At 43.6% G+C, this 115,000-nt stretch overlaps 1 protein-coding gene across 7 annotated transcripts; it reads right to left on the minus strand.

The window, feature by feature from the left end:
• Positions 1-22,401: 22,401 nt before the first annotated feature.
• Positions 22,402-114,018, minus strand: LOC115152985 (netrin-G1). Of its 7 annotated transcripts, none has more exons than XM_029697964.1 (7): positions 113,380-114,018; positions 65,584-65,756; positions 50,599-50,625; positions 40,105-40,272; positions 36,184-36,318; positions 35,408-35,473; positions 22,402-23,367 (listed from the first exon to the last, which is right to left on the minus strand). In XM_029697964.1, the coding sequence occupies exons 1-7, from the start codon at positions 114,009-114,011 to the stop codon at positions 23,114-23,116; spliced, it is 1,455 nt and encodes a 484-aa protein (XP_029553824.1). In that variant the 5' UTR covers positions 114,012-114,018; the 3' UTR covers positions 22,402-23,113. The 7 variants fall into 7 exon arrangements, 6 of the variants coding, with proteins under 6 accessions (XP_029553824.1, XP_029553838.1, XP_029553830.1 ...); XR_003867626.1 differs by having other exon boundaries at positions 23,335-23,367; positions 35,408-35,512; XM_029697995.1 differs by lacking the exon at positions 22,402-23,367 and adding an exon at positions 23,729-24,317.
• Between the last annotated feature and the right edge of the window lie 982 nt (positions 114,019-115,000).

The raw sequence follows: 115,000 nt of genomic DNA on the forward strand, positions 1-115,000 counted from the left end.
CGAGAGAGAGAGAGAGAGAGAGAGAATGAGGGGAGAGAGAACAGGTGGGTGGAAGAGAGTACTGGAAGAGATAGTCAGAGAGAGTGAGAGAGAGAGAGAGAGAGAGAGAGAGAGAGAGAGAGAATGAGGGGAGAGAAAGCGAGCGAGAGAGAGAGAGAAATAGAGAAAGAAAGACTGAAAGGGGAGGAGAGAGAGGGACTGAAGGGAGAAAGGGAAGTCAATTTGCTGATAGTGTATTCACAGTGGGATGATCTGGAAATGTTGATGACAGTTCATAGAGCATAAAATAAAGGTTTATCGTGAGACCCAGAGTGGCAGCAGTGTGTGTGCGTGTTGGGGGTTGCCTTGGTGCAATGGGAATTACTCCACCTGGTAAATGAGTGTCATCTCAGGTTATGGCAGTTCACACTCCTATGTGATAGTCCCGACATGTACACACACACACACACACACACACACACACACACACACACACACACATACACACACACACACACATACACATACACACACTCTCATACACACACTCTCTCTCTCTCTCTGACTTCTCACCATCATCACCATACAGATGTAGGATCTTAATTTGAGGCAGTTTGCTACAGTAGGAAAATAATACTGCAGCAACAGCAAATGTGAATTATTATGTGGATTATAATTATTGGACATTTTTGTAGGAGTTGATACATTTTTCACAAGGGGAAATCAAGTCAAAAATGTAAAACTTTAGAAGTTCCTTTAAAACTCACATATACATCTCCTGCTAAGCAGGAAAATAGTCAGCAAAGTAATGATTACATCCTACTGTACATCTGGGAGTTGTGGTTTTAATCTAGCTGTCTCTTCATATTCATGAACTGGGACGCACCTCAATCCCAAACCAAAACCAGACAGAAAGGTCATATGCAAATATTCCCATTATATCTAATTAGTGAGTCTTTAATGTGGATAAAACAGACTCCACCTCACTGTTCCCTTCATGTGTAAATAAACATCTTAGATGATCTCTTATTTTAAAACATGCAGCTCTAAAATGGTTGATTAAGATCCTCTGATCCTCTCTTTGATCTTAGGGAGAATATTCATCATCATCATGATCATCATCCGAATCCTGGATCCCCTCCCCTCCCCTCCCCTCTCCATAGGCCTGTTCTTCCCTCTCTCTGTCGGCATGGTAATGGATGGCTGGGCTGTAAACTGAATGAGGGACTGTTTAATATGAGGCAGAACGGAACCATAATGGACACATGAATGGCATCATAACGACAGACGAGTGATTGTTTGTAGAAGTAGTAAAAGTTAAGGAGGATAAACTGTGGGATGCGCAGGACTCGACGACATTGTGATTTAGGCGATGCATCAAGCAAAATCACTAGGGGAAAGTGGTAAAAACAGCATATTTGTCAGCTAAAACCTGCAACCAAATACCACTCCTGAGAGATCAGCATCAATGCAAAAATAGGAAATACTGGCATTATAAAGTATATATTATTCTCTTGTATAGGTTAAAACATAATACAAGTTTTTTTCAACCCAACTTTAATATGAAAAGTAGAAAACAAAAAACATATATTCATATCTCCCTCTGTCACTGAACTGTGGTTGCCCAAGCTGTGCCGAGGACTTGGTGTGCAAAATGCCAAGAATAATTGTACCACTCATTCACCTGTTCTGGCCCTTGGGGACGTTTCTGTCTCTGTGCTGCATAAGATCTGTAATTACCTTCTCCTGCAGTAATGTAGGTTAGAGACTGTATCCGCTACATCAGACAAGGACAGCGTGTGTGTGCGTGTGTGTGCGTGTGTGCATGTGTGTGCGTGCGTGCGTGCGTGACAAGAACAGGGGAGACTTTTAGGCCATTCAAAGACGGTTCCAGGAAACAGAACTTATAATCAAACTTGTCTTCCACATTGCCATGGTCCTTTAGATAAGATGTTTAAAATAATTGTTAATTACTGAAAATAGGCCACATACTTTATTAATTGCTCATAAAATGACACAAACCGTCCAAAACATAGCTCTTTCCAAGCCCTGGAGCGTGCCCACACAACAAATGACCTAGCCAAGATACTGGACCGGCAGCCATGGTTATCCACCATATCATATCATTCTCATCAAAGATCAGAGACACCGGCCAGCCAGCACCATTGAGAGCCAGCACCATGGAGAGCCAGCACCATGGAGAGCCAGCACCACTGTATTTTGTTTTTATGTTGTGCAATCATCATCCTGTCCTCCTCTGTTATCTGTGTAACCAAGTTCAGCCTAGTAGTTAGGTCTACTGTGGAGACTAACTACAGTATGTTTATGTTATTTACTTACCACTCCAAAAATAAGTTCCCTTGTGTAAAAAATCTAGTTCTTTTTTTCTATTCTATATAAAAAAAAGGTTATTCTGACTGGTTGCCTGGTTGTGTGTTGATAGAGATAGTCTGGACTGGAGCAACAATGCAGATGGCGTGTTGTCCTTATTTACCCTTATTAAAACTGTAGGGGCTGCCAATGACTGAGTTGTGAGAGGAGGGAGACAGACACACACACACACACACACTCTCTCTCTTTTGTTCTAGAGAGAAATATCCAGGAATGTTGCGCTAATGATGTTGCTGATGACCATCTCTGCCCTCATCTGTAGTTAACACGCAGCATGGCGTATTATCCTCCACAGCCCAGCTCACCCCATTACTTCTGTCTACCATTACATGCTGATACATGCCGTACCTGAGCTACATCAAAGGGATCTTCCTGGACTTAGCCCCCAACCCACCTTTGAAGGTAAAATGCACACTAGTGAAATACTAATTCCCAATTCAAAGGGTTATTTTCCCCTTTCCCACTTTAGTTTTAAAGTGGTATAGCTTCAATTGAAAACAGCAATATATATGTGATCTGTGAAGTGCATCACTTTGTTTAAACTGAAATGGGTTTGTGTTTTTCCCATATCTGTTCAGCTATAGTGTGCAGGATAGGTAGAGGACAGGCCTATTCATAAGAACAGGAGTGCTTGTCTCGACGACAGCTTTTATCATTGTTGACATGTGAGTACAAAGAGAAACCAAGGACTTACATTTCTCCCCCAGTGCTTTACAATATGTCATGCTGAGAATGAAATATAGCACGTTTGTATCAACCCACCTTTGCACCAATTTTATTGCCAAAGGCTCAACATCAATTGCGATCCAATGTTCCCTACTTCATTTGTGCTTGATACTTGTTACCAGTCATTACAGAGCCAGGAAGACCAACACATGAGTTTATTTCAAAATCAACAAACACAAGGATATTCAATATGTTCTCGTAATTAGTTGAACTATTTACTACTGTACAATCTGTATGAACAGACTTGCTGAATTAGCCAATTACTCTGAAATGAGAAACACATTTAGAGACAGTTTGACAGCTGTTTTTCACTAAACCCTGCGATGATGGCCTTAACTGGAAGTCTACAGACACGACTCTTGACAAAATGAGATACTTAGATGCCTAGAACCAAAGTAAGTGACATTTTAAATAAGTGTTTTAGGAACTATTTGACTGTCAAAGCAGACTAGTGTTCATACAAACACTGCACTCCTCCTCATGACTGAGAGTTGAAACCGCTTGACATAAAGGAGAAACTTATCAGTTAAAACCTCTTAAATGTAAAGTCGCCATATTTAAGGGACTTTATGAGAATGGTAGCCCCTAACTGCAAAAGCAGGGTGTCAGCAGAAAGCTGAGTATCTTGGCTATGTATCTGTGCTTTAAAATCTTTGGTGTGACTTACTACTATATATGGCCATACAAATGTGTAAAGGTAGGCCGAGCCGATGACCGCAAGATACCTACATTCTGGTTAGCGTTGTGAAGCATAAACAAAATAAACACGGAATACGTTGATACCGAAAGCCGGGACTCCACAGATCATGAGGATGTCTTATTTGTCTGTCTGGACCTACCGTTATTGACCACCAGCCCCGAGAGTCAAAATGTTTATTTTACACAACGTTTTCACCAAACAGCAAACATCTTACAAGGTAAGCTTTAGTTTGGTCTGTGTTTGAGCTATAGCTATATGGGGGGTGAAATTAATCCTTAGGTTGGTAGGAACAAATCTAGCCTATTGCCAATGTTATCTGATGATGTATGACTTAATGGCAACATCGAATATCCACAGAGTGACTATATCTTTGCACATGAAAACTATGATGAAAACACTTGGATATCCCCTGTATGTCCCCTGACACCACCACAATGTTTGAGAGAGGTTGGTGTTGTAGAAATTGTGTTTTCATAGTGAACAATAGCTTTTAGGCATGTCCAGTGTGCAAAAACACTGCAATTACCACATTGCAGTGGTAATTGCAGGAAAGGACATTTGAATGTACCCTGGATACACCATAACACCAACGCAATGTTTGATTGAGGTTGATATGGTAGAAATTGTGTTTTTAGACTGATCAAATAGCATTTTGGGATTGCAAATATGTAATATGTGTGTGTAGGTGGCAGGGAAGTCAGGCGCAGGAGAATCAAACTTGGTATAAATGGAGTAGTTTAATAACGTAAAACAAAACCTCCAAAACCAAAGTACATAATAAAATAAACGTGGGTACAAGAACCCGTCGCGCACCAATCGAATACCACGAGCATAACAACAAACAATCTCCAACAAGGACATGAGGGGAACAGAGGGTTCCATAGTGAACAATAGCTTTTTCCATAGTGAACAATAGCTTTGTCACAACATGTAATGAATGGGATTGGAACCAAGTGTGTAGGAAGACAAGACAAAACTAATGGAAAATTAAAAATGGATCAATGATGGCTAGAAGACCGGTGACGTCGACCGCCGAGCACCGCCCGAACAAGGAGAGGCATCGATATGTAACAATTTACAGACATATGCCACTTTGGAGAGGTAGTAGGGACACTTGGAAACGCCCCGTGACCACACCTGACACCACTGCCCATTTCTCGTTGTTAGGTCTACCAATCCCATTTTGTTCTGATATTGTTCACATGTTGTGGAAGCCATCTGATGTGTTCCCAGCTCTAATTCACTTATAGCTTGTCAATGAAAGATTACTTTCAAAATGAAAAAAAAAAATACAAAAAGCGGTTATTTTGTGTGTGCTTGATCTTGTGTATTCTGAACTATGTAACTCCTATCGATCTCCTGATCATTTCCTCATAATCCTCCAGATGTCTTCTTTCCAAATAGACCATGTTTTGGCATGTCAGAATCATGTACTTACAGATGAATAGCAGTTACTTTTGGGTGGAAATCTAACAGGTTGTTAAAAGAGACAAGCATTTTTCTAAAAGAGTAAAATGTCATGATAAGGTACTTTGTCACCACATAATAAACTTCAACACAACAAACCGATTGACTTTCCAACAGATAGATAGCATAGGCCCTGCTCTGGTGTATCATCTGCTTACATTGTTTCAGGCCCAGGTTTGCTCAGTATATCGACGGTATTGGGTTGTTGACTCTCTAGTTGAGTACACATCTGGGCGACCGGATAAACAGGGCACAGGTACCCTGGCAACAGCGGAACGTGGTCAGTATGTACTCAGGTTGACAGGGCTCTGTAGACACGTCTGGGTGAAGATCGAAGGAAAAACAGAGGCAGCATGCACTAGTTTACCTCATTTACACAGCCAATGGAAACCATTGAAAGGTTCTGGTTATTTTTTGTCACTTGTGAATCGTTTTATAATGCATTTAGTAAACCTTTCTTATCAACTACTGTTGGATTAACTTGTAAAAAAAACATTCACCTTTATCACAATAATACCCACTTTACCACGTTCTAGACTGTCTGTAATGTATGGCATGCCCTTTCTCATGTGCCTAAATGCCTTTATAACCTTATACAGCTATTCTGCACAATGACATGATTTCCCTTTGACGGCAGCAGTACAAGTCCACTGTGTGATCCTCTGTGATCTCCTCTTAGTTGACCCCGCAGCAACACTGTGATATCCTCTTAGTTAAGCCTGCAGCAACACTGTGATATCCTCTTAGTTGACCCTGCAGCAACACTGTGATATCCTCTTAGTTGACCCTGCAGCAACACTGTGATATCCTCTTAGTTAAGCCTGCAGCAACACTGTGATATCCTCTTAGTTGACCCTGCAGCAACACTGTGATATCCTCTTAGTTTACCCTGCAGAAACACTGTGATATCCTCTTAGTTAAGCCTGCAGAAACACTGATATCCTCTTAGTTGACCCTGCAGCAACACTGTGATATCCTCTTAGTTAAGCCTGCAGCAACACTGTGATATCCTCTTAGTTGACCCTGCAGCAACACTGTGATATCCTCTTAGTTAAGCCTGCAGAAACACTGATATCCTCTTAATTGACCCTGCAGCAACACTGTGATATCCTCTTAGTTAAGCCTGCAGAAACACTGATATCCTCTTAGTTGACCCTGCAGCAACACTGTGATATCCTCTTAGTTAAGCCTGCAGCAACACTGTGATATCCTCTTAGTTAAGCCTGCAGCAACACTGTGATATCCTCTTAGTTAAGCCTGCAGCAACACTGTGATATCCTCTTAGTTAAGCCTGCAGAAACACTGATATCCTCTTAGTTGACCCTGCAGCAACACTGATATCCTCTTAGTTGACCCTGCAGCAACACTGTGATATCCTCTTAGTTGACCCTGCAGCAACACTGATATCCTCTTAATTGGCCCTGCAGCAACACTAAGTGCCAGTTCAGCCTCCCTCATACCTCCCCACCTCACCCCACGCAGATCACTAGGTGATGGCAAGACCAGATCATCCACACCCAAGGCATTGTGCTTTGTGCGTTGGTTGGGGCCGCGTTATTGGACGGGTTGCGTCGGTATAGGGTCACGTGATTTAGGAGGGGGTGCGTTGGTATGATGGGTTCAGGGGTTCAGAGGCAAGGTGGGAAATCCAGGGGTGTCTCTCAGACCTGTTTACAAGGTCAGGGGCGGCAGTGGTTAGGGGTGGCAGGTAGCCTAGTGGTTAGTGTTGGGCCAGTAACTGAAAGGTTGCTAGATCGAATCCCCGAGCTCACAAGGTAAAAATCTGCTGTTCTTCCTCTGAACAAGGCAGTTAACCCACTGTTCCTAGGCTGTCATTGTAAATAACAATTTGTTCCTGACTTACCTAGTTAAATAAAAAACAAGAAGGCATGTCATATTAACAGGGACTACATTCCTCAGACAGCTTGCTCCAGGGTAGCTAAGTATTCATTTGCATTTCCAGCAAATCCATTTAAACCACTGTCTCTGGCATTGGCAACAGGTGAACTTGATCTGTGTCTCAAACAATAGTACTAAATAGCTTCCTATATCCTTAGTGGCCTTTTGACCATCAGATGTAAAGTGGAAGGTGGTACAGAATAGGAGTATTGAGACAATTTCCTTGTATTATGAAAAAGCTATTTGATAGGTGCTGAGCTCCAGTCAAAAGGGTTAAGGTGAGATTTCTCCCCCTCTGCACTACCACCCCCCCCCCCCCACCCCACATGCAACCTCACATCCCTTCACCACTGATGTGTGGCTGTGTAACAGGAACTAGTGTATAGGCTTCAGAATCAACAGCCCTGGTATGTGAGAATCACAGGCTAATGAAGGAGCCGGTCCTTTTCACATGATGTCTATGGAACAACCCCCTGGATCACTACACCGACAGTACAGAGAGGAGCCACAGGAAGCTGTTCCAACCCTTCTACACAACCCTTCTACACAACCCTTCTACACAACCCTTCTATACAACCCTTCTACACAACCCTTCTACACAACCCTTCTACACAACCCTTCTACACAACCCTTCTATACAACCCTTCTACACAACCCTTCTACACAACCCTTCTACACAACCCTTCTACACAACCCTTCTATACAACCCTTCTACACAACCCTTCTACACAACCCTTCTACACAACCCTTCTATACAACCCTTCTACACAACCCTTCTACACAACCCTTCTACACAACCCTTCTACACAACCCTTCTATACAACCCTTCTACACAACCCTTCTACAAGCTGGAAGGAATATTCAGTCTGGGATGTCCTTACCTAGTTTTACAGAGCTATAACTCAAACCCATGACCAAATATTCATAATACTGTTAGTCTCTATCAACAACAAAAAAAGAATAACAATTTGAAAGATGTCCTTTCCTACCTCTGTCTGGATGGTGTATGGGGAAAAAGTCCATTTCAGGCAGGACGATCTACCAGTTAAGAAATGCCAGTATCAATTTAACTGTATTTTGTATCGGTTTACACACCTCCATATAGCCGGGTGGAGAAAAAAGCTAACGCAAGGTCATACTGGAGTGGTAATAATAGTGGAATAATATATTCATTGTCTACACTGGCAATGTGTTTAACAGAGGGGTTATGAATAGACAACAGACACTTATCTATGGCCTTGGCCTTTTCACTTCCTTTATGGCAACACCTTCTAAACCTACACTTTGATGCATAATATTGACAAAATATCTGCTTAGTCAATTCACATAATGTAGACATTTTATTTTGATGTATGATAAACATACCTATACCGTAATGACTGTAGAAGTTTTCCAGTCTGTCCAACTCTAACTAATAACTTGTGCTCCCAAAGACTGCAGGAGATGTCCAGGGACATTTCCCCCAAGAAATGCTTTACAGCACCTACCCATAATTCACCATGGTAAAAATGCTTGGCACGTAACACTTCATCACTGAACAAGACATATCGCCCTGGTAACATCACCACGGATATTCTCAGGTGTGCAGCTCTCTGAAGTAAGTCTGTACCTTGTGAAAAATGGAGTGGTGAAAACGTTCATTAGTCACCCAAGCGTTGAGATTATGCCATTAATGCTGAGGCACCCTAAAAGGAAGCAATGTGGGTCATGAAAGGAACCTTGTACAGTTCAGTATCATTTTCAATCTTAACATAATATTGATTGATTATTTCCCCGTTTTAGCCATTTTGAGATAAACATATAATATTTCTCCCAACCTATACTTGGTAAAATGAAGGTGAAAGTAAACATATTAGACTTAATGTTTCACACTGTATTAAAGCATCCTATATCTGCTAAAGTAAAGGTAAGGGGCAACATTCAGGTAACTGCCATAATAAACGAAACACCAATTAAAAGTGTCTTAATAGGCGTTGGACCATAGGCACACACACACACACACACACACACACACACACACACACACACACACACACACACACACACACACACACACACACACACACACACACACACACCCCTTTAAACCCCATTACATCCTTTAAAACCCATAACACCCTTTAAAACCCATAACACCCTTTAAAACCCATTCCACCCTTTAAACCCCCTATTCTCCTTGAGACCCCTCTTTCAAAGTCACAGCTCTCTTATTCTTTCCATGGTAGCCAACATAATGGCCAACTGGGTATTTTTATACATGACCCTAGGTATGATGACATGTTAATTGCTTACAGTTTTTTGGTATCGCTTTGGTACAATTTTCACAAATACAGTGCATTCGGAAAGTATTCAGACCCGTTGACTTTTTCCGCATTTTGTTATGTTACAGCCTTATTCTAAAATGGATTAAATAAAACTAAATCCCATTAATCTACACACAATACCCCATAACGACAAAGCAAAAACAGTTTTTTAGAAAAAAATTCAAATTTATTACAAATAAAAAACTGAAGTACCTTATTTACATAAGTATTCAGACCCTTTGCTAAGAGACTTGAAATTGTGCTCAGGTGCATCCTGTTTCCATTGATCATCCTTGAGATGTTTCTACAACTTGAATGGAGTCCACCTGTGGCAAATTCAATTGATTGAATATGATTTGGAAAGGCTCACATAGTTGCCAGTGCATGCCAGAGCAAAAACCAAGCCATGAGGTGGAAGGAATTGTGTTGAGGCACAGATCTAGGGAAGGGTACCAAAAAAAATTGGCAGCATTGAAGGTCCCCAAGAACACAGTGGCCTCGATCATTCTTAAATGGAAGAAGTTTGAAACAACCAAGACTCTTCCTAGAGCTCGTCGCCCGGCCAATCTGAGCAATGAGGGGAGAAGGGCCTTGGTCAGTGACGTTACCAACAACCCGATGGTCACTCTGACAGAACTCCAGTGTTCCTCTGTGGAGATGGGAGAACCTTCCAGAAGGACAACCATCTCTGCATCACTCCACCAATCAGGCCTTTATGGTAGAGTGGCCAGACGGAAGCCACTCCTCAGTAAAAGGCACATGAAAGCCCACTTGGAGTTTGCCAAAAGGCCCCTAAAGACTCTCAGACCATGAGAAACAAGATCCTCTGGTCTTATGAAACCAGGATTGAACTCTTTGGCCTAAATGCCAAGCTTCTGGAGGAAACCTGGCACCATCCCTATGGTGAATCATGTTGGTGGCAGCATCATGCTTTGGGAATGTTTTTCAGCGGCAGGGACTGGGAGACTAGTCAGGATCGAGGGAAAGATGAACGAAGCAAAATACAAAGAGATCCTTGATGAAAACCTGCTCCAGAGTGTTCAGGACCTCAGACTGGGGTGAAGGTTCACCTTCCCATTGGGCCACGACCCTAAGCACACAGCTAAGACAACGCAGGAGTGGCTTCAGGACAAGTCTCTGAATGTCCTTGAGTTGCCCAGCCAGAGCCCGGACTTGAAACCGATCGAATTTCTCTGGAGAGACCTGAAAATAGCTGTGCAGCAGCTCTCCCCATCCAACGTGAAAGAGCTTGAGAGGATCTGCAGAGAAGAATGGGAGAAACTCCCCAAATATAGGTGTTACAAGCTTGTAGCGTCATACCAAAGAAGACTAGGCTGTAATCGCTGCCAAAGGTGCTTCAACAAAGTACTGACTAAAGGGTCTGAATACTTATCTAAATGTGATATTTCAGTTTTTATTTTTTATACATTTGCAAACATTTCTAAAAACCTGTTTTTGCTTTGTCATTGTGGGGTATTGTGTGTAGATTGATGAGGAAAAAAATATTGAATCAATTTTTGAATAAGGCTGTAACGTAACACAATGTGGAAAAAGTCAATACTGATCGCCACCGTGCTTCTACACCTGCATTGCTTGCTGTTTGGGGTTTTAGGCTGGATTTCTGTACAGCACTTTGTGACATCAACTGATGTAAGAAGGTCTTCATAAATACATTTGATTGATTGATTGATTGAATACTTTCTGAATGCACTGTACGTGGTACATTTTCACAACTTAGTACAAAACTCCAAACTGATCACACTTGTAACGCAGCAGTCTTCCATTCAAAACCAGTCATTGTGCATTAATTTGGATTAGAAACATCTCTCACCACACAACCATTGATTCAGAATATAAGTTGATTGTGAAATGTAATGAGAACATTGGTTTAATCACCAAAACACAACATAACTACCAGTTAATCCAACAGCAAAAAAAAAAGTTATATGCTACAGTACTGTAAATTACAAAATTACACATTTTCACATTAGGCAAATTGACAGAAAATCTATAATTTCCATAATATCTATCCAAGGTGTGATCAATGAAGACATCCTCTACGATCATTCATGCAAAAAAACATATTTTTCAGATATGATTGCAAATTAGATGTACTTTCTGTAATTAAATGTAAGAAATTAAATTAATGAAAATAAAATATAACTTTTAGTACATATTAATTTGCATCAAGCCCGTCTTGAGCATTTGGCCATAAATTCTCATCCACATCAAACTGAATGTCCTCATTGTTCATGCACTGTGGGAAAAACATTTTGGCATGGCGAATCCAAGCTTGACATTGGTCTGTAGTGATGTCGCCACATGCCTCATCCATGGCCAGAAGGAGGGTGGCACTCTCATGGGGAAGGCGGTCGTACACCTTCCACCTCCATGCTGAAAGAAAATCCTCAATAATGTTGAGGAAAGGGGAGTATGGGGGTAGGTACAGGGTCACAAATCGGGGATGGGCCCAAAACCATGCCTGAACCACCTCTACATGGTGGAACCTGATATTGTCCCGCACAATGACATAGGTGACCCCTTCACTTTGACAGGCCTTCTCAATTTCATTGAGGAACACAATGTGGTGTGCAGCATTGTAGGATCCAAGTAATGGCCTACGTCCTACCACACCATCTTCAGACATAGCTGCTCACATGGAGATGTTTCACCACGTTGCCCAGGCACTTGGACGGTTGCACGTTGGCCGATGAGGTTTGGCCAGTTTGAAGCCCGCTTCATCAACAAAGATATACTTGTGTTGGTTCACAGCAGCATCAAGCACCATTACCCTCTATATATTTTGGTTAGTTATTTTTACAGTATAGTTCCAATATGATATTGTGAAGTAGCATGTGCATCAAATAGTAACAGTAATACAGTATATAGTGCTGTACCTGAACATACTCGGCCCGCAGTTGTTTCACCCAGTGGCTGTTTCTCTCAAAAGGCACCAGGTAAATGTGTTTCATAGATACCTGGTGCCTCTTCAAAATGCGGCCAATTGTTGGTAGGCTGATGGATGCCACATTGGCAAAGGTGTCATCATTCTCCTCAATGGCCTGCTTTATTTCGGACAGCTGTGTGTCATTCCTGGTCCTCACCATGTCCCACACCGTCCACTCCTGCTGGTCGGTCAGCACACGGCCACGGCCACCACCATGGGGTCTTCTGTCAATTCTGAGTGTAGAACAGAGTATACTGTCAATAGTTCATACTGTAACATGTTTTGTGAATTTACCTGCATTACAATATGTAATTTACTGTAAATGTAATGGTTAAACATGAAATATCCTGCAGACTTACCGTTTTTTTTTGGCGAAACATTCTGATGAACGAATTGACAGTTGATCTTTTCAGATTGGGGTGATCTGGCAGCCTCTGCCTTGGTAAGACCTCTGTTTACCACATGGTCAACGACGATGGCCCGGACTTCATTAGACACAACAGTTCTCTGCTGTCTGCCTCCCTCTCTCTGATGTCCACCTGTTTGACGGGGCCCATGCCAACCTCTTTGACCTCTTTGACGGGGTCCATGCCAACCTCTTTGACCTCTTTGACAGGGCCCATGCCCACCTCTTTGACCTCTTTGATGGGGCCAGTGCCCACGTCTCTGACAGGCTCCTTGTTCAGCTCTTTGATTTCTTCCTCTCCCTTGCTGTCTATCTGCTCCATGTTGAAAGAAATGTCAAGTGTTCACACACACCTTTTATATGGTGACCAATTATGGTTAACACTATGTGAAATCAGTTTGCAAACACGAATATTCATTACGTATGGTTATCATGTATCATACATGTACTTTAGATGTTTATACTTTAAAAGCACACCTTTTATTTCTTTAGTTCTCAAAATCATCCCTATATAGTAGACAAACAAGTTTAAAATCTATAGGTTTACCAAACGGTTAAGTGATTAACCATTAAGTTGGATTAAGGTATGGTCATACGTATTTAAACAAATAAGAAGAGAATCATATGAAAAGTATTGTGAGTATTGCTTCGCTCCACAGGTAATATTACACTTCTTTACATTACAACGGTTTGGTTTGTTTGATCTGAACAATTTTTTTTCTTAGCTATCAAAGATAATTGTGTAGTTTAGAGTAATTCGAGTAATTATCGAGGCCAGCTATTTTTTCGTCCTCCTAACGTAGTCAACACTGCTGGCTGCTAGCTGCTAGCTAGTCAACACCGCTAGCTAGCCAACCGCTACCGACTAGTAGCACTGTAGAAACTATTACATTACAACGGAACGACTTGATTAGTGTAGTGTTAGTTAGCTAGCTACATAGCTGTCTTTTTCATAGCTTGATACTTGTGTAGTTTAGTAATAGCTAGGTTAGCTAGCCAGCTATTTCCGTCCCCCGCGACGCCATTGTTCCATACCCAGCCAACTATTACCGACGAGCAGCATTGTAGAAACTAAATACATTACAAAGGAACATCTTGATTAGTGTTAAGTTATGTTAGCCAGCTACACAGTTGCTTTTGTATAATAGCCAACCTCTACCGACTAGCAGCACTGTAGAAACTATTACATTACAACGGAACGACTTGATTAGTGTAGTGTTGTGTTAGTTAGCTAGCATTTTTGTCATTTTAGTCAATAAGATTTTCGCAACGTAAGCTTAACTTTCTGAACATTCGAGACGTGTAGTCCACTTGTCATTCCAATATCCTTTGCATTAGCGTAGCCTCTTCTGTAGCTTGTCAACTATGTGTCTGGCTATCCCTGTTCTCTCCCCTCTGCACAGGCCATACAAACGCTTCACACCGCGTGGCCGCTGCCACTCTAACCTGGTGGTCCCAGCGCGCACGACCCACGTGGAGTTCCAGGTCACCGGCAGCCTCTGGAACTGCCGGTCTGCGGCCAACAAGGCTGAGTTCATCTCAGCCTATGCTACCCTCCAGTCCCTAGACTTCCTGGCGCTGACGGAAACATGGATTACCACAGATAACACTGCTACTCCTACTGCTCTCTCCTCGTCTGCCCGCGTGTTCTCGCATACCCCTAGAGCATCGAGCCAGCGGGGTGGTGGCACTGGAATCCTCATCTCTCCCAAGTGCACATTCTCTCTTTCTCCCCTGACCCATCTGTCTATCTCCTCATTTGAATTCCATGCTGTCACAGTTACCAGCCCTTTCAAGCTTAACATCCTTATCATTTATCGCCCTACAGGTTCCCTTGGAGAGTTCATCAATGAGCTTGACGCCTTGATAAGTTCCTTTCCTGAGGATGGCTCACCTCTCACAGTTCTGGGTGACTTTAACCTCCCCACGTCTACCTTTGACTCATTCCTCTGTGCCTCCTTCTTTCCACTCCTCTCCTCTTTTGACCTCACCCTCTCACCTTCCCCCCCTACTCACAAGGCAGGCAATACGCTTGACCTCATCTTTACTAGATGCTGTTCTTCCACTAATCTCATTGCAACTCCCCTCCAAGTCTCCGACCACTACCTTGTATCCTTTTCCCTCTCGCTCTCATCCAACACTTCTCACTCTGCCCCTACTCGGATGGTATTGCGCCGTCCCAACCTTCGCTCTCTCTCTCCCGCTACTCTCTCCTCTTCCATCCTATCATCTCTTCCCTCTGCTCAAACCTTCTCCAACCTATCTCCTGATTCTGCCTCCTCAACCCTCCTCTCCTCCCTTTCTGCATCCTTCGATTTTCTCTGTCCCCTATCCTCCAGGCCGGCTCGGTCCTCCACTCCTGCGCCGTGGCTCGACGACTCACTGCGAGCTCACAGAACAGGGCTCCGGGCAGCCGAGCGGAAATGGAGGAAAACTCGCCTCCCTGCGGACCTGGCATCCTTTCACGCCCTCCTCTCTACATTTTCCTCTTCTGTCTCTGCTGCTAAAGCCACTTTCTACCACTCTAAATTCCAAGCATCTGCCTCTAACCCTAGGAAGCTCTTTGCTACCTTCTCCTCCCTCCTGAATCCTCCTCCCCCTCCCCCCCCCTCCTCTCTCTCTGCGGATGACTTCGTCAACCATTTTGAAAAGAAGGCTGATGACATCCGATCCTCGTTTGCTAAGCCAAACGACACCGCTGGTCCTGCTCACACTGCCCTACCCTGTGCTTTGACCTCTTTCTCCCCTCTCTCTCCAGATGAAATCTCGCGTCTCGTGACGGCCGGCCGCCCAACAACCTGCCCACTTGACCCTATCCCCTCCTCTCTTCTCCAGACCATTTCCGGAGACCTTCTCCCCTACCTCACCTCGCTCATCAACTCATCCTTGACCGCTGGCTACGTCCCTTCCGTCTTCAAGAGAGCGAGAGTTGCACCCCTTCTGAAAAAACCTACACTCGATCCCTCCGATATCAACAACTACAGACCAGTATCCCTTCTTTCTTTTCTCTCCAAAACTCTTGAACGTGCCGTCCTTGGCCAGCTCTCCTGCTATCTCTCTCAGAATGACCTTCTTGATCCTAATCAGTCAGGTTTCAAGACTGGGCATTCAACTGAGACTGCTCTTCTCTGTGTCACGGAGGCTCTCCGCACTGCTAAAGCTAACTCTCTCTCCTCTGCTCTCATCCTTCTAGACCTATCTGCTGCCTTTGATACCGTGAACCGTCAGATCCTCCTCTCCACCCTCTCCGAGCTGGGCATCTCCGGCGCGGCCCACGCTTGGATTGCGTCCTACCTGACAGGTCGCTCCTACCAGGTGGCATGGCGAGAATCTGTCTCCGCACCACGTGCTCTCACCACTGGTGTCCCCCAGGGCTCTGTTCTAGGCCCTCTCCTATTCTCACTATACACCAAGTCACTTGGCTCGGTCATATCCTCACATGGTCTCTCCTATCATTGCTACGCAGACGACACACAATTAATCTTCTCCTTTCCCCCTTCTGATAACCAGGTGGCGAATCGCATCTCTGCATGTCTGGCAGACATATCAGTGTGGATGACGGCTCACCACCTCAAGCTGAACCTCGGCAAGACGGAGCTGCTCCTCCTCCCAGGGAAGGACTGCCCGTTCCATGATCTCGCCATCACGGTTGACAACTCCCTTGTGTCCTCCTCCCAGAGTGCTAAGAACCTTGGCGTGATCCTGGACAACACCCTGTCGTTCTCCACTAACATCAAGGCGGTGACCCGATCCTGTAGGTTCATGCTCTACAACATTCGCAGAGTACGACCCTGCCTCACACAGGAAGCGGCGCAGGTCCTAGTCCAGGCACTTGTCATCTCCCGTCTGGATTACTGCAACTCGCTGTTGGCTGGGCTCCCTGCCTGTGCCATTAAACCCCTACAACTCATCCAGAACGCCGCAGCCCGTCTGGTGTTCAACCTTCCCAAGTTCTCTCACGTCACCCCGCTCCTCCGCTCTCTCCACTGGCTTCCAGTTGAAGCTCGCATCCGCTACAAGTCCATGGTGCTTGCCTACGGAGCTGTGAGGGGAACGGCACCTCCGTACCTTCAGGCTCTGATCAGGCCCTACACCCAAACAAGGGCACTGCGTTCATCCACCTCTGGCCTGCTCGCCTCCCTACCTCTGAGGAAGCACAGCTCCCGCTCAGCCCAGTCAAAACTGTTCGCTGCTCTGGCACCCCAATGGTGGAACAACCTCCCTCACGACGCCAGGACAGCGGAGTCAATCACCACCTTCCGGAGACACCTGAAACCCCACCTCTTTAAGGAATACCTGGGATAGGATAAAGTAATCCTTCTACCCCCCCCCCCCCCCCAAAAGATTTAGATGCACTATTGTAAAGTGGTTTTTCCACTGGATATCTTAAGGTGAATGCACCAATTTGTAAGTCGCTCTGGATAAGAGCGTCTGCTAAATGACTTAAATGTAAAATGTAAATGTAAATGAAAGGCAATTACTATATATGAAAAGTAATTGTCAATTAAAAATGCGCTTAAAGTTTTGAAAAAACAGCCTTTTTCATGATCTGTTTTGAGTTTTGTACAAAGAGTTGTGAAATTTGACCATATACTTGTGAAAATAATACCAAAAATGAAGAAAAAAAAGAACTCAGGAACCACACATGCAAGCACCTGCTTTCAATATACTTTGTATCCCTGATTAACTCAAGTGTTTCCTTTATTTTGGCAGTTACCTGTATAATAAAAGTTACTGTAACACACTGTATTTATAACAATCTCTGACAATAGAGTTTGGTCGTTCTAAACAGGATTACAATTTAGTGACACCCACACCCTGGGTTCCATTACTAGACCGATAGCAGGTTTGAAAGTGTGGAGAGAGCTGGCGTTTGATAAGTAAAGACGACTGCTCAGAAAGGAACACAAATCGATGGCTGCTGTCTCTGGCTGGATCTCTGCATTGATTATCACACAGAGAGAGAAGCATCAGGGCCATGCAGGGAAACAGTAACCAGGGCCAAGGTCAATATTCACCCAACCCAGCCCAGCCCAGCTATTCTACACCCAGCCCACCTTACTGCAGGCTCAGGCCTATCCCAACCTTAACCCTTACCTTAACCACTCGGAATTAAGAGCTGACAAACGTTTTGTACTATTTTGCAGTGTCTGCATTCATCAATTTAGCAAGAGGACAATATTTTGAATAATGTTGTAGTGTCATTTTATCAGTAATTACCAGTAACTCTAGTGCCCGAAATCTGGCACTGTAGTCCTAAAACCTTAACCGTCGAGTTGAGTTTCAGTTTCACTTTTTTATTGTTTGTTTGACTGACAGCTAACACAAGTCAAAATATTCCATAATTAAAATGGCCTTACGGTGCATAATCTACAGACAGCACCACATACAACCCCACAGTGCATAATCTACAGACAGCACCACATACAGCCACACAGTGCATAATCTACAGACAGCACCACATACAGCCCCACAGTGCATAATCTACAGACAGCACCACAAACAGCCACACAGTGCATAATCTACAGGCAGCACCACATACAGCCACACAGTGCATAATCTACAGACAGCACCACATACAGCCCCACAGTGCATAATCTACAGACAGCACCACAAACAGCCACACAGTGCATAATCTACAGGCAGCACCACATACAGCCACACAGTGCATAATCTACAGACAGCACCACATACAGCCACACAGTGCATAATCTACAGACAGCACCACATTTTTCTTAACTGTTTTATCTTTATCTTTACTCTGCATTGTTGGAAAAATATCCATAAATTAGCATTTCACTGGTAGTCTTCACCTGTTGTATACGAAGCATGTGACAAATAACATTTCATTGATTGATTGACAGTGCATAATAATACAGCCCCACAGTGCATATCTCTGTTGCTGCAGTGATGCACAGGGTCTGAATTGTCTTTGGTGCTTGAGTTGTGCAGACTACACCCAGGTCCAGTCCAGCCCCTTGTAAAATGATAGTACAACTCTAACCACTAGGCTACTGTAGCCTACAGTACACAGACTCTCTTCTGCTTGTTTCCACTACAACCCATAGCTATCTAATGGCATCTCTTGAGTCCTTTTGTCTTTCTGGTATTTTTGTTCAAGAGGCATCTTCTTTTTTTATTCCTCCTTGGTCCGTTTCCCTTGGTATGGTCATTATTAAAGGAATGTTGGTAAACACAACAGAACAACACAAAATGGATCGATATAACAAGTAAACAAGGATAAGAATATGGTCAGCAACAAAAAAACTCTTCTCACAATACATTCTGTGAGACTCTACACCAGGAATCATCAACTAGATTCAGCTGTGGGCCGATTTTTTCTTGAGTGGCTGATTGGGGGGCCGGAACATAATTATAAATAATTTGTAGACTGCAAATTGACCGCAAGAAGCCCAAACAGATATCATATTTGACTAAAACATCACGTGTCTCTCTATCATGTGTGGGAATACTTGGGAACATATTTCCAAAGTTAAAATCACTTGGAGACGATTTCCTGGTGTTGTTACAGTCTTTTGTCCAATAATGATAATGAAAATTATATAACAATAATAATACTTTGGGGGCCCAAAAAAACACCCGCTGGCCATCTTTGGCCCGCGAACCGCCAGTTGGGGAACCCTTCTCTACACATTAAACTACTCTTAACAAAGTTTACAGCGAAGTGAACCAGTGGTACAGTCGCTAGCTAGCCATTAGCAGTGTTTGCTAACAGAGCTGGGTTGTGTTTAGTGATTCTGTGTGTTTAGGTCAGTGAGCAGATAGATAGCAGAACAGCTGTTGAAGGTGAGCTATCTAGGAAGAAGTCTTCTCCCTGAACAACTATAGTCTATTTGAATTATCCACACAGAATGCACGCTGACACCTGAACGTATAGTTAAAATTGTCCCACTGTAGGGGACCTTGACAAAACCACGACTTTGACTGGCTTCATCAACACGTTTCTGGGGTGTAAATGTTGGAGAGGGCGAGGAAGTAACACCCTGGAGCTTCTTACGTTATTGTTAGAATGATACATAAAAAGATATTGAATCTATTTTTGGGGCCTGTCACTCTTATATTTCCTCATCAACAAAGTCCAATGCCAGGCAACTACTCTTTCAAAGATAATAGGAGTAAAGCTGATAGTTGATTATTCCATCGGAGGAAAGAGGCATACTAGTGTGTAATCTCTGTCACCATATGTTACCTGTGAGAGGGTTGAGAGGGCCAGCAGGTTTGGTATTCAACCTAATCCTGGGATTTGAATACGATTTGGTGGCTCCGTCAGGATTGCAACAGGGACCTTCACAGAAATTAAAATGAATCATTGAGCTTGCTGTAACTCGGCCAAACTACAGTATTGTACTTTTTTTCAACCGATAGTCGCTCCTGAGAAACATAATGATTAGAAAAGGCCTTTGCCAACTGCGATTTTGCCTAGGCAACTGACTTTGTGTTTTATAAAGATATAGCACACCATTGAAAACACGTGGCTGTTCGAATAGTATGTCTTCATCAGTGAGTAGGCTGCAAAGTGGCAGTTATGGTCGCCCAAGCTGTAAAATGCGAAGATGGCATAAATACAGTAGTTATTGCCCCAATAAACACACAGTACATAAGCAGCTATTTTCTGGGGGGTTTCCATAACAAGGATCCAGGGAGAGCTGAATATATGTTATTGTAATCTCTTCCAACACTATTTGGATGAAGTGCCACTAGAGATCCTGACATTTAGAGAGCAATACTCATTCATGAAGATGACAAAACTCGAAACAGAAAAACAACAACAACCTGTTTCTTTACGTACATTGCCATTGTGCCATTGTCATAGACGAGGTACATTATCCTCACAGCATACACACTGATGGAACAACAGGGAGAACACATCATAGGACATCAGATAAGCCCTCCAACTAAACCAACAATGCTAAAGTTAAAACTTCAAGTAACCTAAACTTTAAGAGAAACTAAGAAAGAAAGAGATCCTCAGCAGGAGGTGAGGTTTGGATTTTCCAGGTTATGGATGAACTGTCTAGTATCTGACAAGACCCACTTTATAAACTTTGAACACAGGCTCTCAGGTAGTCGTCGATAGCTGTTAATATTTAATTCACCCTCCCTCCCCCACAATGCATTTCACTGAAACAAATCTTTACCGGATTGAATTCAAGATAAATAGCATTCAAATTTCACTGGGGCTTATAGCATTCTCCATTATTAGCCTTTCCCAAGGTATTTAAAGCTCTTTGCATCAGTTTATCTTTGTGCTTGGAAAAACGATTTACTACTGTTTGTGTCCTTAAAGTACATACACACTTTTTTGTTATTATTGCAGCTTATTCACTGTTGAATTTTCAACTGAGGAACAAGCAATGATCAACACAGTTGTCTCAACTTATTTCTTAAACTTTTATTCACTTAAATTTGTCCAGTGTTAAAGCAACAAGAAAACATTTAGAATGTCCTTTTGTGGGATCTTATTACACTATGGTATACTGTAGATGTTAACCAATGTTCTTTGATGCCAGCACGTTGCCAATACTGAGGAAACTCAAACTGCGCAACCAAAAGAGAAAAATAAACCAGTGAAAGAAAATAAATAACAAAAACAAAAGCTGAACAAGTCCAAAACATTTCTTCTGCTTTTTAATTTTCATCTGGAGTAGATACAGTAACAAGTTGCATTTTAACACTGTTCGGCAAATAGTACAAAATAATTATTACATTTATTTTTTGCTCTGTCAAGAAAATAAATTGTAAATACACTGATGATTCTCTAAGCACTTTGTCAGCTCAAGTGAACACTAAGCTCTTTGACCAAGGTCTCAGGTAATGCAGATGTCTACAGGTCAAATAAGTACACAGGAAGTCTGGCTATCTTTTGGAGAGGGAGGATATGGGGCTATTACACATGTGCGTCACTAACACCGGACAAAAAAATCTTTCAACCGACAAGGGTTACAGAGTAACGTTCACAAAAGCACAGGTCAGTGGACAGAGGGGCTGGGTGGGACTGAGGGAAGGGGACAGGTGAGGAATATAGGGAGAGAGATATAGAGAAGGATGGCGTGGGAGACAGAGAGAGAGAGAGGGAGACAGAGAAAGAACAGAAAAGGAAAAAGAGAGAGAGAGACAGAGAGAATTGTATTTATTTAACCTTTATTTAACTAGGCAAGTCAGTTAAGAACAAATTCTTATTTACAATGACGGCTTACACCGGCCAAACCCGGACGATGCTGGGCCAATTGTGCGCCGCCCTTTGGGACTTCCAATCACGTCCGGTTGTGATACAGCCTGGTGTCTGTAGTGACGCCTCTAGCGCTAAGATGCAGTGCTTTAGACCGCTGCGCCACTCGGGAGCCCAACAGAAAGAGCGAGACAGAGAGAAAGAGAGAGGGCGGCAGAGAGATGAGAATAAGAGAGAGAGAAAGCAAGAGATAGAGAGAGAGAGAGAGAGAGAGAGACAGACAGACCGAGAGAGAGACGTGGGCAAGATTTTTGATGCAGGTCAAAATGTGGAAGTCCAGATGGATTTCCTTATATCCACAATGCACTGACAGCAAAGAATGCTTACATTTCCTTTTTTATTTTCCCTCTGCCTCAATTTCTCTATTTAGGTTTTATTTTTCAAACAGCCTGTCTGTCCACCCTTCAGCAGCGGTAGGGACAGTTCTATGGAGTTCTTCGTCAGTCAGTCAGTCAGTCAGTCAGTTCAGCCCAGAAGCAGTTCAGTCCAGCCAGCACCAAACCCCAAAGCGCCCTAAGACAGGGGCAGCTAGCAGCTGCTGGCCTTGCTAGCTAGAGCTTGCTGTCGCTTATTGGTCGCAGCTGCCATTGCCGTGGCGATAAGAGAGGAAGTGAACAAAGTGTCTGTCATCTCCAGTCCCTCCTTTTGACAGTTAGGGGGAAAAGTCTCTGGTATGGCTTAGGTCACTGGTGTCTGTTGTTTGACTTTTTATGAAGCAAATGCTCAAGTTAAACTCTTTTTAAATATCTGGTATTTATTTTTCTTTATTGATTTCATTTTTTTAAACTCTCATTTCTATATATACTTTTATTTTTTTACTCAAATTAAAGTTTTGCTTTCATTCTGGCACATTCCCTTATAGACAGCGTGTGTTCTTGCTGTGACTGGTGGACAGCTAGTACAGTACAGTATAGTACATTATAGTACAGTACAGTATAGTAGACTAAGCTCATGGTTGTTGTAGTTCTAGTTGTTGTTGTAGAGAAGTTGGTAATTGGGTAGTTCGCTCCACCAGTTCAGTGTAGACAGTGTAGGCCTCTGGTTCTCAGAGCAGGGTGGGCCTGTAGGAGGCCTCTCTGAGCAGCGTCGAGCCCAGCAGGAGCAGCAGCAAGGTGGAGAGTGGTGTAGACGAGAGGGCGGCTTGGCCCGAGTCGGGCCCACCACAGCCCCCCAGCTCCGACTCACAGCGGGGCTTCTCACACAGCAGGCCCGTGAATGCTGCGGTACACTGGCACCGCAGGTTGTTCAGACACACACCGCCGTTCTGGCAGCGCAGGAGCTCGTTGTCACACACTCGGGCTGAGAGAGAGATGGAGAGATATGTGAGACACATACACACACCTGGAATAGAGTACTGTGCACTGCTCACTACCCTGACTGTTATGTTGATTTACAAATCGTACTGTTATCTGAGCTGATCTCCACTCTAGTGAGCGCAATAAGAAAGGGATAATCAACGAGGGGCTATGCTTTCTATGAAAAATAATGAACGACGTGGAAGGCGTGTTCCATGAAGAACTAACGGAGTGGAACTGACCTTCCACAGAGTTTTGTTATTTTCCAGAGAACGCATAGAGCCCCACGTTGATGATCTCTTTCATACCATGGCTATAATTTGACACATTTGCAGATAGAAATGTGTTCATTTGCCTGTAAAAATGTGTTCAACATCCACTGAAGTAGCTAGCAAGTTTACTTAGCATTAAGTTGAATTCAGCATTTTAGCTACTTTGCAGATCAATCATGACTATGATAGTAACGCATCACATGCAGCATAACCAGTGCAGTAATAAAAAGAACGTCAGTAATTTATACTGGTTAGTATAAAACAACAACAAAAACAAATCTCACTGATGTGTAATTTTAGTCAAAAAAGTAAAGAAAAAAATAACATAAATCTTTTAAAATCAATTTCCAACCATCTGATTCCCACAATATTGACGACAGGATATGAATGGTAGAAGACTATACTATTTTATTAACAAACATTTTTGATCAGACATTTATTCTGACCATGCTGTTGTGGTACATTTGTCACACTGCCAGCTGTTGCATTGCAGTAAGGTAACAGTTTCATTTCCAACATGATTTTGTCAAATAAGTTCTACAGTTCATGTCAACTCCTGTTGTAGTGAATACAACTTTTGTTGTTGTATTGATCAAAATGAAGGGCTGGTCTTTCAGCACTATCTATGAAATTCTTGCATGAATCATTTTCTTCTTCCAATTTCAAAACAGGTAACTGCATTCTGTAATAGATAAAGAAACGAAAATAAACTAAAAGTATTTGTAACATTTGTACTCACTATGCAAAATATAAATGATTTATTACGATTCTGGTTTATAAGCCCACTTCTATAGACAATTCATATATTTTTTGCATAAAGCACTTGATCATTGTGTCTTTCTCAAATGTTCCTCTCTAACCTGAATGTGTTCCTTTTATCATTCCCATTACATTAATTACCAAAATTACCATTTGTCATGCGTCATTTTGCAGTGATATACTAGGATCCCACTGAAGGGTCTATACCACGTGATGAATAGTAGCTCGGGCACAAAGTTTCTCCACAGCCCGTGGGCATTTCCAAAACACTGAACTGACTTTATATGAGTTGAGTTGAGAGTTAGGTGGGAATGGGTATATTTAGAGCCGGGGACACCAAGGCCAGTCTATTCCCATTGGAGCTTAGCTGTCAAGCAAGCTGCAGGCAAACAAACCAACAATCCCAACCCAGCACATAACTAACAAACCAACCGATGGAGAGAGACAAATAAACAGTGATAAACAAGCAGGCTAGGGCCAGACCACCTCAATGCAGCACAACAAGAGAGAGATGGAGCTCATTTTGCCCTTTCATGAAAGGGGAAAACAATGTGACAGTTGAATGTTCCCCCCTGAAATATTTTGAAAAGCAAATATTACAAGAATAACTGACACTGACCCTTTCTCACACTTATTTTTCATATCCACAGCTGCAGGTACGAACTTCTCTTTTTTTAAACATCTTTAAAGGCTATATTTTATTTAGAAATTGTCTGTTCAACCCAACAGGGTTTGATGGACCGGTACACTGTCAAAAGACTACAAGTCCCAGACTCCAATCATGGGTTTGTGTTCATCATCCAGCATGCCCAATACAATTTTTTCCTTTACAATGCTAATTAATCTTTTCCCTGTAAACTATCAAGCAACTGTTTACTATCATGGACGTAAAAAAAAGAAAACACCTGTGGCGTCTAGACTGTTAATGCAATGTTACCAAGGCAATCATCATATGGACGGCTTGATATTAACAGACAATTTGACACATGACAATGACATCACTGATTCATTTATGAGTCAGGTATCTTTTGTTTTATCCTCTTCACTGTCGGGTTCAGCAAATACTATCAGAGAAAAGAGCAGGCAGGCAGACCAACTTGGTAATGGGGTGTGTGTTCCCCTCAAGATTGCATTGAGAGTAATCAAGTGAATGAATTAAAAATAGGTTTTACCCCTAGGGTCCCTGAAGTAATCCTGACATGGACAAGACTCTATTAATTAAACATCAACCTTTCGTTTTGTCCATACATTTTTATCTCCAATTGCCCTTTGCAAAAATATGATTATTTTGCAAGAGGGGCCTTATTGGTTTTGCCCTGACAAAGGATGGTGTGTGCATATTAATTCTGTATCTACTGGTAATGCATTCTAATGAGACTTGTAGGTCCTAGAAATATGTTATTCCTAACACATAGATAATGCTTCTTACTGATACTCTAATAATACAACAGGGTTTGAATTAAGGGCCAGAAATGCAGTGGAAGGAAAAGAGCAGCCATTAACCACTGAACCACTTAACACTGACAGATCAATACCAAAGTGTTACCAGAGAGTTGGTAGAAGAGGGTGAGGAGAGCAGTAATGGTGACAGTTAAATGAAGTGATGGTAAACTTGGACAGAGTTCTAAAGACTACATTAGTCAGACTAAAAGAGGTGGGATAGATTCTGCTTTCTGTGTTGAGAGGCCTGACCTGAAAATAATTCATTCTAGCTGCAGGAAGTTACTTTTTTTAGTTTCTCTATCCCTGTCTTCCCGGGGAAGGCTACTCTCTTCTCTCTCTCTCTCTTTCTCTCCCCTCTCTCTCTCTCTCTCTTATTGTCTCTCTTCTCTCTCTCTTTTCCCTCTCTCTCTGTCTGTCTCTCTCCTACGCCTCTCCCTCCCTCCTCTGTCTCCCTGTCCCCTCATGCCCTACCAGGGTGCTGAGCCCAGGAGATGTTGCCTTCCTACCTGTGATTTATTACCCCTGGGAGAGCTCCTGGTCCACCTTGGACACACATCTCTTTGTGTCTCTGTTACCTTCATATTGGCCCACTGCTCAGAGCACAGGCATAGGGGTTGGAGCTGAGCTACACTAAGTATGGATACAGTTGTTCCAATAACTCTATCAGTGGCTATACAAAATGAGGGAGGACGATTCTTTTCTTAATGAGCATGGCCTTATTTCTATTTCGGTCATTCATATTCCATTCATCCAGCTTAATGTAACATTGAGAAGTTTTAGCCAGCAGGATACCACCCTGCATCCCACTGCTGGCTTGCCTCTGAAGGAAAGCAGGGTTGATCCTGGTTGATCCCTGGATCGGAGACCAGATGCTGCTGGAAGTGGTGTTGGAGAGCAAGTAGGAGGCACTCTTTCCTCTCGTCTAAAAAAATAGATTGGGGACATTGCCCTGTGTAGGGTGCGATCTTTTGGATGGGACGTTAAACGGATGACCTGACTCTCTGTGGTCACTAAAGATCCCATGGCACTTAGAGTAAGAGTAGGGGTGTTAAACCCGGTATCGTGGCTGAATTCCTAATCTGGCCCTCATACCATCATGGCCATCTAATCATCCCCAGCTTCGAATTGATTCATTCACCCCCCTTTCTCTCCCCTGCAACTATTCCCCAGGTCGTTGCTGTAAATGAGAATGTGTTCTCAGTCAACTTACTTGGTAAAATAAGGATTAAACAAATAAAATTAAATTGGCTACTAAATGATACTAAACTTTTCCCTTTACAAATTCATGCATGTTTATCCCTGTTTGCGTCCGTTTAAGAACGTTTTTCAACAGAATAGGCGTAATGAATACACCCCTGATCACACGCAAACACAGTTCACTTTCATAGCAGCAACATACAAGCAGCATGATCACTTTGATTGTTGTAGCAATAATTCCTTCTCTTGCCTTCGTGCTCTCCTCCTCTAACCATTTCCCTTCACTTTTGGACTTCAGTGCACAACACATCAGCTGTCTATGATCAGACGAAAAACATTTCCAAGCCAAACCTTCATATCATAACCGCTCACCGCTACACACAGCCTACATCATTGTCACCATTATTAGCTAACATCATAGTCAACATAGCTACTAGAAGTAACGCGTTAGTAAACCTGCTACAATCAAGCAGTACAGTGTACAGTCAGAAAGCAGTTTAGCAGTTACACCGAGGGCCCCGGTGGCAATAAATTAATAAAACCAAAAGCTTACCTTTACTTGGAAGAGTTCCCATGTTGGATAGCCATAGCCAGCTAGCTAACATAGCATACTTCTCTGTTTGAGCCGGGTGTTTGAGTAGGCTAAACTAGCTAGCTGCATTCGCTAGCTTAGTGAAAGTGAAAAAATATATACAACGAAATATAGCTCTCTCTCTCTCTCTCTCTTGCTTCTTCTTCAAGAAATCCATTTGTTCAAAATTGTTCAACTATTGTATTTTTCTTTCTTTAAGTCAACTACTCACCACATTATATGCACTGCAGTGCTAGCTAGCTGTAGCTTATGCTTACAGTATTAGATTAATTCATGATCCTTTAATTGGGTGGACAACATGTCAGTTCGTGCTGCAAGACCTCTGATAGGTTTGAGAACGTCCTCTGGAAGTTGTCATAATTACTGTCTAAGTCTATGGAAGTGGTTGAGAACCATGAGCCTCCTAAGTTTAGTATATAAGTCAATTTACCCAGAGGACGGAAACTAGCTGTCCTCCGGCTACACCATAGTCCTTCCCTACACTGTGCTTTCAAATCAAATCAAATCAAATAACTTTTTATTCGTCACATACACGTGTTTAGCAGATGTTATTGCGGGTGTCGTGAAATGCTTGTAAAAAAATTTTTCCCCTAGGGGCTAGAAGCAAGAAGCACGGCTGCCCTCTCTATCGGTGCCATTTTCCTTACACGCTTTTGAGGTAGGCCTTCATTGCAAAACATTGTGTTTTAATCAATTATTTGGTGACGTGAATATATTTAGTATAGTTTTATCTAAAAATGTTAGTGTTTTTTATGTTTCACAATTTTTCTTTTTATGAAATTCTACGAAGAGGATGGTCCTCGCCTTCCTCCTCTGAGGAGCGTCCACTGAGATCTATATTCATCTAGGAGTCTTTTCAGCCTGAGGATTAGTATGACAAAATAATTCAAGCAAACTGTGGTCAAGGACAAGGCGGAGTTGAAATTAGCATCTGAAAATAGTCAACACCACACTACATAATGGGTTCTAAACTGAAGAGACAGTCGAGGAGGAACAGGTAAACTATAACTGAAGAGACAGTCGAGGGGGAACAGGTAAACTATAACTGAAGAGACAGTCGAGGGGGAACAGGTAAACTATAACTGAAGAGACAGTCGAGGAGGAACAGGTAAACTATAACTGAAGAGACAGTCGAGGGGGAACAGGTAAACTAAAACTGAAGAGACAGTCGAGGAGGAACAGGTAAACTAAAACTGAAGAGACAGTCGAGGAGGAACAGGTAAACTATAACTGAAGAGACAGTCGAGGGGGAACAGGTAAACTATAACTGAAGAGACAGTCGAGGAGGAACAGGTAAACTAAAACTGAAGAGACAGTCGAGGAGGAACAGGTAAACTATAACTGAAGAGACAGTCGAGGGGGAACAGGTAAACTATAACTGAAGAGACAGTCGAGGGGGAACAGGTAAACTATAACTGAAGAGACAGTCGAGGAGGAACAGGTAAACTATAACTGAAGAGACAGTCGAGGGGGAACAGGTAAACTAAAACTGAAGAGACAGTCGAGGAGGAACAGGTAAACTAAAACTGAAGAGACAGTCGAGGAGGAACAGGTAAACTATAACTGAAGAGACAGTCGAGGGGGAACAGGTAAACTATAACTGAAGAGACAGTCGAGGAGGAACAGGTAAACTATAACTGAAGAGACAGTCGAGGAGGAACAGGTAAACTATAACTGAAGAGACAGTCGAGGAGGAACAGGTAAACTAAAACTGAAGAGACAGTCGAGGAGGAACAGGTAAACTATAACTGAAGAGACAGTCGAGGGGGAACAGGTAAACTAAAACTGAAGAGACAGTCGAGGGGGAACAGGTAAACTATAACTGAAGAGACAGTCGAGGGGGAACAGGTAAACTATAACTGAAGAGACAGTCGAGGGGGAACAGGTAAACTAAAACTGAAGAGACAGTCGAGGGGGAACAGGTAAACTATAACTGAAGAGACAGTCGAGGGGGAACAGGTAAACTATAACTGAAGAGACAGTCGAGGGGGAACAGGTAAACTATAACTGAAGAGACAGTCGAGGAGGAACAGGTAAACTAAAACTGAAGAGACAGTCGAGGAGGAACAGGTAAACTAAAACTGAAGAGACAGTCGAGGGGGAACAGGTAAACTATAACTGAAGAGACAGTCGAGGAGGAACAGGTAAACTATAACTGAAGAGACAGTCGAGGGGGAACAGGTAAACTATAACTGAAGAGACAGTCGAGGGGGAACAGGTAAACTATAACTGAAGAGACAGTCGAGGAGGAACAGGTAAACTATAACTGAAGAGACAGTCGAGGGGGAACAGGTAAACTAAAACTGAAGAGACAGTCGAGGGGGAACAGGTAAACTATAACTGAAGAGACAGTCGAGGAGGAACAGGTAAACTATAACTGAAGAGACAGTCGAGGGGGAACAGGTAAACTAAAACTGAAGAGACAGTCGAGGGGGAACAGGTAAACTATAACTGAAGAGACAGTCGAGGAGGAACAGGTAAACTATAACTGAAGAGACAGTCGAGGAGGAACAGGTAAACTATAACTGAAGAGACAGTCGAGGAGGAACAGGTAAACTAAAACTGAAGAGACAGTCGAGGAGGAACAGGTAAACTATAACTGAAGAGACAGTCGAGGAGGAACAGGTAAACTATAACTGAAGAGACAGTCGAGGAGGAACAGGTAAACTATAACTGAAGAGACAGTCGAGGGGGAACAGGTAAACTATAACTGAAGAGACAGTCGAGGAGGAACAGGTAAACTAAAACTGAAGAGACAGTTGAGGGGGAACAGAGAAAGTAAAACTGAAGAGACAGTCGAGGAGGAACAGGTAAACTATAACTGAAGAGACAGTCGAGGAGGAACAGGTAAACTAAAACTGAAGAGACAGTTGAGGGGGAACAGAGAAAGTAAAACTGAAGAGACAGTCGAGGAGGAACAGGTAAACTATAACTGAAGAGACAGTCGAGGAGGAACAGGTAAACTATAACTGAAGAGACAGTTGAGGGGGAACAGAGAAAGTAAAACTGAAGAGACAGTCGAGGAGGAACAGGTAAACTAAAACTGAAGAGACAGTCGAGGAGGAACAGGTAAACTATAACTGAAGAGACAGTCGAGGGGGAACAGGTAAACTATAACTGAAGAGACAGTCGAGGAGGAACAGGTAAACTATAACTGAAGAGACAGTCGAGGAGGAACAGGTAAACTATAACTGAAGAGACAGTCGAGGAGGAACAGGTAAACTAAAACTGAAGAGACAGTCGAGGAGGAACAGGTAAACTATAACTGAAGAGACAGTCGAGGGGGAACAGGTAAACTAAAACTGAAGAGACAGTCGAGGGGGAACAGGTAAACTATAACTGAAGAGACAGTCGAGGGGGAACAGGTAAACTATAACTGAAGAGACAGTCGAGGGGGAACAGGTAAACTATAACTGAAGAGACAGTCGAGGGGGAACAGGTAAACTAAAACTGAAGAGACAGTCGAGGGGGAACAGGTAAACTATAACTGAAGAGACAGTCGAGGGGGAACAGGTAAACTATAACTGAAGAGACAGTCGAGGGGGAACAGGTAAACTATAACTGAAGAGACAGTCGAGGAGGAACAGGTAAACTAAAACTGAAGAGACAGTCGAGGAGGAACAGGTAAACTAAAACTGAAGAGACAGTCGAGGGGGAACAGGTAAACTATAACTGAAGAGACAGTCGAGGAGGAACAGGTAAACTATAACTGAAGAGACAGTCGAGGGGGAACAGGTAAACTATAACTGAAGAGACAGTCGAGGGGGAACAGGTAAACTATAACTGAAGAGACAGTCGAGGAGGAACAGGTAAACTATAACTGAAGAGACAGTCGAGGGGGAACAGGTAAACTAAAACTGAAGAGACAGTCGAGGGGGAACAGGTAAACTATAACTGAAGAGACAGTCGAGGAGGAACAGGTAAACTATAACTGAAGAGACAGTCGAGGGGGAACAGGTAAACTATAACTGAAGAGACAGTCGAGGGGGAACAGGTAAACTATAACTGAAGAGACAGTCGAGGAGGAACAGGTAAACTATAACTGAAGAGACAGTCGAGGAGGAACAGGTAAACTATAACTGAAGAGACAGTCGAGGAGGAACAGGTAAACTAAAACTGAAGAGACAGTCGAGGAGGAACAGGTAAACTATAACTGAAGAGACAGTCGAGGAGGAACAGGTAAACTATAACTGAAGAGACAGTCGAGGAGGAACAGGTAAACTATAACTGAAGAGACAGTCGAGGGGGAACAGGTAAACTATAACTGAAGAGACAGTCGAGGAGGAACAGGTAAACTAAAACTGAAGAGACAGTTGAGGGGGAACAGAGAAAGTAAAACTGAAGAGACAGTCGAGGAGGAACAGGTAAACTATAACTGAAGAGACAGTCGAGGAGGAACAGGTAAACTAAAACTGAAGAGACAGTTGAGGGGGAACAGAGAAAGTAAAACTGAAGAGACAGTCGAGGAGGAACAGGTAAACTATAACTGAAGAGACAGTCGAGGAGGAACAGGTAAACTATAACTGAAGAGACAGTTGAGGGGGAACAGAGAAAGTAAAACTGAAGAGACAGTCGAGGAGGAACAGGTAAACTATAACTGAAGAGACAGTCGAGGAGGAACAGGTAAACTATAACTGAAGAGACAGTCGAGGGGGAACAGAGAAAGTAAAACTGAAGAGACAGTCGAGGAGGAACAGGTAAACTATAACTGAAGAGACAGTCGAGGAGGAACAGGTAAACTAAAACTGAAGAGACAGTCGAGTGGGAACAGAGAAAGTAAAACTGAAGAGACAGTCGAGGAGGAACAGGTAAACTATAACTGAAGAGACAGTCGAGGGGGAACAGGTAAACTATAACTGAAGAGACAGTCGAGGGGGAACAGGTAAACTAAAACTGAAGAGACAGTCGAGGGGGAACAGGTAAACTAAAACTGAAGAGACAGTCGAGGGGGAACAGAAAAAATAAAACTGAAGAGACAGTCGAGGAGGAACAGGTAAACTAAAACCGATGAGACAGTCGAGGAGGAACAGGTAAACAAAAATTGGGACGGGGTGGATGCAATCAACACACACTGTTCCTCCCAATCTCTCACGTTTACCATTCCCTGAGAGTAAACAGACCCTGCGCAGAGAATAAACAGAGATTTATAGGGTTTACTTTTGATATGAGGGATAATATTTAGAGAAGGAAACCAATGAGCTAGGTGTGCCTCTGTGGGAACGGGCTCTATTTGGCCAGAGATTAGAGTTTTAATTGCATGCTCCAGTCTGCATACAGATTGAGACTGTCCTATTCATGTACAATTGAGTGATATCTGAGGAGAGCCAGGCATAGACCTACATTGGGTAATGTAGGTAAGACTACATTATAATGGGTAATGTAGTTAGATAATGTAGAGCTACATCAAGCTTTTACAGCATTTAAATTGTATAGTTATGTTAAACATACTCAACAAAGTGTACCCCTACTGCATAGTCACTTTACTCCTACCTACAGTACCAGTCAAAAGTTTGGACACACCTACACATTTTTTACTATGTTCTACATTGTGAATAATAGTGAAGACATCAAAACTATGAAATAACACATATGAAATCATGTAGTAACCAAAAAAGTGTTAAACAAATGAAAATATATTTAATATTTTAGATTCTTCAAAGTAGACACCCTTTGCCTTGATAACAGCTTTGCACACTCTTGGCATTCTCTCCAGCTTCACGAGGAATGCTTTTCCAACAGTCTTGAAGGAGTTCCCACATATGCTGAGCACTTGTTGGCTGCTTTTCCTTCACTCTGCGGTCCAACTCATCCCAAAACATCTCAATTGAGTGATTGTGAAGGCCAGGTCATCTGATGCAGCACTCCATCACCTGGACTTGTGTTTTGGGTCATTGTCCTGTTGAAAAACAAATGATAGTCCCACTAAGCACAAACCAGATGGGATGGCTTATCACTGCAGAATGCTGTGGCAGCCATGCTGGTTAAATGTGCCTTGAATTCTAAATAAAGCACGACAGCGTCACTAGCAAAGCGTCTCACAAAGACATGCGGTTGGAATGAAAAATCTCAAATTTGGACTCGTCAGACCAATGGACAGATTTCCACCGGTCTAATGTCCATTGCTCGTGTTTCTTGCCCCAAGCAAGTCTCTTCTTCTTATTGGTGTCCTTAAGTAGTGGTTTCTTTGCAGCAATTCAACCATGAAGGCCTGATTCACGCAGTCTCCTCTGAACAGTTGATGTTGAGATGTGTCTGTTACTTGAACTCTGTGAAGCATTTATTTGGGCTGCAATCTGAGGTGCAGTTAACTAATTAATTTATCCTCTGCAGCAGAGATAACTCCAGGTCTTCCTTTCCTGTGGCGGTCCTCATGATAGCCAGTTTCATCACCTGTTAATTGAAATGCATTCCAGGTGACTACCTCATGAAGCTGGTTTAGAGAATGCCAAGAGTGTGCAAACTGTCATCAATGCAAAGGGTGGCTACTTTGAAGAATCTTAAATATAAAATGTATTTTGATTTGTTTAACACTTTTTTGGTAACTACAGGATTCCATGTGTGTTATTTCATAGTTTTGATGTCTTCACTATTATTCTACAATGTAGAAAATAAAGAAAAAGTACAAATAAAGAAAAACCCTGGAATGAGTAGGTGTGTCCAAACTTTGACTGGTACTGTACATGTACAAATTACCTAGACTAACCTGTACCCCTGCACATTGACTCTGTACCAGTATCCCCTGTACATAGCCTCGTTATTGTTATTGTTATTTTATTGCGTTACTTTTTATTTTTTACTTTAGTTTATTTAGTAAATATTTTCTTAACTCTATTTCTTGAACTGCGTTGTGGATAAGGGCTTGTAAGTAAGCACTTCACGGTAAGGTCTACACCTGTTGTATTCAGCGCGTGTGACAAATAAAAATGTATTTGATTTTGATATAACAATTATACATCTCTCCGTTGTTTGTTCATTGCCATGCATGATTGCTCATGTACAGTGTCAAAGACAGTTATCTGAGATTTTACTTCACACTAGCTGTGTATAATTATTATGCGTAGGCCTAAACCAGTGATGTGTGTCTAGCTAGCGTGCTTTACTGAGTAGGGACAAAAAGCATTCTCACCAAGACAATCTCAGCAATGTAATGCAGCAATGTAATGCAAGTAATACATGTTCTCCACCAAAGTTGCTTGTCTATATCTCCCCCTCTCCTCCTCTCGCTCTGTTTATTCCTCTTCTCCCATTCGGTGCCGACCCGTGCTCAAACCTCCCGTCATGCATGTGTGAACGTGGAGTTGTGATGGTGCGGATGCTGCCAGTCACTCTGATAAACTGTATTCATTAACAGTCTGTTTCCATGTGCATCCATGTGTACACAGAATACATCAGTCTAATCTACTCTGACCTTAGAGTGCATCTTCTACTTATCCATCTCCTTTCATCCATTTACACATGGATTGAACCTCACATCTGATATTCAATAAGTGGATAACAATTCGGATCTGTTTAACAATGGAATAATACATGTATCACAGTTGTACATAGCAAAAGTGCCTGTGTTAATTCAATTCAAATAGTGTTAAATTAAACACTCAAAAAGTGACTGCCCCAGATGAAGTTAGCTGCGGTGGTTTCTCTGCCCAATCAACATTTGCTCTGGGCAACAAAGGACAGAAGATATGCGGTTCAGCGCCTAGCAAGCGCTGTTGAAAAGATCTGCACCAAGCTGGAAGCCATCCACAGGCGAGCAGTGATCTGGCCAATTACTGTCAACTCACCATCTTGAGGATGTTCCAGGTCAGGAGTTGAACCGACCAGTGAGAGGTTGCCCTGGCTGATGACGCCTGTGGATCAGCAATCCCACATCGATTGTATCAGGTACTCTATATTAGTAGAATAGTACAGTAGACTGACCTGTTCAATGCCTTCTCCACTTTTGCCTCTAAATAGAAACTATTGGGACAACATACTGGAATTTGAGTGATAAACAGCATTTTAAACAATGCAATAGCTCACCTCTGGCATTGGCCATCATCATCTGGACATGAGCATTAAACAGACAGTTATGGTGGAGAGAGGGAAAGGGCTGCTCAAACAGCTCGCCAGCCAGTCAATATTAACTCAGCTGTTGTATGTTTCAGCTCTTTGACGCCACTGAATGACTAAACACAAAGCATCCAAATGCCAAGCGTGGTTGCTTCGCTGATGGACTCAGCGACATCTAGCAGTAGAAGCTGAGAGAAAACGGTTTGAGTCTAAACCACTGCATTTATAGCCTCACAACCTTGAGTCTTAAAGCATTGAAAAACTGCTAATTTCTGGTTAGTCAACGTTAGTCAGGGTTAAATCAAAGCTGCACATGCCTGCATAACCAAGCAGTGGCAGCGAAAAAGTAGAAAGTAGAGAATAAGATAAGATGGTAAAAGGGAGAAAAGGAGGGAGAGATAGAAGGAGAGATAGAATAGATAGAGGTAGAGATACAGTAGAGAGATAGCGAGAGGTACAGGTCGGGGTCCGAGCAAAGTTACAAGAGTAGGGGTATGGTTCTACTTACATTTGCAGCCATTGTCCCACAAATATCCCGGCAGACAATCTCGACACTTAGCCCCTGTAGTTCCCTCCTTACATTTACAAAATCCTGTGCCATTACAGCGAACACTGTCTGAGCCATAGGGATTACAACTACAGTCTGTAGAAACAAGACACACAAACACACACATGCTGGAAAACAAGGTGGTGCTTTGGCTTCTTACAGCAGCTACAACCTTTTACCGCCATAGACAGGCTCATTGGGAAACATTTCTAAGCAACATATTACTTAGCTATCACTTACAGAAGAAATGCTACCATTTCAAAAGTAATGAGGTGAAATGAAGATAAAGAGTGACTGAAGGAAATGAGACATTAAGCACTGTATGGATCATTTGAGGTGATTCATTATTTTCTAGAACATTTTATGCATTTTAACAAGTCACATTTACGCATAGTGCAATAAGCAAAACCTTATTTAGCTAAATATGGTAGCCATATTTGAAAAATGACATGACATTAAGATGACACATTTTCTGACATGAAAGTTAGAGGGAAACATGATGACTGAGGAGGTGAGACAGAGACAGTGGAGACATACAAAGAGATGTCATAGGAATTACATGAGAAATGTACAAGAAAGGATTTACATAGCTTGGACTTGTCCAGTATGATTCAGCGAATGTTTGAAATGTGACGAAAGTGGGACGGTAACATTGAAATGGGCATTGTTGTACTGTAATATATGTTGTCTCCAGACATTTCAAGTCATTCCAAAACTAAAAAAATCCAATTAGTAATTTGGTCCACACTTAGATTTCATGGGAAACTGATTAACTACAGGGCAAATATGTTTTTTGTAAACTGCTTATTTGACTAATACTATAAGTGGATATTGTCTGGGTAGAATAATGTGTGAACAAAACAACCATCATTAACCACACCAAAAATGGCCATGTCTTTACCATTATCAACAGTTAAAGCTCTTTCCAAATCCTGCTTGTGAACATAGAAGCCTTACAAGGCTCTCCTCTTTCCCATCTGTATGGTAACCTACAGCATTTGTAAGATATATATGAGTACTGGTTTGACTGTGATAACACGACTACTGATGCGCTATGAAGGGTAAGGGTAATACACAGGGCAAGACCGCACTGACTCTGGGTGTGTCCGAAATGGCACTATATTCCCTATAGGGATGACATTAAAAGTAGTGCACTATATAGGAATAGGGTGACATTTGAGACGCACCCTATAAAGGCTACTGATGGAATTGCATTACTATTCCTGGGCAGGGTTGGGCCTAGCACTTCCACAGTGACATATGCAGTAGTTGCCATTGCCATCATGCTTATCGGTCATGCTCCGACACCTCTGGGTTTACGCGTGGAGTGTGCGAGTTCATTAGACTCTCCTTCAGGCTGGAAGAGACACCTGGATATGGGGTGGATATAATATTTTCAGTTTTCCAGAGCCAGATCAGAACGTCAGAGGGCGAGGGACAACAGATGTTTATTGGGTGCTATGTGCATGTGTAAGGTGCAGAGTCACTACACACTACACAGATGGAAAGGCATAGTGGAACGTATGGTAAAACCTATCTATATATACACTATCTATATATACTTTCATATACTTTTTATAGGGTCCAGTGTTTTGCACAATCATGTGACATGCCTGGATTCTAACCTTTAATTTAAAGCTTTACATACAACTGCCGCCTTTTCTTTTCCCTTCAGATGGTTAAGCACCATCCTCAGACAACTGATTTCATTTTTGGTGGAATTCTTATTTCTGGATAAGGCCTAAAATACAGGATAATGTCACATGACTGCGCAAAACACAGGGACCTACTTAAAGAATGTGCATGAAGTTAAACATGTTTAGAACAGATTCCTACATGTTTCTGGTTATTTGTGAAACATACACTATATATACAAAAGTATGTGGACACTCCTTCAAAGGAGTGGATTTGGCTACTTCAGCCAGACCCGTTGCTGACAGGTGTATACAATCGAGCACACAGCCATGCAATCTCCATAGACAAACATTGGCTTTAGAATGGCCTTACTGAAGAGCTCAGTGATTTTCAACATGGCACCGTCATAGGATGCCACCTTTCCAACAAATCAGTTCGTCAAATTTCTGCCCAGCTAGAGTTGCCCCGGTCAACTGTAAGTGCTGTTATTGTAAAGTGGAAATGTCTAGGAGCAACATTGGCTCAGCCGCGAAGTGGTAGGCCTCACAAGCTCACAGAACGGGACCGCCGATTGCTGAAGTGCGTAGCGCATAAATAATTGTCTGTCCTCGGTTGCAACACTCACTACCGAGTTCCAAACTGCCTCTGGAAGCAACGTCAGCCCAAGAACTGTTCGTCGGGAGCTTCATGAAATGGGTTTCCATGGCTGAGCACACAAGCCTAAGATCACCATGTGCAAAGCCAAGTGTCGGCTGGAGTGATGTTAAACTCGCTGCCATTGGACTCTGGTACAGTGGAAACGCATTCTCTGGAGTGATGAATCACGCTTCCCCATTATCCCCAGTGTATTTATTAACTGTTTGTCTGTTGCCAATTTGTTTTGTTCGTCAACTCTACCAGCATTTTTCCCCTTGCTCCTGTCTTTTTCTAGTTTTCCCGGTTTTGACCATTCTGCCTGCCCTGACCCTGAGCGCCGTTCTGTACCATTGTCACACCACCCTGGATTGTTGACCTCTGCCTGCCCTGAACCCGAGACTGCCTTCCATTCTGTACCCTTTGGATTCTGAACTGGATTACTGACCTCTGCCTGCCCTTGACCTGTCATTTTGCCTGCCCCCTGTTCTAGTAAAAAACTTTTGTTACTTCGACACTGTCTGCATCTGGGTCTTCTCCTGAAACGTGATAGGCAGTCCGATGGACTAATCTGGGTTTAGTGGATGCCAGGAGAACGCTGCCTGTCCAAATGGATAGTGCCGACTGTAATGTTTGGTGAAGGAGGAATAATGGTCTGGGGCTGTTTTTCATGGTTTGGGCTAGGCCCCTTAGTTTCAGTGAAGGAAAATCTTAACGCTACAGTATACATGACATTCTAGACGATTCTGCGCTTCCAACTTTGTGGCAACAGTTTGGGGAAGGTCCTTTCCTGCTTCAGCATGACAATGCCCCTGTGCACAACGCGAGGTCCATACAGAAATGGTTTGTCGAGATCGGTGTGGAAGAACTTGACTTGCCTGCACAGTCCTGATCTCAACCCCATCGAACACCTTTGGGATGAATAAGAACGGCGACTGCGAGCCAGGCCTAATCACACAACATCAGTGCCCGACCTCACTAATGTTCTTGTGGCTTAATGGAAGCAAGTCCCCGCAGCAATGTTCCAACATCTAGTGGAAAGCCTTCCCAGAAGAGTGGAGGCTGCTATAGCAGCAAAGGAGGGACCAACTCCATACTAATGCCCATGAATTTGGAATGAGATGTTCGACAAGCAGGTGTCCACATACTTTTGGTCATGTAGTTACATAACCAGCATTTGGAATAATAATTTATTTTAAAAGAACCAAAATAAAAAACCTCTCATGACATAGACAGCATCAAAACCATCCTGAGTGTCAAAATCTAATCTGGTAAAATGTATATCAGTTTAGAAAAAGTACAGTTTTTCCATAGCAGTACACATGTATGAGTAATACTCTTTAATGTAAAACCTTGTGATTTTGATGACTAACAGTTAGTTTAATACATAAGCCCTGTGGAGAAGGAAGCGAGTCATATGGACAGAAGCAAGTGAGGAACGACAGGACCCAGACAGCAACAGGAAAAGAGACAGTGAAACATGAGGCAGGAGTTTGGAGGTCTGACGCACTAAGGTGAAAGGTGAAGGATGAGGTGAAGGTCATATGTGGTGTAAATGGGGGTCAGCTGGTATAAGCAGTGCTGATGATGACAGACAGTGGTGAGGGAACTGACCTATGCACACATTCTCATCTTCCAGCTCCGCAGAAGCATTTCGGAAGTAGCCCTGCTTGCAATCCTGGCAGTGCTGGCCCCTAGTGTTGTGTTTACAGCTCACGCAAATGACGGAGTTTAGCAGCTCGATGTAGCTGCAGCGGTTGGAGTGTCCGAAGCATTCGCAGTCTTGCAAAGAAGGAAGGGTGGAGAGAGACCAAGGGGCCATGTTGATGTGGGGGTTGGGTTGTGTTGCGCGGGGCATGTGCTACGGCGGGCGGCGGTGGTACTAGTAGCAAGGTAGTGCGAGGAGGCACCATCACATGCGAGGTTAGGATGGAGAGATGGGGGTTGAGATTGAGACAATGTTAGGTTAGGAGGTGGAAAGGGCTACAGTATGACAAGTCTGGCATGGACGGATGCAGCCAGTGGTGTTAGACATCAGTTCACCCTGGGGCGATGAGAAAGCATGTTGTTAGAGGGAGAGCGTAAGAGACGTTCGCTTCAAGCACACCACAATGGAAAGGATGAGGAGGATTCTGATTCTGGAATGGCACAAAAACTGGGTTTCATGGGAACTAGGCCACACAGTACAAGACAGGTCAAACGAGATGAGTTGAGTTGGAATGTAATTTTCAACCTGGGCATGGCATAAGTGTGTAACTCCACACAGTTTGAAATGTACATCTCGATTAGTTCAGGCTTCATTTATCCTACTGTGTGTTTAATTTGAGATTAGGAGGAGAGGAGCAGGAACCTTTGTAGCAGTAGTGCAATCCACAGGCCATTGTTATTACGTTCACACTGTAATCCTAAACCACAGAGCATGCAACTATGACTTTTAAAGAAAAAGATGAATGGAAATACATAACTGTCCTTTCTATAGAGAACCAGATGGAAGAGGAAGTGTTGCTACATGTCCCAGCAACCACTCTGCCACCTGACACCCCTCCCAGCCAATAAATACCTTGCAACAAAAAAGCACTTTGCATGAGAAGCAGAGGTGTGACAAGGGGAGGGGTGACAAGGGGAGCATGTTGTTGTGTGATGTGTAGTGTGTCGTGTAGTATTTTGTAGTATTAGCTCCCAGATTGGGAGTCAGGCTACGCCCTGTGCCTACTGCTTAGTGACACGACGTCAGGCGGGCATGCCAATCAAAGACGGTCACGTGTGACACCTGGCCGGCCCAGATCAGCCTTGGAGCTGGGTTCAATCTGTCTTGTGGAGCGACTGCTGACACCAACTTTCATGCTGGGTCAGATGGGTTTCTTAAGCCTTTGCAGACAGGCAGCTGGACACACAGCCCTCTCTGAGCTACAGGCAGTTGGACAGACAGTCCTCTCTGAGCTACAGGGGCTTTGGGGAGGGATTGTGGTTATTAAGTTCTGGATTGAGGTCAGGTCTTTCCGTCGGTCACCACGAAAGGCATAGAGCCTTGGAAATGAAAGACAGCGGCCTAGCTAGCCTATTCAACTCTATTCAAGAAAAATAATCATGTTCTGGTCTATTTGCTAACAAGCTGCACAAGTTAATTGAAGTTCTCATAACGTGTATGTTATCTACTCCGAAACCTACTCTTAGAAGACCAATACTCTCCCTGATTGAAAAATATTCTAGAATATTTCTGTGAGGCATTACAATGATATGTTGAAGAGCTTCCTTACTATTTTGTACTTTGAAGAATTGTATTCAATAGCACTTCTAATGATTACACTAGATGTAGAGAGACACAGAAAGATAAACTGTACATGTACCACATATCCATAACGCAAAGCAAACTCCACCCTTTATGGATACAGAGTGCACATTGGTCATAGTTCATGGGGATAGTTGTGGATTAGTACTACAAGGTACTACAGGGGTAGGGATGGGTTAAGTGGCTAAAGTAGCACATACACAGGTCATTCTAGATTCATACAGTGGGGACATGGCTTTTGACAACTGCTGACACAGAGGGGCACTGTATGAATCTGAGAATCTCCTACCTCGCTTGCTGTTTGCAACTTGAACTGAAGGGACAGTTGACAAAGCAACTTGAGAAGCTACTAGACACATTTTTTTTTAAAAGAAGAAAAACAAACAAATAAATAAACAGAAGCATGATATATTTTGTTAAACATGAAATAATAGAATGTTCAGAAGGGTTAAAGAACGGAGAATCATACACATTCCTACTTTTTCACTATCGTACAAAAAAGTTTGAAATGAACATCCAGTGAAGTCTGGCATGAATTATTAAATGAACAATGAGATAGGTGATCCTATATATGTAGTGTTATATTCTGAGATAGCAAATATTAGAGGAATTAATACCAACACAATGTCTTCACTATCATTGCACTGTAAGAAGAAGAAGTTCTAGAATAACATTCTAGGGCTTTGGCGTTAAGTGTGGTTGCCCTGACAGCTACAGATGCAGTCTGTTGAATCATGTTGCATGGAATCTACTCAAGTTTACCATTTGGAAGAGACAAGAGGTAAAATAAGTTATCAGTCATATACTGTCATTAGTATCCAAACTGTGTGAGAGAGTCCAACAACACCATGCTATCGTAGTCACAATGTAGATGAACAGCAGTGTTCTGTTCTGGTATTACATTCTCCTGACGGACAAACACCACACATCCTCTAGGAAAGCACAGTGGGATCATTTCCCATAGGTTTGTTCATCGAGGCATTCGGTCGAGGCTCACTGGCGCGGCACACAACAATCCCACAATCCCACTGCTGCCCGCATCTCTTCCCCATCAGATAACAAGCAAACAAACTGGAGGTGAAGTAATGGTCAACCCTGACTGAGCCCCTCTCACATGCTCTCCCATGTTCTCGCCAGACATAAACTTATGACATAAACACTATACCTTCTATATCAGGGATACTCAACTCTTACCCTACGAGGTCTGGAGCCTGCTGTTTTTCTGTTCTACCTAATAATTAATTGCACACACCTGGTGTCCCAGGTCTAAATCAGTCCCTGATTAGAGGGGAACGATGAAAAAATGCAGTGAAACTGGCTTCGAGATCCAGAGTTGAGTTTGAGGGCTCTACATCTTTACATCCGCTTGGCTAGTGCTCTGTATGGAAATACATGGGCAGTTTGTTTGCTAAACGGTCGCCACAGCCACAGCACATCAGCACAATGGATCAACTTGAGATTGCCTGAAATCAATCTACATAAACCGCTCTATGAAATCGCCCTATTTTCTTCCGCCGAGCTCAGATAGGATTCTAGAATCCCTAGAAGCGCCACGCCTAATTAAAACGAAGGGGATAATCTAAGGATATTGAAATGGAATGGAAGAGCGAGAGAGAGAGAGACAGAATGCCTATCGTCATCCTGCTCCTGTGGAGAGATTCCACATCTCGGGGCTCAAGGAGAGGAGGGGAGGAGAGGCGGATATTGTAACATCTCAAAGGTGCTTTTTTTTCAAGTTTACAAAATCTAAATCACTAAGGGTTTTGACACAGATTAACAGAAAAAGCTCCCTCCTGGTGGACCTGGTCTCAACTGTCACAGCTAGTACAGTCCCTGTTTAACTACTGTATATATAAGATAGATCTGTAAAGAGATATGTTTAATCTTAGTTGGAGGTATAGCCTACCTTGGTTTCGGTTAGCAACACCTAGGGATGAGACATTCTGCCGAACTGCATGCAATTGGGAGAAACCATAAATGATTAGGTGCACTGGCTATAGTGGACATCAGATGCACAGTAGAGGTTCTGCTAAGAGTTGACTGGTGGGACATATGTAGACAACTAGACATACATCTTCAGCATAGCTTTACTCAGAACATCTCATAACAACAGAATGACCATCAAGCCTATACGGGGACAAGCAGTAGTTGCATCCCAACACCAGATGTTGTCCCAGGGACATTGTATGTAATTGTGTAGTTTCATGGCTCACTTCAGTGTGTGCATCGATGGCAATGATGAATAAACATAACATAAAGAAAATCAAACAACAACAACTTGAGATTCTCTCTGATATGTAGTGGGATCATAACTTATGCAAACATGGTGGCTGGCTTAACTATGTACACTCTTAGAAAAAAGGGTTCCAAAAGGTTCTTTGAGGAGGGATAGGGTTCTACCAGGAACCGTTTTCATCGGAAGAACACTTTTTTCTGAAGACATGGGTTTTTTGTAAGGCAAAGAGTTCTACCTAGAACCTTTTTCATCTGAATACCTGTTTTTGGAAGAAAGGGTTCTTTGATGATTGTTTGGAGGGCCAGAAGGGAACCATTCTGAATCTGAATAAGCTTTTTTATTGTATTTTGTGGTACTATTAAAGTGCCTCAGCTTGATTGTTTATCTCAGTGTTTAAACTTTAACATCAGGAGTTTGAGAAACCTGATAAGATTACAATAATAGGTGTGAGAATATTTGTGCATGTATCTGGTATTCCCTTAATAATTTTACATATCCAGCCTCATCAGAAAGTATTCATAACCCTTGACTTATTCCAGATTTTGTTGTTCTTACAGTCTGAATTAAAATGAAATGTTTTTTTTCTCTCACTCATCTACACACAATACCCCATAATGTTAAAGTGAAAATATGTTTTCAGACATTTTTGCAAATATATTGAAAATAAAATACAGAAATATCTAATTTTTATAAGTATTGACACCTTTGGCAGCGATTACAGCTGTGCGTCTTTCTGGGTAAGCTTTGCAGACCTGGATTGTACAATATTTGCACATTATTCTACTTCAAATTCTTCAAGCTCTGTCAAGTTGGTTGTTGATCATTTCTAAACAGCCATTTTCAAGTCTTGCCATAGATTTTCAAGCCGATTTAAGTAAAAACTGTTACTAGGCCACTCAGGAACATTCACTGTCATCTTGGTAAGCAACTCCAGTGTATATTTGGCCTTGTGTTTAGGTTAATGTACTGCTGAAAGGTGAATTTGTCTCCCAGTGTCTGGTAGAAAGCAGACTGAACCAGGTTTTCTTCTAGGATTTTGCCTGTGCTTAGCTCTATTCTATATCCTAAAAAACTCCCTAGTTGTTGCCAATGACATAACATGATGCAGCCCCCACCATGCTTGAAAATATGAAGAGTGGTACTCAGTGATGTGTTGTTGGACTTGCCCTAAAAATAACGCGTTGTATTCAAGACATAAAGTTAATTTCTTTGCCACATTTTTTTCAGTTTTACTTTAGTGCCTTATTGAAAACAGGATGCATGTTTTGGAATATTTTTATTCTGTACATGCTTCTTTCTTTTCACTCTGTCATTTAGGTTAGTATTGTGGAATAACAACAATGTTATTGATCCATTCTCAGTTTTCTCCTATCACGGACATTACATTTCTTTTACATTTTTTATTGAAGTTTTATTTAACTAGGCAAGTCAGTTAAGAACAAATTCTTATTTACAATGATGGCCTACCGGAGAACAGTGGGTTAACTGTCTTGTTCAGGGGCAGATCAACAGATTTTTACCTTGCCAGCTCGGGAATTCGATCCAGCAACGTGCTAACCACTAGGCTACCTACCGCCCCAAAACTCTGTAACTGTTTTAAAGTCACCGTTGGCCTCATGATGAAATCCCTGAGCAGTTTCTTTCCTCTCCAGAGGAGAGGATGCCTGTAGGATGCCTGTAGTGACTGGATGTATTGATACACCATCCAAAGTGGAATTAATAGCTTCACCCTGCTCAAAGGGATATTAAATGTCTGTTTTATTTTTTTACCCATCTACCAATAGGTGCCCTTCTTTGCGAGGCCTTGGAAAACCTCCCTGGTCTTTGTGGTTGAATCTGTGTTTGAAATTCACTGCTCGACTGAGGGACTTTATAGATAATCTTATGTGTGGGGTACAGAAATGAGGTAGTCATTAAACAATTATGTTAAGCACTATTATTGCACACAGATTGAGTCTATGTAACTTATTAGGTGACTTGTTAAACACATTTTTAATCCTGAACTTATTTAAGCTTGCCATAACAAAAGAGTTGAATACTTATTGACACAAGACATTTCAGCATTTCATTTTTAATGAACACTACTAATACTACACTTTCACATTATGGAGTATTGTATGTAGGCCAGGCTGTAACACAACAAAATGTGGAAAAAGTCAAAGGGTGTGAATACTTTCTGAAGGCACTGTTTTTTTTTACCCACACAGCAAATTGGCCAGGTTTACCTAGTGTTGATTATTCAATGTAACATTTCTAGTGTTGATTCAGGAGTTAAATTACCTTAAACTAACTATCCAGTGAAAATCTCACTTTTAAAAGTTTATATTCTATACTTATTTTTGTGGTGAAAGCATAAACTGAAGATAAAACCCTTCAAAAACCCCACCTCAAACTTGTATCTCAAACAGGCCGTTTAAAAAATGCTTGCTATTTTGTCAGAGGATGATGTCATCCTCCTGCCAATCAGCGGTCTACTGGCATTTATATTTTGAATGACCGGTATACGCCCAGACCATTCTGTTGTTGGGGTACGCCCACACCATTCCAACACAGAAAAGCTGCTTTTAACAAACCTAATTAACAATTTCTGGAAGGAAAACTATTTAACTCATATTCTAATTAATTATAGGTCATATTTCATAGAAATCTGGAAACACTGGACAGTTACTTTAACACTCAGTGGTGTAAAATAAACTCTGGTGTTAATAACCAGAGTTGAGTGTGAGTGTGTCATTTTTACTGTGTAGAGAAAAACCACTCAAAACCTCGCCCATCATTATCATATTTCCCAGCTCACTCCTTTTGCAGATAGATTTTCAGAATTGTTCATTTTAATATCTGTGTTTTTGAATGTACATTGATTGGTTTATTCATCTTATGCTACACAAAAATAAATAAATACATTCTTAACTAAGTAGTTGGACTTATTGCACCCATTACTGAGGTGGTTGTTCCCGTTCAGATCATTTAGGCAGTCCTATTAATCAATCTTCCCTACAGTGGCAGTCATTCTGAATGCAGGTTTCTGGTGATATCCTCACTCTGGCTGGATTCCAATATCCAATAGGAATTACAAATCACTTTGCAGGCCAGCATAATGTGACATCCTGGCCTGATTTGGCCTGTAAACCAGGAGTTTCCTAACACCAATGTGTTAGGGTATAACTAGGCCCTCAACTAGGGCCTTGTCATAAAGAGTTACATTTTTAAGGCTGATGGAACTGTTCAGAGATTGTTCTAGGAAAAACCCATCAAAGATAAAAAGGTTCTTGGTAGAACCACAGGGGATTTTATGTAGAACCCTACATCAAGGGTTCTAGGTAGAACCCTCTGCAAAGCATTCTACCTATGACCAAAAAGGGTTCCCCTATGGGGACGAACCAAAGAACCCTGTATGGTTCTACTTAGCACCTTTTTTTTCCTAAGAGTGTATAGATAGAAAACTAAGTTGTCGCAGGCATTTTGTTTAATTCATCAAATTGACTATTCAATCAATATCTAATTACAGTGTATTTCTGGTCGAGGAATAACGATTAATACATAATGTGGTGTGTCAGGGGTTGGAATGACTGATAGTTGTGGTGTACTGTAACCTAATTACATACAATTCTGTATTTCCATGGTGGGGGAAATACTGGCGGTGTTTGGTGGTTGTGGTTGGTCGGTTGGTTCGGTGATGGAGTTGTCTTAAGTCAAGCAGAGACAGAAGGAAAGGCTAGTCATGTATTCTAGTATTTTAATCCACCACGAAAGCATCACCAAGTCTCTGTGTCGCAGTATCACTGACTTCAGCGTGATCATGTGATCATTGGCCGGTGATTAGTGTCCGGTGGTGTCACAGCAAGCAACTTAACTACTGTGCCATTGGATAGTGAGCATTACCGTGTGTTGTGTCTAATCGTTTGTAATACATTCAGATTTGATAAGGATATGGGTAATTCATGGGTTTGGGTATGCATGCACTCAGGCACACAGACGTACAGTCAGTATATACTGTAGTGTTTGACTGATTGAGTTACTATCCAAAACCCTCTCCATGACAGCCCCATAACTGACAAAGTACATAGTATGTCATGTCAGTCCTAAATAAATTGTTCAGCACTATTGGCCAGAATCCAATATTGGCCAGCAAGTTATTTATTGAAAGTATTTAGGGGTTTTGGATTGTTATCAGGAGAATATGTTCTGTTGAGATATTGATCAGTAACTGTGCTGGGAAGTTCTGTTTCACAGGATAAGGAGAAAAAACGAACAAATGAAAGAACAGATAGAAAGGATGCACTGCTTCATTTTATATCGACCAAGGAATAATGTTTGTGAAATCCAGAAATCAAAGTGACAACACAAATACTTCCTTCATTGGATAAAAAATACAATAAATTGACATGTGGAGTATTTTCTTCTCATTGGCGTCATAATTAGAGGTATTTGATTAGAGAAATTAGAGCATTACTTCGATCCAATAAGTATGACATCTGTTCTTCTATTAGTTATTAGGGCGAGGGAGAATACAGGTAAGCCGTGCTTAATGAGAAGTGACGGATTATAATCAATGCTGCTGTCATAATTAAATGAAATCTCGCAGAGCCCAGAATCGTTTTTATTTTCATTTAAACTTTGCTTTAATGGCTGCATTAGGGCAATTCTGGCTGGCTTAATCAACTTGAAATAGAATTGAGAAAAAGTCAATAAAGAATTAAATTACCTTCAAACAACAATATGAAAAGTGCAGTGTTTTCTGTTTGCTGTTCTGTCCTCAAGGACATTTAGCTGTGCTCTGGTTGGTTCTTTTGTATTTGAGAGGACATAGCTACATACACACAATTTCAGTTTGGTTTACCCCAACTTCATCCTTGGTGTGTCTACACTACCACACCTGGGTAGTGTTTCATGTTGTGGTAGTTATGGGGGTGCGTCTGCTGGTGTAAAGAAAGACAGACAGCATTTCGTGAGTGTTTCAATACCTACAGGCCTGGTCTGAATGAACCGTTACGGACTTGGCCATCGTCAGTCAGTCAGTGAGTGTGTCCTTTCTGTGAGTCCCACAGACAGACAGACAGACAGACAGGCTGTAATACAGACACTCCCCACTAAGAGAGAGAGCAGCCGTTGGTGATGGTCTGACTAGGTGTGGGGTTGGGTTGGGGAGGAGCTAGCGAGGGGGTGACATGTGAGTGGTGCATGTACAGCATATACAGTATATATATATGTATGGAGAACATGCATGCAGCATATGTATAGAGCATTGGTCATGCACAGGCAGGAGACAACACTGAACACATTCAGCTCTCTAAGATTGGGGGTTTCGGGTAGAGGGAGGGAGGGAGGGGGGTCCACTTGGTTCTATGCTAATTTCTGACATCAAATGTTTCAGAAATTTCATGACAAACTGGTTATTGTTTGGATAAAATTATCGGTTTACGTTTACGGTAGTTTGACATCAGTTGTGGTTACTGTTGTGGTTCAAAGTTGTGGTTTGAAGTTCATCGCCAACTAGCCGACCAGACAATATGCTGATACCATTGTAAATGCTGATCATAGCTACATCCCAATACTTATAAACAGCTTCCTTTCCTTGTCTCTTTCCCTTCATGAATGCTGACACATAAAAGGACTGGGTAGGTCTGGTAGCCATATTGCTCTAACCTATATAGTCCTTTAGATATCTGCAGTCATGGAGATACAGCCAGGAATCAAAGAGAGGAAACCATTCAAGACTAATGGGATGCTGTCCATCTTAGCTGATTTGTGTCTCTTGGTTTTTTCCCCCATAGTGGGGGGGCTAACTAGGGACTGCAACTCAGGAGAATTCCACATCAATCAATATGCCGATTGATAGGTGGATTGATGTGGAATGGGCTGGGGCTCTGAATGCACTTTGACTTGTTCAATACCTGTGTAAGTCTGAAATGACACCCCCGATTCCCTACATAGTGGACCAATTTTAACCAGGGCCCATAGATCTCTGGTCAAAAGTAGTGCACTGTAGAGGGAAAAGGGTGCCATTTCAGACGCAGGCTTGGTGTGTGCGTCTCCTGTTATTTTCCTGAGGTGCAGTCCCAGCTGGCTGCTGTGGTAACACCAGACTACGTCTCTAGACGTCTCTCTGTGCTCCAGGGGCGACTGGCTGCAGCAGATAATATCCAGCGCTCATATTAAACTGACCTCGCTGACATTATTCCACCACTGAGATCCAGGCACTTTCATAAACTCTATATGCCATTTATGTATAATGCATAGGGGCAAAAACATGTTTTGTATGCATGCACAGGTGTCTGGCTGCTATCTAGGCTTATCTTGTTGAAGGTGAATTAGTCCACCTCCACACTGAGCAATTCTAGACAATATGGCAGAGAGCTATTGCTATTTCCTTCAGGGGGGAAAACAACAGGGAATTAGACTAACCCTGGCATAATGAACATTTCCAAACCAATTATGACTGATCCTTCACTTAATGAATAATGGAGGACCTAAATCAGAAATGAACATTTAAAACCAAGTGGACTTTAGGGAGGGGTATGATAAGACATAGCAAAGCATCAAGCAGTTTCTGGGTTTTCTTTTCTGCTTTGAATTTACTTACTAACTGGACCAATGCTATTGGGGATACCTGCAAGACAAAGACAAAACACAGTTGACATTGAGAGATTAGTCATGTACATTTCATTCTACTTTAACAAACTGTAAATTGCAGTTTAGGACATTGTTTGTATTCATTTAAAAACATCGAATGTAATCTTGTAAACAGCAGATAAATGAGGAAATATTACCCCGACGCACCCACATACACTCACACAAGATAACACAGAGACACACCAGACTAAATAAAAAAAAAAAACACCTGATTTTGGACAAACTTTATCCCAACAGTGTCTTGCTCTGTAGTTGAGCGTAGACATTAGTTTTATCATTATCCCAGTCTGTCGATACAACCGACCGACTGTCTGATGTGCCAGCTCCCGCTCTGAACAGATAACACAGTCAGACAGACACATCCCCATGGCGACCAGATCTTTCACACAGCAGACTATTTGCCCTGCATAGATCTCAGAGACTCACTGAGGTTTATAGACCAGCACGGTCCCAGGCTGACGAATGTGACTGACTGAGTCTTAAAAGTCCTCATAAATCCCACAGTAGTAGAGAATCAATTGGTGGTGGATATTTGGATCATGTTGATGTGATGTTTAGTAATAAAATCAATTGGTGGTGGATATTTGGATCATGTCGATGTGATGTCTTGTTATGATGAGGTACGCTGGGTTGTTGGTGACACGTAGATTTAGCGTTTTTCTAATTTGTCCGTTTGCACTATACTCCTCTCTGAGCGCCTCCCCCTATGAGGGCATTTGTCTGTCTGTTAGTGTCTGTCTGTCGCGTAAACAAACAACAACAAACAAGCCGTAACAACAGGAAGGGGCGCCACGCTGCGCTCTGCAAATGGAGGAAATAAATAATAAAACCATAGATAAATAAATAAACAAGGTCTGGCTGGGTTCTCTCTCTCTCTGTGTCTCCATCGCACATCTTCCCCCAAACACTGAGGAGATATGGAGACATCTGTGATCTGTTGTCTTTTATTACTCCTTTATCAAATGGAGGCCTCTCAGTCGTTCAGTCAACAGCGCTTGGTGTGCCTGGAGGATTACCTCATCATTCTCCTTCTGTCTACAAAGGGGGTCTGCATAACATAATGTGTATGTGTATGTGTGTGTGTGTGTTTGTGCCTGCTAGTGTGTGTATGTGTTTTTGTGTGTCTGCATGTCCACACACGTGTGTGTGTGTGTGTGTTTGTGTGCAAGCAAGCAAGCTCTGGCCAGCCATAAGCCATCGATCCACCTCACATCATCTAATCTCTCTCTCTCTCTCTGATCCCTGCTCGACAGGCATAGTTAGGAGCCAAATGTATGACTTATTGGAGAGGTGTGTGGGGAGTGGGGAGGCAGGAGGCAGACAGGTAGATGAACACAGAATAGTAGTAGACTCTTGAGGCAGACTACCTGAGAGGGAAAGGACACCAACCAGAGAAGGGCACAGCAAATGCGCACACACACACGCACACATACACGCACGCACGCACACACACACACACACATTACGCAATCTTATTCAGTGAATCACAGCTGAAAAGAAAGAATGCTGACTTCTGATACTTCCTGATACTTCCTGATCCTTCCCGATACTTCTTTCATAGAGAATAAAGATGAGAGGTTTCAAAGCCCAGTGGTAGGACTAAATGTTTAGCTTATACAACAAGTATTGAAAGAAATGCAATATTCAAACTGTACAGTATATCTGTTATTTTTATTGCATATAGGAATAACTGAGCCTAGGTGAATCGGGTATGTAGGTATTAAAGAGTTTTGTCATGTTATGTTGCTAGTAGATGATAAACACAGATAGCCAGCTATCTAAGTGCTCCGGGCCCATGCAAAAGGAACTGTCCCACACACAGATCTAGCATGGAGTTTGGGGATGGAATAAGCTAGCAAGCTACAACAACTCCATCAACAGAATACTGCACATTTAGCGGAAATAAATGGTTAAAAAAACCTATTGGATTGTTTATTTCAAGGTATGTCTTTATTTTTGCTGAACTACCTGATCTTCATTGGCCGATATAAACTAGCAGGATTATCATGGTAGCCAGTCAGTGTTCGGGTTAGCCATTATACCTGCGAGCTGTATACATTTTTTTTGTTTGTTGCCGATACAGAATAAATCAATCACAGGATATGGTCAGATGATAAGTTGGCTTCATTCAGAAACAAGGATTTGGGATGATGTGGGTCTTCACCGCCTTATGTGAACTAAGGCTTCACTCCTGCTCATGTCGTGCTCCTATTTACATGTACAGTTGAAGTCGGAAGTTTACATTTACTTAGGTTGGAGTCCTTAAAACTCGTTTTTCAACCACTCCACAAATTTCTTGTTAACAAACTATAGTTTTGGCAAGTCGGTTAGGGCATCTACATTTTTCCAACAATTGTTTACAGACAGATTATTTCACTCATAATTCACTGTATCACAATTCCAGTGGGTCAGACGTTTACATACACTAAGTTGACTCTGCCTTTAAACAGCTTGGAAAATTCAAAAAAATGATGTCATGGCTTTAGAAGCTTCTGATAGGCTAATTGACATAATTTGAGTCAATTGTGGAGGTGTACCTGTGGATGTATTTCAAGGCCTACCTTGCTTGACATCATGGGGGAATCAAAAGACCCACTGGGAATGAGATGAAAGAAATAAAAGATGAAAGAAATAATTATCTCTACTATTATTATGACATTTCACATTCTTAAAATAAAGTGGTGATCCTAACTGACCTAAAACAGGGAATGTTTACTCGGATTAAATGTCAGGAATTGTGAAAAACTGAGTTTGAATGTATTTGGCTAAGGTGTATGTAAACTTCCCACTTCAACTGTATGTCACTTACCCGAACACTTTTCCGACTTGATAAAATACACATTTCTCCCAAAATACACATTTTATATGTCGTATTCGGACTTTTAGTTGAAAGGATGAAACTAATCAGAATGTTTAACAGCAACCTAATTCTGTAATCTTCCCTTTAATTATTCTAAATAAATATTGGAAAATGATTTAGAGCCGAGGGGATATGCATAAGCCCTCATAGTTTATTGTTCTTATATTAAGTATTTTACTTTATTGGAACATTTTCAGTTTAGTTTATTTTAATTGTTTTATTGCAACCATCAATCCCAAAATACAGGTAGAGACTAAACTATATTATTTCTAAGTAAATCTATTCAGAGTAGAATTTAAATTGCATTACATTGAAATGTAGCACTTTGTCCATCAGGCTACTTACCTCTAAAACATCCATTTGATGAATTAACGGTTGTCAATACAAGAAACACATTCAATCCTCAACTTCACACAATTTAGGGTATTCATCCAACAACCTTTTCTACGCCAGGTCACGGCCAGAGCAGCATTGCCTGTCAATGTAATTATTATACCTATGAACAACTAGCAGGCAGGAAAGCAGATGTTGAAGATTGTATGTCGCTTCATTACATTAACTTTCAATTACCATCATTTCCAATCCCCTTCACCTGCCCCTATTCCCAATTACTAGTCATAACAGAATCTATGTGTGTGTGTGTGTATGAGTGTATGTGTGTGTGTGTGTGTGTGTGTCTCTGCATCTCTCCATTATGCTCCATAACATAATCTAATTGTGCACAGGAAGAGCATTAGTGTGCTTATGTTTATGGAGCGCTCCATAGATTTTTATGATCTCCACTTCTCAGTCTCTTCTCAGTCTCTCAGAGGTCACTTCTCACTCTTCTTAGTCTCTCAGAGGTCACTTCTCAGTCTCTCAGAGGTCACTTCTCAGTCTCTTCTCAGTCTCTCAGAGGTCACTTCTCAGTCTCTCAGAGGTCACTTCTTAGTCTCTCAGAGGTCACTTCTCAGTCTCTCAGAGGTCACTTCTCAGTCTCTTCTTAGTCTCTCAGAGATCACTTCTCAGTCTCTTCTTAGTCTCTCAGAGGTCACTTCTCAGTCTCTCAGAGGTCACTTCTCAGTCTCTTCTCAGTCTATCAGAGGTCACTTCTCAGTCTCTTCTTAGTCTCTCAGAGGTCACTTCTCTGTCTCTTCTCAGTCTTTCAGAGATCACTTCTCTGTCTCTTCTTATTCTCTCAGAGATCACTTCTCTGTCTCTTCTTAGTCTCTCAGAGGTCACTTCTTATTCTCTCAGAGGTCACTTCTCTGTCTCCCCTTAGTCTCTCAGAGGTCACTTCTCTGTCTCCCCTTAGTCTCTCAGAGATCACTTCTCTGTCTCTTCTCAGTCTCTCAGAGGTCACTTCTTATTCTCTCAGAGATCACTTCTCTGTCTCTTCTCAGTCTCTCAGAGGTCACTTCTCAGTCTCTTCTTAGTCTCTCAGAGGTCACTTCTCAGTCTCTTCTTAGTCTCTCAGAGATCACTTCTCTGTCTCTTCTCAGTCTCTCAGAGGTCACTTCTTATTCTCTCAGAGATCACTTCTCTGTCTCTTCTCAGTCTCTCAGAGATCACTTCTCTGTCTCTTCTTCTCAGAGGTCACTTCTCTGTCTCTTCTTAGTCTCTCAGAGGTCACTTCTTAGTCTCTCAGAGGTCACTTCTCAGTCTCTTCTTAGTCTCTCAGAGGTCACTTCTCTGTCTCCCCTTAGTCTCTCAGAGGTCACTTCTCAGTCTCTCAGAGGTCACTTCTCAGTCTCTTCTTAGTCTCTCAGAGGTCACTTCTCAGTCTCTTCTTAGTCTCTCAGAGGTCACTTCTCAGTCTCTTCTTAGTCTCTCAGAGGTCACTTCTCTGTCTCCCCTTAGTCTCTCAGAGGTCACTTCTCAGTCTCTCAGAGATCACTTCTCAGTCTCTTCTTAGTCTCTCAGAGGTCACTTCTCTGTCTCTTCTTAGTCTCTCAGAGGTCACTTCTTAGTCTCTCAGAGGTCACTTCTCAGTCGCTTCTCAGTCTCTCAGAGGTCACTTCTCAGTCTCTTCTCAGTCTCTCAGAGGTCACTTCTCTGTCTCTTCTCAGTCTCTCAGAGATCACTTCTCAGTCTCTTCTCAGTCTCTCAGAGGTCACTTCTCAGTCGCTTCTCAGGCTCTCAGAGGTCACTTCTCAGTCGGAGGTCACTTCTCAGTCTCTTCTCAGTCTCTCAGAGGTCACTTCTTAGTCTCTCAGAGTTCACTTCTCAGTCACTTCTCAGTCTCTCAGAGATCACTTCTCAGTCACTTCTCAGTCTCTCAGAGGTCACTTATCAGTCTCTTCTCAGTCTCTCAGAGGTCACTTCTCTGTCTCTTCTCAGTCTCTCAGAGGTCACTTCTTATTCTCTCAGAGATCACTTCTCTGTCTCTTCTCAGTCTCTCAGAGGTCACTTCTCAGTCTCTTCTTAGTCTCTCAGAGGTCACTTCTCTGTCTCTTCTTAGTCTCTCAGAGGTCACTTCTTAGTCTCTCAGAGGTCACTTCTCAGTCTCTTCTTAGTCTCTCAGAGGTCACTTCTCTGTCTCCCCTTAGTCTTTCAGAGGTCACTTCTCAGTCTCTCAGAGGTCACTTCTCAGTCTCTTCTTAGTCTCTCAGAGGTCACTTCTTAGTCTCTCAGAGGTCACTTCTCAGTCTCTTCTCAGTCTCTCAGAGGTCACTTCTCTGTCTCTTCTCAGTCTCTCAGAGATCACTTCTCAGTCTCTTCTCAGTCTCTCAGAGGTCACTTCTCAGTCGCTTCTCAGGCTCTCAGAGGTCACTTCTCAGTCTCTTCTCAGTCTCTCAGAGGTCACTTCTCAGTCGCTTCTCAGTCTCTCATAGGTCACTTCTCAGTCGGAGGTCACTTCTCAGTCTCTTCTCAGTCTCTCAGAGGTCACTTCTTAGTCTCTCAGAGTTCACTTCTCAGTCACTTCTCAGTCTCTCAGAGATCACTTCTCAGTCACTTCTCAGTCTCTCAGAGGTCACTTATCAGTCTCTTCTCAGTCTCTCAGAGGTCACTTCTCTGTCTCTTCTCAGTCTCTCAGAGGTCACTTCTTATTCTCTCAGAGATCACTTCTCTGTCTCTTCTCAGTCTCTCAGAGGTCACTTCTCAGTCTCTTCTTAGTCTCTCAGAGGTCACTTCTCTGTCTCTTCTTAGTCTCTCAGAGGTCACTTCTTAGTCTCTCAGAGGTCACTTCTCAGTCTCTTCTTAGTCTCTCAGAGGTCACTTCTCTGTCTCCCCTTAGTCTCTCAGAGGTCACTTCTCAGTCTCTCAGAGGTCACTTCTCAGTCTCTTCTTAGTCTCTCAGAGGTCACTTCTTAGTCTCTCAGAGGTCACTTCTCAGTCGCTTCTCAGTCTCTCAGAGGTCACTTCTCAGTCTCTTCTCAGTCTCTCAGAGGTCACTTCTCTGTCTCTTCTCAGTCTCTCAGAGATCACTTCTCAGTCTCTTCTCAGTCTCTCAGAGGTCACTTCTCAGTCGCTTCTCAGGCTCTCAGAGGTCACTTCTCAGTCTCTTCTCAGTCTCTCAGAGGTCACTTCTCAGTCTCTTCTCAGTCTCTCAGAGGTCACTTCTCAGTCGCTTCTCAGTCTCTCATAGGTCACTTCTCAGTCGGAGGTCACTTCTCAGTCTCTTCTCAGTCTCTCAGAGGTCACTTCTTAGTCTCTCAGAGTTCACTTCTCAGTCACTTCTTAGTCTCTCAGAGTTCACTTCTCAGTCACTTCTCAGTCTCTCAGAGGTCACTTATCAGTCTCTTCTCAGTCTCTCAGAGGTCACTTCTCAGTCGGAGGTCACTTCTCAGTCTCTTCTCAGTCTCTCAGAGGTCACTTCTCAGTCTCTCAGAGGTCACTTCTCAGTCTCTTCTTAGTCTCTCAGAGGTCCCTTCTCAGTCTCTTCTTAGTCTCTCAGAGGTCCCTTCTCTGTCTGGCATTTGGTGTGTCATACTGGTCTCTGACTTGTGGTCAGACTCATTCAGGTGGAACAAATGTAAATGTATGCCTTTTTCGATTATGAATTGAATGTCATTGAGAAAACAGAAAGGTGTCATAATGTATTTTTCCCGCAAACCCCCTTTCTGAATTTAAAAGTAATCTAAGAAGTAATCATCCTGTAATCAAAAGTATCTGTAATCTAAATGAAATATTAAAACTGGTAAAGTTATTTATTATAGTTCCAGTTTTTTGGTAATTAGATTACATGTTTGTTGGTGGTTGGCTCTTTCTTCCCCCCTGACTGTCTTTTTTTTTCAGTCATTGCAGTGATAGTAGAATACCTATTTGTGTCATTGCAGTGATAGTAGAATACCTATTTGTGTCATTGCAGTGATAGTAGAATGCCTATTTGTGTCATTGCAGTGATAGTAGAATGCCTATTTGTGTCATTGCAGTGATAGTAGAATGCCTATTTATGTCATTGCAGTGATAGTAGAATGCCTATTTGTGTCATTGCAGTGATAGTAGAATGCCTATTTGTGTCATTGCAGTGATAGTAGAATGCCTATTTATGTCATTGCAGTGATAGTAGAATACCTATTTGTGTCATTGCAGTGATCGTAGAATACCTATTTGTGTCATTGCAGTGATAGTAGAATGCCTATTTATGTCATTGCAGTGATCGTAGAATACCTATTTGTGTCATTGCAGTGATAGTAGAATGCCTATCTGTGTCATTGCAGTAGAATGCTAGTAGAATACCTGCAAGCCTCATTATGTTTGTTTCAACAGAACCCCATCCTGACCTTCGCCAGGTCTTTGTCCCTGTGTCTACCTGGACCATCCACAACAGCTTATCTTCTACATTTCCACCGCAGGTAAAGTTGGTAATTACTTTCCCTGGCTGTCATCATTTCACAGACAATGGCAAGACAAAGGAGCTTATTGTGGACAACAGGAAATAAAGGTCTGAACACAGCCCATTCACATCGACAGGGCTCTAGTGGAACGAGTGGAGAGCTTCAAGTTCTTCGGTGTATACATCACTAAGGACCTATCGCGGTCCAAACACACCAACAGAGTCCTGAAGAGGGCACGACAATACCTCCTCTGCCTCGGGAGGTTGAAAAGATTTGGCATGGGCCCTCAGATCCTCAAAACGTTTGACAGCTGCCCCACTGAGAGCATCTTGACTGGTTTCATCACAACTTGGTATGGCAACTGCTCGGCATCTGACCGCAAGACGCTACAGTGGGTAGTGCGTATGGCCAAGTACATCACTGGGGCCGAGCTCCCTGCCACCCAGGACCGCTATACCAGGCAGTGTCAGAGGAAGGCCCTAAAAATTGTCAATGACTCCAGCCACCTAAGTCATAGACTGTTCTCTCTGCTACGACACCACTAGCGGTACCAGTGCACCAAGTCTGGGACCAAAATGCTCCTGAACAGCTTCTAACCCCAAGCCATAAGACTGCTGAACAGTTCATCAAATGGCTCCCGGAACTATTTACATTGACCCCCTTTATAATAACCTTTTTGTTGCACTGGCTCTATCTCCTTCTCCGGCACAGTCGGTATAGTAGTGACAGGCACCAGTAACCGGTTTGGATGGAGGTTTGGATGGAGGGAAGTTTGCCGATCCGTGCTACGGAAAAAGCAGCAGACATAATTTGATTGAATTCCTCTGGAGACGAATTCCAGCCTGCCCCCATCCTGAACACTCTCAACACTCGACCGCCTACATCTAAATGTCTTGCGGGGGAAAGGGGAATAGATCTATATCGAAGGTGGCAAGTGGTAAAGTGCATGTGTGCCGAGTTCGGAGGCACAGCTAAGATTCCGGGAATGAGGCACACAGAGACAGAATCCTGAGACGGAAGAAACAAATATTTGAAAGAAAGATTACCGTCGCAGCTGCAGCGAGCGAGATGTTGGTAAGGCAAAGTAAACAAGCCGGGTCTCGGGGGGGGGGGGGGGGGGAATAGAGGAAGCGATAGAGAGAATGGAGAAAGAGAGAGAGAGAGAGAGAATGAAACGACAATAGAGGAGTGGGAACAGGATCCGCAAAGTCAGGAGACAATGCAAATAGCAGAGAGGAAACAGAGTAAAGCATCAACACCTAAAGAGGAGAGGGAAGATAAAGAACAGAGGGATGGGGGGAGTGTTTGGATACAGAACTAGAACGCTGTATAATTAAATAATGCAGGGAGGGAAGGAGGGAGAGAGGCAGGGAGGAGAGGGAGGGGGTGGTGAAGTGGGAGAGAGAGATTGAGGGAGCGAGGGAGGCAGGGAAAGAGGGAGCGGAGAGCTCTTCTCTTCCCATCTCTGTGTAGACAATGGCCACCTAGGCCTTTAGGTATCACTAATTACTGTATCCATGGTACCACTCCAGACACGCTGCTGCAGACACCCTTCATTATAGCAGCTAGGGCTCAGGACCAGGCTGGGCTGGCTGCTTAAACAGGGACAGACTGCGTTCAACCACTGACGGCAGCAGGAAATATAGTACCAGGCAACATGTTATAGGTGGTTTATGTTGATCTGTTGAAGTGGGATATATCCCACTGTGTGGAAAGATTCGTAGGAAACAATAGTGTATTTTCCTTCTAAATCTACATTTTGGCTGACTTGTTTTGCCATGTAATCCATTACAGCTACTAGTTACCTGTCCAAAACTGTAATCAGTAACATAACTTTTAGATTATCCAAACTCAGTAATGATTACTTTTGGATTACTTCCCTTAAGAGGCATTAGAAGAAGACAAAAAGGATCCATCAAACACATTTGGTGTGTCATCATAGTGGTCTCTGACTTGTGGTCAGACTCGCTCAGCTGGAACAAACTTTAATGCTTAAAACGTATGCTTAAAATGCTGAATTTAATGCCATTGAGAAGACAGAAAGGTGTCATAATGCATTTTCGCAAACACCCTTTCAGAAAACGCCCTTTCAGAAAACACCCTTTCAGAAAACACCCTTTCAGAAAACACTGTTTCTGAAAGGGGTGGTAGGTAGCCTAGTGGTTAGAGCATTGGGCCAGTAACTGAAAGGTTGCCAGATGAAATGCCTGAGCTGACAAGGTAAAAATCTGTCTTTCTGCCCCTAAACAAGGCAGTTAACCCACTGTTCCCCAGGAGGCCGTCATTGTAAATAAGAATTTGTTCTTAACTGACTTGCCTAACAAAGTTCAGTATGAAGTGATTGTGTTAGCGGTGTTATTGGCTAGCTCCTCTGAACAAGTGTCCTGACGACAGAACACATTTTTTTATGGCAGGTGAAATTGCACATCATTAACACATTATTATGGATGTATCCAAATAAATGTCACTAGAAAACAGCTTAAACAAATGCAAAGGGAGCTACTTTGCTGTTATTCTGTCTGCACTGTTTGACATGACTGTAAGTTAGCTGTAGTTGGCAATCTAGCAAGCAAGGGAAAATCATTTTGCCAGCCGGTATGGTAATGGAACACTTAGAATGAAAGACTGGGTCACGGTCCATATATTTTTTTTGTTTTACCTTTATTTAACTAGGCAAGTCAGTTAAGAACAAACTCTTATTTTCAATGACGGCCTAGGAACAGTGGGTTAACTGCCTTGTTTAGGGGCAGAACAACAGATTTTTACCTTGTCAGCTCAGGGATTTGATCTTGCAACCTTTCGGTTACTAGTCCAACCTTTCGGTTACTAGTCCAACGCTCCAACCACTAGGCTACGCTGCCGCCCCAATACAGAACAAAAATACTTAACGACTGGGTCGCGTCTCTGGCAACCGAACCAGTAGAACTAACTAGCTGGCTTGGGTAGCAACATTAGATTTGTGTCAGGAATATATCTTGTGGAAGGATGAAATAGTATGAATAAATTCATCAAAATAACGTTTTTAATGAAAATATGTCAATCACTATTTGAATAGGTTAGTAACAATAAGAGAATAAGACCCTTAAGTGATATTGCCCTCGAAGCCGGTGTTTGGAGGATATATTGGCACGGGGTTGTTAAGTCGTCTGAACACCGGCTTCTCGGGCATTATTACTTAAACTTCTTATTCTCTTATTACCATCATGCTGAACCACACCATTGGATTCAACAGTGAATAACACTGCTGTGACATCTGGTTGTTATGCGTTATTGTACACTAATTACAGAAGCAGAATGGTTTGCTCCTATTGTGACTGTCACCTCCTCCAGATACATGCTACAGTATTGCTGGTTAGGGGTTGGTAAGTCTGTTTTAAAACATATATACACTACCTGTTAAAGCTGCATGACTACTGTGTCTCTTCAACAGAGCCCATCGTTTGGAGTAGGGGCTGATTCCAGATCTGCACTTAGTGAAACTTCACCCCCAGAATCCATTGTACAATACAGTGCATGATCAGGCTCGGGACAAATCTTCCTAGATCCTGTTAGCACACTAGTGTACTTTACCCTGATAGGGAAGACTACTGTAACAGAGTTATTCAATGCTAACCTATTAAACTCTGACCCCCTCTGGTGGCATTCATATCGAAAGCGCTAAAATCAATAAGTCACATAAAAGCTGATATCAGTTAGACGGCTTTGGCTTGCCTTTCCCCACGGACCAGGGTCTGTCACGGAGGAGGAGTAGAGGAATCCCTACAAATCCACCCGGGGATGTGTGTGTGTGTGTGTGTGTGTGTGTGTGTCCATGGGGGACACGCCTGCCTCTGACTACTTTGATCTGAGCTCATTTACAACTCCTCTCGGCAAGATGTGAAGCTTTACATGTGGCTCCTAATCCTGAGGAATTAGAGATCAGAGGTGGGTTCGATACGACCGAGGAGCGTTTGGTACGACCGCACGTGTCGCTGACCACAGAACTGCCGTCCAACACGGACCACAAGGCAGGGAAGTGTGACGCAATAGAGAGCCTGATAGACCTTACATGATTTGTACTTACCATAGTTTTTTTAATGTGGGGGGTGGTTCCTGAGAAAGGCTATAACGTTGATGGTGTGTTTACGGTACGGATATCAAGAGGCCATCATTTCAAACTGTCTACTTTAGACCTGAGGTGTATCCATGACAACAGTGATCTCCTTATCATTCTCTGTGGATAGATCTGAACGCTTGACCACTCCCATGGTTGTTTTACGGACATTCAACATAACAACATAATCCATTAACAATGTTGCCTAACAATGCTTAGACATGTGGAATGTGGTATGATACAGCACATACATGTTTAACGTTTCACTGGTTTTACGATTGCATGCCTCTGAGAATACAAAACATTAAGGACTCCTGCTCTTTCCATGACAGACTGACCAGGTGAATCCAGGTGAAAGCTATGATCCCTTATTGATGTCACTTGTTAAATCCACTTCATTCAGTGTAGATGAAGGGGAGGAGACAAGTTAAATAATAGTTTTTAAACCTTGAGACAGTTGAGACATGGATTGTGTATGTGTGCTATTCAGAGGGTGAATGGGCAAGACAGAAGATTTAAGTGCCTTTGAACGGGGTATGTTAGTAGATGTTTGTTTCAAGAGCTGCAACACTGCTGGGATTTTCACTCTCAAACATTTCCTGTGTGTGTATCAAGAATGGTCCAGCCAACTTGACACAACTGTGTGAATCATTGGAGTCAACATGGGCCAGCATCCCTGTGGGACGCCTAAGACACCTTGTAGAGTCCATGCCACGACGAATTGAGGCTGTTCTGAGGGGGGTGCAACTCAATATTAGGAAGGTGTTCCTAATATTTTGTACACTCAGTGCAGTTTTACACACTGTAACCTGCCTCTAGAACAGTCTTCACAGTTTTCACAGCTCACCAAGCTAGCCTTTTCAGTTCCAGTCTAGTTCCCCCATTTGAGGAAGAAAGGCTTGAGACCCACTACACCACTATCCTCCATCTTTCTCCCTTGCAACCCCTCGCCCTAGAAGAATGAACTGCCATGGGTAATTCTCCAACTGATCCCTCTCCTTCTCTCTTCACTGACACACGGAAAGAGGGGTTAGAGAGAAGTAAAGAGAGAGAAAGAGAGAGAGAGAGAGCGAGAGAAAGTAAGAGGGAGAGAGAGAGAGAAAGTAAGAGGGAGAGAGAGAGTGAGAGCGGGAGAGAGGGAGGGAGAAAGGGAGGGAGAGAGCGAGAATATTCCGAGGCCCCAGAAGGCAGAGTTATCCGTGACAGAGAGTGATGCCCACTTCCCATCCCTCCATCTCACCCGTCCCTTCCTTTCTCCATCACTTTCCCTCATTCACTCGGTCAGAAAGAACAAGCTTTTCTTCTTTTCCTTGTCGACTCTGTAGATTTGACACGGTAACATATGTGTCGAATCATCCACTGTATCACCGTCCTCTAACATGATTCATCGATCTCGTTACCACTTCACACGACTTGATGTGTATCATAAAAATAAATTAAATCCTAATTAAATGTTTGATTTTGACAAATTTCTCTGTATAGGACAGCGATATGCTCGATAGGTTGGGGGGGCATTTAGACAGAGTTGTGAAATTGTCTGTGATTGCTTTTGAAATTACAAACAGCATAAGGTGCTTTTTCTGTTAGTATCATGCGTTTTCTTTATTCCAAGGGGAAGGGCACGCGTTCTTAAACCTCATAGTATTACTGCATTATGGATTTTTTCATAAAGTATAATAATGTACTTTACGGTAAGACTGTCTTTTATCATGAGGGTGAAGGGGACTGTGTGTGTGTGTGTGTGTGTGTGTGTGTGTGTGTGTGTGTGTGTGTGTGTGTGTGTGCGTGTATGTGTGTGTGAGTCCACACACACCCACCCACATTGGCATTTTTAATAATGTGCTGTCAATCTCAGTCTCAGAATGACCATTTTGCTAACACTCCCTAAGACTCATAACTCTCTCCACCTGGGAGGGAGAATACTTTTTTTACATCATCACCCAGCAGCAAAGAGATCACTAATGGAGAAAAACATCCAGCCAAACGCAATAACAGACCTGCCTATGATAAACCCTACAGGCTCAGAAATGCCAACACAATCAAACCATCACCAACAGCATCAAAAAATGACTGGTTGTGCCTTCAACGTGTCCTTGGCAATAATGATCCTCTCTCTTCCTTTTCTTCTGGGTATTCAGTAACCCCCTGTCTATGTTAAAATGGCAACTTGCCCTATAAGGTGTGTCTCAGAGGCATATGCCAGTTATTTGACAGCGCTAGCTGGCTGCCGTCTGGCCAAACAGGGTTTATGGCGGAGGAGGGGAGGAGGGTGGTACAGAAGGAAGCATCTGCCACCTGTGTGTGTGTGTGTGTGTGTGTGTGTGTGTGTGTGTGTGTGTGTGTGTGTATCCGTGGGGCCGTGTCTCTCTCTCTCTCTGTGTGTGTGTGTGTGTGTGTGTGTGTGTGTGTGTCCATGGGGGACACGTCTACCTCTGACTACTTTGATCTGAGCTCATTTACAACTCCTCCCTGCTAGATGTGAAACAGACCTTACGTCTGGCCAAACAAGGCTTATAGGGGAGGAGGGTGGTAAAGAAGGAAGCTCCTGCCACACTCTGGACACACACACACACACGCACACACACACACACACACACACACACACACACACACACACACACACACACACAGTTTCCTAAAGAAGCTCCCTGAGCTGGAATAACCAGCAGCATTACATCACGTCTGTGCAGGCTACTGGCACCCTTGGCCCCTTTAGCCCCATCGCCATGAGCCTCACATCAGACATCCAGCATGTGACCTGTTAAGAACAATGAAGGGAGAGAGACCCCATTTTCTGTTGTCAAAAGGTAGTGTACAAATACAAAGCTGTGAAAGAATGACATGAATACACTGTGTTTAGTGCAGTAGCTAGACGTTGCAGAGGGGATGAAAAGATGAGATGGAGACTAGCGTTAGAGGGGGATCTGGGTCTGTTGTAGTAAAGAGACGAAGACCTCTGGGTTACATCCACCCCCTGATGAGAGAGAGAGAGAGAGAGAGAGAGAGAGAGCACAACCATCATGAGGTGTGTGAATTTGTATGTGCTTCAGAGCATGAGTGCGAATACCTGCACCTGCGAGAAATATATTGTGCATATATGTGTGTATGTTTGTGTCTGTATTATGTGTTCATAATATCTATCTGCATCTGTTCATGTGTCTCTGTGCATGTGTGAATATATTTGTGCATGTATATTGCTGTACGTGTGCGTTGGTTACTCACAGGTATTTGCCGTGCCCTTGGGGATGGGAAGATAGGAGCCTGCGCTCCACGTCCGGCCCTGGTAGTTCCTCTTACAGCGGCCACAGTCCGGCCCCGTGGTGTTGTGCTCACACTCACAATTTAGCGTCTCTTTGTCAAACACACAACTATTGGCGTGAAGGTTACACTTGCACCTGTCGAGGAGGAAGAAGAACAGAGAAAAGAGAAATCAACACCTGTGGAATTTTCACTTTCAATCCCAGAGCTAAAATGTGGGATTGAAAGAAAAGAACATGACAGAGAGAGAGAGAGAGAGGGGGGAGAAAGAGAGAGAGAGAGAGAGAGAGAGAGAGCGAGAGAGAGAGAGAGGGGGAGAGAGAGGGGGAGAGAGAGAGAGAGAGAGAGAGAGAGAGAGAGAGAAAGGGAGGGAGGGGACAAAGAGTAAGTATTTGGACAGTGCAGAAGGGAGGGTTTCCTTGAGGATGATTGCATGTGAACAAAGAAACAGAAACAGAGGTATTCTCAGTTTCAGGAGAACAACTTCAAACAGCACACACAGCGCCAAGGATTCCTCAAAAGAGTCTGCATCATTATTTTCCCTCTTTCTTCTGCCATGAAAGATGACTTATTTATAATTGTCTCACTGGAGGAAGTGTAATTGCAGTAAGGTCACATTTAACTAAGCGAGAGTGAGAGAATGAGAGAAAGGGGAGAGAGAGAGAGATAGAGAGAAAGATCAGAGAGAGAGAGAACAGACTAAATGAAACAAGTATTGTGGAATTGTTCAACAAACCGGGGAGAAGAGAGTTGCAGTCCCCCCCCTTCTCTCTCTCTGAGTTTGTACATGTCAGCTGCTTCAAGGATGTTAAAGAGCAGGACCACTCTTATTTTGGCAAAGTAAAATAAAACTAGGTCTTTAAAAGAGGCTCAGGCGTTCACTTAAACAAACTACTGAATTCTTATTCTCATCCTACTACAATTGTAATATTACAGTACAACAACATACAGTAATGTCTAGTCAATACTCAAAGTGACCACTGGGGAGATACAAACTTTATGCAAAGTACGCATCTCTAATCCTGACAATGGCACTTGACACAGAGAAAGTTAAGCTCTCAAAACTCCCTTCCTTTCTAAATATAAAAACAGCTAGCATTGATTTTGTTGCAAAGAGTCAAGAAGGTTGCAATTGTGTTGCAATAAACTGTGATATCTATCTATCCTAGGAGAAAGAGAAATGGAGGTGGTTGTGTGACTTGGAGTACTGGCGTTGGGAGGTAACTCTACTCCTCTGCTGGGACTGTGTGTGCAATGTAATATCATGTATGTATTGGTGTCCACATGCAGCCTCACCCTTGGCCTCCCATCGCAGATGAGAGGAGAGTCGTAGTCACTCAGCTCTCACCATTCATGTCTCGATAGCAATATGAGAAGACATACTTCCAAAAACAATTGACAGCAGTTTAACTTTGATTGACTTTCTGAAAAATGTGGTCTTTTCCCCCTCAAAGAATATAATTATTCAGCGATGTACTATGTTGAGAGAGGAAGAGCCTCCCAAGACTGTCAGCTAAAAACACTACATGAAAATGAATCATGTGAATTGGTGTTGCTCTGATGGGTTCATATCAGGTGAAAATACTGTGACTCTTAATTTCTTTCTATTGTGAGCAGGGCTACAGTTTATGGACTGGTGTTGCTATCATGGCTGCATATCTGGTAAAACAACAATATATATTTATTTCTATTGGGAACAGATCTCTATTAGGAGCAGTGAGGAGGGTGTTGTTGAGGAATGATCAGCCAGGGACAGCTCAGCCTACCATTCCTAACACTAACAACATGGTGGGAGACTCCAGTGACAGCTGGCAGTGTTAATCCCTCCATCCCTCCACCACGACTCACTGCGCCAGCTCTAAAACGCTAAGCCTGATTCACCAGATAAATATGACGACTCACAAGGAACAACACTCCTAAACCAATCAGCCGACTTTGATCTATCTTAGCAGCTCTCCGCTCATCTGCTGTGGCGGTGGAGGAATGGCTGATTCCTCATTCTCTGATTTCAGGCCGCCTCGCCGTCACCCACCGATTAGGGCCACAACGCTTTCTCGTCATGTTTGTCCCTGGCTGTGTCTCTCTCATTCTCTCTCTCCTCTCCCTCTCTCTCTCTCTCTCTCCCTCTCACTCTTTTCTGAAGGCCTATAAGATCACCCGTCCCCCTGCATGAATATGGGTGCCCATTATTAAACTTATTATGGCGTGGCGTGTCAGGGGGAACGTGCAGCGCTGTAGCGTTGTGGCGATGTTGTAGGAATTGATGTGCATCATGCTCTAAAGTGCTTCAGGGTGATGAACGATGCCTCCATCCCCGCAGGTATACACGCTCAGCATAAATGATGGGTCATTATTTTCCTCAGGCTCCCCGATTTGCATCTCATTACCCAGAAGGCTGTTGGGTGGCGGTGGCGACAGGGGACATCGCTATTACAATGTGCCTCACACTGAAGAATGAACAAGCAGCCTTTACAGATAATAGACACCCATTTGTCTGTCTGTCTGTCTGTCTGTCTGTCTGTCTGTCTGTCTGTCTGTCTGTCTGTCTGTCTGTCTGTCTGTCTGTCTGTCTGTCTGAGCATATGCTACATAACCAAAATGTTAAATGCAGTGAGGTTGTGAGCCGGTTAAACTGTATTACTTGACATTCTGATCAGGCAGCTACCTTTCTCTGTTCTCCTCTCTGTTCTCCTCTCTGTTCTCTTCTCTTTCTCTCTATAACTGTCGGGGGGTCTGAGACTTAGACTCCATGGAGAGGAGAGCCTTTTGTGGTGTAACCTTCAGGTCCCCTCAACACTGGAGACATTTTAATCATCGGGCAGAAATGATATCGTCACGCGCTGCTGGCATAATGAAGAAGAGGCCGGGTGGTGGGCCCATGGGTCTCCCAGCCCTGTGTGCATGTGTGTGTGTGTGTGTGTGTGTGGAGCCATGGCCCATGGATCTCTTAGCTATTGGCTCTGTCGCGTGGAAAACAGACCCAGGCCCCAGGTGCCGAGGGAGGCCCTAGGAGAAGGGGACAGCTTAAACGAGTAATGCTGTAAACATGCATTTAATCAGATTTGAATGGCAAAGCTCCTCCCCTGGGCACTCTCACTTTCACTACCTGTCTTCAATTAATGCGAGTCACCACACTTTAGTGTGAAGTGTGCGGATATGGGTGCAACACTGAAAGGCAAGTCTCTCTATGTCTCTTTCAGACTTTCTCACTTTCTGTCTGTCCCTTTCTCCCACTCTTTGTCCTCTGTCTCGTTCTCTTTCTGCTCCTATGCCTTGCCTCAAATTAAATATTCATAGTGGTTAGGCAATGTTTTGTTTTCGTGTGGTACTTTCAAAGGGCTATCGCTCAAGGCGAGTTTGGAGAGCCAACCACTGTCTGCTGCTCTGCTAGAGGTCATGAGGATATTTATTCATAAAATTACCCAGGAGGCTGTGTGCTCATTGCTCAGACAGGTTAACGTGCTCAAGTGGAGGAAAAAAAGAAAGGGAAAATCAATGCTGGGGTTTTGCCTTTTTTGTCTGACTTCAGACTTCCAGTCTTCCACCCACACTTTCTTACATCTGACAAAAGGTTTGACGTTCTCCTTGAGATGGAGGAGACAGAATACATTGTACAGGTCTGATTTATTTATTTATCTTTTCCAAAATAGACAAGCGGCAGAGTCGTGCGATGATGCGAGTGGAGTGGAGCTTACACCCAGCTCGCCTGAAGCACCGGAGACTCTGACCTCCAAAGTAATGGGATTCTGATTGACAATGAGGGACCAGACGGCATGTTGTGCACTCTCCAAACCAATGTTATTAGCAAAAAGAAGAGCAACACAACACAAGGCCTAGTTTCCAGGGAAATTGTTCTTCCTTTTTTTATAATTTTATCTATAATCTCTTTCGAAAGACACAGGCTATCTCATTATAACCAAACAAGCACTTTTCCCTCAACCAGCATTTTCTTACCGTGCCTTTGTAGCTAGACATATCAGTCGCTAATTAATCATAATTATACACAAACGAAGCCCACACATGGCCATGTAACGGTGCTGATCCTACCAAATTGAGCAGCGTGAATGAAACACGGCCCTTAAGTGGGTTCATTAAGTGAAGCAATTAAATTCAATCAAACGTGCAGGTGTTATTGTAACCAAGCGAATAGGGTTAAATACTCCATTAATAAATGTTGCTTTGTTTCAGCATTCTGTCTCCTGTAAGTGAGCAACAATAATACAATGGAGGGGAGGGAAAAACGATCAAGCTCCGACTCGATTATGCAAAGGCCAAATTGAAATAGAATCCCTGGAAGGAATACTAACAAGGCCTGAAGGTGTCCACAAGTAATGTGTCTGGGTCGACACAACGGAGTCCGACCATTACTGAGAGCCTTATCAGGGACCTAACCACAATTATTTCAAACATTGTGACTCGCAGCAATAAGCAACAACTCCTTCTCCCTGAAGCTGCAATGATGTTGAAGGCTGACATTGAGCCACCCTTCCCTCACATCTGATCACACACACACACACACACACACACACACACACACACACACCCTTTCTTGACACTTCAGCTCACATTAGATCTAAACAGATCTCCCTCTTTCTAGCGTGTTAGCTGCTAATTGCCTCCTGATGAAGGAGTTGTACAGCCTTCGTCTGGCCTGCAGTGCAGTGTAAGAAGTGAGAACCAGGCTCTGGCTCTCCTGAGTAGCCCTTTGCTAACAAACACACACATACACAAGCTTGCGCACGCACACACACACACACACACCCCTTAACAGATTTGACAGGGAGAGAAGTGGAGTTCGGGGCAATCCTCCGAATGCTTGATGACTATAAATCCTTCTGCTGCTCTGTCATTCGCTACATACTTTAATCTGAGGCTGCCATCATTTAAGTCCTTTGTGGTGACAAGGGGCACGAGGGGCATTGTACAAAACAAAGTCATCAGCGATTGGATTAGAGTTTCAGAGGATCAAAGCCAATGACGACTTTTCAAACCGCCGCTTTACTCACATGTGTACTGGCTCTGGTCCAACCCATCGGTTTCTGGAAGAATCAGACGTGTTCACATTCGGTGAAGGGTCGGGGAGGTACCTCAGATCCAGACACATTGCGGAGAAGAAACTAACGCCCGTGGGTGTGGCGTAGCATTTGGCTGGAGCAAGGAGTCTGGGTAGCCAGTGAAACCCTCCTCCTCATCTTGACCCGAGGGGAATGAACCACTCTTATCTGCCAAGCCTTCAACAGCCTCATCTTAGTGGAGCTCTGGGAAGATCGACAGATCTGGATCTTTCAGTAACAAAGGTGTCGAGACACAGCAACCTTTTCAAGCGTGTTATCAACTCTAAATTGAAGTCGGCCTATGTACTGTGCACATTACCTCACGGAGTTGAGGAAATGATTAAAATGGCTCAAATATATAATACTCCTTATACGGTTGAATAATATAAGATACAGTTACCCAATAGCATGACCTGGTACAGCTCATTATAGGAATATTACATTTGCTCCATTAGTAATGCGATACGCTTAAGTAGCCAATTAAGTTGTGAAGTGGAATACAAGTGAACGACCCTGCAGCTGAACTATGGCACTCAGCTTAAGACGTGGTCATCCAAATGATCTTAATGAACGGTTTGAGTCGGCGGAGAGGAGGACAGACAAGCGGGTCAGACTTCAACATGAACCCTAATACCTCATCTTAAAAAGTAGGGTTTGCTGGTATGAATGCTGAAGTAATTCAATGCGAGGTGTTCCTCTACGTTTTGCCATCCACTGTGAATGCTGTGAGGGCTGTGCCATTACTAATGCATGCTGGCTGACATGTTATCCAAGCAGGAGTCAATCAAGAGGGCTTTACTGTGGCTGACATGCCAACCCAGGTCAATAGAATCGAGTGGTTGGCGACTCTGATACCCCATCCCCCTTTTTGCTAAAAGACTATTGGATTTAGAGCTGCTGGGGACAGAGGAGAGGAGAGGACGCACCAAGGGGGTAAGGACCAATACCAATACCATTGGGGAAAGCAGAATAGGATTTCAAGGCTGGAAGTCAATGCTCCTTGAGTACCAAATGTGAGGGAGCTTGTCATTTCAACAAGCCACCTAGAAGCAAAATCAAAAGAGAGAAGAGGCATTGATCAGTTTGGGTCTGTAGGCCAGAGAGCCTGCCATTGGACACACTGACCTACATGTCACGCCTGCTCCCTCTCTTCCCCTCCCTGGCTCTCGAGGGCACCAGGCTCCCCAGCATTGCGCACTCCTGCCACCATCATTACGCACACCTGCCTTCCCCCGTCACGCGCATCAGCGATTATTGGACTCACCTGGACTCAATCACCTCTGTCGTTACCTTACCTCTATATGTCTGGTTCCCCGCTCTGTTCCCCGCTTTAGCATTAATTGTCGTTTGTCTTTGTATACCTGTGTGCTGATGCTGTTCCTGTCTTGTTTCTATATCGGTTCCAATTAAATGTTGACGCCCCGTACCTGCTTCTCATCTCCGGCATCTGTACTTACACTATGTGGGTCTGAGTGTGGGGGTCAGTGTGTGTGGATCTGTGTGTGTGGATCTGTGTGTGTGAGTCAGTGTGTGTGTGTCCACATGCAACCACATCACACTGCCTTTGACACTAACCCTGGGTGAGATACTTCTTTATGTATTGGTCAATGCTAGTTCTATAATCTATTGATGGCTTCCCGCTAGTAGCAATGCCTGGTAACACTAGAAGCGTAGAGGCAGTCAATTTGACTTCACATGAATTTAAAATTGAAATATCTCGGACATTTTTTAAGTCATGACCCCCCTTCATCCTTGACTTTTACTAAATAAGTATATTTAACACACGTATGATGCTCAAATGTTTATATGACAAACAGAATTTGTGTAATAAGCAGTTTTAAGACGACATCATTTCTTTCCCCGCTTCACCTCAGTCTGCCTGCGCAGCTGATGATGGTCCATAGAACCTACACCTAAACTATATCTAAACTAATGTCACACATATAATAAATATTAGCCTAAAGACAGGATTTAATTGACAGAGAGGTAGGGGAACAGATCCTCCTACAGAGTCACATGCAGGTAAGACAATTTGATTTCTATATAGTAACAGAAAGAGGCATCAAAACACTTACAGTATCTTTGCCAAATAACTCTCAAAATTTAAGAGATGAGCTGTATTTCAAAATATAAAATATAATCCCTGTACACCTGAGCATGTGGCAGCAGATAGCCTATAGCAGTGGTTCCCAAACTTTTTATAGTCCCGTACCCCTTCAAACATTCAACCTCCAGCTGTACCCCCTCTAGCACCAGGGTCAGCGCACTCTCAAATGTTGTTTTTTGCCATCATTGTAAGCCTCACACACACACGCTATACGATACATTTATTAAACATAATAATGAGTGTGAGTTTTTGTCACAACCCGGCTTGTGGGAAGTGACAAAGAGCTCTTATAGGACCAGGGCACAAATAATAATATAATAATAATCTATCATTTTGCTCTTTATTTAACGATCTTACATATAAAACCTTATTTGCTCATTGAAAATGGTGAATAACTCACCACAGGTTAATGAGAAGGGTGTGCTTGAAAGGATGCACATAACTCTGCAATGTTGGGTTGTACTGGAGAGAGTCTCAGTCTTAAATCATTTTCCACACACAGTCTGTGCCTGTATTTAGTTTTCATGCTAGTGAAGGCCGAGAATCCACTCTCACATAGGTACATGGTTACAAAGGGCATCAGTGTCTTAACAGCGCGATTTGCCAAGGCAGGATACTCTGAGCGCAGCCCGATCCAGAAATCTGGCAGTTCACAGAACCGCTTGTTGCAATTTCGATGGGACTCTCTTGTTCAGATATCGGTAAGTGGACTGGAAGCAGGGCATGAAAGGGATAAAAAATCCAGTTGTTTGTGTCATCCGTTTCGGTAAAGTACCTGTGTAATTGCGCACCCAACTCACTCAGGTGCTTCACTATATCACATTTGACATTGTCCGAAAGCTTGAGTTCATTTGCACACAAAAAATCATGCAATGATGGAAAGACCTGTATGTTGTCTTTGTAAATGCAGACAGAGAAAAGCTCCAACTTCTTAATCATAGCCTCAATTTTGTCCCGCACATTGAAAATAATTGCGGAGAGTCCCTATAATCCTAGATTCAGATCATTCAGGCGAGAAGAAACATCACCCAGATCACAAGTCTCAACGTCAATGGTGAAGAGGTGACTCCGGGATGCTGGCCTTCTAGGGAGAGTTCCTTTGTCCAGTGTCTGTGTTCTTTTGCCCATCTTAATCTTTTCTTTTTATTGGCCAGTCTGAAATATGGCTTTTTCTTTGCAACTCTGCCTAGAAGGACAGCATCCAGGAATCGCTTTTTCACTGTTGATGTTGAGACTGGTGTTTTGTGGGTACTATTTAATGAAGCTGCCAGTTGAGGACTTGTGAGGCATCTGTTTCTAGACACTCTAATGTACTTGTCCTCTTGCTCAGTTGTGCACCGGGGCTTCCCACTCCTCTTTCTATTCTGGTTAGGGCCAGTTTGCGCTGTTCTGTGAAGGGAGTAGTACACAGTGTTGTACGAGATCTTCAGTTTCTTGGCAATTTCTCACATGGAATAGCCTTCATTTCTCAGAACAAGAATAGACTGACGAGTTTCAGAAGAAAGTTCTTTGTTTCTGGCCATTTTGAGCCTGTAATCGAACCCACAAATTCTGTTGTTCCAGATACTCAACTAGTCTAAAGAAGGCCAGTTGTATTGCTTCTTTAATCAGAACAACAGTTTTCAGCTGTGCTAACATAATTTCAAAAGGTGTTTCTAATGATCAATTAGCCTTTTAAAATTATAAACTTGGATTAGCTAACACAACGTGCCATTGGAACACAGGAGTGATGGTTGCTGATAATGGGCCTCTGTTCGTCTATGTAGATATTCCATTAAAAATCTGCCGTTTCCAGCTACAGTAGTCATTTACAACATTAACAATGTCTACACTGTATTTCTGATCAATTTTATGTTATTTTAATGGACAAAAAATGTGCTTTTCTTTCAAAAACAAGGACATTTCTCAGTGACCCCAAACTTTTGAATGGTAGTGTATATCACACTGTGGCTGAGGAAAGACACTACTCCCAAGATAAGTGAACCCCAAATCAATGTAGTTCTCATCATATTTGCGCCTCTTCGATGGTCCAGTTTGGGAATACCTGGCCTACAGTAACATAAACTAATGAAAATGCTATTGTGTTATTTGAAATACATTTCTTCATATTCATGGGTTATCCAAGACCTTTATAAACACAACCAAAGGATACTTTTTCTGATAGCATACAGGTATATGAAATGTATTTACTGTTAGAATGTTGCAGTCGAAATGACTGCTCATGGCTCAAAGTGGGGTTTTTCGAGCCCTGGCTTTTCTATTATTAAAATGTACATACATACTGTCCATGTTAGTGACCAAGTCTTTACTATACTAGTGATAGGGAGAGAGAGATAGAGAGAGAGAGAAAGAGAGCGATAGAGAGAGGGGGGGGAGGGGGGGGCAAACTCAGGGAGAATTAAAGGTCATTGAAAGCCCAGGTGATCATGGTGCTCTGAGGACTGGGAGGCCATCTGATTGGCTGGGAGACACGGTTCCATTGAGGAAGTGTGGGGTTGCACTCCCTGTGACAAGATTCATTAATTAATGAGATCAGAGAGAGAGAGAGGTAAAGAATCGCTCCGAGTGGTGTGTGTGTGTGTCTGTGTCGGGTTGTGTGTGTGTGTGTATTTCAGATCTACAGACTAAGCAGCTGTCCATCTTGTTGCTATAATGTCGGTAACCTTTACTCCAGCCAGGGTTCAGCTGACAGAGACTGTCGGTAACCTTTACTCCAGCCAGGGTTCACCTGACAGAGACTGTCGGTAACCTTTACTCCAGCCAGGGTTCAGCTGACAGAGACTGTCGGTAACCTTTACTCCAGCCAGGGTTCAGCTGACAGAGACTGTCGGTAACCTTTACTCCAGCCAGGGTTCAGCTGACAGAGACTGTCGGTAACCTTTACTCCAGCCAGGGTTCAGCTGACAGAGACTGTCGGTAACCTTTACTCCAGCCAGGGTTCAGCTGACAGAGACTGTCGGTAACCTTTACTCCAGCCAGGGTTCAGCTGACAGAGACTGTCGGTAACCTTTACTCCAGCCAGGGTTCAGCTGACAGAGACTGTCGGTAACCTTTACTGCAGCCAGGGTTCAGCTGACAGAGACTGTCGGTAACCTTTACTCCAGCCAGGGTTCAGCTGACAGAGACTGTCGGTAACCTTTACTCCAGCCAGGGTTCACCTGACAGAGACTGTCGGTAACCTTTACTCCAGCCAGGGTTCAGCTGACAGAGACTGTTGGTAACCTTTACTCCAGCCAGGGTTCAGCTGACAGAGACTGTCGGTAACCTTTACTCCAGCCAGGGTTCAGCTGAATACCATGATATCTTTGTTCACTGTTTTATTCTTCTCTCTTATTGCAGTCCCAGTCCTATTGTGTGACTCTGTTCTGCTTGAAGGCTAAAGCGTTGATGGATGGACATACATAATAACTGTGTGTGTGGTTATCTGATGCAGCTGAGCTGAGCTCGCTCTCTGAAATTCTGTTTTCATGACTGAATGATCACATTATTGAACGGCTCAATATTCTCTCAGGAAGTCTGGAAGTTGATCTGAATAAAATCTGAATCAGGTATTAACTGACCGTCAATGTAATCATACTGTGCCATCAGCACAGTCGGTGACTGTGTCTTACACACACAGACACTCATAATGACAATCTCAGCTCGTATGTAAGCAAAGCATTGTGCCATATGGCTCTTTCTTCCCTGACATCTAAGGAGTGAAATCCTCTCATATTATCTACCGTGTCATGTTGTAGCAGCCAGATTGGGTTGGCTGGACTGAGCTGCACTGAGCCGGGCCAAGTCTATCTGTCTTTGATGATTAAAAACTAAATCCATGGTCACGATCTCCAAGATAGATAACTATGATAGAGAGGTCCAGGTGTACAACAACTCAGCATCCAACAGCTAGGTTAATCGGAGATTGCATCACAAAATGGGAAAAATGTATGTGTCTGCATACTGTATCTGATCTGATCTAATGAGTGTTGTGGGTGTGTGGTTGTCTCAGACACAAGCATGCGCGCGCGCGCACACACACACACACACACACACACACACACACACACACACACACACACACTTCACACCATATCTGCCACTAATCAGCGGAGGAGAGGAGGAGAGGAGGATGGTGGTAGAAGTGAAGGAGAGGTCAATGAGGGTATTACTCATGAATATCTGACAGCAGGACTATTATGAGGGGTGAGGCAGGCTGGAGAGGAGGGAGAGGCAGGGGTGAGGATGGTAGGAGGGGAGGGAAGAGACAGTAATACATATCTGAAAGGGGTGAGGAAGGGGTGAGGCAGGGTAGGGAGGCAGGGGTGAGGCATGAGGGAGACAGAAGAGCTACATGTCTAAGAGGGCTATCCATTCATTAAATGGGTCAGCATCTGAATGTAGAATGTGTTGAATGTGTGCCTCAGACAAGAAAGAACAGGGAAAATAGCCGGAGATACGGCTGGCTTCTGCTCCATGCCCCCATAGGACACAATGGAGAAAATTGACTGTCTTAATGTGAGAATAAAGGGTATTACAGGAAACCAGACTGAAAATGGCTGCACTGTAGGCTACAGTATACGTTCTGGCTGAGGTTTACCCTGCATAACTGAAACTAGTCATACTTCATGTATTTAAATATTCATTCAAAGTTCCGGAACGGTAATGTTGATGGCCCTGTCCAGTCTACGTTTCTCAGTTTGTTCAAGTCTTTTAGAGGAGTGGTCCCTCAATGAAATAAGGAGAGTTTGGGGCTATTTTAGGCTGTTAGGGGTACCTCCCAATTGGTACCCCTATATTGTGCACTATATTGTCCCTGGCTGAAAGTAGTGTTATAGGGATTAGGGTGCCACTTGAGATTCATGCTAGATCTTCCCTTACACACATCATGATCCACATTGTTCATTAGACAACATATTGCTCTCAACCCCCGTGCTGTCAACTATGTGGGAGGACTTGTCATTCGAGGCACACTTGAGCCTCTCAACACCCAAACCCAAGACATACAAATTCAATTACACTGTCTGTGTGAGCCGCTAATTTTACAGTGCCCTACCCCATAACAGAGAAAACAATGGAGGAAAGAAAACAGCTCTACTGTGCTCAAATGATCATTAGTGGTATTTGTGATGGATCTCGTTAAAGAAGCAAAAATAGATTTTGGTAGGATTGTTTTTGTCTTCCTTATTGAAAGGCATGGCAGAGAGGGAGGGAAGAATGACTGAGCACAGTCCAAATCCAGCTAGCTTACTGTTCCTGGTATTGGTATGTGAGAGAGAGAGAGTGATATGCTGGAAGGAGGCGAGGAGGGAGGAGACGAGCGGAGGGAGAATGGAGGAGGGCAGAGGCTAGTGAGAGGAGTGAGGGGAATGCCAACTCTATCTCGTGTGCTGGCGAAAATACCTGAATGTTTCCCACCAGAGATATTTGGTGTCATGAAGCAGTACAGTAGTTCTGTACCACAGTGAGGCTGAGAGTCACCTCTCAGTAATATGAACACCGTATATGATGTATTCACCTCTACAGGCCCAATACAACAGGGAACAAGATAATAGTCATGATAGACAAGCATGATAAGAATCTACTGTTTTCTACTGTTTTCTGAATGGTCAATCTCAAGATATATTAATTTTAGGGACATATCAAAATGTACTGCACCCCCTACCCCAAGTTAAAAAAATATTTTCACATGACCCTCCCCTTGTACTATAAAATCAATGAAACACCCTCCGCCCTCATAGAAGTAACTCAAAATAATATTTATGACCACAAATAACAATAACTGTAGCGACCCTGTGTTTATAAACATGGATATCTACTACTTGGGGACCTATTTCCATTATGGACCCTACATTTGCTGCAGCATATGATACAGTAATATAAGGACTGAATGCTAATTTACTAATTAATTTACTAATTAAAAGTAACTAATTTACGAATCTAATTTATACATCTCCATCTGGCTTTCAAGGGTCAGCCTATTTTTGAACATACAGTATATTCGGAAAGTACTCAGACCCCTTGACTTTTCAGACATTTTGTTACGTTACAGCCTTATTCTAAATTGATTAAATAAAGGTCCTCATCAATCTACACACAACACCCCATAATGAGAAAGTGAAAAAAATATTTTAGATTTTTTTCAAATGTATAAAAAAAAACTGAAATACCTTATTTACATGTTTATTCAGACCCTTTGTTATGAGACTCGAAATGGAGCTCAGGTGCATCCTGTGTCCATTGATCAACCTTGAGATGTTTCTACAAATTGATTGGACTCCAACTGTGGTAAATTCAATTGATTGGACATGATTTTGAAAGGCACACACCTGTCTACATAAGGTCCCACAGTTGACAGTGCATGTCAGAGCAAAAACCAACCCATGAGGTAGAAGGAATTGTCCGTAGAGCTCCGAGACAGGATTGTGTCGAGGCACAGATCTGGGGAAGGGTATCAACACATTTCTGCAGCATTGAAGGTCCCCAAAACAAAGTGGCCTCCATCCTTCTTAAATGGAAGAAGTTTGGAACCACAAAGACTCCTCCTAGAGCAGAGAGAGAAACTGAGAAATCGGGGGAGGTGACCAAGAAGCCAAAGGTCACTCTGACAGAGATCCAGAGGTCCTCTGTGGAAATGGGAGAACCTTCCAGAAGGACAACCATCTCTGCAGCACTCCTCCAATCAGGCCTTTATGGTAGAGTGACCAGATGGAAGCCACTCCTCAGAAAAAGGCACGTGACAGCCCCCTCTGAGTTTTCCAATAAGCAAAAACAGACTCTCAGACCATCAATCAATCAAAATTTATAAAGCCCTTTTTACATAAGCCGATGTCACAAAGTGCTGTACAGAAACCCAGCCTAAAACCCCAAACAGCAAGCAATGCAGATGTAGAAGCACGATGGCTAGGAAAAACTCCCTAGAAAGGCAGGAACCTAGGAAGAAACTTAGAGAGGAACCAGGCACTGAGGGGTGGCCAGTCCTCTTCTGGCTGTGCCGGGTGGAGATTATAACAGAACATGGCCAAGATGTTCAAATGTTCATAAATGACTAGCAGGGTCAGATAATAATAATGACAGTGGTTGTAGAGGGTGCAACAGGTCAGCACCTCAGGAGTAAATGTCAGTTGGCTTTTCATAGCCGATCATTCAGAGTTAGAGACAGCAGGTGCGGTAGATAGAGAGTCCAAAACAGCAGGTCCGGGACAAGGTAACACATCTAGTGAACAGGTCAGGGTTCCATAGCCGCAGGCAGAACAATTGAAACTGGAGCAGCTGCATGACCAGGTGGACTGGGGACAGCAAGGAGTCATCAGGCCAGGTAGTCCTGAGGCATGGTCCTAGGGCTCAGGTCCTCTGAGAGAAGAGAGAGAAAGAGAGAGAGAAAGAGAGAGAGAAAGAGAGAAAGAGAGAGAAAGAGAGAAAGAAAGAGAGAGACAGAGAAAACAAGATTCTCTGGTCTGATGAAACCAAGATTGAACGCTTTGGCCTGAATACCAATTATCACGTCTGGAGGAAACTTGGCACCATCCCTACGGTGAAGAACGTTGGTGGCAGAATCATGCTGTGGGGATGTTTTTCAGCAGCAGGGACTGGGAGACTAGTCAGGATTGAGAGAGAGATGAACAGAGAAAAGTACAAAGAGATCCTTGATGAAAACCTGCTCCAGAGCGCTCAGGACTTCCGACTGGGGTGAAGGTTCACCTTCCAACAGGACAATGACCCTAAGCACACAGCTAAAACAATGCAGGAGTGGCTTTGGGACAAGTCTCTGAATGTCCTTGAATGGCCCAGTCAGAGCCCGGACTTGAACCAGATGGAACATCTCCCGAGTGGCGCAGCGGTCTAAGGCATCTCTGTGCTTGAGGCGTCACACTAGGCGTCGAATCCAGGCTGTATCATAACCGGCCATGATTGGGAGTCCTATAGGGCGGCAGCACAATTGGCCCAGCGTCGTGTGTAGGCCGTCATTGGCCAGTGTAGGCCGTCATTGTAAATAAGAATATGTCCTTAACTGACTTGCCTAGTTAAATAAAGGTAAAAAATGATCTCTGGAGAGACTGGAAAATAGCTGTGTAGTGACGCTCCCCATCCAACCTGACAGAGTTTGAGAGGATCTGCAGAGAAGAATGGGAGAAACTCCCCAAATACAGGTGTACCAAGCTTGTAGCGTCATACCCAAGAAGACTCGAGGTAGTAATCGCTGCCAAAGGCGCTTCAACCAAGTACTGAGTAAAGGGTCTGAATACTTATGTAAATGTGATATTTCTATTTTCTTTTATACATTTGCAAACATTTCTTGAAACCTGTTTTTGCTTTGGCATTATGGGGTTTTGTGTGTAGATTGTTGAGGGGAAAAAACTATTTAATACATTTTAGAATAAGGCCGTAACGTAACCAAATGTGGAAAAAGTCAAGGGGTCTGAAAACTTTCCGAATGCACTGTATGTGGCCACATTATTATAGGACGAGGTGGGAGAATGATGATCTGCAACAGACAGCACATTCAGTATCAGAAGTAAAAATACAGCCAGACTGGCCTGTTACTGTGCCTTTCTAGAACTTATAAACTGTAAAGAGTACGACTGATCCAAATGGAATTAAACATTCAAATCACGTCGTTATTCAAATGAGATTTTCACTGCAGCCTATAGTAGGCTAGAATGTTGTCCTCACTTGAAAACAATAATGCAATGATTCATTGCATTGTGGTGTTGTAGGCTAGTCTAGGTAGGATAATTGTATTGTCCCTAAACAAGATCAATAGGGGACATTTTTGCACTGTGTGTCACATGCCTTCACTGTTTTTTCATGCGCAATGATCCACCTGGCCTCTCTGCTGACTATCAGCTATTCCTATTTGTTCTTGTGGATTCATATAAAAAAATAGATGCAGCTTTGAATGTTTTTATGTTTGGTATGATTGCTAGTTAGCCTATTGCAACAAACGATCCACCTACCACTATTGTGGTGGATAGAGGGCAGGACAGACCATTAGACTGGTAGAATATACTGACCTGTAGTATGCACTACCCTCCCCTATGCCAAATAAAAACCACACAACCCTCCCCAAAGCAAAAAAAGAAGTTGGACAGCCCTCTATTTTGGACCCCCACCCCGAGTAAATTGCGATCTGGCCCTTAAGAAATTTTATATTTCAATCTAAAGAACATTTGACCTTTCTGCATAGCGTTTAGCTCGATTTGAAATGGTCAATTGTCATTTCTCACCAGAGGTGTAGATGGGCTCCAAGGTGAAGATTACAGCAGTACTGCTAAGAGACTTCAATTGGCCTCCTTGACAAAGGATTCATCCCATTCATTGCCAAATCATTGAGGTGCTTTTACATCCAGCTTTTACTCCTGCTGTGCCTGAGTGATACGCTGAATTACATGTGAACCGAGCTTCACGTCTAACACCGGAGAGAGAGAGAGAGAGAGAGAACACAGAATGTATGATGATGTGACAAAGAGGCTTTCAGAGTGTAAATAGAATGCCCGGGTAGCTTTTCAACTTCCTAATTCCATTTGTAGTAAAAGTATTATTTGGTCATTACCGTGTGACGCAATACATCTTGGCAAATTGCTTTTGTCTGGGTTCAGTAATGAGTCTGGCTCCAAATTCTCCCTCTTGGTTGTTATGATAACATAATCACCTAATTCAAACAGGCCTTTTACAGCCCATTCCAAAACTAGTCAGGGGTCTATTCTGAAGTTGTATATATTCCTAGCACTGAACCCTTGCTAAACTAGCCAAGATGTAGTTAGTAGAACACATAATCAGATTAGGGATTGCATCTTAGTTTGACATTATTTATAGTAGACAGTAGTCTAGGGAGGCTTTCGGGTTTTGGACACAAGGGTAGTAAGACTGGTGGACAAAGAGTTTTCCAATGAATAATGTTTTTCAAGATGGTCTTGTCTTGTCTTTGGTTGGCAGGTTCTTGACAGTTAGTAATTTAGACCAGTGGTGTGTGTGCTCCCACTGAAGCCTTCCTCTTGAGCCTAGCTGGTTTAGTGGAACCACCCAGGTCACAACACTGACAGAGCACTGAAATGTGTGTGTTTGGTGTGTTCGTGTGTGTGTGTGTGTGTGTGTGTGTGTGTGTGTGTGTGTGTGTGTGTAAAACATGTTCAAAGAGCGAGATCCTGATATAGCCTTCAAAAGATAATTTAAATCAGATACATAAACACACTTTACACACATGTTTTAAGTACCTGACTAATGAGATTTAAATTGATTTGTGTCGCATGACTTTAGAAGTTCAAACGTTAAAATGTGTCAATGCACAGTTGGCTGAAAATTGTCTGATGTTGCCACTTCGCACTAAAAAAGCAAGTCAAATGCCACTCTCTCCCTCACCAACACACTCCCTCCCTCAGCAACCCACTCCCTCCCTCACCAACACACTCCCTCCCTCAGCAACACACTCCCTCCCTCAGCAACACACTCCCTCCCTCAGCAGCACACTCCCTCCCTCAGGAACCCACTCCTTCCCTCAGCAACACACTCCTTCCCTCAGCAGCACACTCCCTCCCTCAGCAGCACACTCCCTCCCTCAGGAACCCACTCCTTCCCTCAGCAACACACTCCCTCCCTCAGGAACCCACTCCTTCCCTCAGCAACACACTCCCTCCCTCAGCAACACACTCCCTCCCTCAAGAACCCACTCCTTCCCTCAGCAACACAATCCTTCCCTCAGCAACACACTCCCTCCCTCAGCAGCACACTCCCTCCCTCAGCAACACACTCCCTCCCTCAGGAACCCACTCCTTTCCTTAGCAACACACTCCTTCCCTCAGCAACACACTCCTTCCCTCAGCAACACACTCCCTCCCTCAGCAGCACACTCCCTCCCTCAGCAACACACTCCCTCCCTCAGCAACCCACTCCCTCCCTCAGCAACACACTCCCTCCCTCAGCAACACACTCCCTCCCTCAGCAACACACTCCCTCCCTCAGGAACCCACTCCTTTCCTCAGCAACACACTCCTTCCCTCAGCAACACACTCCTTCCCTCAGCAACACACTCCTTCCCTCAGCAACACACTCCGTCCCTCAGCAGCACACTGCTTCCCTCAGCAACACACTCCCTCCCTCAGCAACCCACTCCCTCCCTCAGCAACACACTCCCTCCCTCAGCAACACAGTCCCTCCCTCAGCAACACACTCCTTCCCTCAGCAACACACTCCTTCCCTCAGCAACACACTCCCTCCCTCAGCAACCCACTCCCTCCCTCAGCAACACACTCCCTCCCTCAGCAACACACTCCCTCCCTCAGCAACACACTCCCTCCCTCAGCAACCCACTCCCTCCCTCAGCAACACACTCCCTCCCTCAGCAACACACTCCCTCCCTCAGCAACACACTCCCTCCCTCAGCAACACACTCCCTCCCTCAGCAACACACTCCTTCCCTCAGCAACACACTCCCTCCCTCAGCAACACACTCCCTCCCTCAGCAACACACTCCCTCCCTCAGCAACACACTCCCTCCCTCAGCAACACACTCCGTCCCTCAGCAACACACTCCTTCCCTCAGCCAAACTCCTTCCCTCAGCAACCCACTCCCTCCCTCAGCAACACACTCCTTCCCTCAGCAACACACTCCTTCCCTCAGCAACACACTCCCTCCCTCAGCAGCACACTCCCTCCCTCAGCAGCACACTCCCTCCCTTAGCAACACACTCCTTCCCTCAGGAACACACTCCCTCCCTCAGCAACACACTCCCTCCCTCAGCAACACACTCCCTCCCTCAGCAACACACTCCCTCCCTCAGCAACACACTCCTTCCCTCAGCAACACACTCCTTCCCTCAGCCAAACTCCTTCCCTCAGCAACCCACTCCCTCCCTCAGCAACACACTCCTTCCCTCAGCAACACACTCCTTCCCTCAGCAACACACTCCCTCCCTCAGCAGCACACTCCCTCCCTCAGCAGCACACTCCCTCCCTTAGCAACACACTCCTTCCCTCAGGAACACACTCCCTCCCTCAGCAGCACACTCCCTCCCTCAGGAACCCACTCCTTCCCTCAGCAGCACACTCCTTCCCTCAGGAACACACTCCCTCCCTCAGCAGCACACTCCCTCCCTCAGCAACACACTCCCTCCCTCAGCAACACACTCCCTCCCCTCAGCAACACACTCCCTCCCCTCAGCAACCCACTCCCTCCCTCAGCAGCACACTATCTGACATTAGCTGTGGTTTTTTTAAGTCTATTTATTTTTAGTGCAAAATGTGATAGATGTTGATATCTCACCTCGGGGAGAGTTGATGTATTTTCTCCCTGCAATATCTCATCAATAATTTACCAAACAAGAAAAGAACGAAAGAACAGAAAAAATGTGAGAAAAAACTGCCAGCCTTCTTTAATGACAGCTAATTAACCATGTGAACTGAGGAATGATTGGCAGGGAACACGTCGGCATGTGACACGCATCTGCTCCGACACACAGGAATAGGCCTGCCCCCTTTCAGGGCCTGATAGCAGCGCCAGGCAGGACACAGACAGACACAGACGCCAGGCGGCGGCCCAACAACGCCCACAGCCATAAGCAGATGACTAGTGACTGGCAGCTGGAGCTCCTAGATATGGATGGGGGGAGTGTACTGTGTGTGTGTGTGTGCCAGAGCGTGCACGTGTGTACTACGCTCTGGTGATGGTGCCAAGCGATAGACCTCACATTCCCCACCTCCTCCTCCATTCTCTCCTTCCCTCTCCTGCTCTCCTGTTCTTTCTCTACCTTCATGGTTCACAGGTGTAGTGCTTCAGGACGTTTCCATGCAGGGAATATCCAATTAGAGAGCTGGGCTTGTGGATGACAGCTACGCTATTAAAGTCTCTCCCCACAGATACATGCGAATCGTACATAAGCAGATCTGGATATTAAAGCAACGTCTATGTGAGTAAATAATGGTGAATGGTATGACTGAGCCAGGGGGTACTGCGGAGGTGTTCTTATTTGTAAACTGGCGCTTTGCTTCCATTATTGTGTGGAGAAAGAGAGGGAGAGACAGAGAAAATCAGGAAAGAAAGAGAGGGAAGGCGAGAGGGATGGAGGATATAAACTCAGCAAAAAAAGAAACGTCCCTTTTTCAGGACTGTGTCTTTCAAAGATAATTTGTAAAAATCGAAATAACTTCACAGATCTTCATTGTAAAGGGTTTAAACACTGTTTCCCAAGCTTGTTCAATGAACCATAAACAATTAATGAACATGCACCTGCGGAACGGTCATCACTAAAAGCTTACAGACGGTAGGCAATTAAGGTCACAGTTATGAAAACTTAGGACACGAAAGAGGCCTTTCTACTGACTCTGAAAAACACCAAAAGAAAGATGCCCAGGGTCCCTGCTCATCTGCGTGAACATGCCTTAGGCATGCTGCAAGGAGGCATGAGGACTGCAGATGTGGCCAGGGCAATAAATTGCAATGTCTGTCCTGTGAGACACCTAAGACAGCGCTACAGGGAGACAGGACGGACAGCTGACCGCAGTGGCAGACCACGTGTAACAACACCTGCACAGGATTGGTACATCCGAACATCACACTTGCAGGACAGGTACAGGATGGCAACAACAACTACCCGAGTTACACCAGGAACACACAATCCCTCCATCAGTGCTCAGACTGTCTGCAATAAGCTGAGAGAGGCTGGACTGAGGGCTTGTAGGCCTGTTGTAAGGCAAGTCCTCACCAGACATCACCGGCAACAACGTCGCCTTTGGGCACAAACCCACCGTCGCTGGACCAGACAGTCGCGGTTTTGTCTCACCAGGGGTGATGGTCGGAATCGCGTTTATCGTCGGAGGAATGAGCGTTACACCGAGGCCTGTACTCTGGAGCGGGATCGATTTGGAGATGGAGGGTCCCTCATGGTCTGGCGCGGTATGTCACAGCATCATCGGACTGAGCTTGTTGTCATTGTAGGCAATCTCAATGCTGTGCATTACAGGGAAGACATCCTCCTCCCTCATGTGGTACCCGTCCTGCAGGCTCATCCTAACATGACCCTCCAGCATGACAATGCCACCAGCCATACTGCTCGTTCTGTGCGTGATTTCCTGCAAGACAGGAATGTCAGTGTTCTGCCATGGCCAGTGAAGAGCCCGGATCTCAATCCCATTGAGCACATCTGGGACCTGTTGGATCGGAGGGTGAGGGCTAGGGCCATTCCCCACAGAAATGTCCGGGAACTTGCAGGTGCCTTGGTGGAAGAGTGGGGTAACATCTCACAGCAAGAACTGGCAAATCCGGTGCAGTCCATGTGGAGATGCACTGCAGTACTTAATGCAGCTGGTGGCCACACCAGATACTGACTGTTACTTTTGATTTTGACCCCCCCTTTGTTCAGGGACACATTATTCCATTTCTGTTAGTCACATGTCTGTGGAACTTGTTCAGTTTATGTCTCAGTTGTTGAATCTTGTTATGTTCATACAAATATTTACACATGTTAAGTTTGCTGAAAATAAACGCAGTTGACAGTGAGAGGACGTTTATTTTTTTGCTGAGTTTATAACAACCGCTCTGACAGACAATGTATCGTTAGAGAATGGGGTGGAAGACAAGCCGATATCTGTGTGTGTTCGAAGAGATGGAGCCGTTTGCTACTTGCTGAGGCCTCGTAATAAACCCTTCCTGGAAGACAGAACAGACAGGCGGTAACTAGGCTGACACACACACACACACACACACACACACACACACACACACACACACACACACACACACACACACACACACACACACACACACACACAGCACTGAGGAACCACCAGTCAGACTCCATCACAGAGAGTGATGCTCCTTGTCTGGTGTTTCCATCAGAGGCTTATTGTGTGTGACTTCTTCTCTGCTGGTCAGGTGTAGAACCGGTGGAAAACAACAACACACAGAACGAGGGTCAGAAGCTGTTTAGATGCTCTCTCATGTCGGTCTGTGTTTGCACAACAGATTATCAGCCCAACATCCTATTCACCTCACACGCAACGTTTGAACTCTGCATTTACCAGTTTTCTCTAATCCATCTCAACTCGTATCTACCACAGATAGGTTTTTAAATCTTCACCTCAAATAGGACCCAGATATAAAAAAGAGGTAGAAAAAAATCCTCCCTGGTTCAAGGTGAAAGGTTTGTTTTGAGCCCAGAGCCTAGCGGACCCAAGCAGTGAGTAGTGAGGGTAACACAGGGTAAGATCAAAGGCAATGCAGCACAGAGGGAAACCATCAGTGCAATCGGCCCGCAGGATTAAGAGGGGGAGTCAAGGTCGACATTTGCGTGAATTTTGATGCAGATTGACAGAAGCGGACGACGAGGTGGAGGGAGGCGGCCAGCTGAGACAGGTCACACAAACTGACTGGTGTAGAGAGAGAGAGAGCGAGAGAGAGAGAGAGAGAGAGAGAGAGAGAGATGAGAATAAGAGAGAGCGAGAGAGAGAGAGCGAGAGAGAGAGATGAGAATAAGAGAGAGCGAGAGAGAGATGAGAATAAGAGCGAGAGAGAGAGAGAGAGAGAGAGTGAGAGATGAGAATAAGAGAGAGAGAGAGAGAGAGAGAGAGAGAGAGAGAGAGAGAGAGAGAGAGATCAATCACAAAGTGTATGATAGTAATCTTGCCAGCAGCAGGCTGACCCAAGAGAGAGTGCAACTGGTGAGAAGGTAATTCCTTCACCCCCTTTTCAGTTAAATACACAAATATTCCCCACTAAAATGATTTTAATACACTCTTTGAAGTGTGCTGAGCCTTGCGTGTGAATGTGTCTGTGTGTGTGTTTGTGTGTGTAGACTGGGGATTTAGGAGGTGGAATCAGCTCTTCCTTCCTCTCCTCTCTCCGTCTCTCTAATTTCTCTTTCTTCCCTTAGAGAGATTGCATTACATCAACACCTTACACACTGTCTAGGTTAAGTGTATATTTATACATATTAAATTGTTTCCTACACCGAGCTGACATATGGAAATAGTGTTTGTGGATAAGGAGATGACGGGATGATAAATGAGGTGACAGAACCAATTGGGCGTGTGATTACGCATCATCCCCAGGCCTTACCCACGATCCTCCTTGATGAGTCACCTCAGACGTAGACAGGATATGCATTGCCCGCTAATTGTCAGCACTAAATAGAGGACATCTATAATATGATAACAAGATACACCAATACAACAATACACGCATGCAAGCAAGCACAGACACACAAACACACACACTAGTGGTGCGCGGGTCAGCTGTTTGTTCACTCGCACACAATTGCTAATATCCCATCTGCAACCGCCCGACTATATGTGAAAAAACAAAGTACAAATCTGAGGCCTGGCACCTGACCCTAACCCGGTAATATAGAACATGTGCTGTAGGCTACAGTCAGAGATGGCGAAACTATTTTTTGACAGGGAGTTGTATCATTTTTTGCCTGATTTAGATATGTTGCTTATAATTTCAGCCATTTTGGTAAGCTATTTGTTAGTCAACTTTTCTATAATTAGATAGGCCTACATGCAGCTTCTCTTCTGTCATTATATGTTGCCCAAGAATACAAAATAAAACCTTGCTCACCAGAAAAATAAATCACTAGAATGAATGCGTCAATCTAGTTGACGTTGGTAAAGTTGACATCTGCAAAAAAAGACATCAGTTTGACCGGTTGTAAGGAAATAGAAAGCTGTGAAAATAACTCAACCTGTTTCTGATCAGATTTCAGACCGGCTTGAACACATATTTATGTGGTTGAAATCAGCTTTTATGAAACTGATAAAGATAGCACCTCTACAGATGGTATCTAACTGCACATTCGCATTCTCTCAAGATAAGAGAAAGAAATCATATTTCTCCACTCCTCTTCCCGAGTCAGAATTTTGCCTATATTTGGTGTATCATTTTACTGCAAGAAATGCTTCATTCTGCAGGAGTTCATATTAAGGCTATGTGAGAGGTTATAGACCTACAGTCAATGTCCAGATTTCAGCTTCCATTTAACCAATTACAGTCTAAGTCCTGTCTAAGCCGGGGGAGGTGGGAGGCCCTTGAAGTTTAAAAAAAATATATAAAAATTATTGGATACATATTGATTTGGCCTTACTGCTATTAGCCCATACAAACTCATTGAATAACAGATTCACTACATTGAACAATAGATATCCCCTCAGGAAGTTTGTTCTGAAGTGTCTGAGAGATATAAGAAATATCAGGAAACAACTACAGCAGAAGTAGCCTTCCTCCCTCTGCTGTAACCCAAACTGTTCGGACGCTAGACAGAAGATGGCAGATGGGCTGTACCGAATTCAGAAGAGTCCCTAGACGCTTGTGGGGGTTGTAGAGCAAAACGGAGAACACCATCGTGTTGATGAGAGTCTCATCTTTCCATAGAGGGATGTTTGGGATGTCTCACACCACTCTGGCTCTGTCACCTTTCACAGCAGATGTGGAAGTGCGACATATTCAGTTGCGGTGGATTGAGATGCATCCAATGCTAAAAAACAGATATCTCCAGCTTAAACTGACACATATGTATGAGGATGTTTCTATTATGCTAATTCGATTTCCATGGGGGCACGGACATCGACTCTAGGGGATTTAACAGCCTACAGTTCCTATGACGTGCAATAGGCCTATTTGAAGTTTCCATCTTGTGACTGTCCAATTTGTGTAGCGCCACAAAATCCTCTTCTATGACTCCACCAAATCTTTCCCAAATATGACTTTTATCTTTATTTTCAACTCTCCATTTCACAGCTTTCCTCTTATTGAATTAAACTCCAACACTGTCCTTTTTGCATCAGTGGATCAACCTTACATGTTTCTGCCCGTTCCCAAAAGCGTTAGGCGATTGGCTTGTAGGCTATTTGGCACAAGAATGATACATTTATGGATTTTTTTTAAGTCTTGTTTTCCCGTTATTCAACTGCTCGCCACCCACCCGCCCTTAATCCACATAATATTGCATAACCCTAAACCCGCCCGCCCCACAGATATAACTGCGGGGACTGCAAGTTATGAGTCAACCTGCACATCACTACCACACACGCACGCACGCACACACACACACACACCAACTCCAATTTAACAGATTTTCTGTGAACATAACCTATCATTAATCAATAAAATCACACCCATGAAACCATGTAAATGTTGCCCCAGATGTGTTATTGATTGCAATGTGAAGTAAGGTGTAACTGATAACCCATTCTGTGGTCTTGTTGTCTTCAGAATAAAACGACTAATGAAAACTGCTGATGCTAAAAAGCTGAAATGCAGACTACAGCACAAGGTGAAGGGCTAGAGAGAGAGAAACTGAGAGAAAGAGGGAGAGGGAGAGAGAACTGAGGAGGAGAGACATGTGGAATGACTTATTCAGCGGAGGAAGTGGGCAGGCAGAAACATGAAATTAGCACAAATGGATTATCTGTCCACCATGGGCAGGGCTAAGAGCAAGCCAAGCAGTGGATTGACTTCTCAATCGGTGGCTGGGCTGCTTACTCTGGCGTGGTGCAATAGAGCCATCACTCTCTGTGCTGTTGGTCCATGGGTGAAATGGCTGTATTCAAACTACAGGCCTATTACTATTAGATGAGAATAACAAAGTAATAACGGTATTAAAGCTATATCGATTTCATGCTTTTTAAGTTTTTCAGTGCATAAATCATGCAAAAGCCCACCAGCTATTAAGCCATTCACTCATTAAACAACTCCAGTTATTCACTGTGTATTAGTGCAGTAACAAAATAATCAAAGCTCTAAGACATGGGAAAATGACTTACAATAATTGAACTCACAATAATCTGACAATGATTGTGTGTACAGTGTAATTTTATTTGGCACTAATTTTGGACTTTGGAAAACACGAGGTCCAGATTTCAGGGGGTTTGCCCTAAAATAACATCTCCTGGCTTTAGCCCTGTTTTAAAACCAAGGAGTCTGTCCCAGCATCCCTTAGGGGCACACTGCTCAGCAATGTGCTGTTTCAGAGATAGAGGGGTTCATTGTGCAGTAGATAGGGCTGGGTTAGGACAACATTTGGCACACACATAGACACACACACACACACACACACACACACACACACACACACACACACACACACACACACACACACACACACACACACACACACACACAACCTCTTTAATGCATTACAGGATACTAGGACAGATAGAAAAAGTTCTGTCTGTCTGAATTACCTGTCTACCCCAGCATTACGGTTCTGAACCTGCCGGTCTTTACTGACCTTCCTTCCCATACTGCCTTGCAGCAGATGTCTGGGTGGGAAATTGAATTGTAACTCCCAGGGGCTGGATGGCAAATTGGGCAAACTAACGTTTTTTTTTCTCCTGGTCCAACTTTTTTAAGGGGAATGATGTTGGTTAGAGAAACGGTGCAAAATATCAGGTTAGAGGTGTGTTTAGTTTAGGGGCTGCCCAATTCTTTAATTCACTAACAGTGGGGAAAGTCAATCGCAGAATCGGATGCTGACTTCTCTGAACGACAGAGCTGTTTATTGGACCCTGTTGTGTCGATCCTTTCCGGTAAGCAGTAGCCATATATACATGACAGTGGTGGGTTGTATGGTTTGTGGCTGGATGTATTGGTGGGGTCTGAGGTTCAGTGATGGGGGGGAAGAGAGGGACAGAGGGGGTGAAGTGAAGAATGAGGTGGTGGTGTGTTTTCATGTATAATTCAGATGAGGGACGAGGGCCATCAGAGTGTTACATAAGACCGCCACCCTCCCTCTGCTGTTCCCTCTGCTGTTAGTGGAGTAATACACCTACCCCTCTGCTGTTACATGAAACAGCAACTCTCCCTCTGCTGTTACAGACAACAGCTACCCTCCCTCTGCTGTTACAGGAGTCAGCCTCCCTCCCTCTGCCGCAGTACACAGATCCTTAAAGGCATGCTCTATGCCTTTAATTACAACCTATTGATCACAACACAGGAGAGAGTGAGTGAGAGAGAGGAAGAAAGAGAGAGAGAGGAAGAAAGAGAGAGAGAGAGAGAGAGAGAGAGAGAGACACAGAGACAGACAAAGTGCATGGAGAGAAACAAAGAGAAAGAGAGAAAAATACCTAGCATGTCAGTCAAGGAGTACGTAATTAGAAAATGTCCTTCCACCTCTCCTCTCCTCTCTTTGCCCATAAGTATTTTCCTGCTGGTGATACAGTAACATTGCAAGGGTGACAAATTAATTTCAGTCAATCGCCGGCATGAATTATTCACATTATCTCATGACTCCACGCTTCGTTTTGATTTTGAATGTTGTGTATCGATCCTGCCTCCTCAACGGCTTTGGTCTCGTTGTCATTCATAATTAAATATAATGAAAACCTGCCATGAATAACGCATGCTGTATCCACAAAACAACTTTTAGTATGCATTGCAGAACCAGACAAGAGGTGCACTTCTCCAACCATTCTCTCTGTTCTCTGTTTCGTTCTCTCGTTCTCTTTCTTCCACTGACCTACTTTGGCAGCTTGTAATATCGCTAAGGCTCTATTCCTTTGTCTCTCAGTGAGCTGGATAAAAAAAAGATTGGGATCTCTCAGGTCTCTCCCGTCTTATCCTAGCGACTGGAGAAGTCCATCCCAGTGACTGACACCAGATGGATCCAACCTCCCTGGCTCTGCAGAATCACTCCCACTGTGTCCCGCAAGTCACCTTAAGTTCTCATTTAATTATTAGTTTAGATGTCTCACAAGTGGGATATGGCCATCTCCCGTATCGTACATGCACTCCGAAGCCAGGCAGTCTCATGTATCAACCTTCAGAGAGACCCACACTGAGGACAGTACGCGCCAATGAAGGTGAAGTGACGTCTAGTTGGTAGAACCTCATGAAAGTATGAGGGGATGCCCAACAAGCCGGATCGCAAATCTGCTGTAAGGAATGCCCTTGAACAGAGCCCAAGAGGTAGACATACTTTTGGTGGAGTGAACCCTCAGGACATCTGGAGGCTGGAACCCCTTCCTATTATAGGCCAATTTAATAGCTTCCACGATCCAATGTGACAACCGTTGACGAGAAATGGGGCCTCCCCTTGCAGGGAGGTGCCCAGGACAAAAAGAGTTGGTTGCGCTTGCGCAAAGCTCTCGTCCTCTAACCGTAGGCATAAAGGCAGGGTTTGGCAACAAGGTAACCTTGGAAAAGCCCAAGGAAAACCGGAGGCATGAATTGGGAACTGACAGTGCATGTAGCTTGCTCGCTTTGCTGACACATGGGTGACCAGTATAGTGGTCTTAAATGAGAGATATTGTATCTCCATGCTTTCCGGCAGCTCAAAAGGCTGCTGTGAAATAGCCTCAAGTGCAATAGAAAAATCCCATGACGGGACTAAAGGCTTGGGAACTGGACATAAGAAACCCTTCATGAAACAACATAACGAGGGGTGTTTTCCCACAGTGTTCTTGTCAAAGCCTATTTAACAGGCCAAGATACAGTTGAAGTCGGAAGTTTACATACACCTTAGCCAAATACATTTAAACTCAGTTTTTCACAATTCCTGATATTTAATCCTAGTAAAAATACCCTGTCTTAGGTCAGTTAGGATGTCCACTTTATTTTAAGAATGTGAAATGTCAGAATAATAGTAGAGAGAAAGATTTATTTCAGCTTTTATTTCTTTCATCACATTCCCAGTGGATCAGAAGTTTACATACACTCAATTAGTATTTGGTAGCATTGCCTTTAAATTGTTTAACTTGGGTCAAACGTTTCAGGTAGCCTTCCACAAGCTACCCACAATAAGTTGGGTGAATTTTAGCCCATTCCTTCTGACAGAGCTGGTGTAACTGAGTCAGATTTGTAGGCCTCCTTGATCGCACACGCTTTTTCAGTTCTGCCCACTAGGGCTTTGTGATGGCCACTCCAATACCTCGACTTTGTTGTCCTTAAGCCACAAATTTGGAAGTATGCTTGGGGTCATTGTCCATTTGGAAGACCCATTTGCGACCAAGCTTTAACTTCCTGACTGATGTCTTGAGATGTTGCTTCAATATATCCACATTATTTCCCTTCCTCATGATGCCATCTATTTTTTTTAAATGCACCAGTCCCTCTTGCAGCAAAGCACCCCCACAACATGATGCTGCCACCCCCATGCTTCATGGTTGGGATGGTGTTCTTTGGCTTGCAAGCCTCCCCCTTTTTCCTCCAAACATAACGATGGTCACTATGACCAAACAGTTCTATTTTTGTTTCATCAGACCAGAGGACATTTCTCCAAAAAGTACGATCTTTGTCCCCATGTGCAGTTGCAAACCTTAGTCTGGCTTTTTTATGGCGGTTTGGAGCAATGGCTTCTTCCTTGCTGAGTGGCCTTTCAGGTTATGTCGATATAGGACTCGTTTTACTGTGGATATAGATACTTTTGTACCTGTTTCCTCCAGCATCTTCACAAGGTCCTTTGCTGTTGTTCTGGGATTGATTTGCACTTTTCGCACCAAAGTACATTCATCTCTAGGAGACAGAACGCGTCTCCTTCCTGAGCGGTATGACAGATGCGTGGTCCCATGGTGTTTATACTTGCGTACTATTGTTTGTACAGATGAACGTGGTACCTTCAGGTGGTTGGAAATTGCTCCCAAGGATGAACCAGACTTGTGGAGGTCTACAATTGTCTTTCTGAGGTCTTGGCTGATTTCTTTTGATTTTCCCATGGTGTCAAGCAAAGAGGCACTGAGTTTGAAGCTAGGCCTTGAAATACATGCACAGGTACACCTCCAATTGACTCAAATGATGTCAATTAGCCTATCAGAAGCTTCTAAAGCCATTACATTATTTTCTGGAATTTTCCAAGCTGTTTAAAGGCACAGTCAACTTAGTGTATGTAAACTTCTGACCCACTGGAATTGTGATACAGTGAATTATAAGTGAAATAATCTGTCTGTAAACAATTTTTAAAAATATTTATTGTGTCACGCACAAAGTAGATGTCCTAACCGACTTGCCAAAACTATAGTTTTTAACAAGAAATTTGTGGAGTGGTTGAAAAACGAGTTTTAATGACTCTAGCCTAAGTGTATGTAAACTTCCGACTTCAACTGTAGCTGCTAGATAGACCTTAACAGTGGAGAAAGTCTTCCCTCTGTCCAAAAGGTCCTGCAGAAACATAAAACATTGGATACAGAGCATTGGTAAGGAATTATGTTTTTGGTCACTCCACTTCTCAAAAACACAGTTGATGTATGCCACCACAGTAGTATTGGCTGTTCGGATCAAGACGTGACACTTCCGAAGAGAGGGTAGAAAGTATTTCAGTGAAAGAACCACTGTCAGCAATTCGAGGTAATTTATATGAGCAATGCAGAGTTGTGGGGTCCACACTCAGTTTATAGCATTTCCCTCGTGCACTGCGCCCCAGCTGGTGAGTGACACATCCATTGTTATCACTTTCCTCATTGCCTCTACCCATTGGGCAGTGCCAAGAACGAAGATCGAGGGACTCTTCCAGTGACGAGACATGCGGAGGTCACCTTTGTCTGATGATTGAGATGACGCCGTGTACACAGACGTTGTGCAAACACCCAGCCCTGGAAGTCTCTCATACTCAGTGCTCTGTGTCCTTGGCATGACATCTGGATATTGCAAAGGGCAGTGTTGGCACACTGGCACCTGGGGGACAGTGCTTGGTGGCGATTCCCTCCGTCTTCCTTGTGACTGAAAATGCGTCGCTGCACAAAGGGAAGGGTTTTAGGAGCACAGATGTGTGTGTGTGGGGTGGTGGTCTATGCTCCACCCGAAAGGTGGCAGGTCAGAAAATGGAATGAACTGTTGGCTGCCACTCCCTGCTGCAGGGGACGTACCCCTATGTCGGACGTCCCTTCTTCCCAGCAGAGGAATCAAATGGGCGGGACCTAGATGTTTCTGCTTGGTTATCTGAACAGTGAAGTCGATGCCCGCTGCATCACTGGAGACTTCCCGCGGATAGCCCTGGTGCCAGTGAATTGTCCTTTCCCTACCACAAAGCCTTGGCTCATGGAGGGGTAGGCTGGGCAGCCACAATTCCTGGGTCTACGGGGCAGGCTTCGCCCTACTTCTTTCAAAGCTTGCACTTCTGCTGCGTGGTGTCGAAAGCTAGCTCAAACAGTTCCTTCAGCTCGACAGAAGCATCAAGGCGCTCTCCTGTACCACTGGAAGGCTCATGGCACAGCATGGAGGCTGGAGGCTTGGAAGTTGAGGTCTTCGATGACACAGATCACATCCCAAAGGTCTAGGTTAGGCTAGTCGATCAATAGGAGATTATGCATCTCTAGCATCATATCATCCTGGTAAGCCAGTTGTAGGGACGTAATGTTCAACGTGCGGCAGACACATGGACCTTTCGGTAGATAGACGCAGAATGACGAGGCACTGGGGTTGAATTGGTTGGTCAGTGACGGCTTGACCACCGGTGGATTTCTGAGGCCCAGCTCCTCCATGTCCTTGACATTCATACTGGCAAAAAGACTGTTTTGGACCTTAGCTGTAAAGGGTTTTGTCCCAATTGCGTTTGACTTCCACCACTCAAGCTGGGATAGCTTGGAGGAGTTGCTTGCCTGGGACGGTGCAAGAGGGGAGTTTCCTCCCATCATAGCAGTCCCTCTCTGCATTGCCGCCGCCTGCTAGTTCGGCCCACTCATTACGTAGTCTGGTCGCTGCCTGTTTGCAGAAATCAATGAGGGAATATCTGTCATCTGCCATCGATGCCTCACTAGGGGCGGAAGAGGGCCTAGAGGTTACGGCTTGCGCTGGAGGAGGTTGGTCATAATCTCGTCATCGGTCCCCTTCCCCCTCTTCCGGGGCCAAGCTATGGAAAAGTGGGTGAAGGTCCTCGGGATAGCCAACCATTGCGTCGGCCCATGAGGAATGAGTCTACTAGGCAGTCTCCCCGCTCAAGTAACTCTTCTGGTCACACACCAAAAATAGTAAAAATTCAATTTCCTATGTAAGACATTCAATATCACACTCACTTACAGCACATGGCCAGGCTACATGGCCAGGCTACATGGCCAGGCTACATGGCCAGGCTATATGTACCACTACATCACTAGAATGAGCTACAGAGTACCCTGCTTTCTGTTTCCTGGAATCCACTATTAAACTGGTTTAAATGCTTTTAAGCACACCAATGAGAATCACTATCGCTGCCATACTTCACAGTACAGTTTAAAGTCCAAATGATGAGGCACCCACTTCAATATCCAAAAGCAGCCGCTATGCTCCAGTTCCACTGCTCTGCATACTTCTCTGTGATCCGTCATGCAATTAAGCATTTGTTTCCCCTTTAACCATTGTTAAGTTAAATTGTAGAGTGTAATTAAACCATGGAGTGTAAAACAGCTGTTCAGTCAAAACCCCAGCAACTCTTCAACTATTTTTTTTCTGCATAAAGACACAGGGAAAACATTGTGTAGCTCTGTAACTCTGCTAACAGACTAATATCATCTTGTGTTTATGTTGTTGTATGCCTCTCTGGAGACATCATAAATCAAACACTAATTAGAACCAGTGTGGTGACCCGACGCATTCCGATGCTTCTACCTCTGATCTACCTTCCATCAGCTAATAAACAGCTGAGCCGGTTGCTGCTCTCCAAATTAAAGTAGTGTGTTAGCTAGAGAGCTGAGAGGGACTTTGTTAATTAAGGAAGCTGACAGCTGTAGAACACTTAAAGATCATTTGATGTGGACTCAGCCCATTATCAGCCTGAAAACGTCACCCTGGCACGTTTTTGCAAAAAGGTTAACCGTCGCAGTAGTTTTTCTCAGTGCATTGCAGTCAATGGGAAAAGATGAGTGTCACATGGTTGACGTTTTTCTCAATGCATTGCAGTCAATGGGAAAAGACGAGTGTCACAGGGTTGTAGAACAACAAGGAAACAACTTCAAGTGTTTTGTCCAAATACTGGTGGAGTCAACTAATAAAAGAATGGACGACTGGCCAGAAAGGTCCAGGACCTGAAGAACAAGTTGCAGCTCAATGAGTTTAAACAGGAGAATGGCAAGAGAGAGGACATCAAATCAAATCAAAATGTATTTGTCACATGCTCCGAATACAACAGGTATTCACCTTACAGTGAAATGCTTACTTACAAGCCCTTAACCAACAATGCAGTTAAGAAAAAAAAAGAAATAAAAGTAACAAATAATTAAAGAGCAGCAGTAAAATAACAATAGCGAGGCTATATACAGGGGGTACCGGTACAGTCAATGTGCTGGGGCACCGGTTAGTCGGAGGTAATATGTACATGTAGGTAGAGTTATTAAAGTGACTATGCATAGATAATAACAGAGTAGCAGCAGCGTAAAAGAGGGGCAATGCAAATAGTCTGGATAGCCATTTGATTAGATGTTCAGGAGTCTTATGGCTTGGGGGTAGAAGCTGTTTAGAAGCCTCTTGGACCTAGACTTGGCGCTCCGGTACCGCTTGCCGTGCGGTAGCAGAGAGAACAGTCTATGACTAGGGTGGCTGGAGTCTGACAATTTTTAGGGCGTTCATCTGAACCCGCCTGCTGTAGAGGTCCGGGGTGGCAAGAAGCTTGGCCCCAGTGATGTACTGAGCCGTACGCACTACCCTCTATAGTGCCTTGCGGTTGGAGTTCTGTCAATTCATGACAACAATGATGGAGAAATGTATTATCTTAATGAACAATCAAGGAGGTACAACATGAGATTGGAGAATCTCCACATGAGAACTGGACGGAGTCTGAGGACAAAGTAAGGGAAATGACTTTGTCCAGGATGGCGTAGCAGTCCGACGTGTGTCTTTGTCTTGTCCCATGTATATATAATTTTCTTCGTATATATTTAGTATATATTTTAATCTCACTTTCCATCTACGGACTGAATATACTCTCCTGCAACCCGCCTCATCCAATGTGGTACGGATCTGCTATTTTTATACTTTAGAACAGGAACCCCCTTCAGAAGCTAGCCAGCTAACTAGCTACTAGCTAGTAGTCAGTTAGCCACTGCTAGCGGTCCTCACCGTTAACTCAGACATCAGCCAGCCTCAACCCTTTCAATTCCTGCCAGTCTGCACAGCGCGATATCAACCTAGAGCATATCGGACTGCTTTTTCTCTACCACATCTCCAGATTCGGGGCGTCAGGTAGCCTAGTGGTTAGAGCGTTGAACTAGTAACCGAAAGGTTGCAAGATCGAATACCCGAGCTGACAAGGTAAAAATCTGTCGTTCTGCCCCTGAACAAGGCAGTTAACCCACTGATCCTAGGCCATCATTGAAAATAAGAATTTCTTCTTAATTGACTTGCCTAGTTTAAAAAAATCCTACCGCAAGCTCTGAACCTTCACACTGGATCATCGCAGCTGCTATCTGAGTGGCTACTCCTGGTTAATGTCTCTGTCCTGAAGCAAGCACCAGTTAGCCTGGAGCTAGCCTTGAGCTAGGCACATCTCCCAGCTAGCCAAAGAGGTTCACCAGCCAATTCTTGGGCTACAATGCCAATTGGCCTGGACCCTTTACTGGAGGCCGACACGGAGGCCCGCCGATCCATCACGACTGGTCTGCCGACGTAACCGTCCGAGGGGGGGTCTCAACAGGTTCTTCTGTTGCGATGTCACCGGATGCCCATCTGCTAGCCCCGGCCCGCTAGCTGTCTGAATCGCCGTGGCTCCGTGACTCATCTAGTGCTACTCATTGGACCCTACGATCACTCGGTTACACAAGCCTCTCCCTAATATCAATATGCCTTGTCTATTGATGTTTTGGTTAGGGATTATTGTCTTATTTCACTGTAGAGCCACTAGCCCTGCCCAATATGCCTTAGATAGCCCTCCGGATGAAAAGCGTGCCCAAAGTAAACTGCCTGCTACTCAGGCCCAGAAGCTAGGATATGCATATAATTAGTAGATTTGGATAGAAAACACTCCAAAGTTTGTAAAACTGTTAAAATAATGTCTGTGAGTATAACAGAACTGAAATGGCAGGCAAAAACCTGAGTAAAATCCATCCAGGAAGTGCCATTACCTTGAAATGGCTGTTTTTCCAATGAAAGCCTATCCAACATTTAAAGGGATAGGACCCAGATTACGTTCCCTATGGCTTCCACTAGTTGTGAACAGTGTTTAGACATTGTTTCAGGCTTTTATTCTGAAAAATGAGGGAGAATGACAACATTGAGTGAGTGGACCCTGGGATGTCTTCAGAGCTGATTACTGCGCACGACCGAGAGTACGCCTTTCTTGTTTTCTTTTTATACTGATGAAGCTTTTGTCCTGTTGAAATACTATCGATTATTTAGGGTAAAAACTACCTGAGGATTGATTATAAACATCGTTTGACACGTTTCTATGAACTTTACGGATACTATTTGGAATTTTCGTCTGCCTCTTGTGATCGCATTTGAGCCATTGGATTACTGAACAAAATGCGCCAACAAAATTGAGGTTTTTGGATATAAAGAGGGACTTTATCGAACAAAACAAACATTTATTGTGTAACATGGAGTCTTGTGAGTGCAACCATACGAAGATCATCAAAGGTAAGTGATTAATTTTAATGCTATTTCTGACTTTCGTGACTAATCTACTTGGCTGGTAACTGTACGTAATGTTTTGTGTGCTGAGCGCTGTCCTCAGATAATCGCATGGTTTGCTTTCACCCTAAAGCCTTTTTTAAATCTGACACGGCGGCTGGATTAACAAGAAGTTAAGCTTTATTTTGATGTATAACACATATATTTTCAACAATGTTCAATATTTGAATTGAGTATTTTTGAATTTCACGCTCTGCAATTTCACTGGATGTTGGCCAGGTGGGACGGTAGCGTCCCACACCCCCTAGAGAAGTTAACTGGTGCCTCTAGAGACAAAACCTCTCTCATCGTCACTCAATGCCTAGGTTTACCTCCACTGTACTCACATCCTACCATACCCTTGTCTGGTCATTATGCCTTGAATCTATTCTTCCGCGCCCAGAAATCTGCTCCTTTTACTCTCTGTTCGGAACGCACTAGACGAGCGGTTCTAGCCGTACCCTTATCCTACTCCTCCTCTGGGTTAACCCAGGCCCTGCAGCCCCCAGCACCACTCCCATTCCCCGGGTGCTCTCATTTGTTGACTTCTGTATTCATAAAATCCTTGGTTTCATGCATGTTAACATTTGAAGCCTTCTCCCTAAGTTTGTTTTATTCACTGCTTTAGCACACTCCGCCAACCCTGATGCCCTAGCTATGTCTGAATCATGGCTTAGGAAGGCCACCAAAAATCCTGAAATGTCCATCCCTAACTTTAAAGTCTTCCGACAAGGTAGAACTGCCAAAGGGGGCGGAGTTTCAATATACTGCAGAGATAGCCTGCAGAGTTCTGTCATACTATCCAGATCTGTGCCCAAACAATTCGAGCTTCAACTTTTAAAAATCCACCTTTCCAGAAACAAGTCTCTCACCGTTGCCGCTTCAGCCCCCAGCTGTGCCCTGGACACCATATGTGAATTGATTGCCCCCCATCTATCTTCAGAGTCCGTACTGTTAGGTGACCTAAACTGGGATATGCTTAACACCCCGGCCTTCCTACAATCTAAGCTAGATGCCCTCGATCTCACACAAATTATTAAGGAACCTACCAGGTACAACCCTAAATCCGTAACCATGGGCACCCTCTTAGATATCCTCCTGACCAACTTGCCCTCGAAATACACCTCTGCTGTCTTCAACCAGGATCTCAGCGATCACTGCCTCATTGCCTGCATGCGTGATGGGTCTGTGGTCAAACGACCACCCCTCATCACTGTCAAATGGTCCCTAAAACACTTCAGCAAGCAGGCCTTTCTAATCGACCTGGCCGGGTATCCTGGAAGGATATCGACCTCATCCCGTCAGTAGAGGATGCCTGGTTGCTCTTTAAAAGTGCTTTCCTCGCAATCTTAAATAAGCATACTCAATTCAAAAAATGTAGAACTAAGAACAGATATAACCCTTGGTTCACCCCAGACTTGACTGCCCTTGACCAGCACAATAACATCCTGTGGCGTTCTGCATTAGCAGAATAGCCTCTGTGATATGCACATTTTCAGGGAAGTCAGGAACCAATATACTCAGTAAGTTAGGAAAGCTAAGGCTAGCTTTTTCAAACAGAAATTTGCATCCAGTAGCACTAACTCCAAAACGTTCTGGGACACTGTAAAGTCCATGGAGAATAAGAGCACCTCCTCCCAGCTGCTCACTGCACTGAGGCTAGGAATAAATCTACGATAATCGATCATTTCAATAAGCATTTTTCTACGGCTGGCCAAGCTTTCCACCTGGCTGCCCCTACCCCGGCCAACAGCTCAGCACCCCCTGCAGCAACTTGACCAAGCCCCCCCGCTTCTCCTTCACCCAAATCCAGACAGCTGATGTTTTGAAAGAGCTGCAAAATCTGGATCCCTACAAATCAGCTGGGCTAGACAATCTGGATTCTCTCTTTCTAAAATTATCAGCCGAAATTGTTGCAACCCCTATTACTAGCCTGTTCAACCTCTCTTTCGTATCATCTGAGATCCCTAAAGATTCGAAAGCTGCCGCGGTCATCCCCCTGTTCAAAGGGGGAGACACTCTAGACCCAAACTGTTATAGACCTATATCCATCCTGCCCTGCCTTTCCAAAATCTTCAAAAGCCAAGTTAACAAACAGAGCACCGACATTTTGAATCCCACCGTATCTTCTCCACTATGCAATCTGGTTTCCGAGCTGGTCATGGGGGCACCTCAGCCACGCCCCTGGTCCTAAACGATATCATAACCGCCATCGATAAAAGACAGTACTGTGCAGCCGTCTTCATCGACCTGGCCAAGGCTTTCGACTCTGTCAATCACCGCATTCTTATCGGCAGACTCAATAGCCTTGGTTTCTCAAATGACTGCCTCGACGGGTTCACCAACAACTTCTCAGATAGAGTTCAGTGTGTCAAATCGGAGGGCCTGTTGTCCGGACCTCTGGCAGTCACTATGGGGGTGCCGCAGGGTTCAATTCTCGGGCCGACTCTTTTCTCTGTATATATCAATGATGTCGCTCTTGCTGCTGGTGATTCTCTGATCCACCTCTACACAGACGACACCCTTCTTTGGACACTGTGTTAACAAACCTCCAAACGAGCTTCAATGCCATACAACACTCCTTCCGTGGCCTCCAACTGCTTTTAAATGCTAGTAAAATTAAATGCATGCTCTTCAACCGATTGCTGCCTGCACCCGCCCGCCCGACTAGCATCACTACTCTGGACGGTTCTGACTTAGGATATGTGGACAACAACAAATACTTAGGTGTCTGGTTAGACTGTAAACTCTCCTTCCAGACTCACATTAAGCATCTCCAATCCAAAATTAAATCTAGAATCGGCTTCCTATTTTGCAACAAAGCCTGCTTCACTCATGCTGCCAAACATACCCTCGTAAAACTGACTATCCTACCGATCCTTTACCTTGGCGATGTCATTTACAAAATAGCCTCCAACACTCTACTCAGCAAACAGGATGTAGTCTATCACAGTGCCATCCGTTTTGTCACCAAAGCCCCATATACTACCCACCACTGCACCCTGTATGTTCCTGTTGGCTGGTCCTCACTACATATTCGTCGCCAAACCCACTGGCTCCAGATCATCTCTAAGTCTTCAATAGGTAAAGCCCCGCTTTATCTCAGCTCACTGGTCACCATAGCAACACCCTCCTGTAGCACTCGCTCCAGCAGGTATATTTCACTGGTCATCCCCAAAGACAACACTTCCTTTGGCCGCCTTTCCTTCCAGTTCTTTGCTGCCAATAACTGGAACGAATTGCAAATATCACTGAAGCTAAAGTCTTAAATCTCCGTCTCTAACTTTAAGCATCAGCTGTCAGAGCAGCTTACCGATCACTGCACCTGTACACAGCCAATCTGTAAATAGCACACTCAACTACCTCATCCCCATATTATTACTTACCCTCTTTCTCTTTTTCACCCCAGTATCTCTTCTTGCACACCATCATCTGCACACCTATCACTCCAGTGTTAATGCTAAATTGTAATTATTTCGCCTCTATGGCCAATTTATTGTCTTACCTCCCTACTCTTCAACATTTGCACACACTGTACATAGATTTTTCTATTGTGTTATTGACTGTACGTTTGTTTATGTGTAACTCTGTGTTGTTGTTTTTGTCGCACTGCTTTGCTTTATCTTGGCCAGGTCGCAGTTGTAAATGAGAACTTGTTCTCAACTGGCCTACCTGGTTAAATAAAGGTGAAGTAAAATAAAAAATAAAATCTTGGAGAAACTGAAGATGGACCACAGGAAGATTGAGGTGGAGCGCACCCACAAGCCTGGAAAACCCACCACCGGCCCAGGCCAATACTGGTCAAGTTCCTGTCTCAACATCACCAGTCTCAAAGTCAACCGTGAAGAGGTGACTCCGGGATGCTGGCCTTCTAAGCAGATTTCCTCTGTCCAGTGTCTGTGTTCTTTTGCCCATCTTAATCTTTTATTTTTATTGGCCAGTCTGAGATTTGGCTTTTTCTTTGCAACTCTGCCTAGAAGGCCAGCATCCTGGAGTCGCCTCTTCACTGTTGATGTTGAGACTGGTGTTCACCTTCTTTAATCAGCACAACTGTTTTCAGCTGTGCTAATATAATTGCAAAAGGGTTTTCTAATGATCAATTAGCCTTTTAAAATTATTAACTTGGTTTAGCTAACATAACGTGCCATTGGAACACAGGAGTGACGGTTGCTGATAATGGGCCTCTGTACGCCTACGTAGATATTCCATAAAAGAAAATAGCTGTCTCCAGCTACAATAGTCATTTACAACATTAACAATGTCTACACTGTTTTTTTGATCAATTTTATGATATTTTAATGGACAAAAAAATGGGCTTTTCTTTCAAAAACAAGGACATTTCTAAGTGACCCCAAACTTTTGAACAGTAGTATAGATTTTTTGGCTTTTTCCCTATAATGTCTGTCTCTTACAAGCTACCGAGGAAAGCCCATATTAATATATGTAGCCTTAGAAATAAGGTTTGTGAAATCATTAACTTACTAACATTTTTAGATTTTAGTCATTTAGCAGACGCTCTTATCCAGAGCAACTTACAGTAGTGAACGCATACTTTTTTTTTCTGTACTGGTCCCCCGTGGGAATCGAACCCACAACCCTGGCATTGCAAACACCATGCTCTACCAACTGAGCCACACAGGACCATACACATCAGATAACATTAATATAGTGCCTTCGGAAAGTATTCAGACCTCTTGACTTTTTCCACATTTTGCTAGTTTTTGCAAATTTATTATAAATAAAAACTGAAATATCATATTTACATAAGTATTCAGACCCTTTACTTAGTGTTTTGTTGAAGCACGTTTGGCAGCGAATACAGCATCAAGCCTTCTTGGGAATGACGCTACGAGCTTGGCACACCTGTATATGGGAATTTCTCCCATCCTTCTTCCAGATCCTCTCAAGCTCTGTCAGGTTGGATGGGGACTGTTGCTGCACAGCTATTTTCAGGTCTCTCCAGAGATGTTAGATTGGGTTCAAGTCCGGGCTCTGGCTGGGTCACTCAAGGACATTCAGAGACTTGTCCCGAAGCCACTCCTGTGTTGTCTTGGCTGTGTGCTTAGGGTCATTGTCCTGTTGGAAGGTGAAACTTCGCCTCAGTCTGAGGTCCTGAGCACTCTGGAGCAGGTTTTCATTAAGGATCTCTCTGTACTTTGCTCCGTTCATCTTTGCCTCGATCCTGACTAGTCTCCCAATCCCTGATGCTGAAAATCATCCCCACAACATGATGCTGCCACCACCATGCTTCACCAAAGGGATGGTGCCAGGATTCCTCCAGACGTGGCACAATCTTTTTTCTCATGGTCTGAGGTCTTTAGGTGCTTTTTGGCAAACTCCAAGTTGGATGTCATGTGCCTTTTACTGAGGAGTGGCTTCCGTTTGGCCACTCTACCATAAAGGCCTGATTGGTGGAGTGCTGCAGAGATGGTTGTCGTTCTGGAAGGTTCTCCCATCTCCACAGAGGAACTCTAGAGCTCTGTCAGAGTGACCATTGGGTTCTCGGTCACCTCCCTGACCAAGGCCCTTCTCCCCTGATTGCTCAGTTTGGCCAGGTGGCTAGCTCTAGGAAGAGTCTTTGTTGTTCCAAACTTCTTCCATTTAAGAATGATGGAAGCCACTATGTTCTTGGGGACGTTCAATGCTGCAGAAATGTTTTGGTACCCTTCCCCAGATCTGTGCCTCGACACAATCCTGTCTCAGAGCTCTACGGACAATTCCACGTCATGGCTTGGTTTTTGGATCTGACATGCACTGTCAACTGTGGGACCTTACATAGACAGATGTGCCTTTCCAAATCATGTCCAATCAATTGAATCAAGTTGTTGAAACATCTCAAGGATGATCAATGAAAACAGGATGCACCTCAGCTCAATTTCGAGTCTCAAAGCAAAGGTTCTGAATAAATACAGTTGAAGTCGGAAGTTTACATACACCCTAGCCAAATACATTTAAACTCAGTTTTTCACAATTCCTGCCATTTAATCCTAGTAAAAATTCCATGTCTTAGGTCAGTTAGGATCACCACTTCATTTTAAGAATGTGAAATGTCAGAATAATAGAGAGAATGATTTATTTCAGCTTTTATTTCTTTCATCACATTCCCAGTGGGTCAGAAGTTTACATACACTCAATTAGTATTTGGTAGCATTGCCTTTAAATTGTTTAACTTGGGTCAAATAGTTTCAGGTAGACTTCCACAAGCTTCCCACAATAAGTTGGGTGAATTTTGGGCCATTTCTCCTGACAGAGCTGGTGTAACTGAGTCAGGTTTGTAGGCCTCCTTGCTCTCACATGCTTTATCAGGTCTGCTCACACATTTTCAATGGGATTGAGGTCAGGGCAATGTGATGGCCTCTTCAATACTTTGACTTTGTTGTCCTTAAGCCATTTTGCCACAAGTATGCTTGGGGTCATTGTCCATTTGGAAGGACAATTTGCAACCAAACTTTAACTTCCTGACTGATGTCTTGAGATGTTGCTTCAATATATCCACATCAATTTCTTTCCTCAAGATGCCATCTAGTTTGTGAAGTGCACCAGTCCCTCCTGCAGCAAAGCACCCCCACAACATGATGCTGCCACCCCCATGCTTCAGGGTTGGGATGGTGTTCTTCGGCTTACAGGCCTCCTCCTAACATAACGATGGTCATTATGGCCAAACAGTTCTATTTTGGTTTCATCAGACCAGAGGAAATTTCTACAAAAAGTAAGATTTTTGTCCCCATGTGCAGTTGCAAACCGTAGTCTGGCTTTTTTATGGCGGTTTGAAGCAGTGGCTTCTTCCTTGTGGAGCGACCTTTCAGGTCTGTCGATATAGGACTCGTTTAACTGTGGATACAGATACTTTTGAACCTGTTTTCTCCAGCATCTTCACAAGGTCCTTTGCTGTTGTTCTGGGATTGATTTGACTTTTCGCACCAAAGTACATTCATCTCTAGGAGACAGAACGCGTCTCCTTCCTGAGCGGTATGATGGCTGCGTGGTCCCATGGTGTTTATACTTGCGTACTATTGTTTGTACAGATGAACGTGGTACCTCCAGGTGGTTGGAAATTGCTCCCAAGGATGAACCAGACTTGTGGAGGTCTACAATTTTTTTTCTGAGGTCTTGGCAGATTTATTTTGATTTTCCCATGATGCCAAGCAAAGAGGCACTGAGTTTGAAGGTAGGCCTTGAAATACAGCCACAGGTACACCTCCAATTGACTCAAATGGTGTCAATTAGCCTATCAGAAGCTTCTAAAGCCATGACATCATTTTCTGGAATTTTCCAAGCTGTTTAAAGGCACAGTCAACTTAATGTATGTAAACTTCTGACCCACTGGAATTGTGATACAGTGAATTATGAGTGAAATAATCTGTCTGTAAACAATTGTTGGAAAAATGTCCTAACCGACTTGCCAAAACTATAGCTTGTTAACAAGAAATTTGTGGAGTGGTTGAAAAATGACTTTTAGTGACTCCAACCTAAGTGTATGTAAACTTCCGACTTCAACTGTATGTAAAGGTATTTCTGTTTTTTATTTTTAATAAAAGTGAACATTTTCGAAAAACCTGTTTTCGCTTTGTCATTATGGGGTATTGTGTGTAGATCAGTGAGGATTTATAAAAATGTAATCCATTTTAGAATAAGGCTGTAACGTAAAACAAACTGTGGATAAAGTCAAGGGGTCTGAATACTTTCCGAAGGCACAATTAATTTGATGATACAGCAGTAACAATACAAGGAAGGATATAACATCTATAGAAGAGACAGACAGTTGTGCCTGTATATATTCAGAGTCATATCCTTGTAATGCTTAGAGAAGATCTTACTGTTTGTGTTTTGTAAAGTCATTCCACTGCGTCACTTCTTGTTTTATTAGAAACATTAATGTGCTGTAAATTCCAAATTGTTTGCATAGTCATACGGAATCATTTAGTAACCAAAAGAGTGTTTAACAAATCCAAATATATTTTATATTTTAGATTCTTCAAAGTAGCCACCCTTTGCCTTGATGACAGCTTTGCACACTATTGGCAATCTCAAATATAAAATATATTTTGATTTGTTTGACGCTTTTTTGGTTACTACATGATGCCATATGTGTTATTTCATAGTTTTGATGTCTTCACAATTATTCTACAGTGTAGAAAATTGTAAAAATAAAGAAAAACTTGAATGAGTAGGTGTGTCCAAACATTTTACTGGTACTGTATGTGTGACTGCTAGATGGACACACACACACTACATGTCAATGTTTTTAAATGTATGTAAATTGCCTTTTGTCTGTAATGTATTTTTCGTAATGTGTCAGTTCCCAGTATGACTAGCTGTCGCCATTGGTGTCGGCTAATGGGGATCCTAATAAATCAAATCCATTCTGCCTGTCTGCCTGTCTGTCTGTCTGTTGGCCTGTCTGTGGGCGAGAGGAGGGAGAGAGAGATGAGGTGGGGAAGGCAGGGAATGAAGGAGGGAGAGAGAATAGAGGGGGAGGAGAGGGAAAAAAGTGGAGAGTGAGGGGGGAGGGAGAGGGTGAAGGAGAGATGGGGAGAGAGGGGAGGGAGAGAGAGGAGGGAGAGGAAGGGGAGGGATGGAAAGAAGGAGTGAGGGAGAGGGAGAGAGGAGAGCGTGAGGGTGAAGGATGGGAGGGGGAGAGGGAGGAGGAAGGGGAGAGAAAGAGTCAACTAACAGATAGGTGGGAGAGAGGAGGGAGAGCGAGAAATGAGAGAAGTGGGAGGCAGGGAAACAAGGAGGGAGAGAGAATGAAGGGGGAGGAGGGAGACAGTGAAGAAGGGATGGGGGAGAGAGGAGAAGAGGGTGAGAGGGGGTGAAAGAAGGGGAGGGAGAAAATTAGGGGGGGATAAAGAGGAGGTAGAGCATGAAAAAGACAGAGACAGCCAGTCAATTGGTTGATGCTTATCTTTTCCCATTGACTAATATGTATTTACATTTCAGTCATTTAGCAGACGCTCTTATCCTGAGCATTTTTTTTTCGTACTGGCCCCCCGTGGGAATCGAACCCACAACCCTGGCGTTGAACACACCATGCTGGCGTTGCAAACACCATGCTCTACCAACTGAAAGTCAAACCTTTGACACTCATCTTTTCCCATTTTCCCAATGTATTGAGATAAACATCGACCCGGTGACACTTATCTTTTCCCATTGACTGCAATGTATTAAGAAAAACATCAACCCTGTGACACTCATCTTTTTCCATTGACTGCAATGTATTGAGAAAAAAGTCAGCTTCTGTGACATTTTACCTGGATGTCAAATTTTTTTTTTCTTCTATGGTACAGTAGAGGCCTCTAGAACCGTCTGCATTGTGTCATTGTTCAGAGTGGCACCACAGGAGGCCCCTCTAAACAGTTCTATGGACAACATGCCAGCATGTTCTACTCTTCTAGCTGCACGTCTTCTATTTCTGAGGTTGAAGGATGGGTTTCCTCCTACTTTTAACCATTGTATAAAAGGGTGGCAGGTAGCCAAGTGGTTAGAGCATTGCGCCAGTAACCAATAGGTTGCTAGATCGAATCCCTGAGCTGACAAGTTAAAAAAAACTGTTGTTCTGTTCCTAGGCTGCCATTGTAAATTAGAATTAGTTCTTAACTGACTTGCCAGGTTAAAAAAGTAAGTCATGCAACATCTCATGCTAGAGAAAATGTGCTCCTTCATTATTGGATCTGCAAATACATGTTATAATATCTGGCACCCTTTACTGTCTTTTTAGGAGACATGAACCTAGCTAATTTCACAACGCCATAAACTAACCAAAATATGAATTTGTATCACTATTTTTACTCTTCTTTCCTTTCTGTTTGATTATATCTTTGTTTTTCGTTATTTGATTATATTGCTCCAGTTCTATGTCCAATTCTGTAGTGGAGCGGGTTGAGATGAATTATCATGGTCCACACACACCAACACATGAAGAGAGCATGACCATGCCTCTTCCCCCTCAGGAGGCTGAACAGATGAATGGGCACTCAGATCCTCAGAAAGTTCTACAGCTGCACCATTGAGAGCATCTTGACTGGCTGCATCACTGCTTGGTATGGCAACTGCTTGGCATTCAACTGCAAGGCGCTACAGAGAGTTGTGTGCACGGCCCAGTACATCACTGCGGCCGAGTGACATTCCATCCAGGACCTCTATACCAGGCGGTGTCAGAGGAAGGCCCAAAATATATTCAAAGACTCCAGCCACCCAAGTCATAGACTGTTCTCTCTGCTATCGTACGGCAAGTGGTAGCGATGCATCAAGTCTGGAACCAACAGGACCCTAAACAGCTTCTACCACCAAGTCATAAGACTACTAAATAGTTAGTTAAATAGTTAAACAATAGCTACCCGGTCTATCTGCATTGACCCTTTTACATTAACTCTTTTGACTCATCACATACGCTGCTGTTACTGTCTATTATATATCCTGTTGCCTAGTCACTTTACCCCTACCTATATGTACAGTACATATCTACCTCACTTACCTTAATTTCTATCTAATTGAATCCTGCTGTATCCATCCTTCTGTCCAGAATCACACATTGCATTGTCGTGTCTTTGGCTATGCCGGATTAAGTGATATGACATGCTAACTTATAAAATTATTTCTCTGTAATTAATATTACCTGATTAAGCTAATCATGTAAATGTAATTAACTAGAAAGTCGGGGCACCACAGAAGAACGTTTATAGAGCTGTTATCTTGCGAATAAACTCTTAAAATACTTAGTAATATTTTACATCGATAGCAGTCAATATTAACCCTTATCTTATTTTCAGTCTCATCATGAAAGTTGTAAATTCTTGGTTATCTTCACGCACCCTGGCTAACAAGTTGAATCAGCAATACAAAATTGGGTTTAATTATTTATTTACTAAATACCTAACTAATCACACAGAATTACAAATACACAGAATACAATGATGTCATACAGAAAACGCCCTGGTGAACGGAGCCTGTATCATGGCTGGTTACACAAAGGAAAAGGGGGTTGGGTTTGAATGAAAGAGCGGGAAGATTTAGGAACAAAGAAACAGCAGCTATGCTATCGTAAATACATTATCTTATGCATTCTAAATTACCGCCCATTTGGAAAAGGAAAATGCAATAAATATTTACTCTGAGCTGCGCTTCGGTAGATTGGTCGTAGATGCTGGCCGGGTTGGCCACCAGATCTTCCTGTAGTGGAAGAATGTCAATGGTGGCAAATGGATACGTGGTGGTATCTTCGTCTGGTTGTTAGACTGGATCCGTCGTCCGTCCTTTCCTAGCCCACGTTAGCAGCGGCTAACTCAACAGCTAGGAAGTATCACTTCTGTAGTGAATAAGCTCAAAGTTCATACCAGTTCATACCATAGCTCACGCCGAGGTTGGCTTAGTTCTGTCCTTGATATGTGTCTGTCCTTCTAACGTAGAGGCTGCAGACCTCACGTACTGGAACACGTGAATGTCTTTTCGTCAAAGACTTATATAGTGGAGAGGAGGGAAGGAGGTGTTTCATCGTTTATAACCCCATGTCTCTTCACAGGGTTGGCCACTGATCGGGCAGGGCCCTTTCCTTATGAAAACCCAATTCCCTCATTTGGAAGCTAAAATTACATTTAATCTCCTAACAAACAATTTCAATATCAAACATTTCAATTGCATAACAATTCCATGTGACTCTGATAACTAGAGGGTGTATACTTTCTCAGGTACAGTTTATGTCGTCCTGTCATCAATCATAATGTCTCAGATAACAATGAACTGACATACATACTCATTACGTTATCAAGCATATTTCCAACTGGTTTTATTATCAAAAGATGGTTCCTTTTCCCCATTTGTTTGATGTTCCCAGACTCTCTATATTTAACACAGGCTATTCAAGTCCTTCAGTAGGGTCAGAGAGAGAGGGGAAGGGAGAAGGGTATTTATGGGGAGGTCATAAACCTTACCCACAGGCCAACGTCATGACAGCATTAATATGTACTCATTCAAGTGCAGGAAATATAATATGGCAATAGTGACTTGATACTAATATGCAATGTAGCCACATACCAAGACACATAACATAATAAACAGCAAGTGAACCCAGTCAACCTCTGCTGCGACAGAAAGCAAAGTAGTAAAAATGTATTGTGAGAGCTTACCTTCCCTGGACCTTGATGTCAGAGATGGCGTAGAAGTATCTGGACAGGTTGTTCTCGTCTACCATGGTGGCCCCTGTGGCTGGTCGGAGGAGCCGGACCCTCAGGTCTGTAATGGTGAAGAAGTCTCTCAGGTTCTTGGTGGTGTCTAACTGACCGTAGAGGGACGCCATGTTGTGGAGCCGTGGTCCGGCGAACAGTGCAAAGCGGTCCTTGATCTCGAAGCGCACCGTCTTGTCATACTTCCACACGTAGCCCCTGGAGTATTCCTCGGTGCAGATGATGTCTAGGAGAGTGTGCTGGGTCAGGTCCTGGACAGTCTTGGCATCCATGGTGAAAGCGTCCAGACAGTCTGTGGCGTAGAACTGGTAGGGTTGCCAGGTCTTACCGTAGTCCAGAGACTTCTCCAGAACCATCTGTTCCGGGCGGCCTGACTCGAAGGTGACCACAATGTCGTCGGTCAGCTCGATGGTTTTGCTCCACGACAGTGTGATATTGACCAGGAGGGCCTTGGGGTACTTCTTCCAGGAACTAGACTGCCAGAAGGTTGTGGGGTTGCGGCCCTCGAAATCGAACATGAGCTCCGGTGGGTGGGCCAGGTCCTCGTTTTCGGCATCACATTCATTGTTACACATGTACGGGTTCTCCTAAAAGAGAGGGGACAATAAAGACAGAGAAAGAACGACATTAAGGAATTGAAATGGTAAACAATAACACAGGTACCCAAAGCATATTTTTACGAGCCTTGAGTTCTATGTGTAGCCAAGTGTAGGTTAAAGAAATAGACTTCCATGCAGTATACAGCACAGAGCTCTAGTACGACCATGACTCTGCATAATTTGAATAGTATTGATGTGATGTTGGGTCCAGGGCTCCAGCTGTGGTACTAAATGAATCTAAATGAGGGGCTAGCCTATTAGAAAACACCCGGAGACACATTCATGTTTTATGGGGACGTTTCGGAGAAGTCACCCCTCCACCACGGACTTACAACACCCCTCTTCTCACAGCCAGACTGCAAGTGCCTTTTGCCTTTTGTCAATTCTGTCATTGAAGGATGAAAAATATATCATCCAACCTCCAGTTCAAAGTCAAGGGTATCAAGCCAGAGAGAGGGAGAGCAAAGGAAGGCAGAGAGCATAACTTAAAGGATCTCTCTCTCCCTCTCTCTTTCCCTTTCTTGCACTTTTTAAAAGAGGCAGACAGGCAGGTGAGCAGGCAACGCCTCAGATTCATCAAGACCCTTTCCTCTAGAAAACATCCTCCTCAAAACATTGGTACGATATGCCACAAATCGTTACACCGCCATGTTCTTCCTTCCCCGGGGCTACAGCCTGCTGTCTGCCGCTGGACTAAGGGGAGGGGGGTACTTCAGGAAGGACCTTTCAACAGAGACGCTCCTCCAATTTATCAGGACAAGATAATCCACCACTTGATTAGGTAGGAGATGTCAGTGTCTGTATGGTTCTGAGGCCAGGGCGATATAAGAGGGGAGGAGCGCTCTCTGTCCGGGTGATGTAGGACAGGAAAAGAAGGCAGGAAGACAAAAGGAGAGAGTGAGAAAGAGAGAGAGAAATATACAAGAAAAAGGAAGGAGAGAGAGAGAGAGAGAGAGAGAGAGAGA

This window comes from Salmo trutta, chromosome 2 (genome assembly GCF_901001165.1).
Source record: "Salmo trutta chromosome 2, fSalTru1.1, whole genome shotgun sequence".
Classification (NCBI taxonomy): Eukaryota; Metazoa; Chordata; class Actinopteri; order Salmoniformes; family Salmonidae; genus Salmo; species Salmo trutta.

What these genes read in the sequence shown, in the direction of transcription:
- LOC115152985 (XM_029697964.1), bottom strand. Translation starts at nt 114,011, where the DNA reads ATGTGTAACAATGAATGTGATGCCGAAAACGAGGACCTGGCCCACCCA. An exon ending in CAAGGGCACGGCAAATACCT is followed by an intron (nt 50,626 to 65,583) that starts GTGAGTAACCAA and finishes TTTGTCTTGCAG; the next exon opens with GTATCCCCAATAGCATTGGT. An exon ending in GTGGGACAATGGCTGCAAAT is followed by an intron (nt 35,474 to 36,183) that starts GTAAGTAGAACC and finishes GCTGATCCACAG; the next exon opens with GCGTCATCAGCCAGGGCAAC.